This window comes from Psittacula echo (assembly GCF_963264785.1).
Source record: "Psittacula echo genome assembly, chromosome: 3".
NCBI classification, from domain to species: Eukaryota; Metazoa; Chordata; class Aves; order Psittaciformes; family Psittacidae; genus Psittacula; species Psittacula echo.
Window position 1 is genome coordinate 57443729 of NC_137736.1, and position 135125 is coordinate 57578853.

A 135125-nucleotide genomic window follows, 5' to 3' on the forward strand; every position below is an offset into this window, starting at 1 on the left:
CAACTCTATCAGCCTGTCTTTCCTGGAGAGGTGCTCTAGCCCACTGATCATCTTTGTGGCACTTCTCTGGATGTGCTCAAGCAGGTCCATGTCCCTGTAGTGTTGGGGGACCCAGAGCTGAATGCAGTACTGCAGGTGGGGCTTACCAGAGCAGAGTAGAGGGGCAAGATCCCCTCCTTTGACATGCTGGCCACAGTCTGATTGCATCCCAGGACATGGCTGGCTTTCTGGGCTGTGAGTGCACACTGCTGGCTCATGTTGAGCTTCTCGTGAAGACAGAGTCTATAACATCTCATCCAAGTGGGTAATGGTGAAACAGATGGCAAGCAATCTGCTTTTTGTTTGGAAGTTTTGGCTCGTGCTGTTTAGTTCTTATATTAAATTTTTCTTTAGTGCCATTCTGATGATCAGGGATGGCTCGTCTGCACTGTTCTAAACCTTGCTAATGGTCTCTGGCAATACATTAATACCTTGGCTTTTGAATACATTTCAAAATAGATGTTTACATTAATGTTCATAACATAAGTAGGAGAACTACAGAAATACAATTTAGTTCAGAACTGCACCAAATAAACAGAAAAAAACCAACCCAAAACTGGATGATACAGTATTACTGAAGTTCATAACAAATTATCATACATTATAGTGATGAAAACAGTAAAGCTTATGTGATCTTTTTGTCATTCTAATATTCTTGAGTGAAACACAGAAAATCAGGACTGCTCAAGAGTTGTAATCTTTAACATAGAGGATGAATTCTGTTAAGTACTTAAGATGGCTCACCCAAGATGCTTTATTTATAAATAGCACTGATCTGTGAAAAAATTAATCATTTGTTACTTCATTTACCATTTGGGCTGCTAATGGAGACTAACTGTACACCATTTGTCATTTCTTTTCATGTCCAGAGTGGGTGTGCCAAGGAAATACACGGGATGCTGCTGAGTGCTAAATTTGAATGTAACATTTGCATAACAGGCAAAAATGTCTTACAGTGCAAAATCATATTTACTCTGTATCATTAGTACAGTTCTGAAACAGGACTCTGAAAAGCTAAACAGCACAGCTGAATTAATACATGCAAAGTAGTTTTCATTGGCAGAGTTACTAGTTCGTACTTTTTCCATTGCTATTATTCTTTATTTTGTTGTAGTGATATTTTAGACATACCAAATTAGTGACGTGTTAATTTTTATTGCAGTTACAAAGTAGACATTTAATGCTTTAAGGGTCAAGCTCTAACAATTTAGCCCAATAGCAGTCCTTTTCAGCTAAACTAATCTAACAAGACTGTCATGTAGATTTAATAGCAGGCACTATATGCCAGTGAAATAAGGCAAAGCATCACTGAGAGTCTATCCAAATTGTCCCTGTGACCTCTGTCATCTAAAATATATCCAATTTACCAAAATGCAGTCTAGTAATACAAAAGCAGCTGTAACAGAACTGCATGATTTCCTCTGTATTAGATTGCATTAGATGATTTATTTTTTGTATTAAAGTAGTGAAATATTAAAAGTATGTTGATGCCCTCATTGCTACTAAAATGCCACTTGATGAGAGTCAGCAGTCAGCAAGGCTTTGTTACTTCTGCTAATTTTTTAGCATGAGAAAAATCTGCCACAACACATACTGCCATGGATGTGCAGCATCTCCTATCTTACTATAATTATAGGCAGGGGATTGACATAGTGGTGGGGATGTTACCTTCAGCAATGTCTCTAATACTCTAGACCACCTGTAAAAGGTGAAAAATAAGGGCATGGCTCAGTTGATGGGCAGCATCATTTGCACAGGCAGGCCTTTTTAGCTCCTCCTTCTTTGTTTCAAATTCAGTTTGCCTTTATGATAGTCAAATTTTATCTCATCTTCTCTGCTCTGTGGAGTGTTTCTTCTTCCAGTGACATCACTTTATTAAATGGTGGATGAACACCCTGAACTTTGTAAGAGGACCTACAAGGACCTAAAGGGCTTTTTGGACTGTGGTCTGAATAACTCCAGTATCTGGTACCCAGAATGAAAGATAAAAGCAAAATTAGTATTAATTAGCCAGTTAATGAATAACAGAAATAGACATCAGACCCTTCTGTTTGCAGCCTCCTTTCACATACAAAGTCTGAATGAAGTAAGAAAGCAGAAAGAGTCCAGAGAATAATTTGACAAATGCATAATCAGCATGGTTTCATGACAGGGTTTAAGGTCAGAATGTGCTAAAGTAACTTGTAAAACGGAGGTTTCTGGAGCTTTTCCTCAGTGCTGGAAAATCACTGTTAGACCTCTAGATCTCACTGTACAACAGACTTCAGTAAGAGGTACCTCCTAGTGAAACTTGTGTGGGCTTGAAGGTCTGATGGAATAGATGATCTGTGGATATAGGCTTAAATTATGTGCTTTTTCCCTAGCAGGTTCTCAAATGGATTAATTAACTGTTTTATTAAATATATTGTCATCTTATATTTTGGAATTATTTTTTTCCTAACTTGTTTTTCATGTACATATGAAATACATTATTCTAGCTTGTTATTTTACTATCAAACAATGAAAACTTACTAAGAAAAGAAGCATTGCATTTGTATTGCTATTTTTGCTGAGGTTGCTTAGGCTGATAAAATTTATTTAAACTATTCTAATACTTTAGGGAAGTTGTAGTGACCATTTTGATCTAGCATTTTCTGCACAGAGAATTCTACTGTCAATACATAAAATCCTAACAGAATTCAGTTTGTAATTTCTTGGGAGTAAGCCAGCCTTAACATAATGTAACAGGACTAACAAAAATGGAATGAGCGGAGTTAACATATCATTGGAATTGACTTTAGAAATGAGATCAGAGTCCTGTGACCTTCTTTCTTATAAAAAAACCCAAACACAACAACAAACCACCAACAAAACATATTGCATATTTTTCTCAAAGGTTGTTGAAAGAGTCAAGACAAGATTTTACTCTCAGTACCATGAGTGTAAAGCCATTCTTTTAGTCTTATTATCTTGCTGTAGAATTCCCTTCACTGTCTTTCTTGTGTAGTGGGTAGAAAGATGCCTGTACTTCTAAGTACAATTCCTCCATCCTGCTTTAGTGTGTAATGGGTTGCATTTGAGGTGTCTATCTCTTGTCACTGGCACTAGAAGTAGTTCAAAGAACTAGCTTACTGTGGGTAATACTAGCCAAAATGAGTCCTAGCTGTATTTTACAACAGTGTAAGTGGGAAGTGAATTGGGGGTCATTGATTATAATAAAAATAATATGTTTCTACAGGATTATTTCTGATATTTTTGTGGTTTATATCTGGTGCCAGTCCTCCATTTACATCTAGTTTATAGCACTGTAAATCAGTTATATCTGATCTACTTTATATCAAACTTTGTGTCTTCAGTTGTATTTCCCAGGCAAGAAATAAATACAACTGTAGATTTCAAATGGGATTGCAGCTATTTGTCCTCAAAACAGGAGGGAAGCTTTTACAATCTGAATAACTCATAAAAGTAAAGGGATCTTTTTACCTATGAAATGTTGTTAATTAATAACATCAATAAACAACTTCATTAATGTCAGCCTCAGAACTAGTTCATTATAAATGCGATATGCTGTAAAACTAGATGTATTTTTCGGTTGTGCTTTCAAATGTAGTATATTACCTTCAAAGCCAGCTCAGATTTTCTCAGGTTTTCTTGAGGCTATGTGAATAAATAAGAGTATCAAAGAGATGAGAGAATAAATAAGCAAATTAGAAGAATTTAAAATGCCATCAGTAATGGGAGGGGGGGGTTGATGGTATGAGTGACAAAGGCTAAGGAACTTTAAAAAAAATTGCTGTCCCAAATGTTTTATGTTGAAACACAAGAGAGATGGGGACCTGCTCGAGTGAGTCCAGAGGAGGGCTATGAAGATGATCAGCATGCTGGAGTACCTCTCCTGTAAAGACAGGCTGAGAGAGTTGGGCTTGATCAACCTGGAGAAGGGAACAGTCCAGGGAGACCTTATAACAGTCTTCGAGTACCTAAAGGGGTACTCCACCTACAAGAAAGGTGAAGAGGGACTTTTTACAAGAGCATGTAGGGATAGGACAAGGGGGAATGACTTTAAAGCAAAAGAGGAAAGATTTAGATGAGATGAGATGAGAGGAGATTCAGAAGAAATTCTTCACTATGAGGGTGGTGGGACACTGACACAGGCTGCCCACAGAAGCTGTGGCTGCCCTGTCCCTGGCAGTGTTCAAGGCCAGGTTGGACGGGGCTTGAGAAACCTGGTCTAGTGGAAGGTGTCCCCGCCCATGGCAGGGGGGTTGGAACCAGGTGATTTTTAAGGTCCCTTCCAACCCAAACCATTCTCTGATTCTATGATTCTATGAAAATTAGAGTCCATCTGGGCTAGAAGCAGGAGCAGAAATCAGACTCTCCAGGTGGTGACGGAAGAAGACATGCATTTAGTGTTTGGAAATGTGTGTGTATACAGAGAGAAAAGTGTGAGTGGCAGAGATCCTGTAGAAGGACCCTGAACTTTTTGTGATAAAGCTTGAGTTTTACCACACAACATAGTCATCACAGCTTTCTATCGTAGTGGAACAGTCAACCTTACAGCAAAGGTTTCATAAATGTTTGTCAAATCTTATACGCTGTGTTTAAATGGAGCAGGAATTGAACTTGGTACAGAGAGAAGATCCATAGCAGCAATTTCCCAGGCTTTAATTTTCTTTAAAGGATTATGAATGAGATAAGACAAAAAAGACATTCATGGTCTGATTTTTGAAAAATACCAGTAACTGGTATGTTGAAATGTCATGGCATAGAGAGAAATCTGTGATCTGGTTGAGAGGTGACACAAAATTACAAAATCACAAAATTACGGGTCAAAGAAAGAATTCAAAGATGAGTCCAACTGCTATACAGAATTAAACTGTTAACACTCTCATACTGAAAGCAGGAAAGACAACAGGTGCAAATGCTGTTGGTTGTGACAGCTTATTGTGCTTGCAGCAAACATACTGCAAAGTCAAGAGAAGGTTAGTACCGGAACAAGCTGAAGCACACATTGTCTTGGAAGATTGTTTTTCTTCCTGTTTGAACTCATTACTTAATTTTAGATCACTAATATTGCTGGCATCCCCTCCCCAAACTTAAGGGCACAATATACATTAGCATATCTTAAATATCACACGACTCTCCCTTGAGGATAAAACAGTTTCTGAAATTGTAGTAACTGGGGTGGGGATTGAAAAAACAGAAGAGATGCAAAAAGCTCCCTTTATAAATGGGCATGTTGAAGAAACACAGGAGAGATTCTCCACAACTGTTTTTACACTTCTGTCAAAAGGGGACTATGGACAGTTGCCCGATTCATAAGCCAAGCAGACTGATTGTCTTTTGGGCTGGTATTTGTTTTACATATTAAGGACAGACTGAAAAATTTGTCTTGAATCCCTTCCCTCCTACCCCCGCCATAGCCATTATCCTTGGGCTTGTGCTTTGACCAACCTGTCCTTGACCTTTCTATTCCACTGTTGACGCCCCTCCCAACGGCCTGCAGTAAGTACAAAACATGGCATAAGTCCAATTTGCTCTGAATTTATTTTCTTAAAGTTGTTTTCCCTTATGAAGCATTTTTGTATGAAAGGATACCATATGGTTCTAGGTTAACAAATCCTTTACAGAAATACTGCTTCCTCTGTTGCTTAAATAAGTAAAGATTCCTATCAGCAGTCATAAAGTGTTTCCCTATATATTAAGCAATGTATAAAAGCTGAAGTGGTATTGGCCACCTTCCAGGAATTAGGAGAAACTCAATACTTGGTAGCTTCTATATGGAAAGAATTAAAATTAGCCTCATGCTTCTTTCTTATATATTAGGAAATTTTTCTCATGCTCTGATTATTGGCTTAAAGACACTGTTCCCATCTCCATCTAGTAAAGTTTCCTCCTGCTGCATCCACCTACCCTAACTAAAGGCCATAAGACTTTTGTTTCAGAGATGTAATGGATTTAATGCTTTTCTCATTTGGCCAATTAATTTCCATTTTTTTTCTAAGTCTTCTGCAGTGGTCAATGATTTGCATAATAATTTAAGACAAAAAATGCATCATTCTTGTCTATGTGCTTAAATTCAAAATCTGAGATATTCTTGCTGCTCAGAGTGTCTACTGAACTTCTCTCCATCATGTTAAGTGATTGCAAACCGTGTTGCATTGCTCATTGATGAGTTAATTCGTAAACTAGGCAACTATCATCCTATCAGATCCTATATATTCAAATACTGATCTATTAGTACGTATGATGATTATACACAATAATTCTGCCCTCAATATATGGGTTAGTATAATAGTAAGGATTTCAACCTCCTGTGTAATACCATGTTGATTCTTACTACCCTTAGCACTGCCTTGATGTTTGGGTGTAGTTTTAAATTATATCTTGATCATTTTGAAAATCTAATATTTGTAGGTGTAATGTATCTTTAGATGGTATTATTAGCAAATCTTACACAGAATATTCCTGTAATTGAAATTGCCTTTAAATGCAAACATTTTCTGCTTCGCTTGAAGTTAATTGTATTTAATTTGAAAATGATAGAGAGCTTATGGAGGTTGTTTAGTAGATGGAATATACTTTTTTTTCCATCTGAATTTCTGATATGTCTGTTACTGTACACCAAAAGCTTTTAACTTCAGGAGGTCTGTAATGGATATCTGCATATTTACATAGTGTTTACTTCCAAAGTCTCCTGAAGATCTGTCTAGTGAGCATACTCAAGCTAGCATTTCCACAGCTACTTTGCAAGTCAGAGAACAACATCCATCTCAAACATTTTATGAAGTGATTACTTCGAATTGATAGTTTGAAGAAATAAGAAGAACAGCCACAGAGAATTCATTATTGTTGTTGAATTCAGATCTGTAGGATAAAATCAGATCAGACTGGTTTGGGCTGTAAAGCAAGAGACTCCCTGGAGAGAAACACTGGAGCTAGCCTCGGGGAAGCAAAACAACCTTTCTTCTCTGTAATGGAAGACGTAACCTGGAAAGCAAGCTTTTGGGATTGTTTTTTTCTGGGGTACTATAAACTACTGTGGCTGGCATTGGATGAGTAAAATAAAGGATATAGAGGATGAATTTCTCAGCTTAATGAAGTTGCTGAAAAGTTACTTCTTTCTGAAACGTTACTGAATTAGGATTCACCCTAATTTTAAAAATAATTAACTATGCAAAATTTAATTAACAATGGATTCTAATAAAAACTGTCACAGGAGAAGAACTTGTTGAAATTTTGGGTGTAAGCAATATTTGTCCCTTACAATCAGGGTTAGAAAAAAAAGCCAGGGAGGGGTTAACCTATTTCTCTTTAATGGAGGAACAATACAGTTTCCAAACTAGAACAGATGTTTCACTGCCCTATAAAGGTAGGACTGAAATCACTTTGGAAATGTATAAAAGTAATGAATGAAAAGGACATAGGTTGCAACAGAGATATGTTAGAGGAAAGGATGAGAAGTAGCAGGGCTGTTACCACTGAAGGTGACAAAGGAGCAGAAAGCCATGCACAGAGATGGAAGATCTGGTTTCATTGTCCCGTGGAGGCATGAGGAATGAGGGTTTAGTATATTGTTTGCAAGAGGCTTGCATTTTTGAGCATGGAAGCTGCTTCCTTTGTCTGATTGTTCTTCGTATGTAAAAAATATTTATTCACTAATAAAACTGGCTAGTAGAAAGTTCCATTGTGACTATTCAGAAACACTAGTGTATGTGGGAAGGACACAGTTTTCCTACAGGGGGAAAAAAAGGACAGTTTTCCCCCTGTAGGAAGCACTGGTGTGCCATAACAATATGTATTGACCAATCTGAACTGACGGCCTTCTTCACAATTAATATAATAAAAAAATAATTGCCCTCATAAGGAGCTTTTAATTGTCTCAAACCAAAATTTTGGCAAACAGTTCAGAGGGTTTTAAAATAATAAAGGCTAACTGTAGAAGTTTCTCACTTTCTTTGAAAAAACCTTCATCACTGAGAAGTAAGCCAGGAAATTCTTTCTTGAGACTTGTTTTAAGCCTAGAGCTGCCTGGATTTTGCATTTTGTGGATAATAATACACAATAACACATAATAAATGCAGTGGGAGAGCTCCACACAAATGGCTCTTGAAAATATCACAAACAAAAAAGGCATTGTCTTGCAGTGAACAGTTAGGCACTGCTCTTACAGAGATGGTTTTGTGTCCCATTCGCATGCATAACAATTCTTGATATTCACTAATGAGAGAAAAAAATGCCCCACATTCTATCACTGTTAGAATGAGAACGGATTCCCTAGAGCTCACACAGTTTAAATAATTATTAATTAGCGAAAATTTCACGCTTATAGCTACAGGGCCTGCAGGTAGGACTAGATACTATTTTTATGTAAACATATATTTGCCTATTTTTGGTCGTTTTTGATTAAAAAAAAGGTTCATTCTCATAACTTGTTTGTTGGCTCTTAAGGTTTTGGATTTTTACTTGAGAATGCAATTGCCTCAATTTTTGAGACTGACTTTGTCAATACTTATGGACCCATTGTCACAAGTGAAATAAAAAGAAATACGGTGCTGCCCAGATTGCCCAAAAATACTTCTCTTTCTTCTGTATGTTCTGCTTTACATTACTGGGATAGTTTTACTTTATTCAGTTAGTGTCTATTCTTCCCTACCTCCTTAGGCCTGCCTGACAGTGCTACAAATTGGCACTGCATGGATGTGAGAGGAGGGAAGCATTCATACTATCAACCCTACATTCTTTAATTTTTCATGGTCTGCACAGATCCCACATTTACAACCCTCCTTCTTTTTCTCTACATCCTGCATCTCTACAGTGCCTCTTTTCTTGTTGAAGATGGTATAGCTTCTCTGCCATACTTACAACAAGAGAGGTCTCCCGCTGAGAGACAGACATTTTTAAAGCACTCTGTATTGTTTGTAGGTGTTCCAAGAGTGGACCAGAAAGTGTGACCCCTTGATTTTATTGTGCCTTTCATTCTGATGTATTTACTTTTTGCTTAATGTATAATAACAGTGATTTGACCATATGCCTAGAAGCAGACACATGTAATGAAAGACTGTGTCTGACCACAGAAGCTAGATTTTTCCACATCCAGCCATTTCTCTGGAGGAAGTAAGAAAGATGTGCAAGGGTTTTGGCAGACTTGCAGTGAAAGTAGAGAGATGAAGTTAATTCCAACTCACAAGAAGTCTGCCCTGCAGCTCCTGAGGATGTCAGGCAGGGCCATCAGATCCACTTAATGATTTTCTTGTGTGTAAAGTAGGTTACTTTAGCAAGCTGGGGCACAAACGATGATGGCTGGAGAACTGATTCAGAGGATCACAGAACCCTGCTTTAAGATTGAAATATACATCAGAAGAGTGGAGCACAAGACTTGGAGTGGTAACACTTCAACTATTTGGCTTGGATTTGCCTCCTGAAATCTGTCTGACCTGTATGTATCATCTTTATTACCTTGGTCAGTCTGAAGTGAAACAAAATGCCATTGTTATTTAAATAACAGCAGAAGAACAGTTATTGGTAGACTTAATACTGCAAATACATATATAAAGAAATTTCAGGTTCCAGCGTCTTCGAATTTTCTGATTATTTGTAAAAGTAAAATTATTTTTAATAATATTATCCAAGTATTTATTCATGTTGTCGTACCAGACATACTTTTCTTTCTGGTGGGTACATATTTTTATAAATGAGAATGTCATTTGGCATTGCATCATGCTATCACAGTGCATTTCAAATGCAAACAAAAATTATTCATCAAAAGTGAAATCTAAATCAGGAAATACAAAATAATCCATAAATTCTTCAGAAGTATTTCTGGCTTTGAATTTCCATGGTTACTGCAACCAAATATGTTTCGAATTTTGTTGAAGTGGGCGCATACCTGCTAATTGGGCCAGTGATTCAAGTCTGACAAGTTAGCTAGTTATGCACACTTCACTTTATTCACATCAAGAGTGCCAGCAACAGGCTACTGACATTTGTTATTTGACAAAAGAAAACTCTCTCAAATAAATTCAGATTGTGTAAAGATGATCTTCTTGAAGAGCCAAACAAAAAATGGCAGTGAATGTCGCACATGCGAAGTATCTCACTTAGATCTGACTTGCAAACCATTTAAACAAGCAGTAAGTACAAACAGCGGACACTGTGGTTTTGACATTTTCCTAATTCCTTCTGCTTTAGGCTCCACACATTCCAAAGCGGTTTCTATCCCTACTTGGAATATGACAGTATGACTATTTTCTTATATTTCCAGTTTACTGGGTAAGAAGACACGAAAGTATTTCTCATTCTAGTGTGCTAATTCTTGCTCAACCATGGAGTAGTCAGAATAGATAGATACAACATGATATGCATGAAAAACTTCCAGTCCCTTTGTGTTAAACTTAAGGCTTTTGAGATGTAGGCATTTGGACAGATTTTTCCAGGGAAACTACCTTTGGTTTTGAAGGTTTGTATTTTAAAGTTTCTGGAGTAACTTGAGGAAATTGGGTATTTCGATATCTTTATATAAATTTTCAGGCACCTCAGAAAATTTTTATGGTATTTTACTTAAATTGGCTACTGTGTCTTGATCCAAGAAAGGTCTGTGGTAAATGACAGGCTAAGTGGTTAGGTCATGGTTGCATTTGTCACTTTGAAAATGAACCCTGAAGCACCGTGTTTTATTACAGTGATTCTTAAATAATAACAAATAAATGTTGTATACCTTTGCCTAAATGCCAGCAAACGGACTCAGTTCTATTAGAATTTCATTGACATTCAGCCTGTGGCTTCATGTTGGTCAAAGCCAATCATGGTACCAGCTGCCAAGCCTTGCTCCTAAAATCCTTAGCTGTCTGGCAACTGGAGTGTAAGGATTGTAAAAAACTTTACTTTTTGTTAATTTGAATTCCAGACTGTGGATATATTTCATCACTCCCAAAAAACTTACGCTGAAGTATGACTTTTGTGCAAGGTCCTTGTCCTGGGTTGGGGCAATCCCAAGCACAAATATAGGCTGGAAGAAGAATGGACTCAAAGTAGCCCTGAGAAGGAGGACTTGGAGGTGTTGCTTGATGAGAAGCTAAACACAAGCCAGCAGTGTGTGCTCGCAGCCCAGAAAGCCAACCGTATCCTGGGCTGCACCAAAAGCAGCGTGACCAGCAGGTGATCCTGCCCCTCTACTCTGCTCTTGTGAGACCCCACCTGCAGTACTGTGTTCAGCTCTGGGGTTCTCAGCACAACAGGGACGTGGACCTGCTCAACTAAGTCCAGAGGAGGCCATGATCAGAGGGCTGGAGCATCTCTCCTGCCAAGACAGGCTGAAAGAGCTGTGGCTGTTCGGCATGGAGAAGGCTCTGGGGAGACCTTAGAGCAGCTTCCAGTGCCCAAATGGGGCATATAAGAAATCTGGATTTTTTACAGGGGCATGTAGTAACACGACAAGGGGGAATGGCTTTAAGCTGACAGACAGGAGATTTAGGCACAAGAAATTCTTAACTGTGACAGTGGTAAGAGTCAAGAGTGGTAAGAGTGCCCAGAGGACTTGTGGCTGCCCCATCCCTAGCTGTGTTCAAGGCCAGGTTGGATGGGGCTTTGAGCAAACTGGTCTAGTGGAAGATAACCCTGCCCATGGCAGGGGGGTTGGAACCGGATGAGCTTTAAGGTCCCTTCCAACCCAAACAATCCTATTATTTGCTCAGTGCAGTTTCTCACTTGAGCGCTAACAGCTAGGGACAATTGGCTCCAGTCTTCAGACATCTCCTGCCATTAGGCAGTTCCTACTTTCTTCCTCAGCATCATTCCTGTGTGTAATGGCATCATCTCCCCTTTTCCAGCCTCGACTCCTTCAGGCTGTTTCTGCCATTTTTTTTGCGTCTGAATTGCTCACTATTGACCCTTGTGCTCTGAAATATGTAAATGCCGCTTTTCATTTTAGAAACCAACTCAACAGTATAGTTTGCAGATCGTCTCTAACGGGACTTATAAAAAACAACCACCAAACCCTAAGGTTTTTAATCTCCGCATCCCACCCAACAGAGACCTCTGCCGCGCCGCTGCCGACCGGTCCCGGCGTTATCCTTAGGCTCCCCACTGCCCCGGGACAGGATGTCCCGCCTCCCGCTCCTCTCCTGATTGGCCGAGCGCTTTGCTGGCGCACTGGGGGCTGAGCCGCGAATTGGCCGAGTTTCCCGTGTCTCCAGTACCGAGGGAGATAGGGAGGGACCGGCGAGAGGCTCTGCCGGCGGAGGAGCGGGTGGGGGGGCGGGCTAGGGAAGGAGGGGCGAGGATTAACCGGGACCGAGCGAGCGGCGGTGGTACAGCGAGGCGAGAAGCGAGGAGCTGTCGCCGCCGCCGTTGTCGCGGCTGGCTGGTGAGTGCGAGGGAGCTTGGCGGTGGTGGGGAGCGGGCGCGCTTCCCCTCCTCCCCGCCCCGTGGAGCTGGCCGCAGTAGGGGGCAGGGCGGCCCCCGCGCTGTATGCAGCGACCCCTGCCCGGCGGGGCCTTTCGCCGCCCGGCGGCCCCCGCCCCGCGTTATCGCCGCGGCCGGGGGCCGTGAGGGGCGGTGACAGCGAAACGTGAGGGAAGGCTGGCGGGGGGTGCGCCTGGGAGAGAGGGTTGCCTTTGGCGAGGGGGAGCCCCCAGGCCTCGGCTACTGCCGGAGGGGAGGGGGTGCGGATGCCCCTGGTAATCGCTTTATGTTGGCCTGCGGCTTGCGTAATCTGCGATCAATTATTTATTTCATGCACCACTTACGGGTCTGAGGGACAGCGTTAGGCCTCCGATGTAGCTGAGCGCAGCGGAAGGGAGGCTTCCTTCCACGGGTGGTACAGGGAAGGGAAGTGAAGGGGTATTTTTGGGGTTTAAATAGTGTTCTTAATGCATGTTCCTCTCCCTGTGGGATTTCGGGGGATATGATCGAAGGAGGTCCTTATTCACGATACATTCATGAAGATCAGGTGCAAGACACCCTAGTCTGAGCAAAAATAACCTTGTGTGGTTTATTTTATGTGCTAGATTGGTATTTTTCTTATCCTGTGACAGGTTGGGCTGCTCAGCCAGCCTAGAGAGAAGGCTGGAGAAGGAAACATGTCTTCTGAACCTTTTTGTCTGGCTGCTCAAGCAAGGTTTGACTCCAAATGGTTGAAGACAGACTTACAGGTAAGGGGTTGTATAGTTGTGTTGCATTGTGACCTTTCAGGTGCGGATAAAGGATGCTTTTAGTCTAAGTAGCTGACAGACAGACAACTGCAGCATTTCTGTTGAGATAGATGTGTAGGGTTTGGGTTTTTTTTTTTTTTTTCAGTGTGCTGATTTAGAGCTGATATTGCAGAAACACTAACTTATTTTTTGCTGCAAACAGATCTGTATTGTAAGGCCTGCCCCTTCTGCTTAGAAACAAGCTGGACTACATATGTATGGTATCTTTGCAGAGTGTCAAGGCACATAGTTGAATATGTAGCATTACTGCTAGATCTAGAAATCCTTCATTTAGGCTGTTGCTAAACTTCTTTACTGCATGTGGGCTAGCAGCTTTGATGCGCTAGACAACTGAAACAGAAGACGATGGAAATTAATTTATAATCTGAAGAATTCAGATTAGGTTTTACTGTAGTTGTTCATATAATGGGTATAGGCTTCCTTTACATTTTGTCCTTTTTGAAGGGAGTTAATTTTTTGTCAGAGATACATGGTTGAAATGGACCTGATCTTTGAAATGTGCTGGTGTTTGGTGAAAGTTTCTTTTTTTTCTTTTTGTCTCAGAAGATGGTCTGTTCAGGTATCAAAGTTGTGTGATACAGGTATGAGCATGCTATTGTGTCTTCCCGATTCAGGTTTGAAAATTAAATGGAAAGTATAGAGAATAGAGAGGTTTGGGTCAGATATGTTTGCTTCAGATGAAACGGGTAACTAGAGTTAAGTCCTTGTCTTGTCAGTCTTCTTCCTACCTCCAGATGTTGCATGCAGAAACCTTACTTTGAATAACCTTTCCAAGTTCCTGCTTAAAACTTTGAAATTCTTGTTTGGATGGGCCAGCCAATGCTATTCTTTTGTTACAGATTAATAATAATAAAACATTTAAAAAATTACATCCTGAGTGACTTTACTCTGGATTACATGCTGATAGTCTGAATGGTTGAGTTCAGCTGTTCTTCTGGTTAGGCAAGGTTTTTTGTCCTCATGCAGTTGTAATTCAGAAGCAGCCTTTCTCCAGTATATTACATCAAACAAGCTAAGTCATAATCAGAAGTGGCAGATACACGCTTAGAGGCTATATTATTTAGTAGGTCTTGTATGTAAATGGTATGAAATGACAGGTAATTTATTTGGCTAGAATAGTTCTATTTTCATCTTTTGTTCTTACCAAAGTAAAAATTTTGATCCAACGTTGGCTATTTTGGCTAATGTGGTAAATAAACATAATAGAAACTAAGTTGAAACATAGTAAGAAATACAGAAATATATTTGTGTTCCCTGAAGGCTGGCTTCTAGATTACAAATATCTTGCTTCACTGATTGTAGAATAGAGAAAAATTTTAGCTTTAAAAGTGGCAATCTTTGTTTGTAGCAGCTGCTGATTATGCATTGCTTATTTTTCTTCTCTATTATATAGAATGAAAAATGTGACCATGTGATTTGTCAGATTTTTCCTGTCATTTGTAGTGCCTTTTTTCTACATCTCTTTTTCTGTTTATGTAAACTCTTGACAGGAGGCTTTCAGTTGCCATCCAATCTTTAACGATTATTTTCAGCTGAGTGTGTATAAATGCAGTGAAATATTTGTCTTTTATGAGACTGTTGTTTAGTTAATGTGTTGTAATAATTCCTTTTAATAATAAAAATCTTAATTTGTAACAAATTTCTATGAATGAGCTCTAAGTAGGAGCTCTTTGCGAGTAATAACAAGCTAGACTCTAATTGCAGGGGTACTCCCTTTGTTTTCTTCCAATTGTGCTGTAGTCAAAATGATGAGATTAATGAAATAAGAGAACAGTAATCATTTGTGATCTGCTGGACGCAAACATCACTTCTGTGGAATCTGAAGAGTAGCCAGGCCTCCTGGGTATAATATAATTTTCGTATTAGGTTAACAGTTTTTGGTATGACACAGGTCCTTACCACAGAACTCTACTTGGATGTATGTGTTCAGTATTTTAAACAGCGTGTATATGAATCTTGAATTGCTCTTTTTTAATTTATTAAATGGCAGATATTTTCTGTCAAGTAAACGGGTTTTGGCCTCTGGGGAATTTTTCTATTGGATGATTGACTACTTTAGCTGCTGGTTGACTAGTGTGACCTAGCTACGTGTGAAATTTCTTTGTAGGTATAAATCCCATGTCTTAATCCTTGAAGTTTTATGTGTACTGAATATATTGATTTCCTACTGTGTATGTTTTTACCAGCTAACTGTAGAAGGGCTTTATTGGTGTTCAAGAGACTGTCAACAGGAATTGAAAAGATGAGCATAGTACCTAGGAGAGGTTTGAAGAAAGGCATGCTAATTTGTGTGAATCAAGCTGACTACAAATTAGGATTTGGAATCAAACCCTGACACTCTTCATGTTGCAGTTAGATCCTTAAATTTTCACTGTACAGCAGTGCAAGAGGGGGTAGGTAAAAGTCCTTGGAGGACCAGAATTGTGCTGGGGAATTCTTACCTTTGGAGATATACTAAGATTCGTTAGTCTTTAAAACCAACTTTTTGGGTTTTAAATGTTCTTTGTTCTGCACAATGTAGGGAGTATAGCTAGAACTATAAGTGAAGTGTTTCATTTGGTGGGCTAGTAGTTGCCTTTCTTTTTTTGGTCACTGTTGCCAGAGAGTTTGCTCTTTAGAATTGATGGCTGTGGCAGTTATTGTGGATTAAGCCAGTGAAATCTCTCTGAAAATCATGGGATTCTTTTTTGCTTTAGCACAAGACAATGTTACATTAATAATGTAATATATGGTATTATAATACTATATGCATTAATAAGTCTATAATATAGTGGTATTAGTATAATAAGAAAATGACACGTGGATTTTAGCATGGATTGTGTTTAATCACCTGCATGCGTCACTGTTTTAGCTGCCATCCAGGCCAAATTTAAATGTTCTTACTCAATTTTGGGGTGTTGCTGTTCAGAGATAAACCCAGCGTGATATAGCATATTATTATTGTTCTTAAGACAATATCAAAGACACAAGTCCTTTTGTAATAGCAGTCAGCCTCTAGCCTGCAGAATTAACTGATGTGAAATGTTAATGGAACTTTATCATAACAATGTATTTCTTACTTAAATAAATTTATCTGAAAGTAATCAAATTATTATAGGAAGCCGAAATGGTTTACAAAGACCCTAGTGGACACCGTAACTATGCCATGTCTTTTTACTAACTTTGTAATTATTAACCTAGTGTTGTATGATTTAAGCTGCTAGTATAATTTTGAACTGAGAAGTAATTGCTTTATTAAAAATCTAAATTTCCTGGTGGAGCAAAATTAAGATATTTGAAGTTGTCTGAAAAAAACACAAACTGTTATAGCTGCAGAAAAATTAGGGTAATTCAGTTCAACATAAAGTAACATCAGTAGTACAACATGTAATGTGTGTATAACGTCTCCCATTAATAAAATAATCCTATGAAGTTATAGAACATGTGAATTTTAGTGCAGGCCAGTTTTTCCTGGGTCATGTTTAATGTAGTTGTTAGAAAGGTTAGTGTATCACTTAAATTTCTAGTTTATTTTTTTTAGATTTGAATTAACATATTTAAAAACACCTACCTATTTATGTCTGTTGCTGGTAGAAACCATCACATTTATAGCAAAAGCTTTTGTGTAATGGGAGATTGTGTTTTAATAACTGTTTCTAAGGAAGACATCCTTTTTTTTTAAAAAAAAAAGGAAAGCATGAAGAATATATAAATTCTTCAGGAAGGGAAGATGAAAATTGTTTGCGTAAACCTAGATACCCACTTTGCTGAGTCAAACTGTGCTTAAAATAATTCCGATTCAGTAGATGTACTGTCCTACTAATTTAGAACCTTATGCAGAGAATTTTAATCAGCAACGTCTGAATAACAAAAACCTAGAATTGCTGTCAGTTAATGGAATGCATGTGTGCATTCAAATGGTGTTTAGTTTGCCTGTTCTAGATCCTGCAGAGAGCTGTGTTGTGCTTAATAACAGGGGTTAGAGTGAAAAACTTTCATTTTCCTGTAGTGTGGAAAAAAACTTTAGGCAACAGTCACGGTGCCTACAAGAGGAATATGATGCATTTTCATCAGTTTTAATTGAGTTAATGGTTGGCAGGCTATTTCTGTCTTTTTTTTTTTGTCATAGAGATGACAGTAAGCTTTTTAAAATGAAACACCCACCTGTAGGAGTTTCATTGGTCTGAAATCATTTTACCTTCCATTCAAAGTTACATTTGGCATTTTAATTTTAATGGAAATTCTACTCTTCTGGCATCTAGATCACTGTCTTTGCTTTTAAGGAGATAATGTAAATAAATGCTGTCTTGCCTATTAGAAGAAGTTAGTGAAAGTTGCTTTCTCTGCTTTGTTGATTTCCTGTTAATTTTCTTCTTAGTTTAAGCTTTCTGATAAAAAAATTGAAGGGCTTATGTGGAAGTTCTTGTAGCAAACTGCAAATGAGAATTCCTACATTTCTAAAGGAAGTGAAATTTACAGTAGAGATATTTTTCAATTATTTAAAAAACAAAGTAATGTTGTTCCTCCAAAACAGTTATTTCCAGAGGGAGGGGTGAGGACCATATGTGGAGTAATAGGTTAGAGAAATTAAATTACGCAGATATTTGGGCTCAGACAGAATTACTGTTCTGCAAATGGAGAAAGTTAGAGAATTCTCTTCTAATTTTGATGGAATTGCATGATTTTTCCTTATGTATGACCATTAACTGTTAGGAGACTTTGGAAGCAAGTGGAAGACTGGTAGACTGTTGTTATAGAGACCTTGGTGGCTTAACCTCAAATCCTTTGAAGTAATGTGTGGCTGCTGAACTTTTCTGTCTTTGCTATCAGAGTTTTAAAGCAATATGGTTAGATCTAACGATGTTTTACTGTGCTTTGCCTAGGTGTGATAGGCAGCTGTGGTTTCAGGGCATGTTTCATCAGGGAAGGAAGGAAGCTAGGACGAAATGCTGAAGAAGACAACAATGGAAACGGAAACACAAGCTGAATGGATTCAAAAAAGCAAAACCAACAGAGGGACTTGGGAAAAGACTGTTCTGTGGTTTTCTTCACCATTACTGGCTGATTTTTTTTTTTTTAATCTATTTCTAAAGAAAAATGTCTTCATGTAGCCTTAAATACAGCCAGTGACTACTGTATAAGTAACCAAATGGAAGAACAGATATTCTCTTCCCCCCCACCCCCTCCCAGCAATTTTGAGATGAAGATTATTTAAGTAGCTTATATTTCAAATCCATATTGACATTTTATGATTATGAAGTCACTTTCTTGAACTTCCAGTGCAGTTATATAATCAGGAATTCTACCTGGTCAGTCCTTGTCCTTTTGTGTTATTTCCTTTTCTTGGCTTCATTTTTCTTGAGCTGAAGTTAACTTTTATGGAGTCTTCTGTGCTTTCTGCAGAAAAGTGTATGAACAAAATCACAGCTGCTGATTATTCTTAGCATAGTTTATTAAAAGCAAAATTGTAGTGCTGCTTTGAGAATTCTCAGAAACTTAACTGGTTATGGTTGCAGGATTTACTTTTCTTCACATGTAAGGAAGTATTAATGCCAATGTCTTATTCTTTAAATTTGATGGGGATGGATGGGAATTTCACTGCAAGCCCTGGTGGAAAATGGCAGCAGGATATGCCAGCAATCAGACTAGGTATCCCTTTGACTTAAATGTTGTACCAGACAGAACAAATTACAGTTTAACGGCAGAGATCAGATTAGCAAGAGATTACACTGGGGGCTGCCCAGTTTGCAATACAGTATAAGTCTGCTTAGGTCCTTGCTTTTTTGGCTTGGGATAGACCTCAGCCCTGCTCGCTTATGTGGGAAGTATGAATGTGGTGGGGTACATGCCTTACAAGCACAGAGATCAAGATGTCATATGGGGGTGAGAATGTGTAACAAATGGTGGAAAACTCTTGGCATTTGTGAAGGTGAGGTGCGTCAGAGATGATGATGTGGACTTATCTGAGAGGAGGTCAGGAGACATCATGGGAAGAGCAAGAGAGATTTTGGGCGTGGAGAATGACACTTGATTTGATGGAACTTGAACACAGGTCAAGGTTGTAAGGTGGTGGGTAGTGCTGATGGAGCATAGTGCTGCTGTTATCTCAGTCTTGGGAAGGCAGCGTATAGGTTGTGAGGCCAAGAGGGACTTGGATCCTTGTGGGTTTTTACAGTGTGTACATCTCTGGCACTGTTGCCAGTTTCAGAAGTTCAGTGAAAGCTTAATTATTGTTAATTTGTTAACTTATTGAGTTTGCCAAGTTCATATCTTTAACCATTCACGAATGAAATTACTAAGTTATTAGGGGGAAGGATGTCCATATAAATCAAGCAATCTAATGGGAGAGTGCTAGACTTAACAAAATGCAGGTAGGTGCTCTTGTATTTGCAACCCCAGTATGTCAGAAACAATGAAGACACCAAATGTGTTTTTCTTCTCTTGCACTGCACCATCGACTGCCTTGTAAACTTTCTTTAAAGAACTGAAGGAAGAGGAATCATATTTTTTCAAAAATAGAAACCAGAGAGATGTTTTCCAAATTTGTTCTGAGCAAAGTTCAGTCTTCTGTTGCAGCACTTGGATGTGTTGACAGACTCTTTACAAATGACTGAATGCAAGAAGAGTTGGTGGTAACAAAAGAAGGAAGTAATATGTGCTTATGCAGCCTAAGATAGTCTTAAAACACTGTAGAAAGAAAGAAAAGCAGGATTGTATAGTCAAAGTAGGTATTTGACTTTTCTGCCATACAATTCTCTTCAGCTGCTGGTTTTACAGAATAACGAATGGTTGAGGCCAGAAGGCACCTCTGAAAATCATCTGGTTTAACCCCGTGCTCAAGGAGGGTCACTTACAGACAGTTGCCTAGGACTGTGTCTGAATGGCTTCTTAATATTTTTGAGAATGAAGACTCCACAGCCTCCCTGGGCAGCCTGTGCCACAGCTCTGGCACCCTCATAATGAGAAAGTGTTTCCTGATGTTCAGAGAGAGCCTCCTATGTTTCAGCTTATGCCTATTGCCTGTGATCTTGCCACTGGGCACCACTGGAAAAAGCCTGGCTCCGTCTTTTTTTATACCTTCCCTTTTGATATTTATATACATTGATGAGTTCCCCTCCAAGCCTTCTCTTCTCCAGGCTAAACAATCCCAGCTCTCTCAGCCCTTCCTCATAGGAGAGATGCTCCAGTCCCTTAGTCATCTTTGTGGTCCTTTGTTGCACTCTCTCCAGTATGCCTATGTCTTGCTCATACAGGGAAGCCCAGAACTGGACCCAGTACTCCAGGTGTGGCCTCACTAAAGATGAGAGGGGAAGGATCACCTCCCTCAGCCTGCTGGCAACATTTCTTGTAATGCCTGAGCACCCATTAACCTTCTTCATGCTAAGGGCACATTGGTGGCTCATGTTCAACTTGGTGCCCACCAGGACTCCCAAGGCGTTTACTGCAAAGCTGCTTTCCAGCTGGGTTAGCCTCAGCACTTGTTTTGGTGCCTGGGATTGTTTTCCCCATGTGCAGGATTGTTCAACTTCTCCATGTTGAACTTCATGAGGTTACTGTCACCCCATTTCTCCAGGCTGTCAAGATCCCTCTGGATGGCAGCATGACTGGTATGTCAACCACTCCTCCCTGTTTCTGTTGGTTAAGTGAAATATTTTCCTCTAGGGAGTTGTGGATAGAGCTTATAGAATTTTGGTTATAGAATTTTAGGATCATGAAAATAAAATTGCTGGAATAATTCATCATTTAAAACCTCAAACTTTTCTTTCACTTCAGTATTGTAGTGCTGATTCACTGTTTAATATGTCTGCTTAATGTAAAGTAGATTAATAGTGAACTTGTTACAGTTAGAATCTAGTTGCATTCAGTTATGGCAGGAGTTGGTTGTAAATACTGTTTCTTAGTTGCTCTTTCAGTGGGTTGCTTTGATTATTGCTACAAAAAAGTCCAGTTTCTTTACTTTCAGTGTGTCTCCTTTTCTCCCTCCCCAACACATATACTACTGTCAAAATGTTAACTGCAACATGAAGAAAAGCAAAATTGTTTATCTGAAGGCTGCTCATGGTGTAAGTTTCCACATGAGGTATCTGGACAAGGAGGAGGAGCTCCCTCTAACTTATGATCTTGTTGGTTGCTCTATCTTTATGCAACATACCCAGAAAATTACTTTGATAAGAATTTGAGCACAAACCCAAGGCAGAAAAAAATTTGTTTACTTTTTCAGTTCTTAGCTGTTTGAAAGACTTGAGTAAACTTTGTGCCGTGTGAAAGGATTAGAGGTTAAAATCAAGAAAATAATTGTTGATTCTGCTTTACAGCAATGCTTGCAAAGGTAGTAAGTTTTCTGAAACACTGCTGCATTATGAAGAACCTTGAATTCATAGCCTGCAGGCCTTGAGATTGTAAACTTAAAGGCTGTGACAATAATTTGACACAAATATGATCTGAGAATGTAAAATAAAATGTCTGAAAAGATTGTTTTCAAACAAATATCTTAACTATGTGAAAACCATAATTTATTATGCAACCCATCTGGGGGGTTGCCTCCCTCACTCTTTTTCAAGCTTGTATTTTAGCATATGTTAGCATTCAACAGGTGAATGTTTTAAAAAAAATAATAATGTATCACATATGAGCCCAACATAGTAGAACAGTTGTGTTTAGCTGTTTTTGAAAGAAAAAAATTCGTGAAAAATAAATTCCTTGGTCACAGTGTAATTCTGGTGCTGCACAATAGATAAACCACAGATAAGCTGAATAATTTCTACCTTGCACTGTGTTTCTTTTTCCTTTTATCTCCCCGAGATTGGGAAATTGCAAGTGACAAATACCTACAATGTGTTAGCTCGTATTTTATGCTGAAAGAAAAACAATTGAAATCACTAATATGTTTTGGACTAAATTTCTGAAGTATGCAATGTGAAGTCAACCTATGATAATTTAGTGTGTTACAGTGATGTCAAAACAGGCAACTTGTCTGTAATTCCTCCTGTTTACTGAGATTAGCTAGATCAGCAAAGGACTTCCTAGTGATTGTGACTCTTAAAACCTGTAATCCTTAATCATTAAATATCTTTAGGAAATAGATCAAAATAAAGCATAAGTGGACTTCTGCATATAATGATAAATATCTTACAGCAGTTGTGCAAGTAATAGCTTTGTATTACCCCTCAGTTAAAACACTTTGTTTTTGAATGCTAGTTGCATAACACGAAGATGCTTTTGAATGAGCCTTCAGCAGGTTTGTTTTTTTGTTTTTTTTTTTTTTTTTTTTTTTTTTTTTTTTTTTTTTTAATGTCTCCACTGCACCACTTTGGTATGCTAAAGGTATTCTGTTTTTCAATTTCATTTATTCCTCCCTTATGCGATATGGTTGAAAATTACAGCATGGTTATTACGGAATTTGCTTGGGATGTTGATACTTGTTTTGCAGCATTTTGTAAAGTGGAGAATAGCATCAGCAGAAGACAAGTTATCCAGGTTGTTAGGATCCTTCAAGGGAGATAAAAATTCATAAGTCATTAGGAGAAGTGATATTGTAGCCTGTGGTTTCATGAGCCAGTCCTGCCATTTGTTCTGTCACGAGTGTCCTGTTGCACGCATAGCATACGGGGAAGTGACCAGAGCGGGAGCGGCCCCTTGCTCTTCCCCCAGGTTCTAGTCTTGGTTGCATAGTCTGGTTCTGCATGGAGGTGTTGTAGCAGCTGGAAGGAAGAAGGATGGCTGGGAGAGATACTTTGCACAGCACGACCAGCTTGAACTGGTGAAAATATGTTTATGAATCTGTGCCTTGATGTCGTATGTTCTGGTTGAGTGCCCAGCTCTACAGTTGCTGGTTGGGAGAGGGGACTGTATTGACTTTCTTCACACTTCCTTATATAAAGTTTTGTGACTTTATATAGCTTGACTTTGGTTATCTTTTCTTGAAGGGATAAAGGGGGACACTACCTCATGCACCTGACCATTGCATGTCATCTTGAATGTGTGGATAAAATATGGATGAGAGATTTTCACTGAGAGAAAGTTCATCTTGTTGTATTTCTAAACCTGTCTGAACCTATCTAAAAGTTACTCTTTCATGCTTTTAGTCTGAAAATAGCATAGCTAGAGAATCAGACATCCTGAAGATTATTTACAGTCATTACCATACACACACCTATCATACACACACACAATGAATATATGAGCGTGGTACGTGTGTTTTCTTTCTTCTGGGTCCAAATGTAAAATCTGATGTATTTTAAATGTTAGCTTGAGTTGTCTTGAGATAAAATTGTTGTGTGTAACTATATGTAATGTATTATTTTTAACAGCTCGCTTTTACACGAGATGGACTATGTGGCTTGTGGAATGAAATGGTAAAAGATGGGGAGATTGTATATCCTGGAACAGAGTTAACACAAAGTGGTGAACTACCTCCAAGAAAAGGTATGGATTTTAAAACTATTTTTTTCTTTGTTCTTTTTTTTTTTTTTTTGCATTGTAATGATGAAAATGGAATTCAAATTTCATGCTGTCACAAAACTTTGGTGTATTGTCACCGATCTGTACAATTTGCAGGTGTCTTGAATTAAATACAATTGAAACTGGTTTCTTAAAAGTGTACAGAAAGGTAACGTCTGAGCTTTCAAATGAAGGCTTAAAGGAAGGCTTTAAATTTGTTCCAGCCTTTTGAAATGAAACTTCATAACCAGGCATGTTGAGAGAGGCTTGGCGGTGTCCTTTTGTTTGGTATGGTTGGTGTGTATACAGCTGAAGCCTTTGTTTAAAGGAAGTGGAGTGAGGAATGGGGTTGAGTAGATACTGCTATTTCTAATTTTGTTTGCCGTCTTCATAAAGTAACTAAAAGGTCAGCTGTAAAAACTGTCCACAGTCTCTCTGAGAGTGTAGTGAGGTTTTTTTGGATTTCTTTTTTTTTTTTTCATTGTACTTGAGAGCAGCTCAAATGCTACCAGTCCTGCAAATGTGAGATTAATTCATCTGTTCAGAGAGGTTACTTTGATGAAGGTGGATTTTTGTTTCATGATGTGCTATGCCAAAATGAAACAATTCTGCTGTTGCATTTTTTCTTTCTTCCTTTTGTGGTGCTTTTTTGACTCCTTATTGAACAGAAAGTTAAACTGGTCAAAAAAGGAAAAGGTTTGTTTCCTAACCTGGCTGAAGTGGGCTTACCAAATGGTCAGATAAGTTTTGTCAGTAGTTTATGTGGCCCCCAAACTCTGTCTAGGAGAAGAGTAGAAATACTGCCTTTAGCAGTGAACTATTATTTCAGCTTCTGTTACTTCTTGAACTGTACTGCTAGATAGGCATGATATTTCAAACCAGTAATACTCAATTCGTTGTAGAGAGAATTTTTTTTGTACCTGTGGTTAGTCTTCCTTAAAATCTGGGGTGGAAGGGAAGTCTTTTTAACTAGAGGAAGTTACTTCTACAGGAAAGAAGCTATAATAAATAGTTTGAGAGGAAAGTGAATTATATGTTATTTTTATGAAGAGTATAAGCTTTGTAGGTTATGAGTGGCTGCATGCTGCAGTAAGGACAAGGATTATGCTTCTAACTGTTTTGGAGTTAAACTTTTTGTCCTGCTGCTGCTGGTCCTTTTGAATATTGTTGCTGACACAGACCAAAAATATTGCTGATCTTATCAGAAAGGCTACTTCAATAGCTACTTGTGAAATGAGTAGAGGTAGTGTAATATTTTTTTCTTACGGTTAGCTAGCTTCATGAATCTTACTAGAAGGCATCATACACTTGATGCAAGGAAGAGAAGGGTTATCCCCTAAATGAAGTGTGGGAAATGCTTTCCCATTCACTGACAGCTCATGAGAAAGGTGTTGTGATGGTCATGGTGTAATGATTCAACACACTCTGCAAAAAGATAAACATTTGTAATAATATTTTGGTTTACAAAGGAAATTGCTGCAGTTTCTTTTCTTTTTTTTTTTTTTTTTTGTGTCAGATACTTACACATTGTATTTAGAGTTGTAGCTGTGCTGGTATTTGACAGAGAAATATTCTTCCAATATCTTTGTAGCTAAGTATCCACAGATAATTGGAATTTTTGTTAGTTATGGTGCTATAGTGCTGTCAGAGATTCTGCAAGTCAGTCATCTGTGACTTCACATTTATCCACACTTGGGACTGAATAAAGATGTGAATTTTTTGTTTTTAAATGCTGGATGTATGTGTGTACACATGACTTCCAAGGATCAAAAAGGTATAAAGTGTAAAAGGCTGTAGGGTGCTGCTGCTTTTCCATAGAAATAAAGCATCAGTGATACAAGCTGTGATGAGGCTTTCGAAAGCTTTCTTATATCCATGGTGGTGGTTGGTTGTTTTGTGTGTGGGTATATTGTATTTTTGTAAATATTAAAATTTTTTTTGTTTGTTTTGTTAAAGGAAGACTGCTACTTACTGTTTCCAGTACTATACAGTGGTGTATTGACCTTAGCCAGCTGCTTACCCAGCTTCTCACTCGCAGTTCCTCCTCAACAGGAAAAAGGGAGAAATTGAAATGGAAAAGCTTGTGCATCACGATAAAGCCAGGGAGATCACTTACCAGTCACTGTCATGGTCAAAACAGACTTGACTTGAGGCTATTTTTGGTCAGTGTTGATTAGGTTGTGGATTTGATTTAGATGGGCAGTAGTGAATCGTGGAACGAGAAAAATTGTTGGTCAGTTTGCACATCTGAATATGCAGCTCCAATTGAGTTTCATGAAATTAAAATCTAGAGTATTTCAGTTTGCTTAGTTGGTAGTTACTTTTTTTCATAAATGATCTACAAATGTAATTCAAGAGGAGAGGGAAAAGTACATATAATTAATGAAATGTGTATAAACCACAGTGCTTTTAGATCTAAAGCAATATGTTTTAACCTCAACATTCAGATTTTGCTGCTAAATTGACTGGAGATAAATAAGCGAGGCTGCTGTAAGTAGTCCTTTTTATTCAGTCTGTTTTCAGAAGTTTTAATTTACGTCCATCCATCGTGACTGCTTTTCTTCAGTAGTGCTCTAGCTGTGTGTTGGTACTGACTGCGCTGCTCACAAGAGGTACTTCATTCTTTCACTGGATATCAGCAGTGGCAATAGGCTGGAAGAACATGCTATTGATAGTGAAAAATGTTCCTTTTCTCTCTATGAAAAATATGCAAATACCCTATTTTTTGTCACCTGTTAGCAAAAATGTTTGGTTAGGAGTAACCTCTTTGTTTTTTCTTTGTGGCACTTGCAGAAAAACGTGTTTGATAAATGTGTTCAGCAGAACGTGTTTGCGTGTTTCCAAGTATTAACTGAGGACATAGCTGTGACAGTAGTGATGTCCAAATACAGGTGCACTTGCAGCATGGCATATGATTAAAAGATAATCAGGCTGCCTTCAGGATGTTTGGATGAGATATGAGCTATGTACTGAAAATAGTAAAGTATTAAATACTGTTATTCTTACTATATTTTTAAGTTACTGAACCATTACTGTAAATACAAAATCATCAGCTTCATGCCTGTGTCCTGCCTTTGGTAAACACTTTGAGCTTCCTCTTCTGTTCACGGTTTCCTGAAAGCTCAACCTTTGTCAGTCTAGTGCTGTTGAGTCCACAAACCTCATTCCGTGTTGCACCTGCAGGTAATAAAGTCCAAATGCCACAAGCAATTCCAGAGAGGCTGACAGAAACTAAATGTTTATGATAAGAGTAACAGTATGTGAGAATTGGTTATGTTGCTTACTGTTCAGAGCACGTATGTATCAAACTGTTGTAGCAAGCAGGCACATAGGCAAGGCTCTGCTTTGAGCCTTCTTTTCTGTGTGAGAGAGAACTTGTTAGAAGTGAGAAGTGCCTCTTTTAGCTCCGTCTTTTCTGCTTCCCCAACCCATGAATATTGGCTATATCCAAGCATTCAGTATATACTATATCCAGCATTCATATACTCAAACATTCAATACTTAGCTGTGGGTTATCCTACTCTGTGTAGGACAGAGAGGAGTCCTAGTTCTACCCCCTTGGACAGTTTAACTTCATTAGTGTAAAATGTTGTATTGCATATTCAACAGATAATTTAAAGAATGCATTTTAAAATACAGTATACCAGGGAAGAAAAGAAACTTTATTTCCGATTAGTGTTGGGAAATTAGAATCTTCTGTCATCTGGACTTCTATATCTGGAGGCCATGTATAAACATGGCTTGCAAACGGTTAGGCAATCCTTCCTTCACAAATAACTATCAGTTGAAGTTTGTATATGTGTATATATATATTATATATATGTATATAATATATATTTCTTTTGTATATGCATAAAAAAAAAGCAAAGTTCTCTGACAGAAAACTGATTATTGTTTTGTACTGCAGCTGAAATACTTTCTGGATCTGGGGCTACCAAATACTATTTGGGAGCGGTTGTAAAAGTCAGCCCTTGCCAAAAGCACACCCTGTGTAACTTTTTGCCTTGTGCATGGCAACATCTACTGGGAAACTGTTGCAGGCTTTTTCTTTCTACTGTGGGATTCCTAGCTATATCAGTTCATTGGCATTTAAAAGCAGCACAAGATATTACTGTAGCAGGTGCAGGAGGCAACTATGCAGTGTCAGTTATTTTTTAAATTTAATATGAAATGTAAGTTCCACCTTCAGTTGCTTCCTTTTTATCATCTGTTTATATTGGATTAGGCTATTGCTGTACAAGATAGAGCACACTTGTTGAGCTATTGTACTTTGTTTTGGGAGCTAACTTCTAACTGAAAATGGTTACTTCAGTTGCTCTGTTTTGCCTGGCTAAGCATACCTTCCTCAGCTTGGAGGTTTAAGGTTCTAAGCCAGAACATAGTTAAAGAAAGTTCTTTAAGGGAAGTGTTACATGGTTATTTTTCTCCACCCCAACATTCAGGCTTCAGTCTAAGAGAAATGAATTTAAAACAGGTTGCCACATTGTAGCATGTTCTTGTGTGCATTGTTTTGAAAACTTATTGCTAGTTATTTTGGCCTGTGCTGGCTTCACTCAAGGTGTCTTCCTCCCTGTCTCTGTTTCAGAAAAATCTTCGGAGTTCCCTTTTTAAAAATCCCTTTCATTAAGTGTAACTGAGCTTCCACAATTATGATGCCTGTGTTGCTGCTTTCAATCTAGAGAGATACCAACTGTGTTCCTTACAGAGCAAGTGTTTGGCTTTTTGCAAGTATAGTGAAAAGTCTTTGTGGAACAATTTGACGTGGATTTTTAATGTGGTTTTTTTTTTTACATCAGCTTCTTCTTGCTTTTTCTCTCATTGCTTCCCTTTTCTGTTCATACAGACCATGAAGAAAAGAAAATCCTCCTTGAGGATTTTTGATTTGCATGACAAGGTTGTTTTTATGCAATACAAAGCTTAAGTTCCCACCTGGATTGGGACAGTCTTTACTAGCCATGAGGAATTGGGCAAAATGATTTAGTTTGTAGCCCTTTGTTATCCTTTGCTGAGGATCTGTTAAAAAATGTAACACATTCCCTTACAGCTGCCTGTGAAATGTGGTGTCTTGGCACAACACCCTTCACCCACTAAGTAAAATCCTAGACCTTGCAGAGTCTGTCTCTAGACGTGTGGATGAGTGGAGAAACAGCAAGATTACTGCGAGAATATTCTGAACTACTGAGGCTAAATGGGGTCCTTAGTCACTGATTTAACTCTATAATGGAATCTGTGCCTTTAATATTATTTGCTTGTGACTTGGAATAGAAACAGCTAGATTCAGTCACATTTTGTACATGTGTTGTCTCATACTGATGACTGCTGTACTACTGGCTGTTACTTGGCATTTGAGAGAAATGGCTGTACTCTGTCTGTGGTTGCCATGTACAAGTGACTTTGCTATCCCTTCCGTAACGCACAATCTTAGCTGCAGCATGCATGCTGCAGTTATGTCTGTTTTTTTACCCTGTTCTCCCTCAGTTTTCATCTGCCACCTCCTGAGCAGTAGTGTGTGTTATAGGTTAAGAAACATTGGCTTTAATCTAAAACTTGTAAAGTTAAGACACGTTAAAAAGATTTATTTTGGGAGGTGCTATTGTCTACAGTCTGACAAATTTTTAACAAAGATGCAATCACTGATCTGGTTACAACCAGATTAGGCAGTCATTTTTATTTTTTTTTTTTCAGGCCAGATGGAAAGAATAGTTTAATGTTTTTGTACATTGTTGTATTTGTTTTGAGGTAATAAGAGCCTTTTGATCTCCAAGTGGGGTCATGGTGAGTCATATGTGCTGGGTCTGGCAGCAGCTGTAAACCTCTTGCTTATTACTGTCTTCTGAAATATGCTGGTACAAATACATGTTTTGGGTGGATGGAGTGGGACAGGAAAAAAAGACAAAATTCTAATGCTCATTTGTCTTCTTGTGGCTGGGAAATTTTGTGTGTGTGTGTAGGTCTCTGTAGACTAGACTCGCAGATAGGAATTAAGTACCAGTCATTTTTAAAAGTCTATTGGAAATGGAACTAAACTCTTCATGAGCAAGTTGCAAATGAGAATTTTTTGGGGATATTTTTAGAAAAGAAGATCAAGGTGAGGAAAGGAGTTTCCACGTTGGCCCTTAATTTGCAAGGCAATCTTGTGCATTGAACTGGTGAAAGGTATGGATATGGAGATCCATATCCCCAGTATGAATAAGGAGAGATTTCCAGCTGTGTAGTTCTACTATGTTTAGAAAACTGGGACTTTCATGCAGCCCTTGATTACAGAGATAAGTGCCTGTATGTTCTCTCTCTTTATGATAGTAATCTCAAAAACATTTAAATACTTTTTTGGGCAGAAAGTGATGGTATTATTTTCTTTACCTGCTGGTAATGACTAAGATGTTAGATAATGTTACAGATGTTGAAATATGGCTGCATAAAATTAATGTAAATGTCAATATATAGCTCCTTGTTTTTGAAATTAAGGCAATTGCTATCTTCTTCTGTGTTAGAAATGGAATATGAAAACAAATAAATAGTACAGAAATGCAAATAAGTTGGGAGCAAAATCTTACTTAAAGTGCATCCTTCAAAACTACATCCTTTGTGACACTGTGTATTACAAATCCTTTGCAAGTCTTCCATGATGATATTGATATTAAACGTTCATCCCCCTTGGAGGTTACAGCAGTGATTTCTGGATTGGAAGGTCATGTCTTACGAAATGTAACATGAGGCCTAGCACTTTTGACAGTTAACATGGTAAAATACTACTTCTCCACACCCTGTATTCTTAATGATAGACAATATTGCTGTAAACTTGTGGGCTGGGCATTTCACCTGTATGTTTCTAACCTACAACTAAATTCAAGGAGGAACTAGCTTAACTGGTCTTTTTTTTTTTCTTTTTTTTTTTTTCTTTTTCTCTTTAGATGATAGTACTGAATGCCAAACTGCATCAAAGAAAGAAGAACAAAACGACAAAGAAAAGAAAGATGACGAAGAGGCTCCACTGCCCACTTATAGGGCCAAATCAATTGTTGAGAGTTGGGTTTGGGGCAAACAACCAGGTATTGCAGCTGTTTCAGTTATTCTCACTGAAGCACTATGTATTCTATATAGACCCCTACTTTTGTATCATCAAGAAGTAACTGGGTCACATATACTTGCTGACAGATGCATCTGTTAGTGGAGTAAGTTGGATAAGTAGTTAACTGTGATTGAAGTTAAACATTTACTGTAATTACTTTCCGATTTCGTTAGGCTCATGACTTGTGCCAATTTCTACCTTTCATCCTGCTTGAAGGAATGATACACTGATTTGGAACAAATGTAGTCATATGGTGAAATGTTATGATGTCTTCAGAATATTTCTTTTCAGTTGCTGAGACTAAAAAGAAATTGCTTAGTTTCTGAAGCCTGAATTTTCTGCAGGCAGTAAAGGTTTAATAGGTGATAGATCTTTTTGATTTCATGGTCTGGTAGCTTAGTTTGAGTGAATCATGGGAGGAAGGTTAAAATGGTTAGTTCAATTAACTGTCTGTCCTGACCTTTGCTGACAGTAGCATCGTGTGTGATGGCAGTGAAAAAATGGTTTGTGTTCATGTCTTCATATCTATGAAATACTGATTTTGATACTGAAGCCAGTTGAAGTTCATGACTGTTTATTACTGCAGAGCAGCAGTTCATTGTCTGCCATTGTCCGTGTTAGAAATAGCAGAGAACCTCACTTCAGTGGTTTGTTTTACAGTTCTGGTTCATGACATTGCTCTATTCAGATGTTGGCATGTGCAAACTTTGGGGACATCTGTTGTGCCCCTTTTCCTTTCCCTTCACCCAGAACCTCTTGAAGATCCCTGGAAAAAGTATTGTCTCTTCAGTGCCAGAATCTGCATCTGTGTAGCCTCTTTTGCTAGGGAAGCTGTTGGTATCTGTTGAGCCGCAGGTCAGCTGCCAGTCTTCTGTCCTCTGCTCTGTGCCAGCCAGCTTGCACCCTTTTCTTAAGGACAGGAGGACAGATGGACTTGCTGTCACTCTAGACAGAATTTTGCAGTGTAGGAGGAATTAAAAGAATTGCCATTACAGTCACAGGGGGAGTGAGAATTGAATATGTTGAAGAGATGTAAGCTGAAGGTCACTTTGTTTTATGTTTTTATTCAGTGTTTGTTGCTGAAGAGTAAAATAAAGCTTACAATTATAAATCTAAAGGCTGAGTATCTTACCAAATTTCTTCTAGCTGACCAAGATGCTGGGGACAGGAGCTGGCCTTTAAGCTCACCCTTCAATTATTTCTTAGAAATTGAAAGAACAGTTGTTTAGGAAAAAAAAAAAAAAAAAGGATGTATGTGTGTTTGAAGTTTCCAAAAAGAAATAACTTACTCCCTTGTATTTATTTTTAATGCCTATATATAGTATGGTTTATTAGCGCACAAGTAGATAATTCTTGTAGAAAAAACTTGCAAAGACTTTGTCTAATAGATTTGTATTCCTTGGTCTTCATTACCATTTCTTCTTGAAGTTTGCATCACCTCGCTGTGACATACGAATCCTTAACACTATGAACACACAGTTTATTTATAGAAATGTTACAGATATCTTTTGTACATGATTGTAAGTAACTTTTTGTATTTGTCAGAGATGTAGCTAACAGTTGCTATCGAGCCGTTTTAGCTTTTGTGGCTTGGTAATTAATTAAAAAAGATAAATGCAGGTAATCAATTTGGGTACTTCATGTGTTTCATAAAACGTGGAAAACAGTTTTAAGCTTTTCTTTTGTCATCCTACATAAAAATAAAATGAACCTTTGAACATTTGCCTGTCAAAAGCATGAAGGAAATTTTGAAAACAAGAATTGTTTCTTAAATATATTGTTGCTGATCAAGTAAGAATTAAAGACTTACTATGTTTTCATTAATGTTTTATATATCTTTACAAGTAAGGTATAATTTGGAGTTATTTTATAAAAAGAACTGAAGAGGCGTTTGAAGTCTGTGCTTCAGGTCAATACCCTGAACTATTTCTACAGAGTTTTAATGATTTACAGTCTTACATTGTGAGATCAGTGTATAGACATTAGACAGTATGTATTTATGTTTTAGAAGTGCTGCAATACAATCTTATTTTGCCAAGAAGCGTAGAGGACCATGCTATTGAGCTTCAGCAGGCTAATCCAGGTCAGTGGGTCTTGTGATGTCCCTACCCCGTGAGGGCTGGGAGATTTTGAGATCACACACAAAAACCTGTTCATGAAATTGTTGAATTGTGTTGTGAAGCAGTACTTTTTGTCCCCCTTCCTGAGCTCTGTGCTTGTTTTCTGTCATCCTGGCACAAGTCCAAGGGAGCAAAATGCTTTCCTTTAATTCTGATTTATGCTGAGATCACTGCTCTGCCATAACAGGGCAAAGGGGTCATAGTATTTTTTTTTTTTTTTTTTTTTTTTGTGTGGTCTTAGGCCAAGTGCTGTAAAATTGTGTAAGTAGTAATAAATACATTGATAAGTTATTATATGGCTTGAAGTTGGTTTTCCTTTTTTCTTGCATCTTAGTGTTCATCCATTTTATATTCAGCTCTTAACTGTCAGTGTTGAACTATTCAGGCATTATTTTTGACATTAATGATGCTTTAAAACATTTTCCCCCATCCTGTTCCTGCCAGGTTGTGTTCATTAGCCATTTCTTCTGATTCTTCACAAAAATTTTGGTTTACTACTTTTATCAGTTTTCCTTTCTGAAAATGTTTGGCTTTAGCATCTTACATGATCCTGAGAGAAGTCTGGGCGTTCAACCCTGGATATGGGGAGATGAGAAGAGGAAACTCCTGAAGCAGTTGTACAAAATGTACAGGAAATAGAGCAGTACTTAATTTTCTTGTGTTTCTTAGTCATCATATGCTTAGGATTGGCTCTATTGAGTCAAATCAAAGGACAGTCTAACCAACATTCCTGTTGCTGTCAGAAATTATTAAATAGCATAAATAGCAGTAGCCAAGTGAATAGTTGGATTCTGTGTTTATGATACATTATTTGTAGCGTATAGACTTGAGCCAGAGGTGGTGGTATGGGGGAATAAGAATGTGCGCTTAGATCCCCTCCTGTTTTATTTTGCTGAAGCATATGTGTGCATAGCATAACTTAACAGGCTTTAATAATTTCTAATGTTGATTTTTTTCCATTAATTTTTCTAGTCTCTTTTTAAACATTCTAAATATTAGCATCCACAGATGTATGTAGCAAGGAGCTTTGTAATTCAACTGCTTGTTACATGAATATTATCTTCTCCTAGTCGGTGACTTGATATTGGCATCTGTTGGTTTCATCTAATGCTCTGTTCTTATACTGGAAGAGGCAGTGAGTGGTTGTTCCTTACTTGTCTTCCCCAGCACTGGCAGGGTGGGTTTTTTGTGTTTAAGAATTCTGTCATAATCAGCTCCCAGTTGTGTCTTTTCCTCACTGAAAATCTTATCTCATTAAACTTCTTTGCATACAAAAGGTTTTGTAAACACTTGTTTCTCCCCCCCTCCCACCCAGTTTTCTGCCATGGAATGTGGGCTGGGAACTAAGGGTTACAAAACTAAAAGCAGTCATGGTGTTGAAAAAAACTGGGTTTAATCTCGTTTATGGTGACATTTCGTATTTTAATAAAATTTCTTGATCAATACTTTTTCAATATACTTTTGGAAGGGCTGATAAGAGAATGGTTTAGTCAAAGGATGAAATTTTGCTGTTTTGCATTTTCCTTCTCAGAACTCCTTCATCCCTGTGTTTTTTGCCACTTGGAACAGATTTTAACTCGCCTCCTACCCTGCCCCCAACTTGAAAGCTGTTGTCCAGCTCCAAGTATCTGTTTGGTTGCTGTTTATGTTCTTAAGAGGTATGTGTATGTGTGTATTTTTACACACAAACACATGAGTCTCCTTTCTTGCTATTCCTTTCTATGCACGAGTATTTGAGCATCAATTTAAACAAGTATTGCTCATGATACAAAACTTAGGAAGTTAAGTACTCAGCCATGTAGTGAGATGCATGCTCAATGTGCACACAACTATTCATTATTGCTCCTGCTGAATACTAATAAGGTGATGTCTGCTGTTGATCATTTTTTGAATAGGGGAGCAGACAGAAGGAAGCTGAAAGCTAAATGCCCTTTAGGAATTACATTCTTTGGTATAAAATAATTTTTGGAGCATATTTAGCCTTGTTTCTGAAGAAAATTGTGTGTATGTGATTATATTTTTGCCTTTCCCTCTGACTTAGGAATCCACTCATTCTGTGGCAATGGCTTTTGCAGGGTCATTAGACGACTGTTAAGCCAAGCCAATTGCATCCTCTGTCTACTGTATGTACAGTGGAAATGACATGTAGTAGAAGGGGAAAGAGACAAAATATAATAATCTCTAGGAAATTCAAGCACCTTAGTTATGCTGCTGGCAGGAATGTGTGCTCATTATAACAGTAGATTCTTGCCAAATTCTGTTTCATATGTTTTTTGATTTTTGAAGTCTGAAATCTCCCCACACTGTAACATCTATATTTGCTTTTAATAAAGCTTGTGACTCAACCAAAGTTCTTGAAACTTTTCAGTTTGGTATTGGCATTTTTAAGGCCCTTGATTTATCAGTTACAAGCCTGTGCTGTTCCCTACAAGGGCTGATGAAATAAGTGTGAAGAAACCATTAAGTATGGGCTAATTTTGGGTTTGTGTGTTTTTGTGTGTGTGTGGTGGTTTTTTTTTTTTTCTTCTGAGCTGCTAGGACAGGAGCAAATGTGCTGTTGGACAGTCTGCTTGTTTAGACTCATGTCGGGTTGGTGTTCTGGCGGTGGCTGAGATGGTTTAAGAAGCTACTGTCTTCAGCTACTTGTTTTGTCCCCCAGTTTTGCTGGCTTACCTAAATAACATGTCACTTCTTTACTCTGTTCTGTCAGATGACCTGGGTTAAACACTACTGGTATTTTTCCTTCTAATGCGGAGAACTTCTGGCAGGGTGAATTACGAAGTGAAGACGTGTAGTTATGTTAGTTGCTGAGGGGAAGGAGAGATGTGATAAGTTATAACAGAAGATGTTAAAACCCTTCCGTGTCTCTACTGCAGCCAGAAATGTGTCTGACTGTAGCTGTCAATTAACAAGTATTCTGATAATGTTAGTTTGAGAATTTAAACTTTTATGGTATGACTTCAATGCTTACGTTCTAGATATGGATTAAGTAAGTAATCTGGCTCCACCCTTTGTAAAATAACTGACAAAGCAAAGCATTGCAAGGGATGGTTAGCATCAGGGGCTGGCATAGTGGCATATGAACAATTTTGTGCAAAGAGTTCCCTGTAACCTTCTCAGATGAAATTTGAATCGTTACTATTAATAAGCTATTCTCTCATTAGACTATTTAGCTCATTGGTAGTGTTGTTCAGACTCGAGGGTTTATTGAAGTCAATTTCACTAGGTTGATTCCCAGATATATTTAGATCTTTCTAAAGATGAACTGAATTTTTGTAAAGATAAATTTACTTATGGAATAAGAGAAGATTTAAAGTGGGAAAATGTGTAGATACATCTCATTTAAAAATAGTATTTCTTTTAATAAACCAAGACAGTCCTTGGTTCAATTTTGGGATGTCTGAATTATAGGACTACTATAACTTGTTCCAGCCTTTATTATGCTTTGCATATGAGCTTGCTTTCACATTTTTGAAATACTAAAGAAGTATGTATAAAATACATGAGTGGAATAATTTAATTTTGGTGGAAAGCTTTCCTAAAGTTGTAGCCATTTGAGATACTGAAGGCAAGGTGAGAAGGGGGAAAGAAAAGATTTTTATTATAACTAAATCCATTGACAAAAAGTTTGTGGTTCATGCTGGTTATTTTTATATGGTTTGAATCTCATAGAGGGTAAATGATATTTTCCGTTAGAAAAATATTTTTGTATGCAGTTGTTAAGAAAACAGTATATTGTAAGGAACAGTTCTTAATATTACTAGTTTCTGAATATAAAACATTGTGATTTTTAGGGCCATTCACTTGAAAATTGAGCTCTTTCTAGCCCTTTTTCTGCATAAAAAGTGAAGACAGTTTTGGTATTGTCTTAATTTGACTTTATTTGTTGATGTTGACTTGATTGACAGGAAAGCAAAATAACTTGCTTTTAAAATAGTTTACTTTAGAAAGTGCTATTGTGAGGTTTTGTTTAGTGAAGAATTGCATAGTTGGTGAAACTACAGATTTTTGTATTAAAACAGAACTGAATCTTTGAGGTATTTGGAACTCACAATAATGTTAATTTTTTTGTCAAATGAGCAAGTTGTCCTATCAGATCATTGAGTATGGTGTTGAGTATCTTACAGGCCATCCTGTATGTATTGCTGAAACATTAGGAACTGAGTTTTAGGTGCTGCTATGAAATTGTGTTTTGTTTTTTTTTTTTTTTTCTGCCAAGACACAATAGTGTGTGTGTATAAAATGGCCAGCTTTCAACTGGTACTGCATGATGTGTGTGCATTCTATGTGCTTCCATAGGATTCTGTTTTCTAAGCATTCAGAGTTCTTAACAGTGGTTTGTGTCACCAATTGTATCAGAAAGATTGGAATGCTAATAACGGCAGTCCTGTGGCCGATCCAAAGTGACTTGAATGGTATGTAGCTATACACTTCTAGCAAAAGTTCCCTGTGAAGTAATTGCTGGAGAATTGTAGGTGGGCTCTGTCTGTCCCAAGTGTTTCTTTCCAGTAGTCCCCATGACATGTGTTTAAGAAGTATGTTATTTTGAAATGAAGGACTTTTCCATCTAATTCTTCAACTCTCAGAAATAAATTCAGAGTGTGCCCACATTTAGATTAGTTGCCAGCTATAAAGGGATGATGAATGCTGTGGCTCTGTGTTACCTTATAGACCGTGCTGAGTCTGGCACCTAGGGCTTGATTTCTTAGCACCGAGTATAGACTCTCTTCCTCAAACATAAGTGTTAAGTTGCCTTGTGTTCCCACCCCACCCCCCCATTTTTCATTTTTTCATATAGATAGTGAAAAAATAGACCATAATGAATATGCAGAAGGAAATCACTTGCCAAAAAGAACAATGTTAAGAAAAGTCTCTTTGTAAAGCAGAAAGTATGGTCATTTCTTACTTCATACTTAATACTTTTGTATTAAAACACAAGGGGGAAGTTTTGATTGGATATAAGGAAGAAGCTCTTCACTGTAACGGTGGTGGGGCACTGAAATGGGTTGCCCAGGGAGGTTGTGAATGCGCCATCCCTGGCGGTGTTCAAGGCCAGGTTGGACTGAGCCTTGAGTGACATGGTTTAGTGTGAGGTGTCCCTGCCCGTGGCAGGGGGGTTGGAACTAGATGATCTTAAGGTCCTTTCCATACTATCCTATGATTCTATGATGTGCTATGGTATGGAATACCCATTTGGCTAGTTTGGGTAAGGTGTCCTGTCTCTGCTTCCTCCTGGCTTTCCCTCCTCCCTGGCAGAACATGAAACTCAAAAAGTCCTTGGTCAGAGTAAACATTACTTAGCAACAACTCATACAGTCATCCTTTAAACCTTCTGAGCAGACTACTATGTGGCCATAATGTTAAGGGACATTATAAAAGCCAAATCAAACATGTTTTTGGCAAGCATCTGTTTTATTTATGGATTACTTTACTTTGTGATTTGAAGTAGCTGTATGTATGTAACTTGTTGATTTTCGACTGTGCTTTCGAGTTCTTTAAGGAATTTTGTAGGGCTTATACTAAGGACCTCATAGTTAGGTGGAAAGATGTGAATGCCTCAGGGAAAGGAATCTAACATATTATGAAGTGGTGAAATGTGAGTAGCAATGCGGAAAACAGGCTGGGGTGATGGCTGACAACAAACTAAGTGGCTGTGCAATGCAATCCAGTGGCAGAGAAGGCCATTTGAATTTTCTGCTGGGTATGCAGAGATGCACTGCATAGTGGGGACAAAACTTTGAAATACTTCATACAGGTAAAGTTGTTAGAGAGAATGTAAAAATAAATGTTTTCCAAAGTTTTGTTTTAAAATTCGTATGTTGAGCTATTGACTGCTTTTTCTGGTTAGTGAAGAATTAATTCTCTAGCATGGGAACGTAAGTCAGATCTTTTATTTGCTAATAGCACTTGCAAGCATCTTAAATTTCTGACATTATTTGTTTCTGAAACTTAGCAGCCATTGGCAGTGATCCTAGAGCTTCTGAGAGTAGTTTTATAACTTCTGAGCAACTTAAGATAATGTATATCAGTGCAAAATGAAAGCGTATCCTTGTGAGGACTTGCAAAGTTGTTGCCTGCACTTAAGAGAAGTCTCAGGTTGGATGATGATAAGAATTATTTTTTTTTGAAACACATAAGTTTTTCCTGTGATGTTTTAATTGTAGACAAGAAATATGAGGGTTCTGATGTGTTTTGATTATAATCTTTGTGTAAACACTTGTTAAGTGTGATTGTGATTATTAGATCCTGTGGATTAGAAATGTGCCTATTAACTATGGAAGCAGGGAATTTCACTGGGTTTTGAGGCTCGGACTTTTGGTTGTTTCACAGTTTTCAATTTGTCTTGATTTTTCATGATACTATATATAACAAAGATGAACACCCATAAAATAGTATCCTTCTTTGATTCTCAGATGTGAATGAGTTGAAGGAGTGCCTTCAGGTACTAGTGAAGGAACAACAAACTCTGGCTACACAAACAGCTACAACAGCTCTTTCAGCTATGAGGCTAAAGCAGAGGCTAGTTATCCTGGAACGATATTTCATTGCATTGAACAGAACAGTTCTTCAGGAGAATGTCAAAGTTAAGTGGAAAAGCAGTATTCCTCTGCCTGCTGCGGATAAGAAAAGGTAATGACACAAGCATGAACAAGTTAATACATTAAGGAAAGTTATAGAAAGGTTGTCAACCTGTCTGTGAGAGCTTAATGTGATTTATTCCTCCTTGTGAAACATTAGCAGTAAAGAAACTCTTCTTATTTCTTAAGATGGTTTTACGTGCTGTCACCTGCTGCACAGTTTTTCTTTTCAGCTCATGCTTGCTTATAGGGTCTCTGTTCATACTAGTGGGTTTTTATTATAATACGTTGCTGTAGATATTATTCTTTGAGCTGTAAATATACTTTTATTGAGGCATTACTTTTGTTCTACTCAAAAAGTATGGAGAGGCTTATTTCAGAAATGATGCTGGTGGAGGTTACTTGGTTCTAATAACATTAATACATTTTTGTCAATATTTGTTCAATTAAGGCATATAATAAGTTTAAAAATACAAATACATGAAAGTTGAGCATAGTTTTTGTTAGCTTGGGTGAGAAACTGTTTCAAAAGAACTAACTCAATAAGAAATCGTCTGATAGCTTATTGACCTAAAAATAGAAAAATCTATCAGATGAGGCATTAAGAAGGCTATTCAGTAGCTGAACAAGGTTGCTGTCTGACAGAATAAGTAGTTCAGCCTGGGAAATTTTTATATTAGGTTGTCTCTAGCTTCTAAAAGGAAAGGAGGCAATAAGTTAATATCATGATTAGTTATTATGTGATTGAAGTTCTGACAGTGATATTTTTCCCTTCAGTAATCTGCTGTCTGGCTTTTTTTTTTTTTTTTTAGTTCTGATTAAAAAGGAGCATTAGTATATTTAAGTTATCAGATTGCTAAAAATGCCAGTGTAATTCTCTTCTCTCTTGAAAAAGTCTTAAGCAGTTCACTTTCTTTTGATGTGAGATTAAAAATCCAGAATTGTTGATGTTCTTCTGAGAGGGAGCAGTAGGGAATCTCCTGTCATTAAGTACAAAGGAATGCTTACTTAAATTAATGGGATTGTTAGCATGAAAAGAAAAGTTCGGAGAAATGTATGTGAGCCCAGTGGGTATTAATGAAAGTTCAAGCTATCTCTTCCTTACACACACCAATGCAGAAGCTGCAAAGAGAGATTAATAACATTGACACTTGAATGGAAAGATAAGAAATGACAAAATTGATGGAATTAATTATTAGTAATTGAAGCTTCATAAAGAAATAGTCTATAAGCATAATCTGTGCAGTCCAAATTATCTAGAAATATAAACTTCCTGAGTAGATAGTGAGTACATGAAGTATCTTATGTCTCTGTATCTTAAATACATGATCATAATTTCACTCTGCAGAACTATAGGCATCTTTCTGATGACAATTATGCCAGTCTAGTTTATTATTTCTCTGGAGCTTTTTAATGTTGGGGGTTGAACTGGTTGTTCTTTCAGGCAGCTGAAGTTAAGGTTTTGTTGTTGACATCTCGATGTTGATCACCTTCATTCTCAAGAGACAATTACAGTTCTTTACAAATGAAAATTGTGTAATTATATATGCATGCATATAGCTAAATTGTTAAATTGTTGAATATACAAGTTATACAAATAGCTACTAATATAAATATATATTATTATAATATAAATTACACTAAGACAATGTATATATAATTTTATTTAGCCCAAGACCTGTAGGCAAAGGTGTAGAAGGACTTGCACGAGTCGGATCCCGAGCAGCACTTTCATTTGCGTTTGCGTTCCTTCGTAGAGCCTGGAGGTCAGGTAGGTCTACTTTGTAGCTTATTGCATGTATTTTTCATTAGAAGACAGATGATTCATTAAAGCATCTGTGTCTATTAGGTATTTGCATGGAACTATACATTTGTAAACATCAGATTTGCATAATTGTGTTTTATGTTTATGTAGTACTATGCCAAGCAGTACTGTTGCTCATCAAAGCCATCCAAGCCACTACCAAGGCTGTGTTGTTAGGATCCTTTTATGCTTACAAAGGCAAATTGGTATTTCATTAAGAGAATATGCCTTTTAATGCCAGGTTTCAGAAAAGTGAGATCTATTCTTAAGACAAAGTCGATCCACTTTATTACTTCATGACAGCAACAAAAACGATTTGGGCGCAGTAGTGTCAAACTTGTGTTTGATTTGTGTACTTGACAGTGATTGTCAAATTGCAGAGGTTGGCAGAATTGTCGTATGTGTCACTTTACTGTCTGCTTCTCTGATGGCAGAATGTTTGTCTGAACAAACAGTGTTTGTTCAGATCGCAGCTCATTCTTTGTCCAGCCAGCCCTAGTTCTTCTGATTTCCTAAGCAGATGCATAGTGGAATGAGCTGGTTTAAGAGTTGTAATCTTTTTGACTATTTTTTGTGAAGCAGATAGCTCTTCAGAAATCTTGCAGTCAAAATGTGAAATTTGAGAACTTTGCACATATTATTAAGGAACATGTATGCTTGACATAAAAAAAAAAAAAACCACAAAACATTGTATACAAAAAATTGCAAAACTTGTGTGTTACGGGAGATGTAACTAATATTACTGTGTTCCTTAGGTGAAGATGCAGACCTGTGCAGTGAATTGCTACAGGAATCACTTGATGCGCTACGAGCTTTACCAGAGGCGTCCCTTTTTGATGAAGGGACTGTATCTTCTGTATGGCTGGAAGTGGTGGAAAGAGCTACTAAATTCCTAAGGTCTGTTGTGACTGGGTAAGTTTCTTTTTTTTTTTTTTTTGAGCACTGCTGAAGTAGCTGTTAAATGGCAAACTTGCATCTCATAGCAGCTAATGGTATAAGTGTAATAATTTATGTAAAATTAAAAAGATTGCTTTTGCTCATATATGAACTATGGAAATTATGTTCTTTAAATATGATTGAATTCATAGAATAATGGAGTGGTTAGGGTTGGAAAGGACCTTAAGATCACTGAGTTCCAGCCCCCCTGGCATGGGCAGGGACACTTCATGCTAGACCATGTCACTCAAGGCTTCACCTGTTCACGGAAAATAAGAATTTGAATATTCTGAATCACTGCATGTAGACTTAGCTGAAAAATAGTGTTTCATTAGTGTAAACTGTATTGGCATGTAGAGTTCTTTGGTAATACAGTATATGTGTACACTTAATTGTTCCTCTCTAGTATACTAAAATAATGCAGACTTCCGTGCATGTGAGGGGGAAAAAACATTCCTATTGGACTTAGAGCACTTCCCTGCTCTTTCCCTGTTACTCGAGGAAGCTTGAAGTTACATTTTTACATAGCTGCCAGAAATTATCTTTTGAATACTGGAACTACATTCTTTATGATATCCACTATAAGGATGTTTTAATTTCACCTGTGAAAAAGTTTTTCATGTTTTGAACATGTTTAATAGAGCTTGGGCTGCCACTCAAAAAATTGATCTTGTGTGGGATGTGTCAGCTTTTCTTCACACCTGCTTTCATCACCAGTTTTATATTTTTCTGGAAGTTTAGTGATTCTTGGTGTGTTGTAGATGATTTTGGTAAGCAACCATGTATTGTTTCCAATCACTTTTTACTTAATACATACTGTTTGACTTCTAGAGATGTACATGGAGCTCCCAGTACCAAAGGGCCAGGAAACATTCCATTACAAGACCAGCACTTGGCACTTGCCATATTGCTAGAATTGGCAGTGCAGAGGGGTACATTAAGGTGAGAAACACTCTGGTTTTTAAACATCTCTGTCTATTGGAACGGCCTGAGCAGTGCCTGTTTTCAGTTTTCATGGGTTTGGGATTAATGTAATAGTTGTGGCTCAAAGCATATGAACTTTTTCAGTAATGCAGTGGTGGTCAAGGTCTTATGTTAGCTAGATTGCAAAGTCCCATTTTTGCTATATTGATAATCTGTTTAAAAAGGAAAGCTGTGATGTCTGATATTGCTAAGATTCAAAATGTAGAAAGTGAATTGTATGGACAACCAAAAAAATGTTTTTAGAAATGCTTATTAATAAAAAATGTGAACTTCGTCTTTCAGCCAAATGTTGTCAGCAGTTATGTTGTTGCTTCAACTTTGGGATAATGGAACAAGGGAAACGGACAATGAACGATCTGCACAGGGAACAAGTGCACCCCTTCTACCTTTGCTACAGAGATTTCAAAGTATAATATGTAATAAAGATGTGCCCAATGCTGAGGAAGAGATTCAGGTACTTGCCTTTTCTAAATAATCTGAGGATATTATGCTGGTATCAAATTTAATTTGGCTGGCTAAAATTTTAAAATTATCTGAACAAAGTTGGCAGTAGTGTTTTCCATGTAAGATGTGTATACACCACTGTTGTTTGGTTTTCATGCGTATGTTTTGAGTTTCTTGAGGTAGGAGAATGAATGTTGTAGTATAATTAGAGGTAAGCATTGTGTTTCAGAGTTAATGATTTTGTGATAATTAACTTGGATATGTAGCCAGTTAACTTTTCTGCATACTCATTTTTATTTAGTTGTGTTTGAAGTTAATTGAACTATGACTCTTGGTGGATATTATTGAGGTTGGTAAAACATAGTAAATCAGTTTTATGCTTGTAGGTTTCTGTTACATTCATATTCTGACTATATTTTCAACATATGTGTTTGGAATTTTCCTCTACTGCAAGCAAGAGATGTACAGAGTTTATTTGTTTTCTCTTAATCTTGTGCAGATACTCAGCATGGCTAAAATATATTGTCTGTATGTGTAGTGGCATCAAAATACCTTGAGGGTTCTTCTGACTCCTCATTTTTCTCTTCTAGCTCCTGACTTACCCTCTGAGTCCAAATGAAAGTTTTCTGAGGTATCTGACTTTACCACAGGATAATGAGCTAGCGATTGATCTGAGACAAACAGCCGTTGTGATCATGGCCCATTTAGATCGCCTAGCCACTCCATGTATGCCTCCACAGTGCAGCTCTCCTACATCTCATAAGGTAACTGCAATGTCAAAGTTCATAAGATATTTTTTCTGAAAGTGTAACTGATTTTCAGTTTCGAAGGAAAACAACTCCTAAGAGTCTTCAGATTTCCTTTTAATTTTTACAGGGTAACCTTGAGTGGCCTATGTTTGTCTTACTTTGGTATCTTATATCAGTGTTCTTTCAGTCAGTCTTGGAATATAATTCTGTGGTTTGTGAACCGTTCTTTCTTATGACAACACTGTGGCTTATTCTGACATATTTCAGGCTGTTCTGTGTGTTTATCAGAGTAAACGCTCAAGACCAGGCTTTATAAATGTTGGGGGTCTGATGTATTTTAAAAAAAAAAAAAAGTAACTGTTAAGCTTCCCAACTTTGAAAACTTCTGAACACTTACTGTAGATATTTATAGCTTATTCAGTACTGGACTGAATAAACTGAATATGATGCAGACAAGCCTTTATTTTTGATATCTGTTAATAGGTAAGCTTTATTGACTACTGGCAGTAATGACTATCACAGGTTTGAGTATGTTTGACACATAAAGCTTTAAAAAATAATCTAGTCTATGCATTTTATTAAGTTGCGTATTTCAAAATTAGTACTTACAGAATTTCTTATTTTCTAGGGATCTCTGCAAGAGGTCATCGCTTGGGGTTTAATAGGTTGGAAATACTATGCTAATGTGAGTGGTCCAATTCAGTGTGAAGGACTTGCCAATCTTGGTGTCGTGCAGGTTGCCTGTGCAGAGAAACGTTTTCTAATACTATCTAGAAATGGACGAGTTTATACACAAGCATACAACAGTGATACTCTGGTGAGAGGTTTTTTTACATGCATTCAAAAATGTGTTCCTTTTCTGTATTATTTCATAGCATAAGCCTGCTCCTTTAACTGTTTACAGTTTCTTGGAAGAGTAGATTGAGACGTGCTGATTTTTCTGAGCTTCTAGGATGTTGTTTTTGAACTTTCAGAAATAGTGGTTTTGATATTTTTGTATTGATTTGATGAAATGCATCTGTTTTTTGAAATGTTTATCAGGCTAGAGGTTTGAATACAATGATAATCACTTTCATTGATACACTTGCCTTGATAACAACTTCAGAAATTGGCAGATGTGAAATGGGTTTTACTTCAGTGATGTAACACTGTGCCTAAACTGTGTAGTTATAGAAACACTTGTAACTAAGATTTGCCTGTGAGATTAACACCATTCTCATGTATACTGAAGACCTGATAAGAATGGGAAGAAAATAACTTCAAAGCATTGTTCCTGTCAGACTCAAATAGTAGATTTGACCTTTTTTTTTCCTTGTACCTTTTGCTTCATTGATTTGAGTGCAAGTTTTGATAAAGGAAAACTATACCTAGTTATTCTAGACAAGTGATGGAAAATATAAGCCTTTTTTGTAAGTGTATTGCTTTTGTTTGGTTCACAGGGACCACAGCTGGTGCAGAGTCTAGCTTCTAGAAATATTGTGAAGATAGCAGCGCATTCAGATGGACATCACTATCTTGCTTTGTCAGCAAATGGTGAAGTTTTCTCCTGGGGCTGTGGAGATGGTGGAAGACTAGGCCATGGAGATACAGTGTATGTAATAAAAATAATCATAGCAGTTATTTGCCAGTGTTCTGAATTCATAATAAAAACTGTTCTGTGAAGAAGCACGTTCATTATTTGACAGCAGTCTCTGCTATTGAACAGAAGTTGCATTTTCCTTGCACTTTTTTCTCTGCCTGTAATGTTCTGGGTTCTGTATTAATGCTGCTTTCTGAGATACTTGTAGATAGAGGGTGCAGTAGTGGTTGCGCTGTTATTAGGTCCTTTAATTATGGTTTTATGAATCCACAGCACATTTTCTCTGGAAACATTGACTCAAATGTCAGAGTGGGGTCATCATTTCCTGTGCAGTCATGTTGCATATATTTTTTTTCCCTTGTGTTAAGCAATAACATTACTGTCTTGCTTCTGTGTAGGAGCAGTCTTCTACATGGATTTTCTGTGAGGGTTGTACAGTAATGTATTTTAGAATTTTTAAGTGTCTTCCTCCAGTGCTGAGTTCCCTATAAAAGCAAAGGAGTAACTGCACAAGGGATAGCTAGCAGTGTCATGAAATCAATTGTTAATTGTTCAGATAAAGTAATTAAAAGTAATATTTGAGAAGACTGCGTTTATTTAATTGGAAATAGAAGTCATAGTTGTCAGAAATTCCTTCAGTGGTTTGTATGTTGTTGAACAACTGAACTTAATTTTTGGCTTATAGCTCTATTTATATCTTTCAGCTTCAGACTAATAGTAAGGTTTGCAAGTAGAATTGCAGCAATTCTTTTCTAACAAGTATGTCACACCTTTTATTATCTACTCACCAGATCACATTTTGTGAAATATGCCACTTTTTCTTTAAATAGCCCTCTGGAGGAACCTAAGATGATATCTGCTTTATCGGGAAAGCAAGCTGGGAAACACGTTGTTCATATTGCATGCGGAAGCACCTATAGTGCAGCCATTACTGCTGAAGGAGAGCTATATACATGGGGACGAGGAAACTATGGCAGGCTTGGCCATGGTATGTTACCTGATACCTTAAAGTAAATTGCTTGTCAAAGAGTTGTTTAGTGCCTGTCTCAAATGATATTTTATCCAACTCACCTAAAGCTAATTTGAGAACTGTATGTGGCTTCAAATGAATTGAAATGATTAAGGGGGACTGCCTCAAAACCATTCAATTTCTATGAATTATGTGAAAAAAAGCAATTGGATTGATAAGAAGAATCTACAGTTTTCTGTTCCCTTCCTTGTGAAGCAAAGACTATCTCATGGGTTAAATACATATTAGATACCTAAGAAACCTTATGGGAGCTTAATCATGGTGCTCCAATTTGAAAACAAAACCAAACCAGCACCCTTCTGCCCCTACTCAACAAAACACCCAAAAGCAAATTAAAAAAAAAAAATCCAAACCCAAACAATAACCAAACAAGACAAAACCAAAGAACCTACCAGGCCTACTTGGTTTTGCTTCTCATAGAACTACTTTGTTTTGAAGGTTCCAGTGAAGATCAGACCATCCCAATGCTGGTCACAGGGCTGAAAGGACTCAAAGTTATTGATGTGTCCTGTGGGAGTGGAGATGCTCAGACTCTTGCAGTTACTGAAAACGGTTAGTAGCAAAATATAGCATGACACTTTAAGCTTGCCTTTTCTTCCTTTTGTTCTGAAGATATTTATACCTTAGATATGCTTATTTCTAGTGGCTTGAACTCTGTAAAAATAAGAAGCTGAAATTCCTTTTGGGGAAAGAGAAATGCAAAATGTGTAATTGCACATATAATGTATGCAGGTATATGCCCATGCGTAAATATGCAAGTTATTAATTATGAATTTGCATATGTATTTCCATATATGGCATATATGTGTAAAATTAGAATGTAAATGTATAATATACACACAAAAATTTACATATATGTATGTACACATCAAAGTTTTATTCACTATTATGTGAGTGCAGATAACTCATGTTGTCACAACAGCCAGACTTTCGAGTAAGAAAGTTGTCTGTGTTAACCCATGGGAAGTGCCAAAGAGAGACCGTATAGAAATTCTGCTTCCCTGCATCTCTGAGTGAGGTGCCTAGGGTGAGACAGATTCAAAACCTGGATTTCACTGTGTGAGGTTAAGCACCAGAGTCATCCTTGAGAAAGCAGCTAGTGCTTGGAAGCTCTTTTAAAATGTAACTGGTTATGTGGATGTGCAGAATTTAAAAGCTGCAAGATTTACTCATTCAGGAAATGGAAACCCAACTACCTACCCCCTACTCCCTGGTGTCCTCATTGCATGCTTCCATTTCTTATCAGAGTACCTTAGGGACTAGCTTATGCAAGTAGGGAACATAAATGCATCAGAATATAAACCAAGACTTTCTTTTTGGACAAGTGTATGTTTACCATTCCTGAACCATAATTTTATTTAATGAAGATGCAGAATGACTTGGACTATTTCAAAGTTCCTACATCAGGGCTTAGATTTAGTAGTGTATTTCAAAAGTACATGATAGACAATGGCACTCTTAATTACTCTTCTTTTGTGAAATGGTTGAATGACAACAACTGCAAATTAAAACAGGTTTCACAGACTATGTGGCCATTTAATGCGGAAAAAGATTTTGCAAGTTCTTGTGACGCCTTATAATAAAAGAAGGCAGTTTTAACCACAGGTTTGATTTGCAGTAAGTCTTTACTTCATATGTTTTTAAGAAGGAATTTCTGTACCCTGATGAATTTGCAGTGCCTGTTATGTGCTGCCCTTAGTTCTATCAACATGAAAACTTTTCTAATATTTTTCTTCATATTTTCATGAAGAATTAAAAATTAATTTATAACTGCTATTCTTAAATTACAATTTGAAAATTCTGCTTATTATAGACTCTTATCTTTCTAAGAACTTGCTTGTCAAAACAGATAACTTCATTACATGAAAAAGTAATGCAGCATTTTTGTTTTCTTTCTCTTGATTTAAAGGCCAAGTATGGTCTTGGGGTGATGGAGATTATGGAAAACTGGGAAGAGGAGGCAGTGATGGTTGCAAGACTCCCAAATTAATAGAAAAACTTCAAGATCTGGACATTGTGAAAGTACGCTGTGGGAGTCAGTTTTCTATTGCATTAACCAAAGATGGCCAGGTCTACACCTGGGGCAAAGGTGACAATCAGAGACTTGGGCATGGAACTGAAGAGCATGTTCGATATCCAAAACTGCTGGACGGCTTGAAAGGTAGTAACCAGAGCTGAAAGTATTCCAAAGTTCTTTTTGCTGTCATTTCAGTCTTTTACGAGACACTAATGACCTCAACTTTAAGAATGATAGTACCATGTACTCTGTCATACTCTTATGCTGGTTGCATTGAAAAAGATAATGCACATTTCCCAGGACTTCTGCTTTTATACCTTTAAAATTTTAGCGGACTTAGAGACACTATATTATGACTTTTAAATGCTGCTTGTCTTGTATTCTTACTGCTTTTCTTTTATTATGAGTTAAGGGTTTATGTGAACCTGTACCTTTACATTGTTATGCAAAGGAATATATATTAAAAAGATATATTTACGCTTAGATTAGGGCATGTGAATGGAATAAATGACAGTCACAGGCAACAAATAATGTTAAAACTGTGTTTGTGCCAGTACTTTTGACTATTTTGTAATAAAGTGAAGATTACTTCTTGAATTTGAGAGAAACCTGAGTTCTATAGGAGAAGATGAGTAAGAAACATCCTTTATTGCTCTGTCATTCCTAAAATTGTTATTCATATATGATGAATGGTCTAATAGAAGGTAACTTCAGAACTGATGACTACCATATAACTTTACAGTCTCTGTTGAAAGATATCCCTATCTATGAATAAACCTTTCCTGAAAAACTATCTAAGTAGGAGGGATACAATATAGAAGATTTTTTTTTTTTTTTAACAAACTTGTCAACTTTTATACTTAAGCTGTCTCTTAAGAATTTTTAAATATTTCATTGGTTTTTCTTTTGCTGTACTCTTCCAATCCACTGCTAAGGCAAAGGTGAGACTTCTGACATCCATAATGTGTTCATAGTGAAGTATGGTTGTAATTAGCACAGTTTTCCTTACCACTGATATTTTTCTGTTAATGATTGTAATCTTTAATTTATGTCTTCAATATTCACTTTCCTGTCAGGGAAGAAAGTGATAGATGTGGCAGCTGGATCTACCCATTGTTTAGCACTGACTGAAGATAGTGAAGTGCACAGCTGGGGAAGCAATGATCAGTGTCAACATTTTGATACTTTGCGGATCACCAAACCAGAGCCTGCAGCTCTCCCAGGATTAGACACAAAGCATATTGTTGGAATTGCCTGTGGGCCTGCTCAGGTAAGTTTTATCATTAATTTGTTAATTATGATTTGTCTTTGTCTCTGAGACTAGTTCTGTACACTAATCCCAGTCCTTCTTTCTGTGTTTGCATGACTTTTTTCTTATTATTTCTTATTCTGAATAAATGAGGGCTTGGAAAAAACAAATCTTATGCAGTTCTTCTGCCAGAAGCTTTGCTTCTCTTTGGTGTTCTGAGAAGCAGCTATTTACCTGATGTGTTTTTAGTCTGGTATAGGAATTGATGAGTTGTCAAGCAGAAGGTTTCTTGCAACAAAGATAGTGAGCTCTCTGGACTGGCATAACAGCAGATTGGAAAACGTGATAAGAAAATTTTTTTTTCTGCCCTTCGTAGGGTTTTGTATACGTTGACAAGGATGGAAGTGGAGGGTTCTTCTCAGCAGATGTGCTGATATTATTTCTGCATCTCCTGTTACTGTTTGAAGCAGATGTTGGCTTTACACTCCTATCTCTAATCAGTGTCATCTTATCTTTGGAAAATAACTGTTGAATTTTGTTTCTATTTATAGAGTTTTGCTTGGTCATCGTGTTCAGAATGGTCAATAGGTTTGCGGGTGCCTTTTGTGGTGGATGTTTGCCCCATGACATTTGAGCAGCTAGATCTGTTACTAAGACAAGTGACAGAGGGAATGGATGGCTCCTCTGACTGGCCCCCTCCTCAGGAGAAGGAGTGTATGGCTGTGGCAACATTAAACCTTCTAAGGCTTCAGGTACCTTCAATTTCTTACACATTGAGCAGTCCTTGAGCTAATTGTTTCAGTAATAGATGAAAATAGCAAACTTAATGTGCTTTAAAATGTTTTTATTGATTTTAAAAGTGAAGTAAGTACAGTATCACTTTCTACTCTTTGAAATTTGGCAGCTAATGGTTGTTTTTTTTCTCCTTGACAGCTTTTGGATCCCTTTAAAAATGAACCATAAAAATAAAATTTAAATAGCTTAAGCATGTTATGATCACACAATAAGCCAATACACTCAGATTTTGAGCATTTCTAAGAATTTTAAACAGTGTTTTTTAAGAGTGATAGTCCTCTGTCAGTCTATCTGACAGTCACTGAAGATGTGCTACTTTTCCTAGCATACTGTAGCAGAGTAGGAACAGTTTAGGTCATTCTTTAGGTTATTACAGTTCAGAGTTTTAGGGTATATAATTAAATATAAGACATAATATTTGGGTATTAGTTTAAATTGAGGGTGTGTTTGAGCAAGCCAGCACTTCCCTTAATTTTACAAACTTACAGATGTGAAAGTTTGTGTCTTGGTCAGTGAACTTATTTTCTTCAGGTTTGATGACTTTCCCCTCCCAAAGTTCACATCTCTTCTTAAATAAAATTTGCTTTCTCCCTCCCCCTTTTTTTTTTCAGCTTCATGCTGCCATTAGTCATCAGGTGGATCCGGAATGCCTTGGTTTAGGTTTGGGCAGTATTCTGCTCAATAGCCTGAAACAGACAGTGGTAACATTAGCAAGCAATGCTGGTGTTCTTAATACTGTGCAATCGGCTGCTCAAGCAGTGCTGCAGAGTGGATGGTCTGTGTTACTGCCAACAGCAGAAGAGCGGGCTAGAGCTCTCTCGGCACTCTTACCCAGTGCAGGTTGGTCCTAATATTTAAACCCGTTTGTTTGGAGCTTTCATTTCTAGTTCATTAATAGCTCCTTCCATTCTTAAGTTTCAGGAAATGAAATGAATGTAAGTCCAGGCCGTAGATTTATGATTGACCTCTTGGTGGGCAGCTTGATGGCTGATGGAGGCTTAGAGTCTGCACTAAATGCTGCTATTACTGCAGAAATTCAGGTATGTTTCAGCAGCTTTGAAGGTCTGTATAAACAGAGTAAGAAGATGTATCAAGTGTTTTTTTGAGTTTGTAGATTGGTGTTATCCTCTTTTGACCTGAAACTTGAGCCAGTGTTTGTATGGAAGCGTGAATCACATTCTCCTTTTTAGTAGTTGTTTCTTTTCGTTGCCTGGAGTGATGATATCAACAAAGGTAACAAACTTTTAATAAAGCTCTATAATAGGAGCATAATTTTACAAAGCAGTTTGTACCTTTCTCTGGGTTTCTTGAGTTTTTCACTTCCTTGATTTCACCTATGTCTCTCCAGCAGAAATTTCAGCTATAGTACTCAGGAATTCAAGGTGAATGAATTCTTTGAAGCATCCCAAATTTCCATAGGTTCCATTTCAGGCAGGTTTGAATGTGTAGTAGATGCTGACTAGTTATATAAAGGAAAGAAACATTCTGTATATGCTGTCTTCTCTGTTAGTTCTTCAGAGATAGGAGATCCTCTGCAGAGACTGCTTTAAATTGCCATATTTATGTGTGGCTATGAAAACAAAAGTGTGCTTTTCCCTTGCCTCTTCACTTGTTTTATTCTTCCAAGTATATTTTCTTCTTGGTTTTTTTCTCCATTGTTGGTAAATGGAGAGGTTTATGATGAGAGGAAATGCATGTATTAATTTTTTGCTTTACTGCGTAATCTAGCATTAGCATTTTCTGTTGTATTTGAAGACATGCAACACCTCTTGATTTTTAACCAAGTCTCTAGGGCACATTTGTTGTAGTGTGAGTCAGAGATGCCAGAGCCAACTTCAGGTATATGCTTAAAGTGATCTAGGTGGCAGCATATAGCACTGCACAGGTTAATTTATGTTGTCTAAAACCTGGGTGAATATATTTCCATAGAGTTCTGTATGACTATAGCTCAGTAGCAAATCTACACCAGGTTCTTATGCAGTGGACTGGATTTGTTATTTTTATAGAGTAAACATGCCTTCAGTTTTGAACTGTGCACCAGCTATTGACACAGTTAAACATACGTCAAACAGAAAGCAATTGTTAACTTGGTTTGGTGGAAATTGAATTTGATAGCTGTCTACTCTTTCTTACTTTCATCTCCTTTCCTTTCATTTTATATATTTTTAAAAATGTGTGCCTATGGACTTGTTATGGAATATTCAATACACATTTGTCTGGTAGGGATTGTTTCATTTCTGGCATAGGTAAAAATAACTTGATCATGTTAACATGAATACTTGTTAGTAAAATGTTTCATAATCACAGTGGCAGTTTACCCATTTTCTTTATATACTTTTTTAGGATATTGAAGCAAAAAAAGAAGCACAGAAAGAAAAAGAAATTGATGAACAAGAAGCAAATGCATCAACACTTCATAGGAGCAGGACTCCATTGGACAAAGACCTTATTAATACTGGAATTTATGAATCTGCAGGAAAGCAAAGTTTACCATTAGTTCAATTAATTCAGCAGTTATTAAGGTAGTTGCTTTGAATTTGTCTTTTACTCTTGTACAGAAGATCTGTTCAGAAGTTTTATGAACTAGTCAACTGAAGGATGACTAATTTTGGTTAGCAGATAAATAGTCTCCTGCTAGCATTTTAGCTCCTCAGAATGCAAAATATTGAACATTCTCCTAGCTTTCCTGTAGTTTTGCTATTTTATATTTGCTGAAGAGCACAGTTCTATACTTAATGACCGATTTAGGAAAACTTAACTGCCTTGCTTTTATGATTTGTGTACTTATTCCTGTACCCTGAAAGTCTGTGTAACAAATAAAGGACAAACACTCAAAAGCCTGTCCTTATGAAGTATGAGATTCAGCACACATTTGTTTAGAATGGAATATTTTTCCTTAAGGAGACTGTAGTTGGGGCTGTAAGTGGGCAGAATTTTAAATTCTTGACACTGAGAAAGAATTGTGAATGCATGACCAACAGGGTGCTGAGAACAAAGCTTCTTTATGTCATCTACTGCAGTATTTCATATATAGCATATGTAACAGGAAATAATTATGAGACTACTAAGAGATATATTGTACTTTTTCACTTAATTGTGCTGGTAACAGAGTAATTTAATCAGTACTGAGACTCCTCTGAGCTACACAATATCATGACTTTCATTGCAGCCTTTCAGTGAAAACGGTCAGATTGATTTTTGAAGTGAGTGATTGACGAAAGAATCAGAATTGATGTACTTTTTATAAATCCTGTAAAATGGAATGCCTCCACAAAAACCGTTGACTTTTCGGGTGCTATGATGCAAACAAGGGAAGATCCTACAAAGAAACTTTGCATAGATTTCTTATATAGTTCTGTGAAACTCTAGCCAAAGCTTAACCTGTGTTTTTGTGGACTGTCTTCACTACCAGCTCACTTGAAGTACTTTACAATACTTTTATACCAATTAGGAACATCGCTTCACAGACGATAGTCAAACTAAAAGATGTTGCTCGTCGCATTTCTTCCTGCATGGACCACGAACATTGTAGCAAAGAGAGATCTGCTTCTCTGGACCTGTTGCTCCGTTTTCAGCGGCTGCTTGTTAGTAAACTTTACCCAGGAGATTGTGTTGGGCAGGTCCCTAATACATACAGTAAGTTACTGTACAAAAATAAGCCCACCTTCTCTCAGCATTTCTGTAATACGTTTTTCAAAAGATACTAGTTTCTTTCTTTGACTTATCTCATTTATCAGCTTAGTTGTTGAATCTGTCTGAAAAGTGTTTGAAAGTAGTTCTTTAATTTTTTTTTCTGTAAAGGAAAATTTCTTTTCTGAAGGCAACAGGATCTAGATAATAAATTTATAAACTTCTGAAGTTTTAAAAGGATGTCATTTCTAAATGCAGTGCTAATACTGAGTAGCTGCATTTCAGAAGAGTGACAGCTTTTGAAATCTGTCTCTCAAATATGACTATGTGATGGTTTTCTGTACTCTTCCTCCTTTTTACGTAGGTCCTGACCTCTTAGGTGTTGGCTCTTTGCTGAAGAAATACACTGCTCTTCTGTGCACGCACATTGGCGATATACTTCCTGTAGCAACCAGCATTGCTTCTACTAGTCATAGGCATTTTGCAGAAGTATCTCGTGTCGTGGATGGGGATTTAACTGGTAGGATTTTCTTTGCTGTCCTCCTTTCCTTTCCTTCACAAATGATAAAGTTGTATTGTAGCTGTTCTTAAAAGTTGTAAATGACAAAAAAAAGTCAAGAAGGGGAAATTTGATGGGGAAGGCAAGAGCTTTGTAATGAAGCAGTACTTGAAGGCAGAATGTATTGCTTGGTGATTTACTTCTGTTTTTTCTGTGTTCTAGGCATTCTTCTTCCAGAATTGGTGGTTTCTGTAGTGCTACTTCTCAGTAAAAATGCTGGATTAATGCAGGAAGCTGGTGCTATCCCTCTGTTAGCTGGCTTGCTTGAACATCTAGACAGATTTAACCATTTAGCCCCTGGAAAGGAAAGGGATGACAATGAGGATTTAGCATGGCCAGGAATAATGGGTATGTACATTTGGGCTTGTTTATTTATGTTTTCATAAAGTAGCTATATAAAAACAGTGACTGTTCATGAGCTGCTCTTGGGAAGGGAATTCTACTTTATAGTACAATTTTTTATTAACCAATTCATACATCAGTATTTGTTTCTGCGTGTAAATTCTCAAGAAAGTTATGTATAGAGGTGAGATTAAGCAGAATACAAGTGCAACTTTTTAAATTAAGTAGTTCAGGTAATTTTGAGCGTGAAAAGTTGCAGTGAAAACAGGAGTGGTACATCTGTGCATCTTGTTAATAAATTCTATCTGTAACATAAAGGCAGAGTAATATGAAAGCTTTGAAATAAGGAAGTTTTCTTTTCCTAAGGCACTTTATAATAGAGCTGTGTCTGGGATGAAAAGAGAAGGCAAAAGTGAGTATTTTGGACTGTAAGCATTTTACTGATGGAGGGAGGAATGAAACATGGTTGGCATAACTTAAGAGAGCCAAACATCACACTGCTAGACAGTAGTGTGTTGGGGAGAGGAAAAACTATGTGAAAATTCAGTTACTGGTCTTAATAGAGAAAGAAAACTGATACAAAGGTGTGTGTGTGCAAACATTACTCTGATGTTTCTTGCCTGGATAAAATCACCTTTGGTTTGAAATAGTTTACTTGTATGTAGATGGGAAGAGTTCTAACACGTATGTAACCTTCCCTCTTTCATATAAAAAAAATGACCTGGATTTAGACTAAAGATACTGCCAACGCCTTGTGGGCAATCATGTAATAAAATTGAAGTAGTTTGGAGGGACAACAAACTGTGACAGTGATTTGCCAGAACGCTGGTTGTTCTGCTACGCTTCCAAGCAAAACAGCTGTATAGTTTGGCATTGCTAGGTTTTTGATGATGTGACATTGGAGATTAGTTCATAAAAGAATACAGCATAAAGACAATTTAATTGCATGGTATGTAGACAGGAAAATATTAATAGCCCTTTGACTTCTGAGCATATCAAAAGACAAACAGCCTTTGAACAGAAGTGAAGAATTTGGTTAGGCAAATTTATTTTTCTGCTGATAATTTCTCTATTCTGTTTCATACCTGTAGGTTCATTTTTTACTGGCCAGAGTTGCAGAAATAATGAGGAGGTGACACTTATACGTAAAGCTGATCTAGAGAACCATAACAAAGATGGAGGATTTTGGACAGTGATTGATGGGAAAGTGTATGATATAAAGGACTTCCAAACCCAGTCTTTAACTGGCAGTAGCATACTTGGTGAGAATCAGCATCTGAGTTAAAAACACAGATGACTTCTGTTTCAAAACTAGATTAGATGAACAGCTTTTTAGATATTATACTGACTACCTCATTCTTTCATTAGCTCAGTTTGCAGGTGAGGACCCAGTTGTTGCTTTGGAAGCTGCTTTGCAGTTTGAAGACACACGAGAATCAATGCATGCCTTCTGTGTTGGCCACTATATGGAGGTAAAAATATTATATGTTAATGAATGCATACCTTCTAAAGTAAAGTACTGCTTTGATATGAGAATCCTTGTTGGAGCTCAGTTCTAGCATTCAACTCTTATTTCTTTTAATTAGCCTGACCAGGAAGTGATTACAACGCCGGATGTCAGCACTTTGTCATCACCTCTAATAGACACTGAAAGGAATTTGGGTCTTCTCCTTGGCCTGCACGCTTCCTACCTGGCAATGAGCACACCACTTTCGCCTCTGGAAGTTGAATGTGCCAGTAAGCAGAACCTCATTTTGAGCTTAAATAAGTGATAAATACTAGTTGAAAGCATGCAATAAAAAGACACAGGCCAAATCTATCACCTCTTCAGTCTTGCTGTCTTCTCCAGAAGTTCTTTATTTGTAACATTTATTACCACACTCATCAAAGTCCACTAATGTAGCAAGATTGAAGTGGGGATTAGATAATTTTGAACAGTTAAATACCCGTATTTTTTGTCATATGCAAGGTAGAATACTGTAAGAGAAAGGAGACCGTATTGCACAGTTATCTTACAATTTGTGTTCAATTAAGGGTCCCTGAAGCATCTGGTGGTGGAGTCTATCTTGTTGGGTATCTTAGTTTGGTGAATAGATGGTATAATTCAATATTAATCACAGAAAAAGAGCTAAGGCCCTATTATCTCTGAACAGGTGATGGCTGCCCTGTTACTTAATTGTTTCTCAGCTGCAGGCCCCCCCCCCCATTTTTTTTTTTTTTTTCTTGTGAAAAGGTTTCATCAAATGGAAGAGCTGCTAAACCTTGTTAGAAGGCTGTATATGCATTTTATTTGAGGGAATTGTTAAGTGTTGATAGCTTAATCTTTCATCAGAATATACATGTGTGTTTCCTTTCTTTTAGAATGGTTGAAGTCATCTATCTTTTCTGGAGGCTTGCAGACTAGTCAGATTCATTATAGTTACAATGAGGAAAAAGATGAAGACCATTGCAGTTCACCTGGTAACACTACCCCAAACAAATCAAAACTGTATACACATCGATTAACTTTGAGCGACCATTCACAACCTTTTCTCCAAGCTATTGCAGATAATAATATTCAGGATCACACTGTAAAGGTAAGCCTTCAGTAATTCTAGTCACAAAAAATGTTGCTGAAGGGTGACAATCATGGCCTGAAACAGTTTTGTTGGTCAAAATTTTCCAGAAGTTATAGCAAAATAGTTGAAAAAGTTATTTCAGAATTGCTTTTAGTGAAAGGAGTGATTGAGTACTACTAATGGATAAAATTTGTGTATTTCACTTAGCACAGTTCCTTCTTTTGAATTTTTCAGTGGTAGAACTAAGAAGTGTAAATGTATTCTTACAAAAAGAAATAATAATGCATTACTTTCCATGTCAAGTTTTAGTACTATTGACAGACCCTGCTCACCTTCAGTTGAACTAAGATGGAGTTTTCTTTGCCAAAGTTCAAATGTATTTTGTGTGTCAGGTGCATGTATGCCTTGAAGTCCCTTTGTGCTTTAGGGTTCAGGTTTCACTTAGCTGGATTCACAGACATTATGAAACCCCCTGAAATTTACATTGATCATTGTCTTTTATAGTACTTTCAGGTTTTTGAACCTGTTGAGTTCAGCTCCTTTATCAAAACCCTCAAATAAGTCATTGGGAGAATAACATAGCAATAATGATGAGCCAGAAGAGAATTAAAAATTGTCTTAGGTGACCTGGCTATGTCAGAAAAAGATAAAGGCTGTAGTAACTTTGTTGTTTGAGCCGTGTTGTTCTTCATACAAGAATGATAAAGGGTATTCTTTGCAGTATTGAGTTGTAATTCCTGTGTATTGAAAAGTGCATGCTATGCGTTGTATCTCACTTCACCTGTTAGTTCAGGTTATGGAGGTTATTCAGTATTATTTAAATGCTGGCTGCAGTATTTTGAGTCCTTTCATTTTACTTAAAACCAAAGTTAAACAGAAGCTGTTGTGTTATTTTGTAGGACTTCTTGTGTCAAATAGAGAGATACTGTAAACAGTGTCACTTAACAACACCAATCACATTCCCTCCTGAGCATCCTGTGGAAGAAGTAGGACGGTTGTTATTATGTTGTCTTCTGAAGCATGAAGATTTGGGTAGGTAGGCTTGTGGTATAGCTGTCCCAGAATACATCTTGGACAAGTTTAAACTCTGCTATGGATGATTTTGGAAATGCATATTTAGAGATTGTCTTTTCCCATTAAGGTCACATAGCACTCTCTCTTGTTCATCCTGGTACCCTTGGAGTTGACCAGGTAAAGCACAAAACCTTACCAAAATCTGTAGTGGATGTGTGTCGTGTTGTCTACCAAGCAAAATGCTCACTGATAAAGGTAAGCCTCGTAGCTGCTGAAGTTCAGATTGTTTTTAATTTTAAGTGTTTTATTAATAAGTTACATATTGTTCATTTTATTGAATATTGAACAGTAACCTAATCTTTCAATGTTATTTCTAGACCCATCAAGAGCAAGGACGTTCTTACAAGGAAGTTTGTGCTCCTGTCATTGAGCGTTTGAGATTCTTATTCAATGAATTACGTCCTGCAGTTTGCAATGATCTCTCTATAATGTCTAAATTTAAACTTTTGAGTTCCTTGCCCCGATGGCGGAGGGTAGCTCAGAAAATAATTAGAGAAAAAAGGAAAAAAAGAGGTAAGGTGACATTAATGTATTTTCTTTGAAACAATGAAAATCAATCTCATTCCAAGTTTTGCTGCTCTGTGTTTGAGACTTGTTAGCTAAAGCATCAAAGCCATTTGCTTTCTGATGCATTTTCATGAAGTTTTCTAAATCAATGGCTGCATGTCAGTTCATAAGCAAGAACAGGCAGACAAGAGGTGAGGCAGGCTTCTTTGTGTTCCGGCATATTAAAGATGATCCATCAGTATCAGTCCCTCTGAATTGGTTTTAGTAGAGTCTAACTAGAAGTGGAATCTTATCAAATATTGTGTTTTATTAAAGCAGTGCAGTTGGAGAGCTGTTTAACTGGAAATAATGTGGTGAACAAACAGCAAAATGCTTTTGAAGTTGTTTTTTAAAGATAAAAGAATGTTGCAGATATTACAGAGCTAATTTAATAATAGTTGGACATACTGTCACCAAGAGTACATTTCCATTTTATTATAGGTAGGTCTTAAGCTTCTATATGTTTAGGTTAATCATGCAAACCTAAAAATGTGACATGTCAAATGTTATCAGATTACATGAAAGAATGTAATTTTTGTTTATAGTGCCAAAAAAATCTGAATCTGCTGATGTGGAAGAATCCAAAATCGGAAATGAAGAGAGTGATTTGGAAGAATCCTGCGTGGTACCTCATAGTCCTGTGCCTATAGATAAAAGGCCCATACCAATCAAATCACCCAAGGTAGCGTATCAGATACTGACTCAACCTTGTGAATAAAAATAACAAGAGAAAAAAGTATAAGCTAAAGCATGATTGTTATAACTTGACATTTAATATTCTGATAATGGCGATTAGGGTATATACTTAAGTATGGTGCATTGTTTTAGTGAGACCTGGAATAATTCCTAAAACAATTCTAAGTACTGCATATTTAGAATATGTAAAGATACCTTCTCTAATTTTTAGATAGTCTTAGAAGTTTCCAGATAAAGCTTCATTTCAAAATAAAAGATTTTGATGAGTTACTTCCTCTTTTTTTGAGTATTAAGGCATTCAAAGTTTTATGAAGCGATAGTAAATAGGAGAATGAATTACAAATAATACTAAGCTTTTTCCTGGCTTTGAAGAAGTTCCTCTACTGTTTTAAATTTGAATATGATTTTTACATGAAATAACTTACATTTTCAGTAATTCAAAATTAAATTGTTTGAAATGTTTTAAGATTCTACCTTCCTGTTTTGCAGGATAAGTGGCAGCCACTTCTGAGTACAGTTACAGGTGTCCACAAATACAAATGGCTGAAGCAGAATGTCCAAGGCTTGTATCCACAGTCTGCCCTTCTTAACACTATTGTTGAATTTGCGCTTAAAGAAGAGCCAGTGGATGTAGAAAAAATGAGAAAATGTTTATTAAAACAGGTAAAATGTATGAAAATGGGCTTGCATGTTTTAGCAGTTTACATAAATATGACAATTTTTTTTTTTTTTCCTCTTTTGCAGTTGGAAAGAGCAGAAGTTCGTCTGGAGGGAATAGATACTATTCTGAAATTGGCAGCAAAAAATTTTTTGCTTCCATCTGTGCAGTATGCTATGTTCTGTGGATGGCAGAGGCTTATTCCAGAAGGAGCCAATATAGGGTAAACCTTTTTGTTGCTTTTGCTTTCACAATTCTTCGGTAAGAAAAAAAAAATACTTATTTTGTTGTTGTTGTTTTTCTGTGAAGGGAACCTCTTACTGACTGCTTGAAGGATGTTGATCTGATCCCACCATTTAACAGAATGCTGCTAGAAGTAACTTTTGGGAAGTTGTATGCGTGGGCTATTCAGAATGTCCGGAACATCTTGCTAGATGCCAGTGCAAAATTTAAAGAACTAGGTAAATCTTATTTTTTGATGTTGGCTGGGGACAAAACTATTTTAAGTGAATACTGTTGCAGTTCATTGGGGGTTTTTTTGAAGTTCTTAATAGTTGGGATTCTAAAATCAGTTCCTTTGTTTTTTACTGAGGATTACTTTGACTTTGTCTGCCTGTGCCGTGCTCCCCTCCCCGACCTCCTTAACTCAGTTTTCAGTGTTTAAGAGTGTTTCTGGTTTCCCAGCAGGAGGCGATTGATTGCTCGTTTGTAATATTCCACCATTAACATCTAAATTCTAAAAATTCAAAGTTTCCTGGAACTTCAGCTTGTAATTTCTTAAAGCGAAGCATGGAATTCAGATATTTCAAACCATCAATTAAATGATTCAATAACCTATTTTACTATAGTTCCCAATTGTCAGCTGACTTTGTTATTTATATTACTTTTGAATTAGGTGTGCAGCCTGTTCCTCTACAAACAATTACTAATGAAAATCCAGCAGGACCAAGTCTTGGAACTATTCCACAAGCACGTTTTCTGCTGGTTATGCTCAACATGCTGACTCTGCAGCATGGTGCAAATACCTTGAGCCTCCTCCTTAATTCTGGCATGCTAGCGTTGACACAAACAACTCTGCGGCTGATAGGTATGAGATATTCTTGTTTGGAAGAAAGCACATGTTTTGTAAATCTCCTGTATTTTTTACCTGTTGGTGTACCCAAACTACAGAATTACTTTGTTTCTGAAAGATAGTACTTACTGATGTTTACTTTTACCCCAGTATAAAAAACGTATTTATCTGTATCTGTAAGCATGATTGAGAAGGAAGTTAGTTTGACAATAGCCTTTATTCGGTCACAGTTTTCTTCCTAAGCCTTTGCTTTGGCCATCCCTTGCTAGAATTTAGGAATGATAGTGTAATTTGGATGGAAACATTACAAATAAATTTAAAATGGAAAATTTAAAATTGAAACATTAGGAAGTGCCTACTCCCTACTCATTCAGTTTCATTTGTTCTACCTATTAAAACTGTTCCCAGGCTGCATATTTAAGCTGGAAGATCCTTTGTTTGTTCTAAGAAGTTCCGTGGTGTGTTTTGCTATGATTCAAGTTACCCTGTTTTTTGTTTCTTAGTTTTTTTGCTTTTTTTTTTAGGTGGTACCAAATATTTGTTCTCATAACTTGTACTTACGTGGAGTGCTCCTAGGAAGTTTTTATAAAAAAATTCTGTTAGTAGAACCATTTAGCCACTGGACTTGTCATTATAATATATCTACCTTATTCTGTTTCTTATTTTGTTTAAAATTAAGTATTTAGAGTCCTGTGTATTCAAAGCAATTGCATCATAGTTTCCTAAAAGCTCATATGACTGCATCACGTGTGAAGTCAGCTTTCCTATGTTATTGCTTTTATATTGCAAACCTTATGTGCCTTAAAATTTTACATATATATATATATATATGCATATAAACACAGCTGGTTTTAAATTTTTTCACGCATTTTCATATTTAGGACCTAGTTCTGATAACATTGAAGAAGATATGATTGCCTCTTCTCATGGAGCTTCTGCCACAGTCCTGGAAGAGTCAAGAAAGGAGACTACACCTGTTCAACTCCCTGTTTCTGGACCAGAGCTGGCAGCCATGATGAAAATTGGTACCAGAGTGGTGAGAGGGGTAGACTGGAAATGGGGTGATCAGGTACAACTTCCTGTTAAAATCTAAAGTCTGTTCAGTGGAATGTCTGTAGATTTTATGTTCAAACTTTAAAGGTCACTTTACATTTCAAAGACTTGGAGAATTGACAGAAAGTATATTAAGTATTTGTTTAACTTCATTTTCAGAGATGAAAATTCTTTTTAGTAAGACTGTTCTGATTAATGATTTTAAGAGGAAATAGAATCACTTCTATGCTACAGTAGTATTATACACTTACAAGTAGAAGTGTGTGGCACCTACGCAGTACTTAGTAAAACAGATCTAAACTTGAGTATTGCTGTAGTTTCATGGGGTGGTTTCTTTTGAAGACTGTGAAATGCTTTCCAACTTTATGCTGGATTTTGAAACATTTTTGAATGTTTACTACCTAAACGTTAGGTTAACAGCAAAAAAGAGTAATTGCGTTATTATTTTATGAATTTTGAGTATGAATTATTGTTGATTTTGTAACTTTGAGCCCCTCTCTTTTGTCAGGATGGACCCACTCCAGGTTTGGGTCGTGTGATTGGAGAACTGGGAGAAGATGGCTGGATTAGAGTGCAGTGGGACACTGGAAGTACAAATTCTTACAGAATGGGCAAGGAGGGAAAATATGATCTCAAACTAGCTGAGCCGCCGCCGGCAACGCAGCCCACAACAGAGGATTCAGACACTGAAGATGATTCTGGTAAAAAAGCTATTTTTAGAGGAAATGTTTATAACAAATTTCTCACATAGTTTCTTTCAAAAGTCTTTGTGAAATAGATTAACTCAATATTAGTACATTCCTTTTCCTTCTCTGTCTCTCTTCAGAAGTAGAACAAGTTGAAAGGAATCTTCACCCTACTTCCATGATGCTGACAAGTACCGTGAACCTGTTACAGACGCTTTGTCTCTCTGCTGGTGTCCATGCTGAAGTCATGCAAAGTGATGCTACTAGGACTCTGTGTGGTCTACTTCGTATGCTTGTGGAAAGTGGAACAATAGATAAATCAGGTACATTATGTAGAAACAGTCTGATTCAGCTATGTGTTTGTGGTTTGTGCTTTGTTGTCTTGTAATTTTGTAGATCTTTTGTTACTAGTTTTTAATCCTTTAAGGCCAAAGGATAGAAAATGAATTTTCAGAGCTTTTAAAATCTTAATTGTTAGCAAAGGCAACATAAATGTTCTTGAGCATTCTTACTATGTAATTGTAAAAGCAGGAGAAACACATGAGATATGGGGCATCAGGATGTGTATTGTTAGCTTAGACAATGAATTTCTTAACTGGGTTTTTTTTCTTTTTTTTTTCTGTTTGGGGACAACAATATGACTGGATATGACCTATTCATTTCCATAGCTTCTTTGTAATTTCAGAAGTAACACTGTTAACTACTTTGAAATGAGGAAACAGTATGAGAATGAGAATTGCTTTAAAGGCATTTTTAATAAAATTAATTACAGGCTCTAAAGCTCACTGTTCTGATTTGTCCAAAAATTCCCCATGTAATATATAGAGAATTATGTAGCTGGCAGAAAAGTCAACTGTTATATGTATATATCTTTTTGTTTTTAGCTTCCTTGCCAAATAAATTAGTTTATAAAGAACAGCATAGGAGTTGGTGCACGTTGGGATTCATTCGAAGTATAGCACTCATGCCTCAAATGTGCAGCACTCTTAGTACATCTCAGTGGATAACTTTGCTAATGAAAATTGTTGAGGGGCATGAATCTTTCACTGCTGCTTCACTACAGAGACAGGTAATGTGTGTATTTCCAAAGTACTTTGGTAGGCAATTAATTTAGTACACTTTAGCTGTCTTTAAAAGTAGAAAAAAAAGTATCTATTAAAAACATTAATTAATTGGGAAAAAGATAACATGTTGTCTTGTATTTAGGATTCATTGTTTTAAAAACATATCTGTTGAGTTTTTGACCCTTCAGGGCACTACAGGCTCCATTGTTGTATTGAAAGCCTTAAAGTTTTGTACAGATGAGAAGTCAGAATGGTGTTCCAAAAATGTATTCCAGAAACTCCCATATAATGTTTCCTAGAAGTTGCATAAAGAAAAGAATAACAAAAAGATGATTAGGGAAAATTTGCAATTTCATTTTACAGTTAACAAATTATATATTATTTACTGCCCTTCCTTCCATAACAAACTGTTATTATTGTTTAGTTACAGTCTGTCCTAAGAAGCTGCATCTTTGCATCTTGTATTGTCTTTTCCTTGTCCCTTTTTCCCTTTTGTCTTCTCTCTCTCTTTTTTTTTCTTTTTTTTTTTTTTTTTTCCCCTTCACTTTCCTTAGCATCTTTTTCATGAGATTCAAAAGCAGCCTTATTATGGAATAACTCTTCCAAGTTTTAAGGCTTGGAGATCAAAAGGTCTTAGTCTTTTCCTTGATAAGACTTTTTTTAAAGCCTTGTATCATAAAGGCCTGTAAATTTCTTGTGATCCTCCATCAAATTCTTGCCAGTATTTTTACTGTGATGAAACTTCTGTCATCATCCAGGCCTTAGTGCATTAGAGTTATCTGTACTGTTCAGAGAATACTGAAGAACAATGAGCATTCCTGATGTACCAGCATCTAACAGAGTAACAAGAAAAAGATGAGATGTTAAAGTTTAGAAAGACATGTTATTGACAGAGGTTTAGAAGAAGAGATGTCTCTGTATTGGTCTTACTTGTAGAAGATGAGGAAGCTCAAAATGTGGAATACTTCTGTTCAGAACATGCAACCCCATCTGCTCTTTGATCCTGCAGCACTGCACCTTCTCATGTTCCTTGTCAGTCCTGTACTGAGTGTCTAGGTTTAGAGATGCCAGCCGGTTCCTTCTGTTCATGTCAGAGGCCCTACTTTCACAGTAACTGCTCTTGGGTATCACTGTGGTTGCTTTTTTGCCGCCTTCTATTATTCAGCTTTATATCTCATAATTTTTAATTATCCTACCTTCGTTGCAGAACGCTTGGAAACTTTCAATCTGAAATACATCTTATTACTAAGATCTGAGTCTGGAATCTGAGCAAACCTTTCCATTCTGTATTATTATCTTTCCTATGTGTTTTAGTCATTTACATTCTTTCTGTGTGTTTGTCTAATGTCCTGGGTATTGAAGAGGTTGGATTCATTAATATGATGTGCCAATAAAATTCCTTCTGACTTGGAACTGGCACAAGTTCTTTTAGAATATTTGTTAGCAAACTATCAGTAGCTCCTAATTTCCACTGCTGGAAAAAAATCAGCATTTTAGAAGTAATTACGAAGGAAAGCTAACCTTATTCTGTACTTAACATGTTTGCAAGTTTCTTTAATATTTGGTGACTTAGAATGTAATAACACTGATTTTTGTTCTCTTTTTAGATACTTGCTGTACATTTATTGAAAGCAGTACTTCCATCCTGGGATAAAAATGAAAGGTCAAGAGACATGAAATTTCTTGTGGAAAAACTGTTTGGGTTTTTAGGCAGCCTGCTTAGTACTTGTTCTTCAGATATCCCACTACTCAGAGGTAGAAAAATTTTCTGATAGTGGCTTATTTTCATGTATAAAAAAAATGTGTGCATTAAATTCATAACTGTTGTGCAATTGTTTTGTCTTTCCAGAATCTACTCTGAGAAGGAGAAAGGCCAGACCTCAGGCATCTCTAACTGCCACTCACAGTAGTACTTTAGCAGAAGAGATAGTGGCACTGCTGAGGACGCTCCATTCACTCGGCCAGTGGAATGGACTCATAAACAAGTACATCAACTCTCAGCTAACCTCCATCACCCACATCTTTGCAGGAAAACAGTCAGAAGGGGTAGTTTCCACGTTTTAAAATAGCTCATTTTTTTAGCATTATTTATTTTTAAATTATGAATATTAAATATTTGTAAACAATATTAAACTTAATTTTAAAACCATTTTTCTATTTGTGTGTGTATATATGTGTATTTATGTGTTGTAATTTTTAAATTGAAGTATGTGTGATTAACTTTGTATTTTAAAGCAGGTAGAAGTATTATGTTTTCTCCCTACAGTTAATTTTATTGTTCTTTGTTAGGCTCTGTTGGATGACTACTTCCCTGACACTGAGAATCCAGAGGTGGGAGGCCTAATGGCAGTGCTGGCTGTGATTGGTGGCATAGACAGTCGCTTGAGACTGGGTGGACAAGTAGTTCATGATGAATTTGGAGAAGGCACAGTGACACGCATCACCCCAAAAGGGAAAATCACTGTACAGTTCTATGATATGCGAACATGTAGAGTGTGCCCTTTGAATCAGCTGAAGCCAGTAAGTTCATTTTACAGAGACTTTAATACAGGAGGAGCATGGTTTAAGTCTGATATGAAGCAAAGAAAATATTTGTTGTTCATTCAGTAAATACATTGACATTCAATATGTACAAGGCTCTGAATGAAAATCTAAGATGGTACTCATGTTAACCTCTGTAGGACCTTTAAAGCATGTCCTCGTTTGTTGAGGAGATGAAAGGAAAAGGAATTTGATCTGAAGTTGTTTGACTTGAGGTAGAATCCCAAGTCATGACAATGTGATTTATAGCTGTTGTATGAGAGGAGCATATTTATTTGTATTTAACTGAAGAAGAGAAGAAGTAGCATTTGTCAGTTAATAAACATTGAAACTTTGAATGATTTTGTAAAATTTTACAAAAACCGCTTATCTGTTTTTCTTTGTTTTTGTCTGGTTCTTCCCCCACTGTCCAGCTTCCAGTTGTGGCTTTTAACGTGAACAACTTGCCTTTCACTGAACCTATGCTATCCATCTGGGCTCAACTAGTAAACCTGGCTGGAAGTAAAGTAGAAAAACAAAGAATGAAGTCTCCCAATCAGGGTCTTTCAGGTACAGTAATATTTTTTTTTTTTTTTTTTGTTTTTTTTTGTTTTTTTTTGTTTTGATTTTAAATATATGGATATACCTTTGGAAAGATACTGCTAATAGCAAATGTACATAAGAAAAAGGGTTTTCTGGAACCGTAGCTTTTTCCTTAGTCAATATTGAATAATAGCATTTATGAGACAAGCTTAGCTAGGAGATGAATTACTCTGCCCTGTAGGTGAAATACCATTTTACTTTGCTGACAAAATGTAAATAAGGTTTGGGGCTGGACTTCTTGTACTGAATTTTTAAATAATTTGGGTCCATCTTTACTGTGCCTACTGTGCTGTGCATCAGCTCTGTGATTGTTCACGATGCAAAAAGTAGGAAGGCAGTGTTTCTAGTATCATGGGTCATAGAATGTGTGCAGACTTTTTATCCAGGTGCTTTTCAAACTAGCTTGTGAAATACTGATGATACGAGATTTCACGTAGTGAGTTAAGGTTTAAACTTATCTTTGGGCTGAGGTTGTATGAATGGTAGCCTTTCTTCTCTAATACAAGAGATTCCTAGTGCTAACAGCTGCTTTATATTTCTGATAGGTCAAGTGGATTTGGACCTGCTGCGATGCCAGCAATTAAAGCTGTACATACTGAAAGCAGGCCGAGCTCTGCTTTCTCACCAGGATACACTAAGGCAGATCTTATCTCAGCCAGCTGTTCAGGAGTCTGTATTAAACCCTGCAGGTATTCTGAAATGCAGCCTGAGTGTACTGCTGTTTGTTTAGGTGGTAGATAAGAGTATGTGACAATAACCCTTGCTGATAGCAGTCAAAGGGTAGAAATTAAGTTTGCCCTCTAAAGACTAAAAATTCAAAATTCAAAATCAGGAATGTTTTAACCTTAGATATTAACAGCATTTTGACTTTTTAACTTAGGTTTGGAAGTCTAAATGGATCAGGTGTTTGAAGCTTGAAATACTGGAGTTAGCTAAATTTGTAAGTCTTCTATAGTTAGTAAGCTTTGTAATTAATTTTAAAAATCTTATGGGTTTTTTGCAGTGGAGTCTTTTTCTTCTTCAAAGCTTAAAGTACGAGTTCTCAGTTGGCTATTCCTTTTATTCCAAATGTTTTGCAGTTTCCAGTGAAACAAGTACCAGGTTACAGAGTCTTAAGCATAATCTTAAAAAGTTTAAAAAATTGTAGTTTTAATAATTTGAATACATTCTATCTATACATTCACTCGCTCTGTTATCTTTCAGGATAGCTATTGATGCCCTTATAGTTCATATTAATCATCCAGGCATTTGCAAAACATGTAATGTCTTTAAATATATTCAGTTTATTTGTATCTTTCTAGGGGTTGTTAAATTTAAAGTCAACAGAATGATCAGATTTTTTTTTCCAGGAGTGGAACTTTTTTTCTTAACTGGAACAGCATAAGTACATGAGGACTATTAACTGTTCTGTTACTGTTTCAAATATGAGAACTTCTTTTTGTTGTAGTTAAGTGAAGAATGAGAACACTTTCATGAGATAGCCATGGTAAAGAGTGTAGCTAGAGTAAAGCCAGAGTACACATCTAGGCAACATGAATATTTATGCCAAAAAAACCCCACAAAATCAAATATAAAGTTGCAGAATTGTGAGCCAGTTGATTAAAAAAAGGCATATTCTTTTGAAGTGACAGTGAATACCTACAGGGAGCTCTTCCCAAAGAGGTGTATTAGAAGGGGAAATTACTCAGTCTAGAAAGTATGCACCATGATTTGGAGATCAGTGAAATTGTTGGTTGTCTGTATAAAGGAGTTTATCCTGGAAGAACTTCTTTGTAATAGTCTTATTGTAAAAGGTGAACTCAGAAGGTATTTGCACAAATTCACTGTTCACTGAGTAGTGTCTGCTAAATATGTTCTAAATGTATTTTAGTAAAAATATTGTTTACCTACAAATTGCTCATTTACTTCTTTTTATGAAGATAGTGGCACGCATGATTTGATCTTAAACTTGAGTTTGCTGTGGAGAAGAAGTGTGGGATAAACAACGTGTTTGATCAACCAGTAGGCCCCAGAATAAGTCTGCAGATTGACTTACATGGTTTTGGTTAAAATAATGTTTCTGTTTCAAGAGGATGGAGCAGTCGCCTCTCCCGACATCGGAGATATGTCTCCTGAAGGACCACAGCCTCCGATGATTCTTCTGCAGCAACTTTTGACAGCTGCTACACAACCATCACCTGTGAAAGCAATATTTGACAAACAAGAGCTTGAGGTAGAGTCTGTTTTCTGCCAAGTAACCTAATAAATAAATCTTTCCAATTCATATTACAATTGAAACTTGTTAAGCTACAGGTTTTAAAAAAATGAACCCCTCTTGGCAAATAACCTCTAATTTCAGATGCACACATGCACGAAAACATACTAAACATGCTTTTTTCAACTTGGACTGATTAATTTGTTCTCATTTAGGCTGCTGCTTTGGCAGTATGCCAGTATCTGGCTGTAGAGTCTACACATCCTTCAACTCCAGTGTTTGAAGACTGCAGCTCTAGTGAAGCTACAACACCCATCACAGTGCAACATATCCGACCCACAAAAGCGAAGAAACGCAAGCAGTCTCCAATTCCACCTCTCCCCATTGTAGTTCAACTTATGGAAATGGGATTTCCTAGGAAAAACATAGAATTTGCATTAAAATCTCTGTCTGGAACCTCTGGAAGTGCTTCTGGATTACCAGGTATTTAATTTAATTAAATTAATGATACTAGAAGGCAAGTTGTGAGCAGATAAAATGCTACTTATCAGGGAGCAGTTGTTACTTCTCTTTTTGGATAGTATCTTAGGAATGTTAGAGAATCCCTTAAAGACAGAATGAGTTTGTATTTTTCTGTATTAGGAGTGGAAGCCTTGGTTGGCTGGTTGTTGGATCACTCTGATGTTCAAATTACGGATCTCTCTGATGCTGATACTATCTCTGATGAATATTCAGATGAGGAGATAGTAGAGGAGGTAGAAGAAGCTGAAGCTGCTTGCCCTGTGGTAAGTATCAACTTATTGAAACCTAAGTCATACTAGCTGGCTGCAAACTTTGTAGTTCTTTCCTTTTATGAACTTGGTTAGAGTACAAGGATGTTTTGCTGTCCCAAGCTTTCAAGACTGTAGCAAGGACCACGTTTGCCATATACTTCTTCTGAGGCATATCATAAAAGAAATCAAGATATCTATAAATACGTATATAAGAGTAGCTCAGTGGAAAAATGAAATCCAGATAGTTGTTTCAGTAATGGTAGCTATAAGTATTGATGATAGTTGGTCTTGGTTTCATCTCAAATAGTCAATGCTATAGTGTAATATTTGTAAAGGACTCTTCTTTTTGCAAAGCAGATGTGTATTAGCTGCGAGGAACGACTGAGCAATTAGTGAATAAAGGGAAAAAAGAAAAAAAGTCAGTGAAATAACTTAGGTTTTTCTGTATAAAAACTATTCTCATGTATTGGTAATAAAAAGACCTTTGCAATGTCTGTTGAATGTGATGGCTTTAATTGTATTGGTCTTCTATTGTTGACTTTCAGGAAGTATTTCAGTAAAGGTTTTGCCAATAAAATGAAACAGGCTCTGTATTTGTTTATTTTTTGAAGGAGGTTTAAGGAGATGCTGAGTTTTCTGGCACATGTGAGATTTTGTAATTGAAAGAAATGTATTATATTTTAGAGGAAATTAACTTGGCATTGTGTTCTAATATATTTTTTTACCGGTATTGGAGTGAGAAATCGTGTATGTTGACTCAAATGGAAAAAACCCCAACATTTAATCCTCAAAACAAGTAAAGTCTCATTACAGCTGGAATGCAATAGTTCTGTCTTTTTAAGTTAAATTGTGAAAGGAATAATTTCTAGTAACTGCAATCTTACTTTTTTTTGTCAGCTTATTTTTCTAAGGGAATACTTTAAATCCTGTTGTATTATATAACAAAAAGTTTTGTAGTGTACTTTAGCTAGGAGATTACCATTTACCACTGTTTTTGCAATTCCTCTTTGTTCTAATTTTCTTTGGCAAACAGAATTCATAAAAGCAACTTGCAGCTTGTTTCATGTGTTTTTAAAACTTGCAGATACATTCCTGGACAATTTATTTCAGAAACTAAACTTTAAAGTAGATCATAAATGTTAGCCATGTTGTGAGTTGACCTATTAAGGACATTTCTCATTTTGGCATGCAACTTAGATGTTAAGTGTGTGTGGTTTTTGGAGCGTTATTTTCAGTCTCTACTAATAATTTTATTTATCTGAGTTGAAAACCAATTTTGTAACTGTTTTATGTTTATTTTGGATTTTTGTCCAGTCAGGTGGTGCTGTTGTAACAGAGAGCCAGACCTATAAGAAACGAGCTGATTTCTTAAGTAATGATGACTATGCTGTGTATGTGAGGGAGAATATTCAGGTAAGCATGATGATCAAAAGCTATATTGAAACTAGTTGCCTTCTGGTACAAAAGTCTTTGCATAGCTATGGCATTCTGTTGTCCTTTTTCCTTAGGTGGGAATGATGGTTAGATGCTGCAGAACCTATGAGGAGGTTTGTGAAGGAGATGTAGGCAAAGTTATTAAGTTGGATCGAGATGGATTGCATGACCTGAATGTACAGTGTGATTGGCAACAGAAGGGTGGTACCTACTGGGTCAGATATATCCATGTTGAGCTGTTAGGTAAGTTCACTGCTAACTGCTTTCTAATAAAGAATTGAATGGTACGCTAAGAGAGAGATATTTTTGGAGGGGAAAAGCCGCTCACCATGCATTTATTCTTGCAATTGCTAGGATTCCCACCACAGAGTTCTGCGTCTCATATCAAGATAGGTGACAAAGTGCGTGTGAAAAGCTCTGTGACCACACCCAAATACAAATGGGGATCAGTTACTCACCGAAGTGTGGGAGTTGTCAAAGGTAATGTATATTCAAAATGGGGAGGCAATATAACTGGAAACAGACTTTCTGCAGCATTTAAGGAGCGAATCTTTTAGACACACAAATCACAGTGCTTTGTGGAATATTGCGTGATGATACAAGTATAAAATATAGAAGTAGTCTGTTTAGCATAGATTCCTTGAGGAGGTACAGTTTTTGGTTGTGTTATATTCTTCTTGGAAGTACTCTGTCCCTTTGGGAACTGTTTTTTAATAAAAGAAAACAATCAGAGTCAAGGAACTGAAGTAGAATAATACATACCTTTAAAAAAATCTTTAGAACTCCCTTCACAGTCTGACAAAATTAATACATAGTTCCATTGCAAGAAAAGATTACTTTTGAAAGTAATTTTTAATAAGCATTTTTGCTCTCTGATGTTGCACTGGACACTTTTCCTGCTTCATTTTGTAGAAATTTGCAACACTTATTTTCTCCATGTTCTTATCACAGCTTTTAGTGCCAATGGAAAAGATGTCATTGTAGACTTTCCTCAGCAGTCTCATTGGACTGGTTTGTTGTCAGAAATGGAACTGGTTCCCAGCATTCATCCTGGAGTCACGTAAGTGATGATTTACATTTTTCTTAATGTATATGGGTTATCCTTTAGCCTTATTGTCTTGATTCCATTATCTTGGCTTGTGTCTCGAATAACTTGTACCACTGGAAATATATTTACTCATTGTTCTTTTGTGAAATCAGGTGTGATGGCTGTCAGATGTTTCCTATCAATGGGCCTAGGTTCAAATGCAGAAATTGTGATGACTTTGACTTCTGTGAAACTTGTTTTAAAACTAGGAAGCATAACACCCGACATACTTTTGGCAGAATAAATGAGCCAGGTAAGTTTAATAAAAAAAAAATCTAAGTGTTTCTTAGCTTGATTTAAAATGCATTGAATTTGTTTTTATGAAAAAAAAAAATCAATTTAAATATTGTATGCCTCTGTAATATTTTATCATTCAATTTTATGTATTATTCTTAGTTTCCTACATTCCTGAAAGTTTTCCTTTAGTTTTTAATATTTTACTTTGTTTCTTGGTACAAATCAATCATAAGTGTAAGAATAGGAAGTGTGACTGTCCCCAGTGACTGCATTGAAAGCTTGTGGTCACGTAAAGTGCTTGAAACTCCTTTAAAAATCCCCAAATCTTGAGCTGTGCCCTTTAAGCATGAGTAGTATTACCATACCTGTGTGACATGCTTCTCTGCTTTCAGACTACATACCTGAAATGTTTGATTTGTTATATTTCCTTTCACCTTGGTTGTGAGTGTAATAAAAGCAGTTTTCTTTGAGAGGTACATGCTTAATATTTCACTTAACCATGCAGGTCAGTCTCCAGTGTTTTGTGGGCGTTCTGGAAAGCAGCTGAAGAGACGGCATAGTAGCCAGCGGGGAATGTTACTGGATGATTGGTCAAGAATAGTTAAGAATTTGAATGTCTCCTCCTCTGTGAATCAGGCTTCACGTCTTATTGATGGTAGTGAGCAGTGCTGGCAGTCTTCTGGTTCACAAGGAAAGGTAACTAAGCCATAACTAGTTTAATTTGGCATACTTTCTTCTGCAGAGGAAGAATATTTAACTTGGTGAAATATACGTTACCTTTCTGTAAGACAGAGGAGTAGTAAAAACAGACATCTGAAGTACAAAACGATGTTTCTTTATATTTTTAAATATGACTTTTTTTTTTTTTTAAAGCTTTATCTTTCTAATTATTTCATGTGAAGGAACTTTTTTAAACTGTTTCATTATAAGGAGCTTCTGTGATATTTTTTTTTTTTTTTTTTTTAAACAAGGGATAATTATTGTGTAGTTGGTTATATGGTTACAGTTGCTGTTTCAGTATAATAACTGATGGGGAGTTGCTCTTAATGATCATGTTGATTATATTTTACTGAAGTGAATTGTTTTAATACAAAAAGCACTTATGTTCTTGCTAACTAAAGCTGCTTCTGAGCACTCTCGCACTTGCATAGAATACCTCAAGTTGAAAGAGACCTGTAAGGATCATAGAGTCTAATTCCCTGCTCCTGGTGGGACTAATTAAACCACGTGACTAAGAGCATCTTCTAGATGCTTCTTGAGCTCTGACAGGCTTGGTGCTGTGACTGCTTCTCTCTGTAACCTATTGCAGTGACTGACCACCCTCTCAGTGAAGAACTTTTTCCTAATGTCCAGTCTGAACTTCCCCTGATACAGTTTCCTTCCTTGTGTCCTGTCACTGGTCACCAGAGAGGAGATAACCACTGCGTCTGCTGCTCCCCCTTGAGGAAGTTGTAAATAGTGATAAGGTTTCCCCTCAGCCTTCTTTTCAAGCTGAAAAAAATCACCTCGTTAAGTCTTGCCCTTGAGACCTTTCACCATTCTGGCTGCTCTCTTCTGGACACTAATAATTTTATGCTCTCCTTCTATTGAGGTGCCCCAAACTACCCGCAGTGTGCAAGGTGAGGCTGCACCAGTGCAGTGTAGAGTGGGACAATCGCCTCCTTCGACCAGTTAGCAGTGCTGTGCTTGATGCACCCCAGGACATGTCTGGCTCTTTGGGCTGCTAGGGCACACAGTTGACTCCTGTTCAATTTGCCATCAACTCAGACCTCCAGGTCTCTTTCCGCAGAGCTGCTCTTGTCCCCCAGTTTGTATATATAAATAGGATTACCCCATCCCAAGTGGAGAATTTTGCACTTGCCACTCAGTTTCATACAGTTGGTGTTTGCCCAGCTCTCTAGTCTCTTCAGATCTCTCTTTAAGTCCTCTTTACCCCTTGAGGTAGGCCACAACTTCTCCTAGTTTAGTGTCAATGGCAAACTTGCTTAACATACATTGGACTCCTACATCCAGATCACTTATAAAAAGCATTGTTGCTTAATTTGTGGTTTGCCAGTTTTATTAGCCTGCAGCATTACTTTGTGGCCAGTGTACACACCAAGATTTGCAGCTAGACTTCTGTCCAGTATGTTTTGATGCTGTGTTGATGGCCATGCTGAGAATATCCCCACGTACCCTTCCTTCAGGTTGTCTACAGGCTGTAATCAAAGATTTACATTATGTCCCAATTCTTGACCTCCAGTGTTACTGTGTTTTCTTAGTCTTATCAATGGTGTTGCTCTTGAGCAAAATGAATAATTTGCTGCAACTGTGTCTCTTGCATTTGGAGGTTGGTCAGGTGAGAAGTTCACAAGGTCCTATTCCTTTGGCCAGTCCCCATGCATTGCAGCTGTTGTCTACCATTCATGAATGTTTTTCATGCTTGCTTCAAAACCAGCACACTCTTACTCTTGTCAACCATATGATGGTCCTAGCAATACTACCTGAAAATGAAATTCTTTGTGTTTCTCCTAGCACTGGATTCGCTTGGAGATTTTTCCAGATGTTCTTGTTCACAGGCTAAAGATGATTGTGGACCCTGCAGACAGCAGTTATATGCCCTCTTTAGTTGTAGTTTCAGGTACGTGTACATTCTCTGAGAAGTCTGAATTACTTTTTTTTCTTTTTTGTTTTTGTACATCTAACAGTAGGTATTTATCAGGTTTCATTTAACATAGTTATCTATTTCAAGTGCATGGTGCCTGTTTATGGAACAAACACCATATCTGAAAATGTTTTTCTTTCTGTGTTTTGTTTTTTAGGGGGGAATTCCTTAAATAACCTTATAGAGCTAAAGACAATCAATATAAATCCGACAGACACCACAGTGCCTCTTCTCAGTGATTGTACAGAAGTAAGTGAAGTTTGTGTGAGAATTACTCTTTATGTGATGGAAAAATATTTTGCTGCAAGAAATGGATGAAAAGCACTGTTGTGATTATTAAAGTGTGGTATTTTACTTTTGTAAATTTAATTTAATTATTTAATAATAATTAGCATTATTTCTGGAAGTTTATTGAAGTGGATTATCCTGATAAGTTTTACCATAATCTCAGTGTAACTCTAATAGCTTTAGTAGTAAAGCTACTTCAGGTCTTTTGATGTAAATCAATATACCTATGAACCAAGAAGAAATCCCAATAAACTTAAATATGGGGATACATTTGGTGGGTGCTAAGGCTTAGTTTGGATAGTTGTTCTGATCTTTTTCAGTAACAGCAAGGAGGAATGCATAATGACTTTTCAGGAGATTGGAAGCAAAAATAATTCTGAAATTAATGAAGCCATATGTTTATCTTAAAGTATGAATTTTGTAGGGTTGAAAAGCTGAATATTTACAGATTAATTTTGATAAGGTAAAAAATCAAGCAGAAGTTCTAATTCTTTCATATGTTTTTATAAAGTTACACAGGATCCAAAAGATGGCAATTTAGTGAGGTTTTTTTCCTCTTAGTACCACAGGTATATTGAAATTGCAATCAAGCAGTGCAGAAGCTCTGGGATTGATTGCAAAATACATGGCCTCAGCATACTGGGACGTATACGAGCAGAGGATGAAGACTTGGCTGCAGTCCCATTCCTTGCTTCTGATAATGAGGAAGAGGATGATGATAAAGCTAACACTGGGAGGTAGGTAACTGCAGTGGCAAGGCGGGGGAAATGATAGAGAGCCTTAGTGTTGATATAGTCCTGTAATTTAGGAGATTATTGTAAGAATGACTACTTAATTAGGTTGAATGGTAGTAAAGAGAAATTAGTATCTTAGTTTGTCAGAATTGTAAGTAGGTCATTTGTTGAGGTGGTGACATTTTGTATAACTCTTCAGCTTCTGCAGCATGCTTGGAGTTGAAAACCTAGCTAAAAACTTTGTGTTTATGTTTGGAATGTGGTATATTTATCTCTGCTCAGCAAAACATTCTGGGTTTTGTTTGTTTTGCTTGTTTGGTTTGTTTTTGTTTTGTTAAAGCCACCAATTAACTGTAGTAGCGGTGTTTGAGTACTGAAACTTGTAAAATCAGTAAATACAGTAAAAAGATGCCTATGCTATAGTTATGCATGTTGCTAAACTGATTTTTTGTTTTGTTTTGTGTTTTTTTCCCCTCAATATCTTCAGTCTTGTTAGAAAGAAGGCAGCTGGGCTTGAATCGGCAGCTACAATAAGAACTAAAGTTTTTGTTTGGGGATTAAATGACAAGGACCAGTTGGGAGGGCTGAAAGGCTCCAAGGTATGTTTGTTTTCACAGTTCAGTACAAAATAAAGTGTACAAGTCTCACACAACTCAAAATGAATTCAAACTTAACCAGAGTTCTACAGTGTAGTATCAAACCTACAAATAATAGATTCTAATGGCTTTTTGCTTTGAGACATGTTAGATGTCTGCTGGGTGGAAGATTGGAGAAAACTTGCATTTTGGTTGTTACTCTCAAATCCGGTTTGATTTTTAGCAGCCACTTAATCATTTGTTTTAGATGACAATGAACTAATTGTTCTAAAACTATGTAGCACTCTGTACACATTCTGTTCCTTTTGGGTTTGTGTGCATGCAGTTAAGGTAGTGGTGAACCTTTCTGTGTATTACTTGGACCTGGTACACTCATCAGAAAGTTGAATTCTCATCTTTTGATGTAACTTGATTATAATTCAGTGTAATGTGAAAGGAATTTTAGCCTTGTGTGCAGCTATTCATCCATAATTTTTAATACAATGCAGGTTCAGAGATACATGGTGAATGTTTAATCAATTTAAAATGTTAATGTGAAAAGTATGTTGAGAGCATTTACTTAATTTATGTTGTAAATAAAATCTATATTGTTGTATCCATAGAGTGCCTTTCAAGAAACAAAAAATTAACCATTTCTGTGTTCTGTGGTTTTCTCAAGAAAACTTTACTTAAAGGAAACTTCTTGCTTATATCACATTTATTATTTTTCCCAGGCTTTGTATTTATCATGGTTTCAGTGATAAATGCTTTCTCTTGTTTTTTGTCTTTTGCCTGGTGTATATTACCTGGTATGTGTAAAGTGTCTGACTAATACAGAGATTTTCATATGTTTAAAAAAGAAAAAGTACCTGTGAGATTATCTGGTTTATGATTTAAGAATAGCTCTTCTTTTGAAAGTATAAAACCTCAGTGAATTGTAGTGAGTTTCATTTCCTGTCTGCTCTAGATAAAGGTCCCTTCCTTTTCTGAAACCCTGTCTGCCTTGAATGTTGTACAAGTAGCTGGAGGATCCAAAAGCCTTTTTGCAGGTAATATAAGTTTGAAACAAATATGAATATGTTAAGGGCAGAAATGGATTTCCAGTTGTGAAACTTTAATGATGTTTCAAACTTTATTTCTTCATTTTAGTGACTGTCGAGGGTAAAGTATATGCCTGTGGAGAAGCCACAAATGGAAGGCTGGGTTTAGGAATATCTAGTGGAACTGTGCCTATTCCACGCCAGATTACAGCTCTCAGTAACTATGTGGTAAAGAAGGTGGCTGTTCACTCAGGTACTGACTATTAGATTTTTTAGATATATAAACATAACATGTTAAGCCTCAAAATAGTTGCTTTGCAATTTTCTTGGGTGCCATGATGCCCCAGCATAACTGATGTTTTTAAAAACTTTGTAAAAATAAATATAGGTTATTAAGTTCTGTCTGTTCCATACAATGTCAAATTAAAGCTAATGGTTGTGTTGTTAAAATCTGTAATTTTAGACCATACACAGTTTCTTACTTGCTGGGAGTTAGATTTGATAACTTCTAAATAGTTTTTCAGTCTGATCCAAAGAAAATGTTTTCATTTTTGAGTATTGATAAATGGTGGGTTTAGATTTGCTTTTTTTCTTGCAGCACTGAAAATAGCAAATTGTGTGATTATTTCTTCTTTTTTTTAACATGCCAGGAAACCTATTCTCAAAAAAGCTTTGTATTTTAAATTAAATCACATAAGTCTGAAGAAAATAAGTAATGCATATTGGGTTGAAAGGCTCATACAATTACATTGTTAAAGTACAGCAGTGTCAATATTCTGAGATTTTTGCTAGACCTGCTCCCCACTTGAAAGATTGAAAATTTAAATTTCTGTTTACACTTTTAGGTGGCCGGCATGCTATGGCATTAACTGTTGATGGAAAGGTATTTTCATGGGGTGAAGGAGATGATGGAAAACTTGGTCACTTCAGTCGAATGTAAGTATGCCAAATTTGTCTCTATTTCAGTAAGAGAGCCTTTGTGTTGCCTGTTGCAAGACAGCTGACAACCACTAATGACAGCGACAGGATTTTTATTACAATGGGAACAAAAAATTAGGTTGTGAAAAAGGTGGGGTTTCTTTTCAGCAGTGTCAGTTTATGGTGCAGCATTTGTAGCGATCTCCATTTAAAAAGGAGACAATATAATACTTGGAAACATACTTGGTGGATAAAGTTTTTAGTAGTATTTTTAATGTCACTGATGAAATGGCACACATTTGGTACCTCATAAGGTAGGGTTTGCAGCGGTGCTTTGAGGTGTAAACCATAGGAATTTTACATTCCTGAGCTGTAACAGTTCATAATGTAAGCCTGATGGAGCATTTTATAGCCCTTTTCTTTAGACGTCTGTTCACAGACATGTTAACCAGAAATAAATTTCTTACACTTTCCAGTAATGCATAATTTAATCCTCCACAGTACAGCTTTGAGGAAAATTTGAGTTGTATCAGGATTTTTTCTTGTAGGCACCACAGAACAATGTTTTGAAAGGCACAAAACTCAATAAAATTAGCCCATGGAGAAGTATTTGTCATTCTGATCTGTTTCGAGGATCTGCTTGGAATACATAAAAAAAATTATAGAGCCCAGCTTAGGTGGTTAATGTGTAACAACAAATAAATGTTCATAGGGGTATGTGTGTCAGATAAATGAAAAGGGAAGTCCAGATTAAAGGAGTATTCTTTATTGTTCAACTTTATTACGTTTTCTGTAATTTTATTCAAAGTGAGACTTCATACTCTTGGGCATTTCATGAATGCAAATATTCCAGAGGTCATGTGTAATTTGATAAAACCTTAATAGTGGTTCTGATACACAGTCAATATTAGAAAGCCTTGAGTTGAAACTCTTCTCTGAATTTAGAGAATATTGTAGCTATACGAATAATGAATACGAAAAGTTTCCAGTTCTCTCACAGAAGCCTAACAGTAAATCCAAGTTCTAATTTCTCTCTTGTAAAGAGCAAAGTTGGGATGGGAGTGTCGACTCTTAATCTTACTACCTGGCTTTGTGTCCATAGCTAACAAATTGCTCAACTTTGGGTAATGACAGGATATCAGTTTTCACTTTGTATTATACACCTCTTAATTGATTCATCACTTTGGATCTTGGCTTTGTCACCCAAGTGATATAGATAGATATAGATACAGCATATACATAAAATATTTCTTTAAATAAAACTTTGAAGTACATTTAAATAGTGTAAATTTTTGATTTATGGCACTACTACAGCGTATGTCTTGGAATCATAATGTTGCTTCTTACTTTTAGGTTGATGTTAGTTATTGCACAGAACTGTCTGGATTAGGAAGATGGGTGTATATTATGCCATTCTTTCATAATTGATGCAATTAATTCCTTTTTCTTTTTCTCTAGGAACTGTGATAAACCCAGATTGATAGAAGCGTTGAAAACCAAACGCATCCGTGATATTGCATGTGGCAGTTCCCACAGTGCTGCCATTACCTCTAGTGGTGAACTGTATACATGGGGTCTTGGAGAATATGGAAGGCTAGGACATGGAGATAATACTACACAGCTGAAACCTAAGATGGTAAATCTCTCGTCTCTGAAATGTGAATGTGCTTGTTTAATAAATGATAAATAAAAGCTAAAGTAAAGCCAAAAACCATGAAAACACTGTGAAGGCATCATTTTGGAGTGATCCAAATTAGGTTTTGGTACACATACCTCTAACAGGCAAGCTATTTAACAAAAGGGATTTCTGGAAAGGAGAAAGAAATGGACTGAAAGGGGAAAAGGTACAGAAATAGCATGAGATGAGATTTTAGCTTGAAAATAGCATGTGGCATCCCAGCAGCAACATCCTTGAAAAAGTCAGTAGTCATAACCTTGGCTGACATGGTTTAGTGTGAGGTGTCCCTGCCCATGGCAGGGGGTTTGGAACTTGATGATCTTAAGGTCCTTTCCAGCCCTAACTATTCTATGATTCTATTTCAAAAGGCCAGAAAAATCCAATCTTTTTCGTTTTCTTGGAAAGTGAGGTGAAATGGCTACTGCTGTTTTGAACATTCATGTCGTGCTTCTTTGATACATAGGTGGAAGCTACTACTGTGATTGAATGATGTTTGATGCTGAGTGAGGAAGACTAGATAATCCTGTGCTAACTGGCATGCTCAGGCTGGGCACAATGACCAAGATCGGTCAGAAGAGCTTGATGAAACTGTCTGTAAGGTTTTAAAACATAATTTCTTTGAAACTTCTTGCTTACTTTTGTGTTTTGTAGGTTAAAGTGCTCCTTGGCCACCGAGTCATTCAGGTTGCTTGTGGAAGCAGAGATGCTCAGACTCTTGCTTTGACAGATGAAGGTAGGAATATCTTGTTCCAGAAGATTTCTAGCCCAAGGGAATACCATGATCATTGTTTGACCTGCAGTTTGGTGTTTGTTAGGTTTGGTGTTTTCTTGGGGTGATGGTGATTTTGGAAAACTGGGCCGAGGAGGAAGTGAAGGCTGCAACATTCCTCAGAACATTGAAAGACTGAACGGCCAAGGTGTCTGTCAGATTGAATGTGGTGCGCAGTTTTCATTGGCACTGACCAAATCAGGAGTGGTGTGGACATGGTATGTTACATTTGCCAGAAAATACTAACAAAGCAATTGCTAAGTTGTATTTATTGCTATTTGACTGTCTTAACTCCATTGTGCCTTATCTATGTGCTTCGCCTTTTGGATTGGCAAGTCTTAAAGGCAAGCTCTGATGTGTTCAATTGCTCCAACACTGTCTTGTAGTATGCTCACTTGTGTATTGTACTCTGATAGGATGCCTGGGTCTTACTGAATTAGTGGAAGAAGGGGAAGATGATTCCCTCTCTTGGGAGCAATGGAGCCTGTAAAGGAATGTTAATTCAAGACTTTGGAGTGGCAAAAAGAGAACATGATTATCAAAGTTTGGAGTATGTAGCCTACAGCTGCAGCAGACACTGTGAGAGTAAGGATGTAGTAGAGTAAGGAAGTAAGCTAAAGTTCAGAGGAGATGGGAAGAATTTCCTTGGGAACACAGGGTTTTTATAGAGCTCTTTGCTGCTCAGAAGACCACCGAGTTGTCAGTAATGCTACCTCAAAGCAAGAACTGATACGAAATTATCACCTAGAGTTATTCCAAAACCCTTTTTATTTCTTCTATTTGCTTGCTTCTGTTTTGAACACAAACCTGACTTTCTGAGTTGTTTATAAACCTTTCTGTAAAATTAGAGAGCTTACTGTGTGGCAGATGAGCTTCAGAGCTCTAACCAGAGCAAAGTCTTAACTGCCATCCTTGTGTAATAAAGCCACGACCTGCTTGACGTATATCAAAGCTAAGAAGACTTAAAATAGTCAGTTTTGTTGTATTATTTGTCACCAGCTGATGAATGATATGAAGAGAAATCCTCAAAACTTCAATTTTTATAAGTTACTTCTTAAAAAAATTTTAGCAGAGATGCCATTTCTCAGAGTGGCCACTGGAAACTATTTCTCTCTTTTGCTTTCACCCTTTTAAATTCTTCTTTTGGTAGTGATGAAAGGAGTTAGAGGAAAGGGAATTTGTCAGTCTTTAAGAACTCTTTGCAAAGTTCTAGTTCATTCCTCCTTTACCCCAGTTTGTCTTGACACTGTTACATCTAGTCATAAAATCTACAGCTATTTTATGACATTATAGATCTACAGGGAGAGTTTTTGGTTTTTTTTCAACTGTGCATGTCTACACTTTAGAATGGCTGAGTTGCTTCTAAACTTTTATTCTTGAATTTGTACTAGTTTGAGGGAAAAATCACAACTTCTGTGTAAACAATATAATTTTTTTGAACTTTACATTTACTATCTGTTGCAGGGGTAAGGGTGACTACTTCAGACTAGGCCATGGCACAGATGTGCATGTACGGAAGCCACAAGTTGTGGAAGGACTGAGGGGTAAAAAGATTGTACATGTGGCTGTAGGTGCACTTCATTGTCTAGCAGTTACTGACACTGGACAGGTATGTTGTACGTCACACTTCTTTTCTCTTTTTTCTTGATCCAGAAAGGAGTGAACTAAACTGTTGAAGAAGAATGTAATAGCATTGGTGCTGATTAAACGGGATAGAAATTTCTAATGATATTTATTTGCTTTTCAAAGTCCTGAATAAGTATAAGCATGATTGTAATTTAAAATATATTAGCTTTCATATTATAATTGGAGCTTGAATGTTGTTGTCATAGTAGCTTTTGTAACATTTTTCTAGTTGATGTATTATCTCAGAATCAGTTTTCTTCTCAGTCTTGAAATACAGAAGCAGTAATCTAGACAAATTTTTCTGCTGCGATCCAGCATTATGATTATCACAGTATTGATTCAGATCCCCAATATGATGACTATGCAACTGACTTTTCTAGCTTATTGTTCACTGTGAACATTAACTAATTTATGAATCAACTGATGAGTTATGAATTGACAATAATTTATGAAACATCTGAAAAAGTGATGCTGTGATTTTATTTTCTTTTTTTTTTTTAATGTATGCTAACACCTGCCTTATTTAATGGGGCATGGGAGGCTGATGTCATGACAATAGGTTCTCTAAGGTGTCCTAGGTTAATAATGAAAATCACTAAAATTCCTTTGGAGGAATTTTTAAGAAACAGTTATATGAGACAACCAGTGAAGCAAAGTAATATGTGAAAGTGTTTACTGGCAGGTTTATGCATGGGGCGACAATGACCATGGACAACAAGGCAATGGAACTACTACGGTCAATAGAAAGCCCACTCTTGTCCAGGGCTTGGAAGGCCAGAAAATCACCCGGGTTGCTTGTGGGTCTTCTCATAGTGTAGCATGGACAACAGTGGATGTAGCTACACCATCTGTTCATGAACCAGTACTTTTCCAGACAGCGAGGGACCCTTTAGGTGCTTCTTATCTTGGTCGGTATTTATTGTCTTATGTTGGTTTGGTGGTTGTTGTTTTTTATGTTTTTTTTGGGTGATTTGTTTGTTTGTTTGTTTGTTTGGGTTTTGTGTGCCATTTGAGAGTTAGCTCTGTGTGGTTTAGTAGGTGATAGAAGAGTGCAAAAAGAAAACTGTCTTTAAAAAAGCCACCACAAAACAACAACAAAAAACATACACAACTCTCAACCCCAACAAAACCTCTTCCTGAAAGTGGAAGTTGCAAAGGACTTGTTCAGAAGTAGTATTAGTTTGAATTTTTATTGTTCTTCAGGAAATTAAAATGCAACGTGCTTCATCAAACACTTCAGACACTGTCTTTAATATGAGATAGAGCTTTATGGGGGAAATGGTAAATGGATGCTACTGTAATGTTGGTGATATTGCATGTTACCTGTTGCTGTAATTCTTGATTCTGCTGTTACCTTTTGTTTCTAAGGCAGGTGACCGAACACTGCTTTTTTGTCTTCCTAATTCTTTTGTGTCAAATATAAAAGCACCAAACATTTTTCTGATTAAACTTTTTCATGAACAAGGCAATGTACTTTAAAAAGAGCAAGAACTACATATATAGAATATTTCATCAGTGTTTTTAAGAGCACCTAATAAATATTCTTGCTATTTGAGAAATTTCTGTGCAAGTAAAACTTGTTTCAGATGCCGATCACCAAAATATTCTTATCTGTATTACCTTACTCTTTTTGATGAAGTACCAAGGTGGAACACTACTTTATGAAAGCCTTTGCTGCAAAGCCTCAGTATTGACTTTCATGTTGTAACTTTAGGCATTGCTGTTTAAGAATCTAATACAGAGTTTTACAGTCTTATGACTTAACTGGAACTGATTTATCTGATTTCTTGATATGTATTGAACCATTAAAGAATGCTTGGCTTCTCTTTTTCCCCCTCACTGCAGGTGTTCCTTCAGATGCAGATTCTTCTGCTGCCAGTAACAAAATTAGTGGGGCAAATTGTTCCAAGCCGAATCGCCCTTCCCTCGCTAAGATTCTCCTATCACTTGATGGGAATGTCGCCAAGCAGCAGGCATTATCTCATATACTAATGGCATTGCAAATCATGTATGCCAGGTAGGCATGCAAACGTTCCGTTCTTCTGCAGAGCAAAAGATGGCATATCTTACCATCTATCAGGGTTACTTACCATCTATCAGGATCTCTTGAGTTGGGTATAAATTGTTTGGACTTCTCAGGATAGGCATAAGCTTCATTTAGGTTTTTTTTTAATGTTGGTGTTAGCTTTGTGCTGTTTTCTTTGCAGAAGCTCCCAGTGCCTGGGGAAAAGTTGTTTATTTAGGAATGCTCAATTAAATCATATAAAAGGCATGTAAATAAATCATGATAGATGACATTGAGGAAACAGTGGGAGGCAGGATGGAAAGAACAATTAAACTTTACAGTGCCCTCCGTGTTGGTGGAGAACAGAGTATTTGTGCTAAAATTTATGAAAAGGAACACACATAAAATAGTGGCCTTAAAACACAGTATTTAAGCATTGGGCCCAAAGGAGAACAGAGATAAATGACTCTAAATTCCAGAGTGTGGGAACCTTTCCTTATTTTATTAAGACAAGTTAGTATATTTTGTTCTAAGTTCAAAAAGGGAATATAATCAGGTTTATGTTGATCTGTCCTAAATGATTTCAGGGATGCAGTTGTTGGAGCACTGATGCCTGCAAGTATGATTGCACCAGTAGAATGTCCCTCTTCATCACCACCGCCTCCATCAGATGCTACTTCTGCAGGAAGCCCTGCGAATGGAGATGAATGCATGCTTGTAGGAGATATAGAAGAGAGGCTAAGCCCAAACCCATGGCAGGACAGAAGAGGGGAGGTAAAGTGCCAGAAGAATTTTTCCATCTATGTTTAATGGTAAAGCTGAAAAGTATAGTCTTGTTTAATTTGATAATAGCAGAGATTAAGCAGTTCTTTCTTCCCCTAATTTCAGGTGTAGTTACTCTGTGAGATTTGAAACGACTTAAATTTTAGAGCTAAATCAGTTTTGAACTTTCAGAATGCACTGTTAAATGCTGAATGAATTGCAATTGTGATGACTTCTAGCAGTATTTTAGAGTTAACATGAACATATTAACCATTCGACCAGATACTAATTTTATAGAAGCGATCTTTTAAAAAAAACCCATCAAAACTAAGGGAATATTTGACTGTTATTTTAATGAAATGTAATCGTAATCTTCTGTCAACTAATGTAGCCAGGAATGTCTGGGTGGAATTCTACTGTGTTGGTTCCCAGCTGGTAACAGAAGCATTAAAAAGAGAAGTCTTGCTACTGAAGAGATCTTTAACAAACTGTTAATTTGGCTTGTATTGGTAGCTTGTCTTCTACCTTGTAGACTTTTCTGACATTTTATTGTACATTTTGTAGCAGCTGGCCTTGGTGGGGGGTGTTGGCTGGTTTGCCATCCTAGGAACATAAAATAGAAGCTACAAATACAGGAAGTGAATCTGTTGTTTTTTGAATTTGACTGTTTTTAAATTGCTGCTGTCTTTGACCATAAGTCTTTAGACTCTTAAAGGTTTTACAATATCTTATTGCAGCTTCTGTTAGTTATTGTCTGTCTTGTCTAGGTTGTTTCTTCAGAAGATGCTGTGACACCATCTGCTGTAACTCCTTCAGCTGCTGCTGCCTCTTCCCGTCCTTTCATTCCAGTCACAGATGATCCTGGAGCTGCCAGTATCATTGCAGAAACCATGACAAAAACCAAAGAAGTAACGTCATCAATATCTTCCTTAAAACTTAACTCCTTACTATGCTTTTATCGAGCAGTTTCGCTTTATTTTTGGGTTTTTAAAGTTAACCTATAAATGACAGCATTCTTAAAATATATCCAAAGGCAGAAGTTTGTTTTTTGTTGTCTGAAGTTAAAGTAGGTTAGTTTCAGGAAAGCTTTTTCACTAGAGAAATGGGTTTAACAGTAGGTTAATTTTGGGGCCATATAATCCTGGATTTATGAATTGTGGTTTAAACTACCTTTTGAACTTCTTCCAGTTAACTTGTTTGGATTTGGTGAAATTCTTCTTTGATCTTCACTATCTAAATATTTCTGCAATTTGTTTTGTAGGATGTAGAAAGTCAAAGTAAAGTATCTGGCCCAGAACCACAGTACTTGGATGAATTTACTAGTCTCTTAGTACCAGATGACACACGAGTCATGGTTGACCTGCTAAAGCTTGCTGTGTCCAACCGAGCAGGTGAAAAAGGAAGAGATGTTCTTTCAGCTGTGCTGTCTGGTATGGGCACAGCTTACCCACAGGTCAGGTTTTGTTTCTGTTGTATTTTAACTAGATTGTTTTCATTAGTAGCTTACTAGAATATTGTATTTGAAGTGCAGTTCAGCATACTGAGAAACTGATAAACATGAAAATTTGAGTTGAACTTAAATGCAAGTGAACCTTAATGATTTTAACGGAAATATTAAGTGAATATATGCATGTGCTACACATGTCAGTAACAGACTATTTCCTTGATTTGTCATGTTCCAATTAGATGTTAAAATAGAAGCTTAATGAACTGTATTTGTAAGACAAGCGGCTGTGGTTATTGGAATTTAGCTGACTTTACAAAGCCCTAGTTGTTCACATCTGCAGAATGTTAGTTTAAAAACTTGCATGTTGATTTTGGTTTTCATCTGAGTTTATTTTTCCAATTGCTAAAAATACTGTTAATACATTGTTGATGATTTAGTAATTCTTAATTTTTAAGATATACATTTGGTGTATTGAAGTTTAGCTATTTGCAAAGTATCCATGGGTATGTTTTATTGCTTTTTTTTTTAAATTTTCTTTTCTTGGGGAAAACTGGCAAACAGAATTAATGAATGCTGCAATATTGGTTACCAGCAGCTATATAAAAGAATGAATGTTACAAATCATAAATTATTTATAAAATATCTGCTTACAGGAATGAATTGAAAGTTGTTTAATAATTTTTGGTAGCTTTATCCTTCAAATAATTGTTTTTCTTTAAGATGGTCATATCATGTAGTTAATTTCTGTCTTTGCACAGCTTAAAGACTGGTTTAAAGCATCAGACGGTATTATGCAAAGCTGATATTTGTATTCCTCTATGAAACTTGGCTTCACTGACCAAGAAGATGAATAATGACTTTGCTAAGGAGAATGCATTGAAATAATAGAAATTTTACTTACCTACTAATGACAAGGCAGCTTCAGTTTTAAAAAATGAAATCTTCTGGTATCTCTGTTCGAGTAAACTAGGATTGTGGGAAAGCGTAATTGGTGCTATTCATGTAGAGGCAATTGAGTGCTATTTCTCAAATTGTTAATATCCCAGTTTTCAGTGATCAGCTAGGTGTACCCATATTCTGTAGATGTAGTTGCCCTCCTCATGCTATATATATATATATATATATATATATATATATATACACACTTATACATTTATTTTGGTGTTTTGCTTCTAGAATTCAGTAGCTGAATAATTTTGTCTTTGTGGGTTTTCTCCTTGTTTTTTTTTAAGAGTCAGAATTTTTATTTGAAATTGGTCTTTAAAAACTGAGTACTGTTAGGATTTTCTCTCTAAAGTGTGTTTTGCATTTTAAATGCAAATGGTGTTAAATATTTACACCTTTCATTAATTGCTTGACCTATGCTTTGCAGCTCAGATTTAACAGTTTGTTTTTCTCTGTAAGGGAAAACAAATTTTTGTGTTGTCATTTCCTTACTGGTAACTTACATAGTTTGGCTTTTAGTTTTAGGAGTTTTTCTAGCTTTGACCACCAAAAATAGTATTTTTGAATGAATATGATGGTTTAGGAATTATAATTTTGAAAAAAAGGGATTTATTTATTTACTTAAAATTTGTGAAGAATGTTAGTTGGCTTAGATTTCTTGGACTAATCAAGCTTACTTTTCATAAAGTGTATGTTTTTTCTCCTTAGGTTGCCGATATGTTGTTGGAGCTGTGTGTTACTGAACTCGAAGACGTAGCAACTGATTCACAAAGCGGTCGCCTCTCTTCACAACCAGTTGTGGTAGAAAGCAGCCATCCATATACTGATGATACATCTTCTAGTGGCACAGTTAAAATACCAGGTATAGAATTCGTAAAGCTATTTTAGTAAAATTTAATTTAATTCAAACCTGCACGCATGAATTTTTTCCTTTGCTTGTGAAAATGTGCATTGAACTTTTAAAGCCATGTTGTGTATCCTGTCACTGTAAAAAGTGTTTCTTAAATTTCACTTATGTACTAAATGAACATCTTGATCCTGTGAAATACGTGTGTTTAGGTTTGCCGGCTGTGCCTGTGGCTTTTTATCATTGCTGTTTTCTGTTTAGTTAGAAAGCTGAGAAGGACCGAGTCTTTTTCAGAGTCAGTAATTGAACACCTACCTTCTAGTCTTGAGCATTTGGGAAATACTTTTTTGTTTTAACACTGTCTTTTCACTTGGTGCTTCTCTCAGTATGTTACCTAGTACTTACCAAAAGGTACGGGCAACAAAGAGCTATTTGCCTTAACTGTAAATAGACATTTTTTGTCTGTTGCAAATTTAGTTCGGAATGTTCTGAATAGTCTTTTTACTGCTAGCCCCCTCTCATGTGAGCTTGCTATGAATAACCTTCTCAAAGAGAAGAAATTACAGACAAATAATGTCATTAAATCAAAGGAAGTTACTTTTATTAATGAGTGCTATGGCTTCCAAACAATTGTGATTTCATGTGGATTTCTAAAATACTGCATTTGTTGTGGTATTGATTGCTCTGTAGCAATGTGTAAACTCTTTGTTGCTGTTTAGGTGCTGAGGGACTGAGGGTAGAATTTGATCGCCAGTGTTCTACAGAGCGGCGTCATGATCCACTCACCATAATGGATGGTGTCAACAGAATTGTTTCTGTCCGATCAGGTTATGAGAACTAGTGCTTTTCAAAATGTCTTGTGTGATTTACTGTTAAATGCTGAATGAAATGTATCGCTGTCTGTGACCAACTTATTGTGAGAGATATGCCAGTAAAAAAACAGGGAAGATAAGGTAAATTGATACTGTGTTTTAAACAAGATGTAGGATCTAGGCACAGACATGCAAGAGTGATCTTGTGTCTTTGACTACAGAGAATCTCTGAGAAGACCATGTTGTCCTGCTCTTCCTAAGAGAAGTTACAGTGTAAAAAGCTGGTGTTTAGCACCCCTACCAACATGTGTGAATTTCTGTCTAATCAAAGTATATTTTAACAAATTGGAACACAGTTGGAAAAGAATACTTCTTTTGTTAGCTTTTTTTTCTTTTTCAAGTAATGCTGACAGAATTTTAGGCTTTCATACAGTCAAGACAAAAGCTCTTCTGCTGTCAAATGCCCAAAATAATAGCTAGGCTCTCTCTTTCTGCTTTCTACTCTGGCCTGTGTATGTGACACTACATGAAATCTTCACATCTTTTATCTGGTTATCTCTGTTTTCATTTTTAAGTACTATAAATTCGCAGTAGGTTTTAGAGGAATATTTTTAATCTCATCAGATTTTACATTGAGCCTACCTGTACATGACACCATGTGCAAGGGTCTCGGTAGTTACTGCTTGTGCTTAACATTTCTGAGCAGTTAGGGTGTGGCCTTTTACTGTTGACCCATTTTTCCCACTGTTTCAGATGCACATTGTTTGCTTATTGAAATATTTCTCTCTGGATCCAGTACCTCTGGATTTGAGGTACTCCTGACTGGATTCCTGGTTAAAAAAAGCTGTAAAGCTTAATTTAATGTGTATGATATTACATGGTTTTGTAATATAAGAAGGTGATTTGAAAATAGGACAGTGGATTTTATGAAGATCTCGTAATTGTCTTTTGACTGTGGTATTAAAAGTACTATTCAGTTAGCACTGCTAACTGAACTGTTCTAAGACTTAAGTTATGATAATCTTTGTAGTTACGTTCATGTGATTTATGTAGCTTTTTTCCTTGAATGTGTTTATAACCATGAAGGGAAGTTGCTGTTGGTGAGTGGCTTGCATATTGGCTCAGACAATGTAGATGAACATGTTCATAATGCCTACTGTAACAGGTCGTGAGTGGTCAGATTGGTCTAGTGAACTACGAATTCCAGGGGATGAACTAAAGTGGAAGTTCATCAGCGATGGCTCTGTGAATGGATGGGGATGGCGGTTCACTGTTTACCCTATCATGCCAGCTGCAGGTAAGATAGCATATATAATGTTTACAGAAGGGCAAGAAAGTACATTTACTTGTCCATTTTTTACAGTTGTATTTATGGCATGATATTTACATGCCAAAGTTCTAGAGTTCACTGTTGTTCGTATTAAGAAGACATTGTCATTCGTAATAAGAAAATATTTTCATTCATACTTAGGAAACATTTTCAACAAAGTCGTGAGAGGTGCACTTGTACATACGGAAGAGAAAATAATTTGTAGTCACTCTAGTTTGCCTCTTCATTAGTGAAGAGAGGATACTTTTGAGGCACAATTAATCTGAAGTTATTATTACTCTTTTTTTAAATGTAAAATGTTTTAGAATTAGTTTGAATTATATCATGGAAGTGCCTCTTTCTTCCAGTCCCTTTACAAGGAGGTAGCATGGGCCAACTGAGATACAAACTGGCGTTCTAGCCTGCTGTATTTGGTCAGCTAAATCCTGCCTATGTTCTATTCTTATTTCAGTCTGAGGACAAGCCTTCCCTACCTTTTTAATTTTTTAATTCTTTTTCTTTTTGTTTCTTGCAGGCCCTAAAGACCTTCTTTCAGATCGTTGCATTCTTTCATGTCCCTCAATGGATTTGGTTACGTGTTTGTTGGATTTTCGCTTAAATTTTGCTTCCAACAGGAGTATAGTTCCTCGCTTGGCAGCTTCTCTTGCAGCTTGTGCTCAACTGAGTGCTTTAGGTAGGTGTGGTCTTAAAATTAAGTCCATTTTTTTGAAGTTAAAATTATTATTTTAAATAATTATTATCTTTGTGTGCTTATGTTTCCTTAGCTGCTGGCCACAGAATGTGGGCCTTGCAGAGACTACGGAAACTGCTCACAACAGAGTTTGGCCAGTCTATTAACATCAACCGAATTCTAGGGGATAATGAAGGAGAAACACGAGCTCTGGTAAGAAGACAGTGGTGCTCTTCTCTTCACATTTTGCACGTTAAGATGTATGAAAAGCATTAAAATACCAGCCCTGATATGCAACTATTTTGTTGTTGATGACAAACTGGAAAATGTTCAAATGAATAGCCTTCTTGCACAAGTCTGCAAGTCTGTAAAGGTACTTCATCTTAGAAAAAAATACGGTCAATTCCAATACTGTATAATTGTGCTTTTGGAACTGGCCAAAAGTGGGGTAGAAATACTTCTGTAATAGGAAATGGATGGAAGTGATACTTCACATAGCTAACTGTAGTTTGGGTAATTATTAACATCTTGTCATGGTCATCTAAATAATCTACTTTTTGTATCACATACAGTAAGACTAACTTTCTAGTTCTGTGGTTTCTCTAGAGTTTCACAGGGAGTGCATTAGCTGCTTTGGTTAAAGGTCTTCCAGAAGCTTTGCAGAGACAGTTTGACTATGAAGACCCCATTGTGAGAGGTGGCAAACAACTGCTCCACAGCCCTTTCTTTAAGGTAATGAGTTACAATCAGTAAAGAATTCATTATTATAGTTCTGAGTTTATAGTTCTGAGATTTCTGAATTTCACATAGCCCTGTATCAGAAATGTTTTCTGACAAATCAGAATATTACTACTAAAAGGAGAATCAAATATACTAATTAAGATAAGGAGGACCTACCTAGGCAGAGGTAGGTAGGTCAGTAAAATAGCTTGAAAGTACAGTAAACTCCACTTTTTGGAAGTGATTTCTGAGTCATCCTAATAGGACAGTTGTGTTATTGGTTTGTTTAAATATTCTGAAGGCTTTATTTATGTCTTGTTGGAACAAGTAAAAATGTCTTTAAAGGAAGGCTATTCAGTTTTGGATCCTGTACTTCAAAATAAACAAGCTGAGGAACTCTAGAAAGGAGGAACAAGAATTAAAGGCTGAAAAAGCCTCCTGTGTAGTAGAAGTTAAATTGAGAGGATTTGTCTGTCTTAAGGAAAAGAAATTCTTAAAATATGTAGAAATTTATACAGGGAAGAAGTAATCCATTGTTCACAATCTTCATCAGTAACATTGATTTGAAATTGAATCAAATTGAAAATCAGTTGAAAATTTATTTAATTATAGAAATGAGACTTAGTTTAGAAATGCAAGATAAGAAGGAAGTTCAGCACATGGTATTTGATATAGAAAAGTTGATTAATCTAGGGGTGTTTTTTGTGGCACGGGTGAAATTTTCTGGGTTGGAAGAGGAGATAGTGTGAGTACACTTGATGCTGCCCCATCAATGACAGTAGTGAAGATGGCTTTTAATGTCCCTTGCACTTTACACATCTTTGAGACTGTGTTCAGGCTCTACTGGTCTATGAGCTGTTCAGCTACATCATATGTGTATTACTTTTTGTTACATGCTTTTGATATACCTCTAAAATGTTTTCTGATTGTCTACAGGTGCTCGTGGCTCTTGCTTGTGATTTGGAGTTGGACACTCTGCCTTGCTGTGCAGAGACACACAAATGGGCTTGGTTCAGGAGATACTGTATGGCATCCAGGGTTGCTGTGGCTCTTGATAAAAGGACATCATTACCTCGCCTTTTCCTTGATGAGGTACTGCAGAAATATTTTAAATAGCTCACAGAACATAAGAAAGTGTTTAATTTGAAAGATATACTGAGTTTGAAGTATTTTATGCCAACTGAGATAGGAGTAACTGGTAGTTTGGATAATTTGATTAATCCAAAATATTTTACAGGTGGCAAAGAAAATCCGAGAATTAATGGCAGATAATGAAAATATGGATGTTCTTCATGAGTGCCATCATGTCTTTAAGAGAGAACAAGATGAGCAGCTCGTCCAGTGGATGAACAGGTAATTTCTTTCAGCTGTCATTGGTTTGGTCTTGTGAAGCTTTGTTGTTGTACAACAATAAAATGCATTTTTTGTGACTTTTAAAATTCTTTTTGTTTTGCATTTTCTGCAGAAGGCCTGATGATTGGACACTTTCAGCTGGAGGGAGTGGAACTATTTATGGTTGGGGTCATAATCACAGAGGACAACTTGGTGGGATTGAAGGGGCAAAAGTCAAAGTCCCAACTCCATGTGAAGCTCTTGCTACCCTTAGACCAGTGCAATTAATTGGTGGTGAACAGACTCTATTTGCAGTGACTGCTGATGGGAAAGTAAGGATACAACAAGTGATTGTTTGTTAGACTCCTTTGAAATATTTTATCCTCAGTCAGAATATGTTTGTCTAAATAAAAAGTGATGGGTATAGCACAGATTTATTATAATTAGTTTATTTTACTTTTTCAAGGAAACTGAACTATACCAACTTTACCAGTGCAGTCTAGGAATTTGGTGTACTATAGCATTAAATGCATAAAACAAGACATGTATTTTAATTCTTAGTTCAAAACTGTGATGAGATTTTGGAATACAAGTAATGTGCTCACATATTCCTATAAACCAGGGTAAACAGTAAAACGTGGTGGTGATTATGTCTCTCTGACAGGACAGAGGTGTAACTGGAATCTGAGATTGTTGACAGTTGGCTAAATGCCTCTTAAGTTACGTACTGGAGGATCTAATTTGCAGATGCTTAAATCCTGAGTGAAAAGGAGCACCTATGCAGAGGCTTAGTGGAAGGTATAGGGGGAAAATAAGTTCGTGAATTTCAAAAAGTATTTTATATAGTTGGCAGCTTTGTGTGAAGGATTTGATGAAGAACTTTAGCTTGAGCTTTTTCTAACAGTTACATCCATCTAGTGAGATACTGTAATGATTCCTGAGCAGTCAGTATCATCCTTGTTAAGGATTCGCGAAAGAGTAAAGGACAGGTTACTGACATTGCTTGAGATCGTTCTGTTGAGAGAAATTTCTTTCAGATAGACAGAGAGGGAAAAGCAGTACTTAAAACTGTATTTATGGGATGGAAGGGGAAGAAGCAGCTGTGTTCAGGTGTGTGCAATCCCCAGAAGAAAGAAAAGACTAGTGCTGCATAAAAGAGACCTACATGTGATAGATGATTTTATGCCATTATCACGCAACGCTGTGATTTTTTCATACTTTTACAGGATCAGCCTTAGGATTTAAAACAAAACCCATTAGTTTATATGGTCTTGAATCTAGCCATATTTTCACAGGTTGTGTTTTTTTGTTTTTTTTTTTTTTTTTTTTTTTTTTTTTTTTTTTTTTTTTTTGGTGAAATACTTCAAAATATTTCTTACTTCCAGGAGAGAGACACTCATTTTTCAGGTTTTCTTTAGCTGTATTCTAGTATATGTTCATTAAGAATTCTTCTCTGCAGCTCTAGTGAGTGTTCTTCAATTTTATTCTTCATTTTAAAGCTGTATGCCACTGGATATGGAGCAGGTGGCAGGCTTGGAATTGGAGGAACAGAGTCAGTTTCTACTCCAACTTTACTGGAATCCATTCAACATGTGTTTATAAAGAAAGTTGCTGTGAACTCAGGAGGAAAGCACTGTTTGGCATTGTCTTCTGAGGGAGAAGTTTATTCTTGGGGTGAAGCAGAAGATGGTAAACTTGGCCATGGAAATCGAAGGTAAGTAACATTTGGAAATGTGATTTTTAAAAACTGTTAATGGATACTTATTATAGTTGTTATGTATTTGAAGTGTCATATGAGTACTGCCTATATATATTTGCAGTGTATATATATACTATATTCTCTCTTAATATAGTGTATATATATATAAGTGAGTGTTAGAGTAGTGATGTGGAAATTTATATTTTTTAAATGAGAGAATCACAAAGTGTTTTTCAGATAAACGGTTACTCCGGTTTCTGTAGTTGGATATTGTGTTCCAACATATCTGTTAAAATATACGAATGCTAACGTATCTGTGGATGCTGAAGTCTGGTGATTTTCCTTTGGGATCTGTCTTGTAGGTATATGGAACTTCAGTGCAGTTCAGGGAGCAAAACTGCCATTCTGCTTCTGACTTCCACATGCATTGTTGTCTCTGTTAAAAGAGAAGTTCTGTTGTGTTAGAGACAACAATGTTCTGATCCAAAAAGGAATGCTGGAGTCCATGGGGGCCAACAGTACATTTCATGCTCAGAATTTTGATAATCTATATAAAATTATATACCAAATTTTTCCAGGGTAAATGCTTAGCTTTTACTTGATTTTAATGGAAGTGGTTTTGTAGTTTCAGCTTGCCTGTAATGCTGTAATTCAATGTATTATTAAAATATGTCTAGCTTTTATAGGCCTCTAAAAATACTTCTGCATGACTAATTAAACATAAATCTGTAGGATATTAAACTGAAGCAGAAGGAAATAGTTATTTTAGGTGTACTTGTACTTATTTTAACTCTCCCCTTTCCCCCCATACATTTCTGAACATGAATGGTTTATTCTAAAAGTTTTGTCAAGACAAGTATTTTTATTTCAGCCCTTGTGATCGTCCTCGTGTAATTGAATCTCTGAGAGGTATAGAAGTGGTTGACATTGCTGCTGGAGGAGCACACAGCGCATGCATTACAGCTGCAGGAGACCTTTTCACATGGGGAAAGGGAAGATACGGACGCCTGGGCCATGGAGACAGTGAGGACCAGCTGAAACCTAAACTGGTAAGAAGGCTTTGGAGTTTTATACAGTCTTAGTCCAGTTCTTACCTTCTGATAAGTAACTTTTTGCATTTCTGCATATAAAGAAATGAAAGGGCAAAATGGTGGCATGTATTTGTAAGAAATGAACAGTTGCTTTAGAAAACAGGAATGGATTGGAAGAATAAAATGAAAGTGGAACTGTAAAACTTCACTAGAGGTCACTAAACAGCTTATAAGGAATTTGTTTTAGAGAGGACTTACAGGAAAACCCCAAATCAAACACCCCACCCCTCCATAAGTAAATTCAACTCCTTTATAAGAGTAATTTGCACTGAAAGTAACAAGTGAGTTCTTTATCTGCTGGGTACCCCCATTGTTTACCACCTGGAAAATATACCAGTGATGACAGTGATACCCACTTAGTCACTTGCAAACTGTTTTTTTCCTGACGTTATTGTACTCCTATTTATCATGAATGAACACTGGGATTTTACTGAACTATATACTAAGTTAGTAAGAATTTAACCTAAGTAATTATGAAGTATTTAATTGTTATTTGCTAAAAACACTTGAGTTAAGCAGTCACTGGTGAAGATAGCTGTTACCATTTGATTCTGAAATGGTAAATCTGAGAACCAGGACAGAATGGAATGTGGGAAGAATGAGTATACCGATTATCTGTCGAGTTATAATTCCAAACGTCATGCTCCTGTGAGCTAGACTAAAAGTTAAGTTAGTAGTATTAAGAAAACTGACCTGACTTTGAAATCAGGGATCATTTTGTTACATGTGTTCTCTTGTTGAAAATACAGCCAAGGGTAAGATTACTGTAGTTGAATCAAACTGAATGTTAGCTTGCTATTTATATCCAAGGCTCTCTCCATGTATTTCTGTTCATGCAAGCATTAAGGTTTTTTCAGTGCTTGAATTTGTGGGACAAGTACTGCCTATATATATATATATATATATATATATGTGAGTATTAAAGTAGTTAAATGTATAATGAGAATGTATGATGAGATATCATACGTTCTTTGTCCAGTTTGGGACCTTATCACTTGTATCTGGGTGTTCTTGTCTCCCTGCCTTCAAAACCACAAGGTCTGTCCATCTTTCTTTACATCTTTCATCCCCTTTATGTTCTTGGTTACTTTGAAAATAGATAATCTGTAGATGAGTTGAAGTATGTGAAATTCTGTACTGCTTTGGATTGTGCTGCCTGTAACCTGTTTCAAGCAGGGGTGAGGATTGGGAGGATGTGGTGTATGTGGGTTACTCTTTACTTTGTGAACTCAGATCCCATACTTTATCACTAGATGGCAGCATTTCAAAAGATGTTCATTAAATTCAGATTATGGTGCAAGTGCTAGAAAATTGTAAACTAATAAGAGATTATTTGAAAATAAGACCTTTTTTCCCTTACTATATACAACATTCACCCAGAGAGCCTGAAATAATTTCAAGAGAATATAGTCTTTGATAACTTTACATGTTTTGTATGAATTATTTTCCCTGACTTTTTAGGTCAAAAAGTTTAACTAGTTCACGAATTAAAAAGAATGATCCATAGCTAATTTTTGTTTTGCTGGGCTGAAAATAGCAAAGCCCTTTGAAATGCATTTATTTGCTTGTTACCACCATGTTTCAGACTTGAAGTTCCAGTGGAGCATGTCTCCAAGCTGGGTTTGTCATCTGTTCTGAAACTAAATCACTTACGCCTTTTATTGTGAACAAAAATGGGGGATTTCTTTACAGGTGGAAGCTCTTCAGGGCTGCCGTGTGATCGACATAGCCTGTGGCAGTGGAGATGCACAGACATTGTGCCTGACTGATGATGATACAGTCTGGTCCTGGGGTGATGGAGATTATGGAAAGCTTGGGAGAGGAGGCAGTGATGGATGTAAAGTACCAATGAAGGTATTTGAATGTAATTTGTTCGTTGTTTTAGAAGCCATGAGATTGATGGAGAACACTGAAGACAAATTTGCCAATATGTGCAAACTTCCATTCAATCCTGAGACATTTAGGAGTTTTCTGATTGTTGTTAAGAATGAACTCGGTAGGCTGCAATGACCAGTCTTTAAATTTTGTGCTGGCTGTTGAAGCTGCTCTTGAAGGTATTTTTTTCTTTGGAGAACATTGCTGCTTCCAGCAATATTTCTGATTTTAATTTTGGTTCCTATCAAAACATTAGATTTTGCTAAGAAATCTTTGTATTTCCTTGTGTTAAAAAATTTCCATAACACTGTTGAAGTCATAACTTCATCCCAGAAAGGGGTAATCAATTGATTAAAAAGTAATCTCATTTTATATTAAACCTTTCATGTGAATGCATGTTTAACTTGGAATTTCTTCATATGTTACAAATGAAATCCATGTAGCCATGTAATTTGAATTCCAGCATTTTTTATGGAGGTCAATATTACTTGTATTAGAAAAATGTGCAAGTGTCACTGTGTATACCTGTGCACAGTGGATTTTAGATTCTTAGTCCAGAATCACACTTTACTACCTGGATACAGGTGTCCCCATTCTGTTTCCAAATAGGCAAAGTCTAACAGCCAGTCCCAAACAAGTTTTTGTTTCATCATGTAAACCAAAACGAAAGTAGCTTGTTTATGTTTTGTCAATCATCAGTCTCATCGAATTGATGGTAAAGTGGCATAAGGACCTACACAGAATAAATAGACTGTACAGGAGGTTTAAATATTTTCCCTATGTTGGCAGAATCACTTCGGTGTCATGCAAACTAGGGATGATTAATGTTGAGTATTTGAAGACAGCCTTACTGTGTCTACTGAGGGGCAATTGCTGAGTAACTATTGGGAAAACATACTAGAGGTGATCTTCAACAGTTCACCAAATCTGAGCTTCTTTTTAATGTATAAGTAGTAAATAGTAGAAAGATGAAAGAAGTAGAGTTCTGCTATTCATGTACATAATTTATAAATACACGTATAGACACTTACACACTTGTACATTATGTTTTACTCAAGACAGTGCAGTATGAAACTATAACTTCCTTAATTAACTTTGATTTCATTTGATATTATTTTCCTAGATTGATTCCCTCACAGGCCTTGGGGTAGTTAAAGTAGAATGTGGATCACAATTTTCTGTGGCTCTTACCAAATCTGGAGCAGTATATACGTGGTAAGTATTTTGTATTAGGTATTCTGACAATGTTAGATGCAACCTTGTCAGCAATAGGCATTAGTGTTATACTGTCTTCACTGTTTTGATTTTCTCTCCCCTTTTCCCACCTATCAAAAACTTTTTTGAGTTCCTCTGTCTTTTGGTCATAAAATTTACCATGTTGGGGAATAATTCGTTTTGCCATTTGAATGAAAAATCAAAGTATTTTTTCTTGGAGATCTAAGCATAGAGTTGACATCCCAGGCATTGACCCCACTGCAAGCTGCATAAGTTCCAAGGAGGTCAGTAGAAGAGTAAACATGAAGTATCATACAGGGTGGAAGATGATAGTATAAATAACATTCTTGTATATTATTGAAGTTGTGTGTAACTTGTGGTGGCTGTAGTCTGAGAATTTGATTTTAGTTCATTGTTTTAATTTTCCTATGCCATTCCAAATTTTGTAGCTTAAACTACTAAGATGTTTAAAAAGACTAAGCAAAGTACCTTTCCAACATCCTTCTGCTCCCTTGTTTGCATGGCATTACAGATACCCTTAAATTGTACAAGATTCCAGTCTCTGAGGTCAGTAAACATACAGATGTGTGCTTGTAATACTTGATCCCTTTAAGGGGCATATAAAAAGCAACCCCTGCAAAAGGGGTGAAAAGTCCTACACAGAGTAAGCAGGAGCAGCATATTGGAGGTTTAAGAGTTTTTACTATATCAGCAGAAGCACATAAATGTTGCACAAGCTAGGGATGTGATTAATGTTAAGTATTGGGCTGTTCATGTCATCTACAGATCAAACACCAGACACAGTCTGTCATTCTGTTTTTTTCCACAATTAAAACACAGTTTTGAAATGTTTTATATTCTCTGTGCAGGGGCAAAGGAGATTACCATCGGTTAGGCCATGGATCTGATGACCATGTTAGAAGACCGCGACAAGTACAGGGACTGCAAGGAAAGAAAGTCATTGCAATTGCTACTGGGTCTTTGCACTGCGTTTGCTGCACTGAAGATGGTATAAAAATCAAATCTACTTAGTTCTAAGTACTGAATTTGAAATAAACAAAAAGTCAGCTATTGGTAGGTTGTCCTTGCTGAAAATGCTGGTCCTCTGTGTGCATTGGGATATCTTGTATTTGCACATGTTGCATATTTATTGAGCAACAAGCATGCTACTGATTTAAAATGATCACATAAAACCAGCTGAAAGTTTATAATTAATAAAAAATAGAGTTTAACCTTTATAAATGCTGATGGTCAAAGGAAAACACAGAGCACCACAAGTAATTACTTTTAGTAACTTTTACTGGTCAAGCAATAAAATGAATGGATTTGGCTTTTTTTTTTTTTTGACAGGGTCTTTCTGAGCCTGCTGGGGTGTTTAACTTGCTAAATGAAGCACTGCCCAAACACTGTTGCTTCATACAGAGCAGGTTGAGATACCAAATACTCTTTGTAGCAGATTCACTCCTACATTTAATTAACAAGTTTGCACAATAGCTGAGTGTTTTATAGGAGTAAGGGGTTGTATGGTACTTAGCTGCCAGCTGGGGTTAAACTGCGACCAAATGAAATAGGATATAGCTGCAGAAAACAAATGCTCAGAAACAAGGTTGCTATTTTAAAAGTATTTTCCAGTTATCTTGCAACAGTAAGCACCCATTTTAATGTCCTCTCTAGTAATACAACTTATTACAAGATATTTTATTTCATCTCATGTGAAATGTTAAGCCTTTTAAAATTGTTTTTTAATATCAGCTTTCTTTGATATCAAACTGTCAAATACAGGCTTCTAGTGTATCCATTGTTAATTCTTATGCTCCACCATTTTCTTTTGTTCTGGAACAGAACTTTTAATTCATACAGACTATGAGAAAATACATGCATCTTATACTAGCTGTGCTGTGTAGACCATGGGTCTAACTTTGTCCCTCAAGATATATCTACACTGGAGAGTGGACTTCAGGGTGGCCATCAGTCCTAGAAATCTTGATCACAGTCCAGGGCCTCATGCAATGAAATGATTTTATAAATGCTAATTAAAGAAGGGGGGGGGTCAGCAAAAAGCTTCTATCTTACCTTTAGAAAAAATATTTTTTTTATTGGTTTAGGGGAAGTGTATACATGGGGAGATAATGATGAAGGGCAGCTTGGAGATGGAACAACTAATGCTATTCAAAGACCACGCTTGGTTGCAGCACTTCAGGGTAAAAAGATCAACAGAGTAGCCTGTGGCTCAGCGCATACTTTGGCTTGGTCAACCAGTAAACCTGCTAATGCTGGCAAGCTCCCTACACAGGTAATATTTTTTTATCTTATTGCTTTCAGATTTTAAACATACATAGTACACTTATTGCTGATCTTTCAGTAAACATACTTCCTTTCTAAATTCCCACATAAGCTCAGTGCTTTGATTTGACTTCAAGTTTGAGCCAGTTATTTCGTTTACTTCCATATTTCCAAAGAAGGATTCCAATTTTCTGAGGTGAGAAAGCCACTTCATTCTGTTGTTAATCCAGTGCAGAACAATAACTCAGTTTGCAAGTCTGCATGAATTTTAATTCTGTATTCCAGCTATGAAAATCTTATGCCTTCCAAGGGAATTCTTCATTGTTTGCCTTACATTGAGAAAATTGTTTTTTGAGTATTCTGACCTGCAACTATAATGCCTAGGTGTAGTGATGACAGGATGTAGAATATATCTGCTTTTGGATAGAGAGAATTGTAAAATAGGGAATAGCAAGAATAGTCCCAACTGTCATGTTTCTAATACTTGTTTCAGTTTAGATAGATACTGTTGGTATCCTTGATAAACAACTGGACTCTGTGTATTAAGTTTTGACAGTGTGAATAAGCAAATATCTGAATTTCTAATACAAATTTACCTACAAATCTTATAAATGATTCTGTTTAATAAAATCATGTATACAATAGTTTTAAATTACATTTGGATATTGTTTTATCATAGGTTCCTATGGAGTACAATCATCTGCAGGAAATTCCCATCATTTCATTGAGAAACAGGCTTCTGCTGTTGCATCACATTTCTGAACTCTTCTGTCCTTGCATTCCAATGTTTGATCTTGAAGGAAGACTTGATGAAACTGGCCAAGGACCCTCTGTTGGGTTTGACACATTACGGGGAATACTGATATCACAGGGAAAGGTATTTATCAGAACGTTTTTAAAGCAGAGATTTGTAACTGTAAGTGAAATGTTTAACTGTTTCTGAAGAAAGTAGAACTATATATCTCAATTTGCATTCTGATTATGCAAACTTCTTTCTTTGTGAGTGTGATCTTTTTATTATGTTTCGCTCCGTTCCTCATCATAGTGCTTTTTTGTGTTGATCTTGAAAATAACTTTACATGTAAATCTTCAGTTTGTAGTATAGCTGAATTCTCCTAGGTTATTCAGTAGATGCTATCCTGGAAAAAAAAATATAAGATGGGTACAAAATGGGCCTTGTCTCTTTTGATATTTCAGTTGTCATGATCAGGTGATACACTAGTTGATCCAAAGCTCTATGCAGGTACAGACTTGTTTTAGGCTGGGTTAAAAGTCTTAAAGAAGACAGAATACCTAAGAGTTCACTCTCAAATTGGTAAAGAAAATGGATTTTTATATAGTTCTAAGTAAAGTCAGTCATGAGAAACTCTGGATAATTACAATGCTTTAGGGATACAACACTTATTAAAAACTTCAGAAGTGGAAAGTCTTTACAAACATGGCTTGCCTTCAGTATGATCATCAGTTTTGGATCCGAATTTTCTCAGTGTCATAGTAACTTATCTCAAGAAAAAGTATAAATTTATATAAACAGACAAAATCTGCTGGGAGATATATTTGAAGAGATAAGCAATTACATTTCCCTCTGCAGTGCTGTTCTATGTCCTTAAATAAGACATGCCTGTAACTACACTCCTTAGTGCATACTGTCTGAAGTTCTCTTTGTTTAGACTCCAGTGAAATTGTGTAGTAGAACAAACCAGCAGAATACATGCTTCACAGACCAAGAGAAGATCACACGTTTTCCATCAAGACCTAAACTGAAAAAAAAGGAAAAAGAAATCCTAGCTAATTCTGTTCATGACCGTTTCAAATGTTAGTGCTACAGATAAGGGAGTCTTTAGGTGTATGATGTTATGTATAGGAATGGCTGTGCAGGAGGCCCATTCAATGTAATTTACTTAAGAGTTTGCAGAACAGTTACAGAAAGTCTTTGGGTGTAAGATTAAATGTCATATCAGGCATATTTTATGTCGAAAGCATTCAACACAGACACCAGAATTTGTGATGCCGTATTCATGTCTAGGCATTTAAGGCAGGTTTCCCTTCAGAGATTCTAAAGACTTGAAAATCTTTTTAATGCTTGCTTGAAACTGACCATAAAATTTGATCCAAGTATTTAGTGAGAGAACCTCAGATACTTGAATTTGCATGAAGAGTTTATTTTTTTTTTTATCTAAACTTCGTCTTTTTTGACTGACTGTTTTTCTCTGGCATTAACTATTCTCCATATACATGTATTATTCTGGTATAAGCTAATTTATACCTGTACTCAGTGGCATGTTAGCTGCTTAGTAATAACTGACTCTGGGTGCAGTACAGCACCCAGCTTTCCAGCCATAGTTTTGAGGGATACGAGACTTTTTTCTTTACTTTAGTATTCCAACTGTTACGGACTTGAATTGTATTAGCACAAATAACATGATCCTTAACTAGCATCTCACAGCTTTATCTTATGTTGCTTTTTGGTTTTTTTAGTATTTCAAAAGTGTTTGATGCTTGTTTGCATTTCTTCTAAAATAAAACTAGAGGTACTATGCCCTTTCTAGTGTTTTGTGACTTAGAAGGAAATTGCTGAAGGATAGATAGTATAGCAGAATCAGTTTCTCTGTTTTGCTTGAAAAGTCTTTTTTTTTTTTCTCCCCCTGTTCTCCCCTCCCCAAGTTGAACTAAGTATGTGTTTATCTGTGAAGTATGTGCAGCTTTCTTATTTGATTGCAGTTTTGCTGTTACTTTCTTTGTATTTTCCTTTTTTAGGAGGCAGCTTTCAGAAAAGTTGTGCAAGCAACTATGGTGAGAGATCGTCAGCACGGGCCAGTCGTAGAGCTCAACAGAATACAGGTATCTTAAGCTGAAGTTTAGATTTTAGTATCTTTGTTTTGTCTGCAGTTCCATACATTTATCCAGTCCCTTTGTTGTAGCTGTTTGGTGTCTGAATACTGAAGAGTTGAATTTTTATCAGAATCACACAATGAAAAAATGAATGCAGCAAGGGCTGATTGTTTTCTTTACACTATGTTTTCATCTGTTCTCTAATTGTTTGCAGGGAGCAGAACACTTGTTGAAATATTAAGTGAATGATTTAGATTCTAATGAACAAAGTATGTCCAGCTTGACAAAGGACCACTTTTTCAAAACTTGCTACCTTAGATAATCTTAAGAGAGTAGCGATTCTGGTGCCTTTCTTACCTTTCCAAATGGTCAGATGAATTAATCAGCTGTTGCTCTCATAACAAAGAACATGAAGGGGGAAAAACAGAAAGGGCAAGAAAAGAAAGTGCCTTTGAATATAATTAAAAATCAGGCTGATAAATTGTCCTTTGCTGGTTATCACATGGTCATATTGATTGTAGAACACTTTTGATACAAAAAGGCTTTTTTCCTTATCATTGACGTTGGAAAATGGAATGTTGTGCCTTAGGCCAGAGGAGTCTTTTTTTTTTTTTCCACAGATATTTCTGTAACATAGAATAAGAAAACATTGTTTTTTTGTTTAAATGAACCCAATGCCTTGTCTTAGAAAGTCCTCATGCATTTCTTTCCATTAGTGGTGAGGGTTTTTTGGGTGTTTTTTATTGTACATTGTAAAAAGTAAAAAAACCTGCTCTTTGTAAGGTTAGAATGGAGAAATTGCGTAAAATTTTGACTAACTAGTTTTCTCTTAGTGAACGGAAGTACGTCCTGTTGTGGCTGGACAACCCTATTTCTGCTCTTTGCCATTTTTTGTGGACACTTGAAATTTCTGCAGCTCACCCAAGTGCTAGACTGGTATTTCTCTAGCACAAAATTGAGAATAGGTATTTTTATGCTTTGAGGTGTAACATGAAGGCAGATTTGAATGCACAGAGACAGTTTGGGACACTATTGGAGATCTGCATAGGGTGGAAGAAAATAAACTTGATGCAGTTTGATCTATGTTACCTTTTGGGAGCAGTCATTAAGTGAAATGTTCCAAAATGGCACCTGGGCGTTTTGAGTTGCCTAGTATTTAAGTAGCAGTGTAGCTCATGTGGTGTCAGACAGTGTGTTGTGACCTATAAGTAGACACACTCGTAAATGCTGTTAAATCATATCTTTGCTTTTAGATGGACAAGATTATTACAGCATTTGAAAAGAATTTCCCCCTTTTACAAGGGCAACAAATTCAAGTTACTAAGGAGGATGTCTGCTTTCAGGAATGTAATATTGCAAAGGATCTCCTGGTCTTATGTTGTCTGCTGTCATGGGAGGAATGTCATACATATAAAAATGCAAAATCCTGTTTTAAGAATATCCCCCCCCCCTCTCCCCCCCGCCCCTTACTAGGACTCCTTATTAAATTTGGGTTACAGAAATCTCACTGTCATGATGGTTAAAAATTATCTGATCTTAAAGTAGGCACAGCATATCAATGAATGAATTATTTGTTCTTTTGTGAGTGTTATACTTCACTTTAAATCACATTCTTCCGTCCTGATTACTGTCTTCTGCCTTATCAAATGTGCCTTTAAAGAAAGCTCATTCAATGAAAGTCTTCATTTTCCTACACTGATCAGGCTAAGCTATTTTTGTCTGCTTATGTAGAATAGTCTTTCTCTACCCCTCATCTTTTTATACTGTATTTTTCTGTGTAGCATTTCAGTTTGAGCATAGATAAGTGGAACTTCAGGGTATAGGTGAGACAGTGCCTGTGCTTTTGCAGTTATCACAGTGATACTTCTCTTCCTCTTCTGGAGATTGATTTCATGAGATATCCTTGAATTCTGTTTGTTTTCTTCATAGGCTTGCTTTCTCTGTTAACAATACATATTTATCTTTCTTAGCTGTTTCCAGCTCGTAAGCTGTCATCTTTTTGAAAACTTATTAATCTCTAAGTGCATGGCTTTATGTACTACATTTCTCCCGAGTTCCACTGGGTTGGAGGGAGTTCCACTGAATGGCCAGTATTTCAGTGGGTAGTCTCAGTCTGCTTGAGGCAAATGCAACGTTTTGCTCTTCAGATTCAGAGAAAGAATTTAAATTTTGGTCTTCATCATTTCACAATGATTTAATGAAATCACAGATTAATCTGATTGCCTCTCCCCCTTTGTTGCAATGTTTCTGCTCACAATAAGTGATTATTCACTGGAGAAAGTTCTTGAATTTCATTATTCCACACTTCACTGTATGCTGCTTTTAAGCTGCTGCATTTCTCTTTGGTCCAGGAAAAGTTGATTTTCCACAAGCTGGTATCTTCTGATGGCAGACTGTTTTATGAAAATCCCTCTTGGGTTCTAATCAATGTATGAACATGTTTTGTGCTACAAATTTGTCTTATCAGCAAGAAGGCTGGAACTGTATTTTCAAAAGCTTGAGATACTGCATAATCTGTGTTTAATAAGGCATATATTAAATCAGGGTTATATCTGACCCTGTTCAGCCTAGTCAGCCAAATAGATTTCACAGGATACTTATTATGCCTCTAAAAGGGATGATTTGGAAACCTGAGCGAGATGCTGTGTTCCAGGCTTGTACAATAAAAAGCTAAAAAAATACCTGTGTGGTAATCATGGCCTAAAAATATTTGTATGAATTTTTGCTATTTTTCAGTAAAGTATTTTTGCTGCTAAGCAAATAAATTTTAATATGGGCATCTGTCTTTGTCAGCAAGCAGTATATTAAAGTGCTGGCAGAAATACCAATAATCCTTCATGGCGTTCTTACATTGCTTTGTTAAATGTCAAATTGTAACCATTCCTGCATCTAAATGATCAGATTAAATGAAAATTTTGTGTTGCTAGTAAATGAATACTAAATTAAATGTGTAATAGCAAATGTGCATGCCAACCTATTCAGTTCAGGCAGGATTGCTTGTCTTTTTGTTGTCACTTGATTAATTTCTATTTTAGGTCTGAGGTTTGAAAAAAGCGGTGAGTTAACTACTGCTTTCATAGACCTTCTACTCATACTTTCCTCTTTTTAAGAGAAGATTCAGTGAGTTCTTAACTTAAAACTTCTCGGTCATACAAATTTCTTAAGAGATCCATTGAATTAAAAACCAGCTTGCACTGACACAGAACATCTTATACCGGGGGAGAACTTGAGTGTGTCAGCTTTTCAATAAAACCTGAAAGAAATCTGATGGATGTTTTATCCAAAGCACCAGAACAACTTGATTTTTAAGATGCACTGTAGCTTGGAGTAAAACCAAACACAGATTAGTGGGATGAGTCTGGTTTATTTCTGAATGAACAATCCCATGGAAACTGGTGAACTGCATGTACCGTAGGAGTCCCTTTGCAGACAGGGGAGATTAAGAATATAAACTGCAGAACATGAAAAGGAGGGAAAAAAATCTTGTGTTTCTCCAGCTTTCTGTTTACTTTCCATTTCTTTCCTCTCTGTACTGGTGAAATGCTTTTTGTATTCTTAGCCACTTAGTGTGCATCTCTTGCAGCAAAATCCATGGGATTTTCCTTGTATGCTGTTTCTTATGAATCTTCATAAAATCTTAAAATCCATTTTTTCCGTAGTACCTAAGCAGAGTAAAATGTTACTCTGTGTATATGTATTTTGGTAGAGCTTACTCATTTTTAAAGATTCCTAGTAAGTCTCATAGAGTCATATTAAAGTATTATCATTAATGAGTATAAGAATAATATATATTCAATTTTCTGGCCAAAACAACTGCTTCTGATATGTTTTATGCATGGAAAACTGACTCAGATTTGACAGTTGAATGTGTGAGAGACAGGATGCATTGCCTAAGTGGATTGCAGTCCAGAAAAGCTGAATTTACCATGGCATTGGCTGCTTCTTCAGAATGAGTGGAGAAAGCTTTATCAACAGACTTTATAATTGATAAATGATTGGTCTTTCTGTTTTTCTTTAAAGGTGAACATATATAATGCTAAGTAGAGACAGGTTAACAGTGAACGGTTTGAAATAATGATAAAGTGTCGGTAGTTGTGGGAATGTAAAATTCATTAACTAGGAAAGAAAGCCCATGGCATTGTCAGCTGAAGTAGTGAGAATCATTCTGTCTAGCTGCAACGAATACATCTATTGTTTTTCCAGCTGTAACAGTATGTTAAAATTCCTAAGGCCAGATCAACCTCCAAAGTTTTTTGTTTCATTAAAAAAATAAAAAGATAATTGCCGTTGTGGTCAAAGGAGGTGATCCTTCCCCTCTGCTCAGCACTAGTGAGGTCGCACATGAAGTACTGAGTCCAGTACTGGGCTCCTAAGTACAAGAGATGTGAACATAGAAGAGAGTGTCCAGGGAAGGGCCATGAAGATGCTGAAGGCACTGAAGCATCTCTCCTGTGAGGAGAAGCTGAGAGAATTGGGACTGTTCAGCTAGAGAAGAGAAAGCTCAGGGGGCATTGCATTAATGCATATTGTTTGAATACTTGATGGGAGGGTACAAAGAAGATGGAGCCAGGCTTTGCTCAGTGGTGCCCAGCAGCAGGACCCTAGGCAATGGGGCAAACTGAAACATGGGAGGGTTTCTGACCGTCAGGAAACACTTTCTCACTGTGAGGGCAGCGAAGCACTGGCACAGGCTGCCCAGGGAGGCTTTGGACTCTATCCGTGGAGATATTTGAAAGCCATCTGCACATGGTCTTGGGCAGCTGGCTCTAGTTGGCCCTGCTTGAGAAGGAGAGTTGGGTCAGATGGCCTCCAGCTGTAGCTTCCAACCTTAACCATCCTGTGATTCTGAAATAGTTCTGGGCTTGCTAACAGCCTGAGATTTAAAGTCCTTTTGTTCTCCTGAAGAGGATTGGGATGTAATAGGAGTCTGTGATGCCTCTTTCTAGGGATGGATACTGAAAAATACTGTAATGTTGAATTTGAAATTTGGTTGTTCTTTTGTATATATCACAAGATACACTGTGGACTTCTGCAAATGTTTCACTGAACACACTAGTATTTTATAAGCATTAATCTTACAGTCTGATCTGCATAGCGATGCCAGCTGAAATATGTTTTACAGCGACTTTTATAATGTGCTTACTCAATAGGTAAAACGTTCCAGGAGTAAAGGAGGACTGGCTGGGCCTGATGGTACAAAGTCAGTGTTCGGACAGATGTGTGCTAAAATGAGTTCTTTTAGCCCTGACAGCCTTCTGCTTCCTCATCGTGTTTGGAAAGTCAAGTTTGTTGGTAAGAGGATTCTTTACTCCCCAACTATTTTGCACTTAACTTTAGAGTTCTATTCAGGTTTACTTTTCTGGAGGACCTGAAGAAAGGAAGGTATATAGGAAAACAATGTATGTGTGTAGGCAGAGAAAGGTGCTTCAAATGTTAGAAAGTAAAAAAGCCTTTTAAAATGTTTTTTTAAAAAGCCCTCAAGATTAGTGGAAATGTCTATAATTCTCCTCAAATTCCAGGAGCAACTCTTATGCTTACCACAGACATTCTGCAAAACCTAAGCCTGCTTTTCAGTTGTCTGAATTGGTAAATAATCCTGGCTAGCCAGTTTTACTGGTAGGATTGTTTCTACAATTCACATATCACTTTGAGCTTTTTGATGAAAAATATTTCAGATTGATGAGCCGTTCTATCTACTGTATAGAAGATATGTAAAATACATCTGGTTTAACGTGTCATTTAGGAATCTCTTGCTTTGATTCCCTTCCCCCCCCCTTATTTTGGTTAGTGTATAAGGCAAAAATGCTAGTTATACACTGGTAAAACAGTGTTTTTGACACTCTGACATGCTGTATAATCTTGTAAATAATACAATGTACAATGAATTGGAAACATCCAAATCAAAAGCAAAACATAAAGGGTTTTTTATATGAACAGGTATGACAGTGGAGCTTTTAGTAAACTTTTGTTTATTCAGTCACCCCTGTAGAAAGAAATATGATTTATTTCAATATGTAATTTATTTTTGAAAGAACATTTATTTCTGAGCCTTTTTTCTTCTTCCAGGTGAATCTGTGGATGATTGTGGTGGAGGTTATAGTGAATCAATAGCAGAAATGTGCGAGGAGCTTCAAAATGGGCTGACCCCTCTGTTAATTGTGACACCAAATGGAAGAGATGAATCTGGAGCAAACAGAGATTGCTTCCTGTTAAATCCTGCTGCAAAGTCACTCTTGCATATGAACATGTTTCGTTTTCTTGGTAATTTCTTAGCAATACTGTAACATTCTACTTGCATTATATCGTATATTCAGAATATTGGGAATCCAACAACAAACATTTAAAAAACCTATGTTTAAACTTACAGGTGTACTTTTGGGCATTGCTATCCGGACTGGCAGCCCTCTTAGCCTCAACCTGGCTGAGCCAGTGTGGAAACAGCTTGCAGGAATGAACTTAACAATTGCTGATCTCAGTGAGGTAAGTGTGAAGTTCCTGAGTACGATGTCATGTACAGAAGACAAGCAGACTCTAGCAGAAATTTTTCCCCAGTGATTGGCTTCCCTGGTTTCTATATGCTTGCATTTTGACTGGCCTTTTACATTTTGAGCCAGTTACACAGGAATGACTTGTACTCACTATTAAAACTGTAAATTTAAGCAATTCGAAAGTAGTTAAATAAGCTATTTGAATTCTAGAACATTTGCAAATCTTCTCATGGATTTGACTAGTCAAATGCTTGTAGTCCCACTCCAGCTTTCCATTAGACCTTTCTGTAGCTGTTACTGTCTGTTGTGCCAAGATACAGTAACTGATTAGGTGCATACACCTACATTGTTTCGAATTAAAAGAAAGTGAGTTCAGACTACTACTGAAAATAGTTTGTGCCTACGTACTGAAGGTATCAGACTTTCAATTTCTGCTTACTGAGCTCGGTAAATGTGGAGTAAGAGTTAGGTCTTCATTATGAAGAGGAGTTTCTTCTCAAATGCTGTTATGTAGAAATGTATTTACTGTAAAAGCACTGAGTCATTTGTTTGTCATTAAAGGGATTCCTTTTGTACCAAAACAAGCATTGGACTTCGTAGAGATTATTATGTTTTTAAGCTTTAAATCTATTTTCTTGTGTAATGCAGTTTCTTGGCAAATGCTCCCCCAAAGGATTGAAATCTATAACACATGCACCCTCTCACATCAGAGTATAATGAAATTTTATGTAAAATACTAAGCCATTTTATGTCTTTGAAATTAAGTTAGATCATTTGTGGTCAGAGATTGGACAGTGCTTTTGGTAGATGAGACAGGATGGCTTTGGTATGAAAGAGATGCTTTTGGTATGAAAGATGATGTATAGTGCTAGTAAACTGACTTTAACTTGGGCTTGTTGTTTTCAAAAGGTTGATAAAGATTTTATTCCTGGGCTTATGTACATTCGAGACAACGAAGCTACTTCAGAAGAGTTTGAAGCTATGAGCCTCCCATTCACTGTGCCTAATGCAAGTGGTCAAGATATTCAGTTGAGTTCCAAGTACACCCATATTACACTGGATAACAGAGCTGAATATGTGAGGCTGGCAATAAACTACAGGTTTGTTGAATACATCATTCAAATTATTGACATAAATAAGCTTTTTTGTTCAAAAATATGTACAAGCTTTTAAGTAATACAGTACTTTAACGTCTTGTATACAAGTATTTTAATATTTTCATATGCTTACAGTGCTGATTTTCTTATTTATTTTAATCTAGCCAAAGATTAAACTTAATTTTTAGGAAACAAAATAAACTAGCAGATACAACTTTAAATTTTAATAGCTTTCCTGACAGCAGTTTTGTCAGCCAGTTGGAGGTGGAGCCAGTTAGGTCAAGAAATGCCTCCTCGATCTACTTCTTCACAATAAAGTAATGGGCCTGATCATTAAGTTCTTTGTGAATAGAGCTCTAGATTTAGTACTAAATTTAGTAAATTGTTATGTTCCTTTGAAGAAGTGATTTTCTTCTCTTGCCAGTTCTGGCTATCTTAAAGGGCATGAGAGATTTCCTTAAAGGATGTGAGCAATTCTAAGGCATTTTACAATTAAAAGGCCTTAAGCAGAAACATTTAACTGTTTAGAATGAAGCCTTTGAGGAAAAAAAACCCCAAACTATCATCTGAATAGAATCCATGTGGAAAAGTGGATGCAAAAAACCAAGTTTGTCCTGACATCTTTGTTTATTTTGATGATGACAAGCCTAAGGACAGGATTTGTCAATGATGCAAATCTCTGCTCTGGAAAGCTCTGTAGAACATGTCAGAAATGATTTGACAAGAAAACAAAAAGCAAGCCACAGATCATGAGTAGCAACAGAAGCAGCAGAGTCTTCTAACATTAGAAGACTTGTCTGCTTCTGCCTTGAAATACTACTCCTGTCCCCTCAGAACATCATGGTTTAGTTCAGACACATTTTTCTTTTAACCTAATCTCTGTCTAGGGTTCGGAATGTTTGGGGTCAGAATTTCAAAACACAGCTATTCTCTTCCCAATAACATCTTGCTTCCATATGGGGCACTTCTTCTTGCCAGGCACAGCGCCCAAATAATACTGAAAGTAAAATATCCTACACATTTGGAGACACCTCTCCATACTGAGCTTGTTGTGCAATGAGTTGGTGTAAAAACCAGATAGTCAACTATCTAGTGTGATGCTTATTAACGTTCCTTAGCATATAACTGGAGACTTGAGGAGAATGGATGAAGTTTCCTTGATAGCACAGTAGTTGCTGGAAATAATTGCTAGAAATGGCATTCACAGAAACACTGAAAAATGTGTCTCTGCAGGCTTCACGAATTTGATGAACAAGTTGCAGCAGTTCGAGAGGGGATGGCCCGTGTTGTTCCAGTTCCTCTACTTTCACTCTTTACAGGATATGAACTGGAAACTATGGTAACAATTTCTGCTTTACTACCTCTGCCAGGCTAATTTGGAGTGAGATTCTTCACTTACATCTTACTAATCGAACAGCCCCCGTCCCCCCACCCCCCTCTTTATATACTGTTTACAGTGATCACTCTGTGATTGCAAACATTCTGTCCAAGGATAGACTAGAAAACGTTTACTTGCTCTCTTGGTATTAATAAGATTGTGAGGATTGCTTAGTCTGGAGAAGAGAAGGCTCAGGGGGGACCTTATTGTTCTCTAGAACTACCTGAAAGGGGGATGGAGCAAGAAGGTGGCTGGTCTCTTCTCCCATGTAACAAGTGATAGGACAAGAGGTAACGGCCTCAAGCTGCACCAAGGGAAGTTTAGATTGGATATTAGGAAAAATTTCTTCACCAAAAGGGAAGTCAGGCATTGGCACAAGCTGCCCAGGGAAGTGGTAGAATCACTTCCTGGAAGTGCTCAGAAACCATGTAGATGAGGCCCTCATTGATATGGTTTAGTGGTGGTCTTGGCAGTCCTGGGGTAAAGGTTGGACTTGATCTTACAGATCCTTTCCAACCGAATTGATTGTGTGATTCTATGATTTTGATGTAGCTGAGCAGTGATGTAATGAATTATTTCTGAGTTATTATTTATTAAACAAACACACAAAACCAAAACCCCTACAAAGCGTGGACCTAGGAGGTAAACTGGAGATCTTCATCCCAAGTAAATGTTTAATTCTTTGTGATTCAGGGAAATGAAAGAAGGTTCATTATTGTCCCCTGATGAAAAGATTTGTATTTAGTGTTATTGTAATAGGAGACTGTACACAGCACTGCAAATATTTGAATGTTCATTTTGTTGGTATAAAAGCTGATCAAATATTTTAAAGGATGGAGGGAACAAATCACCTGTAGTTGATCAGAATTTTGTACCTGATCACTACGTTTTATTTTTCAGGTATGTGGAAGCCCTGATATTCCACTTCACCTTCTGAAATCTGTAGCAACTTACAAAGGCATCGAGCCAACTGCTTCCTTGATACAGTGGTTCTGGGAAGTGATGGAATCCTTCTCCAATACGGAGCGATCTCTCTTCCTGCGTTTTGTGTGGGGCAGAACTAGGCTGCCCAGGACTATTGCAGACTTCAGAGGGAGGGACTTTGTTATTCAGGTGATGCTTATGGGATGGGCCTGTGGGAATTTTATTTTAAAAAGCTGGGAGTGGAGAACTAATAGCATAACATAGCAAGAACAGGCTGATTTCGTGAAAATGTTTATGCCACATTACATTGTAGATTTCACAGTGCAACAGGGACCTATAATGTATATAAATACTTTTCTCTGTTGACTTGGGCAACTGGATGTTCATTTCCCAACCATTTGCTTCTCTGGATTTTGATAGCTTTCCACTGTCATCAACTGTTTCTGCTGCCGTTTGTTTAGCATTTCATTTGGCTCAGTTAATCATTTCAGCTAAATTAAAACAACCCCCCCCCAATCTTCAAATCATATTTTGGTATTTGCTGAAGTAATAGAATCTTTTTCAGATTGTTCCCAACCACACAGTCATAATCAAAGAAGCTCATATATGCCTGGTTTTATTTATTTACTCAGTGTAGAGAAAATGGATTTGGTGTTTTCATTGTTCTTTTAAGAAAGTTCAGCATCTGAATCACAAATCTAACATGCTGTTAAAAAAAATCTCAATTTTGATATTTATTTGTGGTTTGGACAGTGAATCAAAACTATTTTGCTTTTTGTTTTTAACAGGTACTGGATAAATACAATCCTCCAGACCACTTCCTTCCTGAGTCGTACACTTGCTTCTTTCTCCTGAAGCTGCCCAGGTATTCCTGTAAGCAAGTATTGGAGGAAAAACTGAAGTATGCCATTCACTTCTGCAAGTCTATAGACACTGATGATTATGCTCGGATAGCGCTGACAGGAGAGCCAGCAGCTGATGACAGTAGTGATGATTCTGATAATGAAGATGCAGATTCTTTTGCTTCAGATTCTACACAGGACTACTTAACAGGACATTAAAAGAGAAAAATAAGGGGTAGTTGTCATAAGCACTGAGGCAAAACGCCAAAATGACAATGAAGCCAAGGACAGTTTAGGTCTCGGAATATAAACTAAATAGTCAGAGGGGATGGTAATCTTCTGAACATGGAGAAAGTGTGTTTGCTACTCACAATAGGAATTAAGGGTCACAGCTTAAACCATCAGCTTAGAATAAATGGCACAGTATGTGGGCATTTAACATTTATTTTAAGAGCTGGAAGTGGCCCCCCGTAATGCTGCACTACCTTTAGAACCTTTGTGTTTACTGAAGTGTTGTAAATGTTTATATAAATATGGTAGTGCAGCATCCAAAAGGCAGTGAAACCTTTTAAGTTGTGGGTGCAATAGATTTTTTCATATTAAGTGTTGTGTTCTGTGCATCTTCTTGATTGTATATTGGAAATACTGTGCAACAACTGAATAGTATTATAAATATTTCAATTAACTTTACTAGAAGTTTGTTAAAGATTTTTGAACATTGAATTAACATTATTCCTTGAAATTCTTCTATAGATAATAAAAATGGCCAATAGTTTCACCTCCACCCCTCGTTTGTATATTTTAGCTTATGCATTATTTATCTCAAATTTGATACCTTTCTGTGAACAGCATCAGAATTCTTATCATGGAAAGTGTACTGTATATAATTTGTGCCATGTAAATGCAAAAGTTATAATTTCCCTCCAAATAAAAGTTCTGCCACAGAAGAAAATGCTATGTGGTTTTTAATGATAATGCAGCTGTTGCATAGGATGAACATTGCAATGGCTCTAAGAGATGTTTCTGCAACTTACAGTTGTTGACCAAGTGTAATGCTCCACCAGTAATCATGTGCATTTCCATAGGCAGAACATGAGCTATAGTAAACTCAGAGCAAGTCTTTCCAGCACATTAATGATAGTGATTATGATTTCATGTCTGTAAGACATACAGCAAAGCAGGAGCTACCTGGGGTCTGGACTCAAATTGATCTAATACTTGAGATTTAAACTTGGTTTCCACAGAACTGATTAGAGCTGGATGGCAAATCAGGCTTCATCCTGGTTTCATTATCTGTCTTTTCAGAGCAAAAACTGGTTTTCCAACGTCCCCTGTAAAGGCTTTTATGGACAAAATTCTGGTTTTGAAGTTAAGATAAGTAAATTCATAGATAGATAAAAAAGACCATAGCCCCTGTAGTTTTAACAAGTCCCCAGTCTAGAGGTGGAGGAAAGACTCGTTGCCGAGTCAGAAATGAAGGGCCTGCAAACAGCCTGGCCGTTGTGTGAGACTCTGCAGCTCAGACCAGCAAAGAGGGGCTTTCACATTCCTGACAGGCTTTCCAGGCGGGAGAGCATTGCCTGCTCAGCCCCACAGGCTGAGGGTGGAGGGGGGTGGCGAGGGGGCACACAGTCAGTGCCCTCCACCCGTGGCAGGGGCAACTCCTCCACCCACCGTCTCATCACCTCCCACTGTGCCGCCATTGCTGTGTGATAGCTGTGTCCAGCCTAACCGCTCTCCTACACTTTATAGCACAGTACAGGCACCTCTAGTTGACAAATCATCCCAGCCTGAAGTATAGAGGGGCTTGTCTGGGCAAATTTTAGGTGTCTACACGAAAACCAGAGGTCTAAACTCCCACTTGTAGTTCCTGGAGACCAAAGGGTCAATGCAGTCAGCAGTCATAGATCCACAGAATGGTTTGGGTTGGAAGGAACCGTAAAGATTATCAAGTTCCAACTCCCCTGCCACGGGCAGGGACACCTTCCACTAGACCAGGTTGCTTAAAGCCCCGTCCAACCTGGCCTTGAGCACTGCCAGGGATGGGACAGCCACAGCTTCTCTGGGCAACCTGTGCCAGTGCCTCACCACCCTTATAGTAAAGTTTCTTCTTTATATCTCGTCTAAATCTCCCCTGTTCAAGTTTTAACCCATTGCTCCTTGTGCTGTCACTACAGTCCCTAATGAATAGTCCCTCCCCAGCATCCCTATAGCCCCCCTTCAGATACTGGAAGGCTGCTATGAGGTCTCCACGCAGCCTTCTCTTCTCAAGGCTGAACAGCCCCGACTTTCTCAGCCTGTCTCCATACGGGAGGTGCTCCAGTCCCCTGATCATCCTCGTGGCCCTCCTCTGGACTTGTTCCAACAGTTCCATGTCCTTTTTATGTTGAGGACACCAGCACTGCACACAATACTGCAAGTGAGGTCTCACGAGAGCAGAGTAGAGGGGCAGGATCACCTCCTTCAGCTATACTGACCACAGCCAGCTGTTCACTGCAGGATGAGATTAAAATCCTCCAGGCTCTTACCAGCTGTATTCAGCCTCTGCATTCCAAAATGGGGAGAATAGACAACTTCACCTTAGATGCTGAGATTTAGGTGACACAGTTTAGCAGTCTTCCAGAGGCTGATGACTACATCTGCACAATGAATGGGAAGAGGGAGATGCCCTTGCAAGCAGTTTTTCTAACCATGAACAATTTGCTCCCCTAAGGCAAGTGTCCACACACAACCACCCTGCAGTCATACTGCAATTCTGTGTTTCCCAGAGCTGCACTGAGCAAGTACACACCAGGCTCAGACAAGTCTGAGACCAGCTGTGGCTGGACTCTTTCCTTATCTGTCTCTTCTGTCTCTTTCTCTTCTAGCTGCCATTTTTCCTCTTGTATGCTTCTGTCTCTTCCTCTTGTTTCCTACTCCTGTGAGGGCCTGTCTGCAACAGAAAGGAGATCTGGAGGGGGGAAGGATTGTGAGAGGAGGGGGAGTGAGCAGAACTGCTGAAAACACAGGGGCTGAAAACCCATTTGCTGAACACCAGCCTGAAACAGCAGAACTTTTTCAGAAGAAAAGTCAAAAGGTAAAAGACTTGGGGATGGGGGGCCAGGGGAATCTAGTCTATACCTGCAAATCAAATCATTTAGCTGCAGTGAGTGTGAAAACTGGCTGGTTGCCTCTGCAGTTTTTGAACAGGAACAATACAGTTTTCCAGCAACACAACCTGCTGAGTGGCAAGTTAATAGTTGGATATTGATTTGCCATCTTGAGCTGCCCATCTGAGAAGCCTGTGCCAATGTATGCCAGAGGTGAACAAACCAAATTCAATTAACTAGTAAACTTAAACAAAAGATTCATCTTCTGGAGCACACAGGAACAAGCAGCCTTCCCAGGCACGGCTGCAGCAAGGAAAACCAGAGGAAATCCATCTCTGGCAGACAACTCTGTGATGGTTTTCTTTCAGGGTGAGGCTAAGACAGAGCTGGTGGTCCTGTCATTCAGGCCTATCCTGCACTCTATACAGGAGGTCTCTGAGTGTTTTGCATATCAAGCTACAGTTTACATCACACTGGTCAGCCCTGCACCTATTGCGCCTCACCAGCAGTGGGAGGACCCACAGGGAAGAGCAGAGAATCCTATCCTAGCTCACAGCATGCTGCTGGCAAGAAGATAGCGTGCATCCCTGCCCTGTTTTCTGTGCTTGATCCACTGTGAAAGGCTCCATGCATCAGGTCATGGGATGCAGCCAGGGAGGGATGCAGATAACAACGGTACCCTTTCAGCTCTGGCTTTCGCTGCCTGCCTCACGCTGCTCCCACTCCCAGCCACAGCCCTGGAAGCCGCATCAGCCCCGCATGCCAAACGCTGCCCGTCTTCACAGGACAGGGAGCTGCCAGACATCCATACTTTGCTTCAAGGGCACAAGGACAGCAGAGCAGCATCCAGGTGATACAGGAAGGGCTAGTAGGACCATTATGTTACTCTTACTTGCATAAGAAGATGCAATTACAAGAGCAAAAACCCTTTCATGCAAGAGCACAGAGGCCAAAACAAGCATGCGACAGTACTCACTGAAGGAGAATAGCTCCGTGTTCAAATGTCATCCCATATACTTAAGGTTAATCATAAGTCAGCTGAGGCAGTTACAAAGATAAATCTTTATCTGTGTGGATCTCTCTGGATTCCAAAGATAAATCTTTATTTGTTTGGATTTCTCCCTCTCCATAGAGAAATACTTAGTGAATGGCTTCAAGCTGTACATCTCTCGGCACCTACGCTGGTCTCCACATGTATTCCAGAGTAACCATGTATGCCCCCTCTCCCCTTCCCTGCCCTGGAATGGTCTGGAGTGGAGCAAGAAAAACAGTATTTAAAGGATACCTATGATGGTTCCCCATGCAGAAGCAAACCTAAATGGGGTTATGGAGCCATTGTTTCTGTATGTTAGGCAAAGTGGAGAATATGCCTCTAGCAGATGTGAAACTGATTTGCTTAAACTAGGAAGTTGTCTGAATTCTTCAGAAAAGAAGGTATATGACTGCTATGATTTTTCAGTAAAGCTTAATAGTGGTTCACAAGGGGTTTTTTTCCCATCAAAGTTACATATTCCTCTCCCATTCTTTTGCCATACCTGTGTATAATTAATAATGATACTGATAATTAATGATACACATGTACTTTATATACAAGTTGCTAGAAAAGTTATAATGTTGTTAGGACAGCCCCATTTCACAGAATCCATCGTGTCAGTCTGGTTGCGCAGAAACATCTCTACCTCCACAGGGTTTACCTCCACATTTGCCAAACTGGTGAAAAGAATTTTCTTTTCAGGCTCTTCAAATCTGGCTTCCATAAGCTTACCTGTGAGAACATCTCACCATAAATCCTTGTCTCCATGTCGGACTTGAATGGAGGAGAGGAGTATTTCACAAGGCACTGTTTCATCTCACTTCACAGCTTTTGTCTCTGACCTTTTACTCTTCATGGGAAAGGAGCGCTCATGCCTTTGGGAATGACAAAAATGTCTCACATTAACATCAACAGGGCTGTTAAAAAGGTCCAGACCCAGTAATGCCCACTGTCCTATTTTTTGCGTCTCATTTTCTATCTGCTATATTGGCATTCTATGCCAGCCACATATATTGTTAGGTCTCTTCAAGATGTAACTTGCCATGGGTGACCTGGGCCTTTCACTTCTTTAAGGGTCCGGTATGCTACAACAGAAAACTGGATTATAATGACTGAACAACAATTTAGTAAAAACTCTGTTCACTGATGTAACTCAGACCAAAAGCCATACCAAAAGAAACCAGCTCTGCACCATCACCTTGAGCATCCTCCAGGGCCCATCGCTGACCCTGCATTTCTGAGTTACGTGCAAATGCTCATCTCTGAGGGGTGGATCTCATTACATAGGATGCTGAGAACTGCTCAACGCTGGCAACATGAAGTCCATCTCAGTGGTAGGAATGTGTCATTTCACACAGCAGTAGCATGGTTGTGATATTATTAGGATCTGCTCTCTTCTTTGAGCAACAGACAAGTTACTGAAAACTCATGAAATGACCCCAATACCAGCCACGTCAGTAAATGAGTGCTTTAAAAAATGAATGCTAAAAGTAGTTGCAATATACCTTTGTTATAAAAGCAGTAGAGAAGTCGGATCTAGGCTCCAATGGGTAGAGGGGGCACTGACTTCTCCTGCAACCACTACTGTCTCAGAGTAGTTTTGAGGCCATAAAGTAACCCGAATCTCCCAGAGATGCCACAGAACAGTTATTTTACCATCTCCCCTAAGGCTTTATCAGCAATTGTCACCACCCTGTGGGGGATGAGAAGGTGGTAAGACAGTTCCTGCCACTCTCTAATGGAGAGAAACAGCTTGTACAGCTGTCTTTCAAATTAAACAACCTGTAAGCAAGCTCTAGCTAAGGATTTTGTCCTCCCTACTTTTCCCTTCAAAGTCTTGCATGAACAGATATCCTAAAAGCAGTCTTTTAGCATGTGAGCCATTTCTGTGGCCAGCAAACATTGTAAACAAATGTTTGTTCAAAATGTTTTCCATTAGCCGTCTCTATGTTCTGTAACTCTTACATCTTTGACAAACAATATCCAGATCAACATTAATTTGTTATAAAAATAAAAGGTTAATCCTATTTGCATTTCCTGGCTGTGGTTATGCTGACCACATCCTTCCCAACTCTTGTGACACAAGTAAGCACAGTCATCTTTTGCCTGGTCTTTTCTGTTTCTACCCAGTGATCACTTCTTTGAGGCTTCTTTCATGAGCACAATGATGTACATTTTCCTAGACCAGTGAGCATTGGTTGCTTGTCCTCTACTTTTTTTTCAGGATGACAGCCTTGTTTAGGTAGGATGAGCCAATTCTCTACGGTGCACTGCCTGGCAAGAGTAAAGCCTTGGCCCCATCAAAGAAATGTGTGTAGTACTCCTACAAGATCACTTTTATCAATGCAGCCTATGTGTTGAAATAGCTTTTCCGTACAACACAGGAACTTTGATTGCCTGACTTCTGGTCCTGTGCCTTAACCACAGAGGAAGCTTGAAAATCTCCCACAAGCTTCTCCCTGGTCATGCTTATACGTGGGTATCTTAACACCAGTGAAAACTGCCTGGGAACAAGCAAGATCTTTGTGGAATCAACCATCAAAATGGTATTGACTACTTGCAGCATGCAGGCAGTTTAATTTGTTGAACCAAGACTGAGAGGCAAATCCAGGGTCTGAAGCCAAGAGTGATTTCACCTGGAGCCAAGACTGACACTCCTGACAGTGTGGCTGGATCCAGGCTTAGTCTTAGACTTGGTCAGCAGTTTATGGCTGAAGGATTGTACGTGCAGTCAATCGTTATGTCACTTAGCCAGGATTTCAAAGTTTAGCATGCTATTAATCACTTACTGAGTACCTGACACAATAAGGTTCCTCTCAACCTTGAGGAGTAACGATGAGAGGCATTCCTACTCAGGAGGAGATCTTGGCGTGCAGTCCACTGCTGTGCGGGAGACCTCAGCAGACACTGGGCTGTCCACTATTTAGCTATCTATGGAGTAAGATAATTGACTTACAATCATATTTGCATACAAATTACACATGTTAGTTTCTTCCAAACTTGAGTTGGACCTTGACCAGCACTATGGTGGTCAAACTGCTCATATTAGCCCTTGGCTATTGTGTTGTTATCTGTCTCCCCCAAGGCCACTTTGAGCTGGATGCAGCCATCACAACTAGATGCATCCATTACAATTGCCACTGGTGGTTATCACTTGAGCAGAGTTACAAGAAATAAAGGTCAGGCTGTGTGTGTGTGTAGCACATTGTCACAGGTAGCCAAGGCCCATAACACAAAATTTGGGTCAGCTTGGTACTGGCTCCAGGATAGATGATAACTAACCTTACACCGAACATGATAACATCTGACAGGCTGATATGTGGAACACTGTTGTGAGTGTTTATTATAGGCTACCTGATCAGGAGGAGGGAGGTGATAAGGCCTTCTATGGGCATCTGGAAATAGCCTCCCAGTCACAGATGCTGGTTCTCATGGGCAGCTTCACCCACCCAGGTATTTGTTGGAGGGATAACATGGCCCAGTGCGCGCAGTCCAGGAAATTCCTGCAGATCACTGAAGATAACTTTTTGTTACAAGTGGTAGAGTAGCCAATGAGGAAAGGTATGTTGCTCAACCGTGTACTTATAAACCAATAAGGACTGGCTGATGATGTAAAGGTTGGGGTCAGCCTTGGCTGTAGCAAACATGAAATGGTGGAACTCAGAATCCTGCATGGGGGCAGCAAAACAGTAAGCAGGATTAGAACCCTAAAGTTCCAGAGAGCTAACTTCAGCCTCTTCAAAGACCTACTTAGAGGAATCCCATGGGATAGGGCCCTAGAACGCAAGGAAGTCCAAAAGAGCTGGTCAATATTTAAGCACTGCTTCCTCCAAGCCCAAAACCAGTGTATCCCCATGATGAAGAAATCAGGCAAAGGGGGCAGGAGACCTGCATGGATGAGCAAGGAGCTCCTAGTAAATCTTAAACTCAAGAACGAAATTTTACGGGGGGTGGAAAAAAAGGACAGGCCATGTGGGAGGACTATAGGAACATCATCAGGGTATGCGGGGATACAACAAGGAAGGCCAAAATCCATTTAGAATTGAGCCTGGTGAAGGACATCAAGGACAGCAAGAAGGGCTTCTGCAAGTATGTCAGCAGCAAAAGGAAGATGAGGGAGATTGTGGAGCCACAGCTGAATCAGATGGGTGTCCCAGTAACAGAAGACACAGAGAAGGTGAAATTACTGAATGCCTTCTTTGCATCAGTCTTTACTGCTAAGAATGGCCCCCAGGAGTCCCAGACCTTGGAGGTTAGAGATGAAGGCTGGAGAAAGGAAGACTTCCCCCTGGTCATAGATAATTGGGTTAGAGAGAAACTAGTCAGACTCAACACCCATGAATCTGTGGGCCCTGATGGGATGCACCCATGGATGCTGAGGGAGCTGGCAGACGTTGTTGCTATGTCACTTTCCGTCATCTTTGAAAAATCATGGGGAACGGGAGAGGTGCCAGATGACTGGAGGAAGGCTGATGTTACTGCCGTCTTCAAAAAGGGCAAGAAGTAGGACCCAGAAAAGTACCCTTACCTCCATCCCTGGAAAGGTGATGGAACAGCTCATCCTGGATGTGCTACCAAGCATGTAGAAGAAAAGAAGGTCATCAGGAGTAGTCAGCATGGATTCACTAAGGGTAAATCTTGATTGACCAATCTGATAGCCTTCTATAATGACATGACAAAATGGGTCAATGAGGGGATAGCAGTGGATGTTGCCTACCTTGCCTTCAGCAAGGCTTCTGACACTGTCTCCCACAACATCTTTGTAGGTAAGCTGAGGAAATGTGGGTTAGGTGAATGGACAGTGAGGTGGATTGAGAGCAGACTGAATGGCAGCACTCAGAGGACTGTGATGAGTGGAGTAGAATCCAGTTGGAGGTCTATAGTCAGTGGTGTTGCCCAGGGATCAATACTGAGTCTGATCTTATTCAGCTTGTTTATCAATGACCTGGATGAAGGGCTAGAGTGTACCCTTGGCAAGTTTGCTGATGATACAAAGCTGAGGGAAGTGGCTGATAGACCTGAAGGCTGTGCTGCCATTCAGCGGGACCTTGATGGGCTGGAGAACTGGGTGGAGAGAAACTTAATGAGGCTCAACAAGGGCAAGTGTAGGGTACTGCACCTGGGGAGGAAGAACCCCAAACACCAGTACAGGTTGGGTGATGACCTGCTAGAGAGCAGTTCAGCTGAGAAGGACCTGGGAATATTGAAGGATGATCAGTTGATTGTGAGCTGGCAGTGTGCCCTTGTGGCCAGGAGGGACAATAGTATCCTGGGGCACATCAGAGGGACTGTGACCAGCAGGTCAAGGGAAATGATCCTCCCCCTCTACTTGACCGTGGTGAAGCCATATCTGGAGTGCTGTGTATCCAGTGCTGGGCTCCTCAGTACAAGAAAGGCAAGGAGCTACTGGAGAGGGAAACAGCCATAAACTAAAACACAAGAAGGTTCATCTCAACATGAGGAAGAACTCCTTTACATTGAGGGTAGCAGAGTACTGGAACCAGCTGCGCAGTGGGGTCATGGATTCTCCCTCTGGAGACATCCAAAACCCACCTGAACACGTTCCTGTGTAACCTGCTCTAGGTGGCCCTGCCTTGGCAGGGGGTTGGACCAGATGATCTCCAGTGGTCTCTTCAAACCCTAATGATTTTGTGATTCTGTGATCTACTTTACACACCACCGTAATAATTTGAACACATTTGAGCTGGTAAAACGAGTCTACTAACATTTAGTTATCTATACTATGGGGCTGTGGCATTTTTGATCTGACAGTAAAAGCCCTGAAGCTGGACTTTGGTTCCCTGACCTGAAGTGAAAGCTGTCTTTTCCCATCAAAGGAGCTGGCGAGGATGCCAACATTAAGTCTGCAAATAGGGTCAAGATGAAAGGCTTCCATAAGCCAGAAAAACAAAGAAAAAAAAAAATTAAAGTGATTGAAAACAACAAAATGAAGCAGTTCTAAAATGCTGGTGATGCCTTGGGCCTCATGTGTTGCAGGGGCTCCCCTAGCATAACCTTTCCCACAGGCAGCCATGTGCTTCCACTGCTTCCCCTGCCAGCCAGTCTCTGGCCTCAACACATTCTGCTCACATCAGCTGAAGAGGTGGCTGTCCATGAGGCAGTGCTTTGCCAGCAAGTGTTCTCACAGCTCAGCAGGGCTCCCACCCTGCAGCCTTAGGAGAAATGTCCATGGCCAGCACACAGCCCCTGCATCCAGGAGGAGAGCAGGCATCTTGGCAGGTACTTGCAGTGCTGGGGGGACAACCAAAGATGGACAATAAGAAGGACCTCAAGAGCAGGGCTGGCTTAGGGGTGCTTGCTCTCCTGTCCCTATCTTACTGGGACAGTGCAATTGGTTGTGGAGCTACCTAATAAACCGCAGAAAGAAAATGACCCCATTGAAAGCCAGCTACCAACATTTGGGCAGGGAATGAGGAAGGAGTCCCTTTGTCAATCCAGTGTACAGGTCAGTCCTGCCCCGAGATAGCAGCACCACAGTCCAGCCAGGGCAGGGAGAGATGGAGGGGAAGCTCTTCTGCATGGTTTTCACATTATTGCAGGTATGGAACAGTATGCACTACTACCTCTGGAGTAGTGTGTCCAGTTCTGGGCTCCTCGGTACAAGAAAGACAAGAGGATTCAGTGGAGGGCAATAAGGATGGTCAGAGGTCCAGAGCATCTCTCTTATGAAGAGAGGTTGTGGGAGATGGTCCTGTTCAGTCTAGAGGAGACAAGACTGAAAGGGGATTTCATTAATGCATATAAACATCTCGAAGGTGTCAGACATTCCTGTTGTGTCCAGTGACAGGATGAGGAGCAATGGCCATAAACTAAAACACAAGCAGTCTTACCTCAGCATGAGGCAGAACTTCTTTACGATGAGGGTAGCAGAACACTGGAACCAGCTGCCCAGGGGGTTCATGGAGTCTCCCTCTGGAGACATTCGAAACCTGCCTGGACACATTCCTGTGTAACCTGCTCCAGATGGCCTTGCTTTGGCAGGGGGGTTGGACCAGGTGGTCTCCAGAGGTGCCTTCCAACCCTAATGACTCTGATTCTGTATTAAACTGAGCACTGTCAACAGGGGGGGCAGCATGCACCTCAATCTGATGTAGCTGTGAGCAGCCATGCTGTAAGGCCACAGGTGTTGTGGGGCTCTAGGCTCACCTGGGGTGGAGGATACCACTTATCCCACCACATCAGGCTAAGCCAGAGCTGTGGCATTGTCCCAGCACATACAGGGCTCTGGCTGGAGCTGCAGGAAGTTGCAAGAGGACTCTCACAACTCAGAAGAGCAGCCTGTCTCTATCCTAAATGATCAGCAAGCCCTGATGGGGTCAGGGAGAACGGTGTATGCACAGGAGTTGGCATCTGGTTAAGGAAGCTGTTTTTGAAAAGATCCTTTTGAGCCAGTGCAGGTCCACTCTGGGAAAGCAGGCATCTGAAGAGCTCCAGTGTCTTCACTTGCAGTAACTAATAATGATTTCAAGGGTCTTGTCTACAGTAAGTTTGGCTGTGTCGGAGCAACTTAGCTAGAACATGATGGACAAGGTGCCATGGCAGAGTCTATTCTACTTACTAGAAATTCATTTTTAGAGAAGCTGATAATGAATAGAGCATTGCAGGAATAACAAGTAAATTGACAGGACTCAAGAAATCGGTTTGGGCATCTACCCTGACTGAAGGCAGATGAAGTATCATCACATCATCACCAAAAGATGTCTAACGAGGTTTTTAAAGCTCTCATTGGCCGAAATTCATGATCTGCCGAGGTTTGGCATTCTAGTGCTTAAGGGTCTCTGAAGTTAGAAAGTGGAAGGGGAGGGCTGGGGCGTCAAGTGCTTTCTCAGCCTGCTTTGGATATCTGTGGACAACTGATCATTCCCTTTTTTATCACTGTGTTTTATGTCTTGAAATATTTACTATGGTGTTTTTATCCAGCATTTCCACGTGAGATGTTCCCACTCTTCCTTTTCCCACACTGCTTCACCTCCATTTTCTAACAGTGCCAGAGATGTGCTTCCCTTTGTACTCTCTACAGAGAGCGTGCTTGTGTTTTAAAGAATATCCAGCAGTACTCCAGCCAAGGCTTGATTCATTATCACATGATAATGGACTTTCTGCCACTGAATGCCAATGAAATTCCCCTGGAAGGATAATCGCCCCTTTGGAAACTGCTCCTCATTGCTGAATTGTTTAGTCTATGGTTCTTACACACTTTAGTCCACTAGTATTGCCTAATCAAGAGATACTCACAATGTTGCTTGACTCTGACTACAGATAAATGGACTACACACGCTCTTGACTTTTCTTTCAGGCCATAGCTTCATTTACATGCATCATGATATCCAGAAAAGCCAGTACCCAGTATCTGTGTGTGAATTGCCGGTATAGCCCACTCCCAATGCACAAAATTTTGTCCACTACATGTCCAGGTGGAGACCTTCGGAAAAAGCTCAGACTCTGTTAGACCTCACAAATCCTGTCAGCATGGCCTACCTCCACGTGTGGCTGGAGGTCCTGCAGCCTGTCCTCATAGCTTTCACCTCTGTGGGAAGGAGCTTGGTCTTACTACATGGGAGCCTGCAGGCCATACCCGCCTCAAACACACATCCAGTCTGCTGGGTGCCTCTCTCTGTATCTTCCAGCTGTCTACCCAGTCCCTATCAGACACACACCAGCACTGTGAAACTGCTCCTGAAGAGAACATTTCACTCTGCTGGGCATAAATCTGCTTCTTTGCATGCTTGCCATCAACACTGACATTTAAATGTCCACTTCTCCACAGCTCAGCGGTCATCTCCAGAGAGGGCATCACACAGCTAATTCCTCTGCTGCATAGCAAGTCTGATCACGCAAAAGGGTATATGGAAGGTGGCTGGCCTCTCCTTTTAGGGTATCAGGCCAAAGGAGCCACAAACAAGAACAGGACAAGCCTGACTGCCGCATGACAGGGGAGAGCAGGACAAGAACAAACGTGATCAGTTGTGCTCCCTGGTAAGGATGTGTGGGTACGGGAATGCTTATTTTATCAGTCAGGAGGATAAGGAACAGGAGGGATACAAACACACAGATCCCTGAAATCTGAGCAATTAGAGTTAACAGGCAAAATAACCAGAAATAAATCTGGTCAGTGTCATCAGGACAGTCAGTCACAGCAATTGATGGGCTAGCAAGAACCTGCAGGTAAAATTGGACTTTGCAGCTGATAGGTATGCAAACCTGAGGGTCCACGATGTTGGAGGGTGTGGGTGGCACTGTGCCCCCTAATGAAGGACACGCAGGGGAAGGGAAGCAAGGAGGGACAGAGGAGCCAGACACAAAAAGGTATAAAGCGGGGTGATCATGCTCAAAATGGGTCCTGGAGCAGTGGTGGTATGTGGGGACACGTCTCTTTAACCCGTAGCCACTGGGGTGGGACTGGCCATGTCTATGTCCTGTGTGTGTCCACGTCCGTGAATGTCTCTGGGATACACACACAGCTTGGCCACTGGTTGAACCTTTGAACTGGGAAGAGGCAGCCACATCACAGCCCCTGGCGCAGGCTTCAACAGCTGGGCAGGAGGGTCCCCGTCCAGAGTGGCTTAAAGAGGTGGCCACACTCTTAACATCCGTTAACAATACTGTACTAGACATAAACCGTCTCACTCAATCCTGTCACTTTATCAGACGGCCCTTCTATTAGCTTCATGTTGGCCATGGACCCTGTTCTTTAGTTATTTTAAGGGATGCTTCTAAGTCAATGTGATAAAACAAATGAAAATCTTGAGAAGCAGCAGAACGAGGAAGGACACATGCAGGAGCCTTACTCAGAAAGTTTTTCCAGTTTAGGAGGGATCTTCACACTTTTCCTGCAGCTGAAATTCCACCTCATTTAAGAGGTCTTTTAAGTTTACTTATGAAAGAGTGCTACAAATGAGGGGGAGTATCAAAAGCCATAGTGAAGCAGCCCTGCCCCATCTGTGAACTACCAGGTCAAAGGATTAGAATGGTTTCATTTGAATGGTTCGTCATCTGTGCCTGACAAATCACATGTTCATCCACAAATGTCAAGCATATCAGAACAAATATCAGAAAATTTTTCACTTGCAAGATGGAAGGAACTTGCTCAAAACAGGTCAGTTTCTGCTGTTAAAGAGCGTCTTTTCTTCAAAATAGTGGTGAAACACTTTACATGGAAGGATTAATTCAAAAGCCTGTCTTCTAGGGAAACAAACACAACTTCATCTACTTGGTAATTTTTCAGTTTCTCCCCTTTTGGACCTCTGAAATGGCATGCTGGTTTGGGAAGTGTCATATTTTGGCCACAAGTCAAACTCTCCATAAGGAGAGAGAAGGAAGAGCAGTCTACTATGGCTGCAAGCATCCCAATTTCATGCATTTTGAGTTTACACTTTCTTGGATTTTGTTTTCCTAGATGAATTGCTGCTAAGCAGAACACCAAAGCTCAGCCGACCACCAAGACTGAACGGATTGGCACTTTCTGCCTCCGTACACTGATAAAGTTGTCACAGTGAAACAAGATGTACTCCTGTGCTGGACTTCACTTTCTAGAAGTGCTGTACCCCATCCCTATTAAGGCTTAGCATCAGCAGTGGGTGTATGCAAGTGCCCAATTAGAATTAAGTTTCTTTTCACTTGAGACTGACCTGTTTACAAAAGAGAATCCTAGAGGATTTTGCATTACATCATGCACGTGACTCCACGTCCTCCATGCAAACTTTTCAAAATGCTTCTTCTGAAACCTTTTTCAGGTCACGATGTCAGTGCACCTCAGCCAAACTCACTGCAGAGAGCTGAGTAAGGACGCTGAGAGTCAGAAACAACTGGGACAATTCTGCTCTGTGTTCCTGTGAGATATTTGTACAATGATACTCACTGGCCACCAGGCGACCAGACACAAAGCTTAAGCACTTTGCCTTCCAGATACCCTATCAACATTCACATTATTCACATTTCAGACATACAAATCAGCAGAATCAATAGAAAAGCTTTTCCACTAATCTCACACCCTTGAACCCCAGTTGAACAAAAGAATCATGTTACATGTTTTAATTAACACCACATTTTTTAACTGTAATACTTGTTGGGAGATCAACCTCAAAAGGCAACATCTACAGGAAACTACACATCTGTACATTTTCTTTAATAAATGAAAACATTTTATCAATGAGATCCCATATTTTTTTCTAGAAAAGTGCTGCACGGTTTAGTTTTGCACATACTCTGCTGATAAGGATGCTTACAGGGGAGGCAAGTACCTATATATGCTGTCCTGAAGACTTCTTTGACTAGCATGATTTCAAGAAACAAATACCATGATTATGATTATGAGTATATTGAGTCCCTGATAAGACTCAATGATCTTCTGTCTCTATAAATAGGTTGGTTTTAGAATATCAGGAATTTATCTAGGCAATAAAAAGTAATTCTGAACATGGGAAGGGCTTTTTCTCTCTCAGTCTTCTTCAATTTCATAGTGTTAAATCTTTATAATAAATCAAACCATCATCTTTGGTTTTACATGGAAGTAACATATGGAGAAGAGAAAGGAGGACCAGAAATCCATTCCTCATTTGCAAGGCTGAGTTCTTTTCCTCCTCAGACTAGGAATTTGCACCTAAAATCGAATGAAGAGCAAACAAAAATTTTTTTGACCACTTGGAACAATGGTTTTTCAAGAACAAGAAGGGACTACTCAGAAATACTGTAAATCTGGCCACTCAGACACTGTAAATCTGGCCACAGGTAAATGTAAAATGATGTCCAGGACTCTTTTGTTATGATGGGAAAGCCAAGAATTAGGCTTAAAAAACTTTTATGTGATTCACTAATTAATGACAAAAGCTGCTTCCTTACATAAAGGATACTTAATTTTTGATTTTCTTAGAAGAAAAAGCCTAACATTCTTTTTCTTTCCTCAGCAAGTTATACAACTTCTCCATGTTATAGTAGTTCATATGCTCCTGAAATGCGGTTTGAAGTTCAAGAATGACATTTGAACTTGGTCTCAGCACTTGGACTTGTGGCATTTGGCGTGACTCACCCTCGAAAATCTGACTACAGATCTCTTTGATCAGGCTGGATGCCTATGTGGCTCCAGAGAAGGACAGCAGACGACCACATGAGCACTTCTGTGATAGATTCTCCACTCTTTACCCTCAGGGGATATTCAATTCAGCAGCAAAGATGAAAGGTTGCTTAACATTCTTGGGGTTTGCATGTTTTTCTAAGACTCAGAAAAGACTCAGCTTTTTTCATAAGCAGATAGCGAAAATCTGGAGGACGGGGCACAGGCCTTAATTCCAGAATCGCCAGACATGAGAGACATTCTTTGCACATCATTCATTGCAAGAGACCTCCGGCACTTAATAGAGGCCTCTAGAGGTAACGAATTTCAAACCTTGGTCAGTTTAACAACAAATAGGCAGTTTCACCAATATTTTGAAATATCAAGTATGTCTCAAGAAACTTACCTCATAAGCACAGTTAATATTTAAGTTTACAGAAGTCGGAATAGAACTCACATGCTAAATAAAACGAAACCACTCTGAGTTGTAAAATGTTACAATATTTGCACGTACCTACCCTAATAACCAGGGAAGAAATGGTATGACATTACCTTCTACTGGATTTTAAAGTAAAATATTAGTGCTCTGGCACAACAAAATCTTATTTTCCTACTTTGAAAAACTAGTGCATACACTATGTAGCAAACACACCATACCTGCCCGAATGCTTCTTGACTTCAATGAGTTATTCAAACAGGCTGCTCTGGATGTTTTGTCATCAAGCCTTGTACAATGATCTCATTTTCTCATAGACAGTATGTTATAAGAGTGTCATCATACTCTTACTCACATGCAAACACCTGAAGACACCGGTCCCTTACACTTCCTCAAAAACAATTTTTTTCCCCTGGTGTCCAAGAACAGATTTACCTTTACTGACAACAGTAGCTTTCTCTCTGCAGTCTTTTCTAGATGGGATTTCATAACTTACTAGTATTTTTTGCATGCCTTTTTTTCCATTGCAGATTCTTCTGCAAGTGTAATGTATGCTGCTCCATGTAGTACATCACTACCATGTTAAATGCATTATTTTCAGAGACTTGAGGCATATGCTAAGCACCACTTTCTCTAGTACAAACACATGTTACCTTGCTATTTTTTCTTTTATTTACTAATAGAATTAGGGAAGCAAAATAACTTTTATTAGCAATGTAAGAAAATCCAACCGCATTGAGTCCCCAGCTTTCACACTTTCTATGCCCAGCGTACTCATGGAATGAATGAGAAAGTCACAAACACGCATATGAGCATAGCAAAGGCCACAGCACTTCACGTACAAATAACCTGCCATTAATTTGAAGCATTTCTGCCAATTCCATTGTCAGTGTGTATGCTGGAGTGCGGTCTTCAGTGTCCTGTTCACTGCTGACATTAATGAGCCTCCTCCAGCCTTCCAGTGTTCATCTGGATCTTTTTGCTGACACCTCACTTTCTGCTTTTCAATGGTAATTTGTAACCCTGCCCGCCCCAGCCGTGCACTGTTTGTATTCTCCCCTCTGCCTCTTCCCCTCAGCCATCCTTTGATTGCCTTTCTAGGCACAGACTTTTTGAAGAACTGACTGGACTCACTGTATTGATTTAGCCTTTGTACTCCAGCCTCTGTATTAATACCTGCATCTCTATAACCCATAAAGCCATTCCCATACTTTGGGTTTCTGCCACAGCTTTGATCAAGACCTAGTTGCTGGCCCTACAGCTCTTGGAAGTGAGCCCTATCTGATTTGACACACTTTTGCTGAAATTCCTATTGCTCTCGCTTCATGGAGCTAGGAGAATAATAATAAACACTAGATTCATTTTCCTTCCATTTCTCATCTTGCTCAGACATCAGCCTCAGTTTCTTAGAACATAACTCAGGATACTGAAGTCATCTGGTGTCTTCTTCTGAACTACGGAGTCTTCCAGGAATCTGCTCAGCTGCAATTTGCCCAGGATCTGCAACTAACCTTCTGAAATCCCTTTCTATCATAAGGTGCCCATCTGCTTCCCATTTTTGTTTTGTCCCATGCATCCTGAGTGTCTTGAGTTTGCCTTTATCTGTTTTCCTTAAGGATACATTACCTCCTATTTTTTATGCTGGGCAACATTTTTCTGCTGCTGCAGACTGGTGAGAATCACTTCAGTTAATCTCTTCAGTACACTCATCTGGGTAGGCTTGACTCTTGCAGGCTTTTTATAACCTGGGAGGGAAATGCTGCAGCTCCTTCTAGCCCTGTGATGTATGCAGCTTTCGAAAGCCTGGAAGAATACAATGAGTCCGTGTCGTCATGTAGAACTT

The 135125-nt window shown here is 37.8% G+C and overlaps 1 protein-coding gene across 6 annotated transcripts; it reads left to right on the forward strand.

Moving 5' to 3' along the window:
- The first annotated feature begins 12285 nt into the window (after positions 1 to 12285).
- Positions 12286 to 117599, forward strand: HERC2 (HECT and RLD domain containing E3 ubiquitin protein ligase 2). Of its 6 annotated transcripts, none has more exons than XM_080613001.1 (93): positions 12286 to 12382; positions 13053 to 13169; positions 23519 to 23633; positions 30560 to 30697; positions 39251 to 39467; positions 41086 to 41186; positions 41975 to 42131; positions 42987 to 43097; positions 43422 to 43593; positions 44174 to 44347; positions 44961 to 45149; positions 45772 to 45923; positions 46703 to 46899; positions 47380 to 47493; positions 48851 to 49102; positions 50035 to 50228; positions 50759 to 50959; positions 51614 to 51842; positions 51918 to 52042; positions 53346 to 53524; positions 54454 to 54638; positions 54997 to 55152; positions 55354 to 55539; positions 56625 to 56795; positions 56902 to 57005; positions 57120 to 57270; positions 57895 to 58109; positions 58991 to 59123; positions 59233 to 59360; positions 59483 to 59678; positions 60257 to 60393; positions 60897 to 61070; positions 61152 to 61288; positions 61375 to 61526; positions 61961 to 62152; positions 63019 to 63206; positions 63699 to 63891; positions 64017 to 64199; positions 64761 to 64945; positions 66548 to 66695; positions 66790 to 66986; positions 67230 to 67460; positions 67895 to 68030; positions 68609 to 68752; positions 70133 to 70275; positions 70473 to 70740; positions 70900 to 71042; positions 72345 to 72443; positions 72539 to 72707; positions 72819 to 72944; positions 73416 to 73524; positions 73665 to 73804; positions 74294 to 74484; positions 76303 to 76408; positions 76590 to 76681; positions 77282 to 77457; positions 77942 to 78053; positions 78997 to 79078; positions 79179 to 79322; positions 79915 to 80005; positions 81446 to 81623; positions 82317 to 82398; positions 82481 to 82652; positions 83899 to 84043; positions 84743 to 84968; positions 85906 to 86077; positions 86653 to 86839; positions 87595 to 87735; positions 88089 to 88280; positions 89928 to 90081; positions 90786 to 90893; positions 92044 to 92175; positions 92723 to 92881; positions 92973 to 93091; positions 93485 to 93610; positions 94535 to 94690; positions 94836 to 94951; positions 95064 to 95262; positions 96430 to 96644; positions 97501 to 97678; positions 99413 to 99574; positions 100719 to 100810; positions 101680 to 101819; positions 102916 to 103103; positions 103773 to 103970; positions 105851 to 105934; positions 111076 to 111217; positions 111992 to 112186; positions 112293 to 112405; positions 113323 to 113513; positions 114744 to 114849; positions 115789 to 116001; positions 116601 to 117599. In XM_080613001.1, the coding sequence occupies exons 2-93, from the start codon at positions 13098 to 13100 to the stop codon at positions 116871 to 116873; spliced, it is 14556 nt and encodes a 4851-aa protein (XP_080469127.1). In that variant the 5' UTR covers positions 12286 to 12382; positions 13053 to 13097; the 3' UTR covers positions 116874 to 117599. The 6 variants fall into 6 exon arrangements, with proteins under 6 accessions (XP_080469127.1, XP_080469124.1, XP_080469126.1 ...); XM_080612998.1 differs by lacking the exon at positions 12286 to 12382 and adding an exon at positions 12677 to 12695; XM_080613000.1 differs by lacking the exon at positions 12286 to 12382 and adding an exon at positions 12677 to 12695 and having other exon boundaries at positions 46742 to 46899.
- The last annotated feature ends 17526 nt before the right edge of the window (positions 117600 to 135125 follow it).

Excerpts from the sequence above, each read along its gene's own strand:
- HERC2 (XM_080612998.1), top strand. Across the intron at positions 52,043-53,345 it reads CTATTACTGCAGAAATTCAG|GATATTGAAGCAAAAAAAGA; the intron begins GTATGTTTCAGC and ends ATACTTTTTTAG. Across the intron at positions 64,200-64,760 it reads TGGAACAATAGATAAATCAG|CTTCCTTGCCAAATAAATTA; the intron begins GTACATTATGTA and ends TTTTGTTTTTAG.